Source organism: Puccinia triticina, chromosome 10A, assembly GCF_026914185.1.
Source record: "Puccinia triticina chromosome 10A, complete sequence".
Classification (NCBI taxonomy): domain Eukaryota; kingdom Fungi; phylum Basidiomycota; class Pucciniomycetes; order Pucciniales; family Pucciniaceae; genus Puccinia; species Puccinia triticina.
The window spans coordinates 483,383-623,244 of record NC_070567.1 but is presented as its reverse complement, the minus strand read 5'-3'; the positions used below and the strand labels follow the sequence as shown (position 1 = coordinate 623,244).

The 139,862-nt window shown below is 46.9% G+C and overlaps 22 protein-coding genes across 22 annotated transcripts in view; 9 read left to right on the top strand and 13 right to left on the bottom strand.

Annotated features, from left to right (window-relative positions):
* The window catches only part of PtA15_10A64 (uncharacterized protein), a gene marked incomplete at both ends in the record, with an annotated part of 1,951 nt that extends 541 nt beyond the window's left edge, over window positions 1–1,410 (top strand). Inside the window, one exon of the mRNA XM_053160847.1 lies at window positions 1,338–1,410. Within this exon, the coding sequence (XP_053024200.1) occupies window positions 1,338–1,410 (73 nt within the window). The remainder of the gene's footprint in view (window positions 1–1,337) is intronic.
* Window positions 1,411–12,817: 11,407 nt separating this feature from the next.
* Window positions 12,818–15,729, bottom strand: PtA15_10A63 (uncharacterized protein; the record flags this gene model as incomplete). Its single annotated transcript, XM_053160836.1, has 12 exons — window positions 12,818–12,827; window positions 12,900–13,117; window positions 13,188–13,573; window positions 13,643–13,792; window positions 13,867–14,188; window positions 14,258–14,521; window positions 14,594–14,916; window positions 14,992–15,089; window positions 15,149–15,250; window positions 15,332–15,365; window positions 15,440–15,605; window positions 15,682–15,729. The coding sequence occupies 12 exons, from the start codon at window positions 15,727–15,729 to the stop codon at window positions 12,818–12,820; spliced, it is 2,121 nt and encodes a 706-aa protein (XP_053024199.1).
* Window positions 15,730–20,559: 4,830 nt separating this feature from the next.
* On the bottom strand, window positions 20,560–21,428 carry PtA15_10A62 (uncharacterized protein; the record flags this gene model as incomplete). Its single annotated transcript, XM_053160825.1, has 5 exons — window positions 20,560–20,651; window positions 20,725–20,904; window positions 20,971–21,006; window positions 21,100–21,213; window positions 21,305–21,428. 5 exons carry the CDS (start codon window positions 21,426–21,428, stop codon window positions 20,560–20,562), a joined length of 546 nt encoding a protein of 181 aa, XP_053024198.1.
* Window positions 21,429–22,343: 915 nt separating this feature from the next.
* On the bottom strand, window positions 22,344–22,807 carry PtA15_10A61 (uncharacterized protein; the record flags this gene model as incomplete). Its single annotated transcript, XM_053160814.1, has 2 exons — window positions 22,344–22,604; window positions 22,721–22,807. The coding sequence occupies 2 exons, from the start codon at window positions 22,805–22,807 to the stop codon at window positions 22,344–22,346; spliced, it is 348 nt and encodes a 115-aa protein (XP_053024197.1).
* Window positions 22,808–22,912: 105 nt separating this feature from the next.
* PtA15_10A60 (uncharacterized protein) lies at window positions 22,913–23,301 on the top strand (the record flags this gene model as incomplete). Its single annotated transcript, XM_053160803.1, has 2 exons — window positions 22,913–23,033; window positions 23,126–23,301. 2 exons carry the CDS (start codon window positions 22,913–22,915, stop codon window positions 23,299–23,301), a joined length of 297 nt encoding a protein of 98 aa, XP_053024196.1.
* A 673-nt stretch (window positions 23,302–23,974) lies between these two features.
* On the bottom strand, window positions 23,975–26,104 carry PtA15_10A59 (uncharacterized protein; the record flags this gene model as incomplete). The annotated part of the gene is made up of 9 exons (XM_053160791.1): window positions 23,975–24,476; window positions 24,551–24,654; window positions 24,714–24,895; window positions 24,970–25,056; window positions 25,123–25,394; window positions 25,472–25,646; window positions 25,728–25,787; window positions 25,864–25,959; window positions 26,041–26,104. The coding sequence occupies 9 exons, from the start codon at window positions 26,102–26,104 to the stop codon at window positions 23,975–23,977; spliced, it is 1,542 nt and encodes a 513-aa protein (XP_053024195.1).
* Window positions 26,105–36,886: 10,782 nt separating this feature from the next.
* Window positions 36,887–37,506, bottom strand: PtA15_10A58 (uncharacterized protein; the record flags this gene model as incomplete). The annotated part of the gene is made up of 4 exons (XM_053160780.1): window positions 36,887–37,029; window positions 37,100–37,199; window positions 37,270–37,337; window positions 37,410–37,506. The coding sequence occupies 4 exons, from the start codon at window positions 37,504–37,506 to the stop codon at window positions 36,887–36,889; spliced, it is 408 nt and encodes a 135-aa protein (XP_053024194.1).
* Window positions 37,507–42,992: 5,486 nt separating this feature from the next.
* Window positions 42,993–44,052, top strand: PtA15_10A57 (uncharacterized protein; the record flags this gene model as incomplete). Its single annotated transcript, XM_053160769.1, has 4 exons — window positions 42,993–43,145; window positions 43,221–43,482; window positions 43,582–43,638; window positions 43,709–44,052. The coding sequence occupies 4 exons, from the start codon at window positions 42,993–42,995 to the stop codon at window positions 44,050–44,052; spliced, it is 816 nt and encodes a 271-aa protein (XP_053024193.1).
* Window positions 44,053–46,484: 2,432 nt separating this feature from the next.
* On the bottom strand, window positions 46,485–47,857 carry PtA15_10A56 (uncharacterized protein; the record flags this gene model as incomplete). The annotated part of the gene is made up of 4 exons (XM_053160758.1): window positions 46,485–47,407; window positions 47,470–47,598; window positions 47,671–47,713; window positions 47,855–47,857. The coding sequence occupies 4 exons, from the start codon at window positions 47,855–47,857 to the stop codon at window positions 46,485–46,487; spliced, it is 1,098 nt and encodes a 365-aa protein (XP_053024192.1).
* A 3,930-nt stretch (window positions 47,858–51,787) lies between these two features.
* PtA15_10A55 (uncharacterized protein) lies at window positions 51,788–57,711 on the bottom strand (the record flags this gene model as incomplete). The annotated part of the gene is made up of 5 exons (XM_053160747.1): window positions 51,788–52,242; window positions 52,341–53,577; window positions 53,650–55,456; window positions 55,543–55,879; window positions 57,615–57,711. The coding sequence occupies 5 exons, from the start codon at window positions 57,709–57,711 to the stop codon at window positions 51,788–51,790; spliced, it is 3,933 nt and encodes a 1,310-aa protein (XP_053024191.1).
* Window positions 57,712–60,035: 2,324 nt separating this feature from the next.
* On the bottom strand, window positions 60,036–60,906 carry PtA15_10A54 (uncharacterized protein; the record flags this gene model as incomplete). Its single annotated transcript, XM_053160736.1, has 5 exons — window positions 60,036–60,173; window positions 60,237–60,331; window positions 60,403–60,610; window positions 60,695–60,724; window positions 60,808–60,906. 5 exons carry the CDS (start codon window positions 60,904–60,906, stop codon window positions 60,036–60,038), a joined length of 570 nt encoding a protein of 189 aa, XP_053024190.1.
* Window positions 60,907–63,418: 2,512 nt separating this feature from the next.
* PtA15_10A53 (uncharacterized protein) lies at window positions 63,419–65,957 on the bottom strand (the record flags this gene model as incomplete). The annotated part of the gene is made up of 5 exons (XM_053160725.1): window positions 63,419–64,559; window positions 64,641–65,185; window positions 65,265–65,420; window positions 65,494–65,739; window positions 65,829–65,957. 5 exons carry the CDS (start codon window positions 65,955–65,957, stop codon window positions 63,419–63,421), a joined length of 2,217 nt encoding a protein of 738 aa, XP_053024189.1.
* Window positions 65,958–69,075: 3,118 nt separating this feature from the next.
* Window positions 69,076–69,960, bottom strand: PtA15_10A52 (uncharacterized protein; the record flags this gene model as incomplete). The annotated part of the gene is made up of 5 exons (XM_053160714.1): window positions 69,076–69,135; window positions 69,212–69,283; window positions 69,361–69,428; window positions 69,519–69,851; window positions 69,927–69,960. The coding sequence occupies 5 exons, from the start codon at window positions 69,958–69,960 to the stop codon at window positions 69,076–69,078; spliced, it is 567 nt and encodes a 188-aa protein (XP_053024188.1).
* Window positions 69,961–70,812: 852 nt separating this feature from the next.
* On the top strand, window positions 70,813–71,299 carry PtA15_10A51 (uncharacterized protein; the record flags this gene model as incomplete). The annotated part of the gene is made up of 2 exons (XM_053160703.1): window positions 70,813–70,836; window positions 70,907–71,299. The coding sequence occupies 2 exons, from the start codon at window positions 70,813–70,815 to the stop codon at window positions 71,297–71,299; spliced, it is 417 nt and encodes a 138-aa protein (XP_053024187.1).
* Window positions 71,300–80,553: 9,254 nt separating this feature from the next.
* PtA15_10A50 (uncharacterized protein) lies at window positions 80,554–84,463 on the top strand (the record flags this gene model as incomplete). Its single annotated transcript, XM_053160693.1, has 7 exons — window positions 80,554–80,556; window positions 82,741–82,877; window positions 82,940–83,112; window positions 83,186–83,639; window positions 83,716–83,895; window positions 83,969–84,201; window positions 84,270–84,463. The coding sequence occupies 7 exons, from the start codon at window positions 80,554–80,556 to the stop codon at window positions 84,461–84,463; spliced, it is 1,374 nt and encodes a 457-aa protein (XP_053024186.1).
* A 122-nt stretch (window positions 84,464–84,585) lies between these two features.
* Window positions 84,586–88,010, top strand: PtA15_10A49 (uncharacterized protein; the record flags this gene model as incomplete). Its single annotated transcript, XM_053160681.1, has 11 exons — window positions 84,586–84,861; window positions 84,930–85,509; window positions 85,578–85,987; window positions 86,059–86,279; window positions 86,400–86,532; window positions 86,600–86,754; window positions 86,856–87,195; window positions 87,280–87,462; window positions 87,545–87,634; window positions 87,775–87,855; window positions 87,981–88,010. 11 exons carry the CDS (start codon window positions 84,586–84,588, stop codon window positions 88,008–88,010), a joined length of 2,499 nt encoding a protein of 832 aa, XP_053024185.1.
* Window positions 88,011–91,350: 3,340 nt separating this feature from the next.
* PtA15_10A48 (uncharacterized protein) lies at window positions 91,351–95,827 on the bottom strand (the record flags this gene model as incomplete). Its single annotated transcript, XM_053160670.1, has 8 exons — window positions 91,351–91,578; window positions 91,895–92,105; window positions 92,167–92,564; window positions 92,605–92,832; window positions 92,880–93,007; window positions 93,086–93,200; window positions 93,257–93,308; window positions 95,796–95,827. The coding sequence occupies 8 exons, from the start codon at window positions 95,825–95,827 to the stop codon at window positions 91,351–91,353; spliced, it is 1,392 nt and encodes a 463-aa protein (XP_053024184.1).
* A 115-nt stretch (window positions 95,828–95,942) lies between these two features.
* PtA15_10A47 (uncharacterized protein) lies at window positions 95,943–99,347 on the top strand (the record flags this gene model as incomplete). The annotated part of the gene is made up of 4 exons (XM_053160659.1): window positions 95,943–96,425; window positions 96,506–98,167; window positions 98,235–98,915; window positions 99,009–99,347. The coding sequence occupies 4 exons, from the start codon at window positions 95,943–95,945 to the stop codon at window positions 99,345–99,347; spliced, it is 3,165 nt and encodes a 1,054-aa protein (XP_053024183.1).
* A 602-nt stretch (window positions 99,348–99,949) lies between these two features.
* On the top strand, window positions 99,950–101,620 carry PtA15_10A46 (uncharacterized protein; the record flags this gene model as incomplete). Its single annotated transcript, XM_053160648.1, has 6 exons — window positions 99,950–100,271; window positions 100,352–100,431; window positions 100,511–100,768; window positions 100,850–101,150; window positions 101,216–101,436; window positions 101,510–101,620. The coding sequence occupies 6 exons, from the start codon at window positions 99,950–99,952 to the stop codon at window positions 101,618–101,620; spliced, it is 1,293 nt and encodes a 430-aa protein (XP_053024182.1).
* Window positions 101,621–107,905: 6,285 nt separating this feature from the next.
* PtA15_10A45 (uncharacterized protein) lies at window positions 107,906–109,015 on the top strand (the record flags this gene model as incomplete). The annotated part of the gene is made up of 4 exons (XM_053160637.1): window positions 107,906–107,941; window positions 108,018–108,590; window positions 108,661–108,929; window positions 109,000–109,015. The coding sequence occupies 4 exons, from the start codon at window positions 107,906–107,908 to the stop codon at window positions 109,013–109,015; spliced, it is 894 nt and encodes a 297-aa protein (XP_053024181.1).
* Window positions 109,016–120,452: 11,437 nt separating this feature from the next.
* On the bottom strand, window positions 120,453–121,367 carry PtA15_10A44 (uncharacterized protein; the record flags this gene model as incomplete). Its single annotated transcript, XM_053160626.1, has 2 exons — window positions 120,453–120,755; window positions 120,837–121,367. The coding sequence occupies 2 exons, from the start codon at window positions 121,365–121,367 to the stop codon at window positions 120,453–120,455; spliced, it is 834 nt and encodes a 277-aa protein (XP_053024180.1).
* Window positions 121,368–121,798: 431 nt separating this feature from the next.
* PtA15_10A43 (uncharacterized protein) lies at window positions 121,799–122,273 on the bottom strand (the record flags this gene model as incomplete). The annotated part of the gene is made up of 3 exons (XM_053160615.1): window positions 121,799–121,825; window positions 121,908–121,921; window positions 122,129–122,273. The coding sequence occupies 3 exons, from the start codon at window positions 122,271–122,273 to the stop codon at window positions 121,799–121,801; spliced, it is 186 nt and encodes a 61-aa protein (XP_053024179.1).
* Window positions 122,274–139,862: the final 17,589 nt, after the last annotated feature.

Genomic DNA, 139,862 nt, shown 5'->3' with positions numbered 1-139,862 from the left:
AATTAAAGTTGGCTAAACCCTGTGAATACTTGATATTCATGCTTCCATATACATATGCAATATTCAATTTCATAATTGTTATGCATTAATCATTATCTATGATGCATGAAAAACATACATGATTTGCATATGCAATATTCATAGTTTGTTCATGGTGCATGAAGCAAGGGGGTGTGTTGGAATATATGCTTCAAGCCCCATTTTGAGTGGCCAAGCTATATGATCTAATATCCAAAAATCACCAGTAAGACCAACTGTGTGTTGAGCTCAGTGGTATAAGAGCAGCTCTCATGAATGAAGAAGGTCGTGGGTTCATATCCCACAACACACAATTCTTTTCACCTGAGTGATTTCAACACAAGTCCAATGCAGACTGCCAAGAACTTATGTTTGTGGAGCCTTGTTGAGACTAAGGCGCCGGCCGTCACGCAAATAAACCTTCCAACCCCGGTCACCGCGGGCTTACAACCATACAGAGCTAAAACTTGGACATAACAATCATTGCTGCAGGGAAAAAATCATTTAAAAATGTCCAACAGTTAGGAGGCCAGAGTTTCTTTAGTACTAAGATGCAGTCCGCAACTAACTCCACTTCAACTAAAAACTTTGCAAAGCTAAGATCCTCTAACATGGATTATATGTTTAGGGAGAGGAAGGTCATAAGAAAAATTCCCTCACAGGGGTTCTTGGAAAGATAAGACCTGGGAGTACCAATTAATCCCTGCAGTAAAATGCTCAAAATGAGACCTACAGGGGCGGGAAGGTTGAGTTGTACTTGAGAGCTTGGCGATTAGCAATATGAAGGAGGGGGCTACTTTGAAACCTTATAGGGATTTGTTGCGTCGACAAGGCAGGAAATGAGGGGAGCGGGGGGAGGAGGTCTTTGAGGAGACAATGGGAATGACACTAACTTGGAGTTTAGCAAGTGGGCTCCTCAGAGGTGAAGCAAGAAGAACGTGTAGACAAAGCCTCCCTTTTTAAAGCTTTCGTTGGGTCATCCCGCCGTTGCCACGAGAGCACCAGGGGGAACAACATGCATCAGCTTGTTGTTAGGGCCGAGAGAATTAAAATTTGGCGGAGCAAACGTTACTTACCACAAGCATCTGAAGGCCGGGCCCTTTCTGGCGCAAAACAGGGGGGAAATCAAATGTTTCCCCGCAGGGTCCCATTACTGTATTGTTTGAGACTCAGTGACAAGGTATTCGCGGCGGATTTTGCAGATGGTAGTGGAGCCTTGGAAGGCCCTCCTCAGCAATTTTTAACCATCTGCAGCCAGGTGCTGGGTCAGTTTAACATATACTAACGCCTTGGTGTAATGCTCCTGACCGATTCAAAAGCTTGCCGGGAATTAGCTGGGTTGCCAAGCGACAGGAGCAATGTTATGTTGCAAGAAGAGAAGAGAACTTTTGAGTATCCAGTAGAACATTGGTAGGCGGCTTCTCCACATGCCGCAAAAAAATTCGCCTCAGCGGGTATCCAATGAGAGTTTTGCGCATTTTATGAGATGACAGCCCCATTGGGTATCCAAAGTTTCATTGGTGGTGTACGCCATTCTCGGAGGTGTAGTTGTATAAGAGTCAATGGGGTTGCAATTGTGTCAAAAGCGCAAGCTGAAACGTCAGCCCTGGCTCCTCAAGCATCAAATCAGTAGGGGGTTTCAAAGTTGGCCAGATGCAACTTGCATGCACTTTTGCAAGTCGGTGTTCAAGTTCATTCTTGAACACCGAGTTGCAAAAGTGCATGCAAGCCACACTGTACTACACCCCCTAAGCCTGCTTGAATGTATTTTTTGAAATTTGGTGTTCAATAAAAGCCTTGAACACCAACTTGCAAAAGTGCATGCAAGTCGTGCATGGCCAACTTTGAATCCCCCTAGTATCTACTGCGGCCTACCACTTTCCCAATGCGAGTTACTCAATGAAACATCCCTTTGAAAAAACTTGTAAGGAGAAACTGGCAACAACATTGTCGGACATATAATGTGTTGAGCCTCAAATGTTTTCCCGCTGGCGGCTCAAGTTCCCCTGTTGCGCTTGCACAGGTTGAGCGAGCTCATCCTGGTCCCCTCCGCCATCACACTTGTGATAGGTCCAAGGGGTTAACCAACCCTTTTATAAACCTGTCGCGATTGCGCAGGTATTTTTTAGTCCACCTCCATCACTTTGCACTTGCAATTGACCTGAGGCCATTTTTTACTCTTTCAAGCTTTTTGTGTTGCTATTTTTTGCCCCTCTCCTGCCCTTGCAATTGAAACTGGCACAAGGGGGTTGAACCCGGCCCCTTTTAATTCCTGCTTCAGGAATTGGGGGGCCAGTCCAAGGCATTTATGTTTGGGGACTTTAAATTAATTTTCTCACGGTATTAAGCGTAATATGCTGATACCTGAGAAAATTGGAGGTTGGACGCAAGTGCCAATTATCCATCTGTGGGCAGGGTGCTAATTTTAATTAAGCCCCTTTTCAGAAAATTGCAGGGGGAACCCTTGATCCCAATTTCCACAAAAGTGTGGATTTAATATACTTAGATCATTAATTACTAAAAGAAAAAGTCACTTGATTGCGGTCAGTTGACATGTGCAAACTCAAAGGCAGAAGGTGTAATTTAGATGAACCTTTGTCATAATTTACTTCAACAAAACTTCAATGCACATTCACTGTGCATAATTCAAATTTACCGTCCAAAGAAACACTCACCAGGGAAGCTTTGGGGGCACTCCCCAAGGAGTGCCACAGCTGAATTTGGTGCTAGTTTTTGTCTGAACTGAGGTGGAATTCCTTACTATCTGATGTTTGAATTGTTTCATTACTTGGCAATAACAATAGGCCAATCTAATTTGGATTGATATGTAACTTTTCAATGTGAACTATCATTCAACTACATTGAATTCATATTGAAGTAAAGTTCATTACAATCCTAACCCATGTTTTACATTTCCAAATCAATTCTTGCATCCCCAAATTCTTTTTACTGTGGTGTGAAATCCCTTTGCAGATAGACATTTCATCTTCAAAGGAACTGTGAATTAAAAACCTCTCTGTTATCAGCTAAAAGCATTTATGTACCAGCTATTTTCACCTTAGAGTTTTTCAATTCCGCTACAAATTGGTGTTAAGTAGCAGAATTGAGCCATCTCTGTGCTGAAGCTACGTGCAAAGGGCACAAAAAAGCGCCTTTTACGCTGCGCTACAGCACTATTTAGCAGATTTTTAGACTTTTTTTCCGCTGCAAGGACTTTTTCAGAGCGTAAAATAGCTTAGCAGGGGTGGCAGAATGGTAACACTGCAAAGGAAAGGTTGTGGTTAGCACTGCCACCCTAATGCTAAATTACCCTGTATTTACCCACCATTTTTACAAGACAGCTACAGAGTGGTGCAGTAACAGGTAGCCTCATGAATGTGACAAAAATTGGTTGTTTCAATACAGTAAAATAGCGGCCTTTATCTGTGTAGTGTAACACTTGCTGTTACTATGCTCAGGTGGTATTGGTATTAGTAACAACAACTTTTAAGCCCAGGACCGTATTTTAAAGGGGTAAATTTTTTCAGGCTGACTTTACTATCAACACTTTAACCACTGAGTAACACAATACAGAGGGTTAAATGGCCTCCTCTTTCCAATGAATTTTCCAATATCTGCCCCTCTGCGCCGCCAGATATTGTAAATAATGTAAAAAAATAAAGCTACCTGAGGTGTGATATTGTAGCACACTTCTGTTATGTTAGTGGTAGTGGTAAAAAGCAAAAAAATGTCACAATATTGGTATGTTACTGATATCCATACTGTACCTACCCGCCGTTGCATGTGACATGACAGCTTCTTTGGCCTCATTGTTATAATTTGAAATTTGAGATGTGACATCAATCCAAAACATGTGGGTGAAATGAATTCTTCACATACTTTATCAAAAGTAGTTTATATAAATGATTCCCTCAAAGTGATAGGAGTTTCCTAGAAATTCACCAAAAAATGGCTAGAATAGTATGTAAAAGGGGTGGAAGAACGGTTGAATTCAAGACTGGCTTTGCTGTTCCACAGATCATCTGAGGTCACAACCCCTTCACGTAGATCAGCCACTCAGTTGTGTTTTTGTTTTTGTTTTTGCAATTTCCAGATGCATATGCACATGGAACTGTTTTACATTTCACCAATGTCACCCTATTGTACGCGCGTACAATGGGGTGACAACTGGAGTACAATAGTTCCCTCAGATTGATTGGATTTTCCTGGAATTCCATTCAAAAAATGGCTAGAATATTATGTAAAAGAGGCAGAAAACTAGTTGAAGTCAAGATTGCCTTTCCTGTGCCAGAGTTCATCCAGAGTTTACGACTGCTTCACATAGATCAGTTTCTTAGATTTTGCTTTTGCAATTTCTATTGAACGATGTCACGGGTCTTTCTCTTACATGTATTTAGATAGACTCACACATGTAACTCGCCGCAATATTTAGCCAAACCTATTTGTCCCGTTAAAGTCTTGTTTCCGTTTTCACTTCCACTTTTCTTTAACAACTCAAATATTGTTTGCTCAAAACTCTGGCTCACCCTTGACTCTCGTCCTCAGGTCCATTTCCTATATTTTCTCTCCTTCATTGTCGTGGTCTCATCTTATGCTCGTCTGTTAGGTTTGCTTCTTGTCTGCCCGTTTGCCACCGCTGTCGCTTGTGTCTAACCGTGCACCCTATCATCAAAGGTCTGCATAAGAAATCAACAACTCAAATATTGTTCGCTCAAAACTCTGGCTCACCCTTGACTCTTGTCCTCAGGTTTGCTTCTTGTCTGCCCGTTTGCCACCGCTGTCGCTTGTGTCTAACCATGCACCCTATCATCAAAGGTTTGCTTCTTGTCTGCCCGTTTGCCACCGCTGTTGCTTGTGTCTAACCGTGCACCCTATCATCAAAGACTTTCTGTCTTATAATTTCCACATGCATATGCACATGGACCTGTTCTACATTTCGCCAATGTCACCCTATTGTACGCGTGTACAATGGGGTGAAAACTGGAAGGAAATTATTCCTTTAATGTGATGGGAGTTTCCTTGAATTTACCTCAGAAAATAGCTAGAATATCATGTAAAAGGGGCAGAAAACTGGTTGAAGTCAAGACTGGCTTTTATTTGCCAGATTTTGTATAGAGGAACCAACAGCGTTACACAAATCAGCCGCTCAGTTGTGTTGTTGTTCATGTTTTTGAAAATTCCAGATGCATATGCATATGAATCTGTTTTGCATTTTGCCAATGTCACCCTATTGTTTGCGCGTACGATAGGGTGACAACTGGAGGGCTAGGACACCACAGCAACACACCAGGATTAATCCAAGTTTATTAAATTCACGAAAACATGGCAAAAAAGATCTAAGTTTTGGTGTGCAGCCACATGATGGCCACTGTTTAAAATAACCCCCAAACACTGTGTGCCATGGATAGACCCTCCAGCTTGTGACAGTGCAACAAGCAAAAAAGGGCCAGCATTTTTTATTCTCAAGCAGGGGCCTAGCCAAGCGAAGTAGGGGGCCTGCAGGGAGGGGCCAGGACAAAACCGGAACCCCTGGGGGGACATTTGACAGCAGCTCCCCCTCTTTATATACTCAAGCTCAGCCCATCCATAGGCGGCAAGTTGTGATTCCCTTGAAGACTCCAGCCATATCCGGCGTCATGGCCACCATATCCTCGCCAACGCCACGCCTCCCAGTTCCACCCAACAAAAACCCTGCAGCTTCCCAAGCAAGCCTTGTTCTTTGTAAAACGACCGTTGATAGACAATGCCGTTGTTGGATTGGATGGCCAGGCAACGGTAGTCACAACATGAATCTTCCTGGCAATCAGCCTCGAAAAAGCCATAGCCTATTAACACAATCCCCTCGTTCCAGGGGCCAGGGGTCATTGAGGGGAGTAACACCACCTTTCAATGACCGGTCCCGGTCATTGAGGGGAGTAACACTACCCCTCAATGACGGACCGGTCATTGAGGGGAGTAACACCACCTCTCAACGACCGGTCCCGGTCATTGAGGGGAGTAACACCACCCCTCGATGACAGACCGGTCATCGAGGGGAGTAACACCACCTCTCAACGACCGGTCCCGGTCATTGAGGTGATTAAAACATCTCTTGATGACCAGACCGGTCATCGAGGTGAATAACATCTCTTGATGGCCGGTGTGTGCCGGTCATCAAGCGGACTCACCCCTCTCCAGTCATCGAGGGGACTTATGACCTGTCTATACTGGCCATTGAGGGAAGTAACACCTCCCCTTGATGACCGGTACATACCGTACATCGAGGCGTGTAGCACCTCTTGATGACCGGCACACACCGCACATCGAGGGGTGTAACACTACACCCCGGCCATTGAGTGGGGTCTCCTATTGATTGGGGTGGGTAGGCCACTCGACAGCCGGTCATCGGGTGGGATCTACCGCTTGATGGCTGGTCATTGAGCGGAGAGTGTGCTCTACTTGGTGGCCGGCCATTGAGCGGAGAGTGTACTCTACTTGGTGGTCGGCCATTGAGTGGAGTGTGTCCTCTGCTTGATTGCTGGCCATCGAGGAGAGAGTGTACTCCACTCAATGGTTGGCCACCAAGTGGGGTGTGTACTTCCCCTGATTGTTGGTCATCATTTGGAGTGCAAACCCCACTCAATGGCCGGGGTGCAACGGTGCTTTACCCCCATGATGACCGGCGCAGACCGGTCATTGAGAGGAGATGTTTTTCCCCGCAATGACCGGCAGGGACCGGTCATCAAGGTGTGTGTATGCCACTCCATGGCCCGTCATTGAGGTGGGGTGTGTACTCCACTCAATGGCCGGTGAGTACTTGAGTGCACCCCAATGCACTCCATTTGGTATTTGCCAGCTGGAGTGCAAAGCCAAAATCCTTTGCTGAAAAGGCGGAGTGCTTGGGCTTGCACTCCATTTTTATTGGAGTGCATCTAGCTGCGCTCCCCTATTTTGGTAAATTTTGGAGTACCCAGTTGTGTACTCCAACAAACATGGAGTGCCCATCTGGAGACTCCATGTTTTGGAAGTACAAAATCAAGGCACTCCAGCTTTTTTGGAGTGCTGGCCCCCCAAAGCCAAAAAAGTGGAGTGCACAAAGTAAAAGTTTGGAGTGCATTTAGGCTCACCCTAAATAAATTCAGCACATCATCAAAATTTAATTCAAAGTATTTCCACAAGAAAAAAACCTCTTCACTGTCAAAGAGAGATAAAAACCAAAGGCAGGGAGCCATCTGGGTAGGGGACTATGCTTGCAGCGGCAAAGCCGCCTTGGCCTCTAGTTGAGGTAAGAAAAGCAAAACCCAGCAGCAAAAATGGGTAGTTTAAGTTACAATACACTATGATCACCGCTGTTATCCGCGTGGTGTAATACTTGCTGTTACTAAACTCAGGCGTTATTTGTATCAGCAAAAAAATGGTTCAAATCCTGGGGCCCTATTGTAACAGGCCAGAATATCTAATGTGTTACTCGCATTGCTAGTAACGTAACACATTAAACGCTGGATAACAAGATAAAGAGGGGCAAATTGCCGCCTCTTACTAAGGAACTTTACAATATCTTCCCCTCTTTACCGGCAGATATTGTAATGGACGTCAAATAATGAGTTTCTAAGTTTCAATATTTTAATGCACTTTTGTTACAGCTAACGGTAAAATTAAGAAACAAAAAAAATGTTACAATATTAGCATGTTACCAATAACTGTACCATACCTACCCACCATGTCCAGAAGTCATTGCCCATTTTTCCTCTGCAGCTCCGGAGGAAAAAAATCTTTGAACCACTTCTTTAGTGCTCTGGTAGCAGCAGGAAATCAAAATTTAGTCAGAATTACACTGGACTTGTATATGATAATATTGTGTATATGATATTGTGATGAGTGTCTGCCATTAAAATGAAACTTGCTTAAACTTTCTACCAACAATTTCCTCTGAGCTACACTACACTACAGGGCTACTTGGTGTTGGCAGATCTGCAGCAACTGTTGCGCTTTTTTTCTGCAGTGTTAGCGGCCACTACCCCTGCTATGCTACAACACTTTTAGCAGCAAAAAAGGCCAAAATGACTCTAAAAAGTGCTATTGCGGGCACTTTTTAGTGGCCTGCCTGCCTAGGGTTAGCACAAAATTAGATCAATTCTGCTACACTACACTGATTTTTAGTGGAACTGCGCTACACCACCTTAATGGATACATTGTTCCACTTGAGTTATAAAGTGGTTACAGAGATGTTGTACTGTTTTGTTCCAGTTTATTTCCAATGGAGTTGCAGATGACTTCCAGCCAAGTTTTGGATACTTTATGTATAGTTACATATCATTTCATGTTTGATTATACATATGTTGTGGTAGATATTGTGCCAAGTTATGAAAATAATTCATGGTGAGGCACTCTCTGGGGAGTGCCCCCAAAGCTGCTCTGGTGACTGTTATGGATTTTGGTGGAGTTTTAATGGCAATTATCCTGGATAATCTTCACTGCAAGAAAAACTCTAGAAACTGCTTGCAGTTGAGATGCAAGATCTCAAGGCAAGCTGTGCCTCATGCAAGAATCATGCACTGGTTGATTCAATTTCCATGCACATTGCATAATTTAGGCAAGAGTCTAAGGTACAAAAAGCTGAGTACAGGCTCCAAAATACTGAGTTGATACCTGTGCAAATTTCCCTTTCATGTGAAAATTCCCCTTTCATGTGAAAATTCCTCTTTCATGTGAAAATTCCCTTTTCATGTGAAAATTCCCCTTTCATGAGCACATACCCCTTTCATGTGCACATACCCCTTTCATGTGCACATGTCCCTTTTGTATGTATTCACCCCTTTCATAATGTGTACATACCCCTTTATGTGCACATACCCCTTTCATGTGCGTGTATCCCTTTCATGTGTAAGTATCCCTTTCATGTGCATGTATCCCTTACATCTACATGTATCCCTTTCATGTGTGTGCATCCCCTTCATGTGTGTGTATCCCTTTCATGTGAATGTCTATTCCCTTTCACAATGTGTACATACCCCTTTCATCATGCTTTCATGACCCTTTCATGTTTACATGTCCCCTTTGAGTTTTTTACATACTTTTCAACCCTTTCATCATTCAGGTTTACATACCCGCAAATACCCCTTACTGCACATACCCCTTTCATGCATACATACCCCTTTCACAATTACATACCCCTTTCATGCATTCATACCCCTTTCATCATGTGTACATATCCCTTCTATGTGTTAATACACCTTTTCAAATTCCCCTTTCATGTGTACATATTCCTCTCATATGTACATATCCCTTTCATGTGTACATACCCTTTTTATGTTATTCTGGCTGGATTCAATTGCACATGGAGTGTTTTCTAAAAGCAAATAAAAGGTTGCTCAGGGGGATACTCATTTGCAAGGTTGAACATTTGTCTCAGCCTACTGCATGAGCACTACAGCATGTAATTAAGCATTGAGATGCCGGGCCCAAACAAGGTACACACTGAAGGTGCATCAGCATGGAATTTGGGTGCTTGACTCCAGCTTGAGCTGAGGCTTGATTCAAGCTTGCTGCATCTCAACTGCAAGCAGTTTCTAAAGTTTTTCTTGCAGTGCTTGCATTTCAACTGACAGAAGTTGCACAAATTGTTCTTTTAGTGGATGACACTTGATTGTCAAGATATGTGGCTGCTGACAACAACCTTTATTTCTGTAGAGGAAAGACTAGTATCTAGAGGACTGTGACATGTCCTTGTTATATTTTTAATTTTACAATAGTGAGTCAGCAAATAAGTTGATTCCATTGCTCTGAAGATCCAATTTTGGATTTTCTGATAATATACACAATTGAACATCCTATCTGCACCAATTGAGTGGCTACAGGTGTAGGATCTGCAGATATCTGCAGGCTTGTGGATCCAATATCCACAAGCACCAGGGAAGACTTTGACACACTCCCCAGAGAGTGCCAGAGTTTAATTTTATGTTCTTCTGGGTCTGATGTGAGTCAGATGTGGATTAGTAAATGATTGATAAATTCTTCAGAAGTCAATGGGAAGTGTGTCAAAAGTGATGCCAAATTTTCACAGGAGCTTGTGCAATGTTGTATAGAACCATTCAATTTTCTAATCATCACTTAATTACAACCTGTAATGAAAATTAAATCATAGCTAATGCTTTTGCTGACATATGTATGGCACTATTTGGCACACCTGCTCTTCCACCCCTCCCTCCAGTAACCATAGAGGGCTTGGCCCTAGACTGTTTACGGGCTGCTGTTTCAGAAGACATAGCTACAGAGATTTGCAAGGCCATCCGCAAGGGAGGTACACTAACGTTGCAATTTGCAATACCAGAGCACGCTTGCAAGTGGGTAGATATTATGCAGGAAGCAGGGTACACTTGTGAATGGGGCCCACCATCTATATTCCAGAAGTACTGGATGCAGAGTTGAAGCTAGCTTCTATGGACCCCAACCCTAAGAGCCGTAGGCTAAGTAATGCCAAGGTATCAGAGTTCTTGCTAACCCAGGAGCGCCTTGTTTACAAGGTGCAGGTGGCCGGAGAGGACATGGCAAAGGCCACAAAGCCATCGTACCTCCACACTCAGCATGGGCACAGGCCAGAGTGCTGGTACTATGTCAAAGTGGATGAGTGCGCTACAGTAGCGTATCTGATGTAGTCCAAATCATCTTACCTTCTTTTAATCTGTAGCCACATTAATGTTGATTTAGTTTTAAAACCTGGGCTCTAGCCTTGACACTTGTACAATGAAACTATAGGTAACAACACAATAACTATGACCCAAAGACGTGTGTCTATAGCAGCACAATAGTGCAGAGTAGCTGACTGACAAGATGTTCCAATGGTGAATGATGGAATGTAAGCATTGAATTATGATTTGATTGTGACCATTGTGTCTTAGTGTTTTCAACCACATTCCAGTTGTGTTCCATTTGACTTCTGCATGACTTCTGGATTGTTCATGCATGAATCCAGGAAAGGCATCCAGCACAGTTACGGAAAAAGGATACAGTATGGCACTCTCTGGAGAGTGCGTCAAAATCTCCCCTGGTGAAGGCATGATCATAATTCCTTGGTTTACATTTCTTTGTGTTTTTTTTTAAAAAAACATTAGTACAGCAAAAATGATCAGGATTGGGGAGATGAGACCAGTGCCATTTGAAAGCTGAGATCAAGAAGTGTTGTAATATGGCTCTGGGGCAGGTCCACAGGAGCTGAAGGGGAGGCTGAGTGATGCTAAAAGTGTTTTTCCTCCAGCCATTTGTGATTACTTTCTCAGCCAAATTTTTGACTTTGTGCACCAGTCCATCCCTGCGGGACAAGGCCGCTTTGTGGCTACACCACTGGCCATTGCGGACATTGGTTGGACATGCATTTGGACATGTCCAGGGATGTCCAGCTCTGGCCCTGCAGAAAACGTCCGCTGGATGCCACTTGCATTGCGCAATGGCAGATGTTTCCCCAGAATGCATCCGCTGGATGGAATGCTAAACGTCTGCCAGATATCAACCCCTATCCCCATGATGCTAAAATAGAGGGGTGGCTTGCAATTTCAAGCAAGCCCCAAGCTACCGCGGCGCATGGTGGAGCGTCCAATGGATGCTGAAGTTTTGGACCCTCAAGATGTCCAATGGACGCTTTTTTTTGGTGTCCAACTGATGGATCGGAGGGCCAAGCATCATTTGGATGCATCCGGAAACATCCAAGTGATGCTCAGCGCACCCTGTGTCCGCTGGATGCCCCCCGGACATCCTCTGGACACTCCTCAGTCAGAAACGTCCGCAGGATGCAGGGCATTTCCAGGAATGGACCCCGTGGTGTAGCCACAGGAGTCCAGGACAGATTTTTCTCCAAGCTTAGCTAAGTCCCTTGATTGGAGGCGCGGGAGCGCTGTTGCAAAGCAACCCTCCAAAGGAGATACTTACACCCTACCTCGCAAAAGAGTAGGCAGCAGAAATCCCATTTGGCTGGTTGTCTGCCTACATCAGCACTTGCGCCTGCCACATTCCTGAGGTTAGATCCCTCCAAAAACTCTCTTGAATCCCAAATGAAAGAAAAAGGAGTTCATGGGTTTTGGGAGGGCATTGTTCAAACAGGCCTTGGTCAAAGCCATACTTTTGACACCTGTCAAAACTTAGCAGCTCTTAATTTTTTTTTAAAAATCAAGTTCAACTGTTACAGATAAAAGAAAGATACCAGCAGAGAGCCATGCTTCTTGGCTATCTCTTGAAGCAGCTGACTTCGCCCCAGCTGTCCTTGCGTAGCTTCAACGGAGGGATATTGTTTTGCCTATGTTTTGTTTTGCGAGGTAGGGCGTAAGTCCCTCCTTCGGAGGGTCGCTTCGCGACAGCGCTCCCGCGCCTCCGATCGAGGGACTTAGCTAAGTTCGATGTTTCTCCGAGACACTCAGAGAGAACAACTGCTCTACCAACTTCTGTCCCTTACTTCCAGCTTGCCCATGGTATTCCGGCCATGTTATATTTTGACAGTGTTCAAGCTGTGTATGCACAAGATGAAGCATGAATTGCGTCGCGAAGAGTACGAACGTGGGTGTGTGGGAGGGGTCTGATACTACATGACATTGAAAATAGAGGATATATATAGATATACTGCATAGGTGAAGGAAGAAGAGAGCGTGGTCCGAGAGAACCACACTCGAAAAACAACAAAATGCACAAACAAACAAGCAGAAAAGAACAGGATCCGTCACGGGTTTTCTTAGTCAACGTAATCATTAGGTTTGTTCGTAGAAAGGAGACAAGAGTTGAGGCTCATGAAGTCATGATTTTGGGTGGTGTGAAGGCACTCGGTGTGGTTCAGCAATCAGTCGACCCTGATAAAAAAAAGGTCGAGTGATTAGCGCAGGGAATACTGCGAGAGGGGACGACGGAGATGGTGGACTTACTCTTCCATGGCAGAGGCAGCGGTGGGTTCTAGAGGAGGGACTTCGGCATCAGCGGTGGTGCCCGAGGTGGAGGCCTCAGCCTCCTCCTGGACATCGATCGACAGTCCAAGAGAAACCATTCGGTGGATGCGCTCAGCGAAGTGCTGAGGAGCATCGAGGGTGAAGCCGGAAGTCAAGAGGGCGGTCTCAAACAACAGGACACTGAGGTCTCGGACAGTCTGGGAACGAAGCAGAACAAGTCAGCGATGGATGGACGGGGAAGATGATGGGATTGGAGGGGAGGCTCACCTTGTCCGAAGAATCCTCTTGAACCTTGTTCTTGAGCTCCCGGATGATCGGGTTCTGGGGGTTGATCTCGAGGGTCTTCTTGCTCATCATGTAGCTCGACATGCCCGAGTCGCGGAGGGCCTGGGCCTTCATGATTCGCTCCATGTTGGAACTCCATCCGAATTGGCCAGTGACGAGCACACAAGGAGACTGGTTGATTCGGTTGGAGACTTGGACCTTCTCGACCTTGTCGCCGAGGTTCTCTTTCATGACCTTGCAGAGGTTTTCGTAGGCCTTGGACTCCTCCTCATGAGCCTTCTTCTCCTCGTCAGATTCCTCGAGCTCGAGTCCTTCCTTGGAGACACAAACCAACTTCTTGCCTTCGAACTCTTTCAGCTGAGTGACGGCTGTGATTAGAAAACCAGTCAGATCGGTTCAATCACGGACAGGATGAAGAGGGCGTCTGGACAACTTACCGTATTCATCGATCGGATCAACCATGAGCAACACCTCGAAGGACTTCTTCTTGAAGACCTCAAGGAAGGGCGAGTCCCGGACGGCGCTCAGGGATTCACCAGTGAGGTAGTAGATGTTCTTCTGGACCTCAGGCATCCGGGTAATGTAGTCTGCGGGGGGGGGAGATCGAAAGCATATCAGCTGGAGTGGGTGAGGGAGGAGCGAGTTGATGAAGCACACTAACCTTTGAAGCTGGTCAGTTCGTCGGTGCTCTTGGTCGAGTTGAATCGCAAGAACTCAGCCAATTTAGAGCGGTTCTGCTGGTCTTCGTGGATACCGAGCTTGAGGTTCTTGCCGAAGGCCTCGTAGAATTTGTTGAAGTTGTCCTTGTCCTCGGCAATCTCGCTGAACATGTCCATGACCTTCTTGACCAAGTTCTTGCGAATGACCTTGAGGATCTTGTTCTGTTGGAGAGTTTCTCGGGAAATGTTGAGGGGCAAGTCTTCCGAGTCGACGATACCTTTGACAAAGTTGAGGTACTCGGGGATAAGGTCTTCACAGTCATCCTGATTGAGAGCAGCATGCGATTAGTCAGGAACACGTTGGCCAAGTGGACATTGGACAAGCAACCTTACCATGATGAAAACCCTTCGGACATACAACTTGATGTTGTTGCGTTTCTTCTTGCTCTCAAAGAGGTCGAAGGGTGCTCGCTTGGGTACGAAAAGAATGGCCTTGAATTCAAGTTGACCCTCAACAGAGAAGTGCTTAACCGCAAGGTGATCTTCCCAGTCGTTGGTGAGCGACTTGTAGAAGGAGGCATATTCGTCCTGGGTGATGTCTTGGACGTTGCGGGTCCAGATGGGCTTGGTCTTGTTGAGCTCTTCCTGCTTGGTGCTCTGTGGGCAGACAAGTCAACCAAGTCAGTAGAAGCCCATAGGATAAAGACGATCTGCAAGTCTCGAACCAACCTTTTCGGTGACCTTCTTCGTCTTTTTCTTCTTGTCAGAGTCTTCGTCGAGTTCCTCGATCTTGGCCTCCTTGTTCTCGTCGTCTTCAAGTTTGATCTCTTCTTCGTCATCGTCGACTTCCTTCTCTTCTTCGGTGGTGACGACGAGCTGGATGGGGTAAGAGATGAATTCGGAGTGCTTCTTGACGATGTCTTTGATGCGCTTCTCCTCGAGGTATTCGAGTTGATCTTCCTTGAGGTGGAGGATCATACGCGTTCCTCGGCCAAGAGTGGCGCCATCGGGGTCAGGGGTGATAGTGAAGGTGCCACCGGCAGCGGATTCCCCTGGAGGATTGACGAAAAGGACAGGATGGAATTAGCGAGGTTGCGCATACAGAAGATCGGGTAAATTAAACGCACAGATGTACTGTTCATCGTCATTGTGCTTGGTGATAACAGTGACCCGGTCAGCTACAAGGTAAGCAGAGTAGAAACCGACACCGAATTGACCAATCATGCTATGGAAAAAAAGAGTCAGTACTGTAGTTCGGAGGCATGTAATGAGGGAGTGACAAACCTGATGTCAGCGCCACTGGACAGGGCCTCCATGAAAGCCTTGGTGCCAGACTTGGCGATGGTACCAAGGTTGTTGACGAGGTCGGCCTTGGTCATACCAATTCTGTCACAAAGATTAATTAGGCAGCGGGTCAGGAACGTTGGCTCCGGCAATGTGAGAGTGATGAACAGAATGGCAACATACCCAGAGTCCTGGATGGTCAAGGTCTTGTTCTCCTCTGCAGAAGCGGACGGAAGGTAGTGGTTAGAGGTGGAGTGAGCAGGTCGAGTGGAATGGCAGGGCACTACTCACTGTCGGGAGTGATGCGAACAAAGAACTCCTTCTCGCTGTCGAGCTGGGAAGGGTCGGTGAGAGAGGCATAGCGGATCTTGTCGAGGGCATCGGAGGAGTTGGAGATCAGTTCACGAAGGAAGATTTCCTTGTTTGAGTAGAAGGTGTTGATGATAAGGTCGAGCAGCTGTGGAGGGGAAGAAGGCAGGCCAGAGGGTGAGCACTGGTCGGGCAGGGTTCAGGGAGTCTCAGATGGTACACACTTGGGTGATTTCAGCTTGGAAGCCGAAGGTCTCTGTTTGGCCAGACATTGCTAAAGGGTGGTTTTGGATTGGCTACAGGGGATGTTCTGGGGCTGGGCGTGTGGTGTGTGGGTTGGTACAACGATGGAGTGGGTGGTGGTTCTGGGGCCCTGGCCATGGGGGGAGGGAGGCTGCTATATATCCTGTCGGGGTCGAAATTTTCCACTTTTCCTGATCGAACATGCTGGAACAACCCAGCAGACACAGAACCACAGGCGAGCCCGATTACCTAATCACACCCACCTGTCACCACCACACACCGCCCTGTCACTGCCCACGCTCCCGCTGCCGAACAGCACGACAGCCACCCAGAATGTTCCATCGCCATCCAGTCAACTCCATCCTCGGGGTCGGATTCGGGTCGAAAAATGGTGCCCAAACCCGACCCGACGCGAACAACAGCTCGACTCGGGTCGGGACTAATCTGCAAACACGCTGCCCGAACCCGAAGCCTGTATTTGGCGGGTGGCCTAACCTTCCTTCAGATTTCTTGGTTCTCCCTCATCATAATGTGTTAATCCATCTTTTCATCACAATTTTGGCATCTCCTTTCCAATCAACTTGGCCTTATGCCACCCATTTCCACTTGAAAAATGGGTTTCAACTTTCCCCTTTGACTAGATGCATCTTATGCTACATAGTCACTCTGAATTGCATCATCAGAGGTGAGAAAAAAAGTAATTTACTTTGAGCTGTCACGCTCCCCTTTTGGCTTTCACAACCTGTGATTTTCAAACGCCTGTGACATTCACACACCCTGGAACCCCAAAATTTGGGGCTAAGCTCTTGCGTGCGACATAAGGCCCTGTTTGGCACTCAGGCAGCGTCATATTACGCAGTGTAATGTTCAAAATGCAATACCATTACATATTGTAAAAAAAAAAAAAAAAAAAATCAGGATAGTCTTTTGAAAGTAAGCTGTCATAAAGCTTCATAGTTTACTGCCAAAAGATCAGGCCCAAAAATGATGTTTTACAAATGTAAGGGGCATGCCCCAATTATTCATTGTGTAATAATGATGCTGCCAAACAGGGCCTAAATTGTTACATATTGTGTTTTTACAAATGCTTGGACAAATGGTTTTTTTTTATCCTTTGTGCACTGATTATGCACTTACCAAGCAAAGGAGACACCAGTGGAAGACTTCCCGTTGACTTTGAATCAATCTGGAATTCTAGATTTCACAGGGGAATCTGGAATCTGGAACTCTGGATCCCTTCGGGGAGCTTTGGGGACCAAGATTTCACTGCAAAATCTGAAATCTGCCGGCTCAGATCTAGATTTCCAGATTGACGGGAAGTCCTCCAGTATTATTCCAGTTTCTGATTCTTTTTTTTCTCTCTGGCATTCCTTACGTTCCCACCTCTTGGTGAGCTAGTTCTGAACTCCAAAGATCCCAAACATAATGGATCTTCAGGATTTACACAGCCCAGCTCTCTCAACATCAGGGAAATTCAGCCCCTACCTCCTACAGGGTCCAGCCACGGCCATTACATCCAACATTCCCCCCACATTGCCTTGTTCTTTCCCAATCACATTGTTGGGCACCGTGGCTATGGTTTTGGTGGTGTTCCTTAGTAGGAAACCTGCCAAAATGGCGCACTGTAGCACACCCCATTCCTGGGTTGTGCTAATGCCATGCAGCTCGCCATGTGCTCTTGAGAGGGATTTATTCACTCTGTAAAATTTTGGCGGGGCTTGGTCCCCGCAGTGAGGAGTTATGTTTTTTTTTTTTTTTGCAAAAATTACATATCCAACTACCTTTTGGGATTTTCATTTTTGACTTTCAACTACCAAAATGTTCCTGGTTCAATTTTTGGTTGGCAAAACCAAGGTGCAACTTTGGGGAGTGGTCCTCCCAACATAAACCACGTTTGTTAGTTGAAAGTTGAATTTTAGGTAGTCAATTAATCAGGTCCTTTCAAATATTTGAGCAAAAACATGTCCCAGTATCATTCAACTCAAATTGAATTCAAATACAAATACTCAAATCAATTTGATTTGATGTGCTATGCTCTGTGACCCCAAGGGGGGCTTCTACACCACAGGACCAGTATTTAAGGTTTGGGCCTGTCTTTATGATTCTTTAGTCAACAAATAACTCTGGGTAAGTGTTAACATGCCCTGAGGACATCCAGGCCCCTATAGGTCCAAAGGATGCTCTCAAAAGCAACCTGAGGATACATCTGGACCAAGAGCATCCCAAGGATGCATTTTTCAGCTTATTGTCCTGAGGATACTTGTTGAAACTCAATTTATTCTCTGTGGCCCTTGCAATCCCTTGGCTTGAACCACTATTTACATCTGAAACTGCGGCGAGTGGCTCTCAAGAGCCTTTTCATCATTAATCTTAGCCTATTCAATCAAGCTCAGAAAAGACAAACTGGGTTATCCACTGCTACTCCAATTCTTCAGTCATCCATCTCCTCTTATCCACCAAAAAAAATCATTCCCCCTTCCCTTCCTTTCTTCTCCTCTTTCTCAACCAACTTAACAACTCACCTCAAAGCAAACAATGATATCTACTCCTTCAATGAATCTCAGATCAGCTTCATCTCATCTACAGTTGTGAGGGGCATATTACTGTACAGAGTAAAACCCCCAGGGTCCCTGGTTTGGAATTTCCAAATCTGGGAGAAAAAAAAGGGAGATTCACTCCAATTTGGCAAAATCCAAAGATTGCCTTCTCTGATTTCCAGTCAAGATTCTTCCATATTTCCAACTGGCTTTAAACATCTGTGTAATTTAAGTCTCTTCCCACAAGATCCACCTTGACAAGAAAAACCCCCATTTGATTTTGATCAATTGTTGATTGTATGTACCCAACAATGCATCTATTACGCTACGGTTAGCGTGTAATACCCTAATTTAGCGGTTTTTTAGCGCCGCTACGCTAAACTAAAATGTAGCGGGCGGACTATTACAATTACAGCTAACTCAGATTGGGCAAAAAAGTGCAATTTTCGCTACAAATTACAGCTAATTTAGCGTAGCGAGCCGCTAATTAGCTGTAATTTAGCTGTAATTTAGTGTTAGTGGTTTTTAGCGGGTTGGTATTACGCTAAAAATTACAGCCCCAGATTATTAGCAACAAGCGCTACAATTTAGTTTTAGCGGCGCTAATTACATTTAGCGTAATAGATGCATCATTGACATTGTACCACAGGAAAATGGCAAAAAGAAAAGCTTTCAATGCTCAGTCCAAACATTGATGTGAAGTATAAAAAAAAAACCAAAGGACACCAAGATCCTGCAGGGAGGTTCTGGAAGGAAAATATTAAATTCTAGTCAAAAAGAAAGAGAGAAGAAAGCCAAGACCATTGAAATTTGATCAGGTAGTGAATTCAAGTTAATCCCAGCTGCTTTTTACATATCCATCAGCAAGGAAGCCAGCTCTGTACCTGATACTGGATGCAATGAAGGCAGCTATGCACATGATGATATATTTGAATGTTACAATTGAGAAATTGAGGAGATCAATGAAGCCAATGATATGATGCAATATGCTCAAGCTTTACTTGATTCCCCCAACATGAAAGCCTTGAGAGCAGAGACAAAATCTTAGAAATTATGTGGCCAATTTTTGAAAGACAACCAAACAAGATTGCACCCAAAAAATGTGTGTAAATCAGGAATAACAGGATATCAAAGACCAATTGCCAACCCAAACTCCGCTTCAAACAGATTGATTCCTTGGTCGCTTCCAAAGGCAACTAAATCAAACCAAAATTTCAAGCCTGAGAAGTTGGAGCCAAAAACAGCATCATGGCTAGCTGGCTCATCAGAAAAAAAGCCCAAAACCAATGATTCTATTGACCTTCAACTTTGCTTGAATCGACAATAGTCTCCCAGTTCAACCCAGCTATTTCAAAATAAACATTTGGTTCCCCTTTGTCTTGCAAGCCACCAGAAAGCATATCTTTCTGGACCAAGAGATTTCTGACTCACATCTGACCAAAAAAACAATAGCTCTGAGATTCCCTACAGCCACACCACAATTTCTCTGGTGATTGTTGATATAATGGTGGAATGAATTAAACATCTTTGAATTAAACCACATCTGAAACATTCAATTTTACATGGAAAAGCTTTCCATTACAATTTATTGAAGTCTGTTGCTGATTTTTGATAGAACCCAAAATTTGAAGTAACCTGAACTATGTAAAAGACATTTAGTAAACCCAAAGAAACTGAAGGCTTAATTAAAAAAAACACTATAGCATGTGATGCCAGCTTGAATGAATTCACTGAACACTACAAGAAAAACTCTGGAAGCTACTGGCAGTTGAGATGCAGAAGCTCAAAGGAAGCTTGCGGTGATACTCAAGCCTTTCTCAAAGTTTATTTCAACCAAGGGTGAATGCACAGTGACTGTGCATGAAAGGGCATGATGTATTTATGTTGAGTTACAATGGCAGTTACCCTGGAGTGTGCCACATGTCAACTGCTGGCAGTTTCTAGAGGTTTTTTTGCAGTTTAAGGGTTTTTGAAAGCTGCCTTTCTGAGAGTGTCTCCTTTTCCATCTATAAGACCTGCCAAAAATAGTAATCAGGCAGATTTTTGAATTATTGTATTGTTAATGGGAAGATATCAGTTAGTGAAACAGATCAAGAACATGTTTACAAGTTAGCTACAAAAAATGATTTTTCTCACCTGGAAAAATACTCTTCATTTCTTCAGAAGACCCAATCTTGGTTGGTATATCCAAATATTGAGCATATGGGCTACTTAAAGGTGAAATTCCAATCAATTGCCTTGCCAAACGTTTCCTGATTTTTTCCTCATCAAAGAATCTTTCAAATTGAACAGGACTAATAAGTTCTTCCTGCCTCATGAAGTCTATCGTTTGGAAAATCTGCTGATGAACAGTGCGGGCATAAACTTGCAACATTGCTTTTTCCTGAAGTTCACCAATATCAAGTATTTCTTCCCTGAGAGGTGTGTTTTTCAGCATGCTCTTCAATTGTGCCATGGCCTGTCTGAAGTCTTTTCTAGGAAGCTGACCAGCGCCTTGAATTATCTCCTTATACAAGGACTTCAATTCCTTGACGTTAGACAACATATTTCTCATCATTTCATCAACATAGTCTTCAGTGTTCTTGATAGACTGGGAAAGTTGCTTTTCGAGAGTTGCGCGGTCAAGCAGTGTTTGCTTGAACTGGGCCTCAAAGACGCGGATTTTGTCTGCAGAGGATCACGAGGCATTCTTAGTGCTTACAGAAAGCCCTGGGTGTGATAAGAAATAAATACCTTTTGGTGGTGACAGAGGGGGTTTGCCGGAGTTACCTGCAGTACAATTAGAATATGGTGTTTTTCGGTTAATTGGTTTGATTTTGGGGTGGAAAGTCTGGTTCCTTCTATCGATCTATGTGGGCGTACGCATTCCTGATATTGCGCTAGGACCTTTGATGCGATTTCCTTCGTTTAGGTATGGTTTTGACAGTTCTACTTTCTCCTGGCTTTTAAGCATCGAGCCTGCGCCATCCGCGGCCTCTGATTGATTGTATAATGAGCGTCCGATAATCAACATCTGCCTTGATCTTATGATATAGGAAAATGCAGCAACCAGAAAAAAGGTACGCACCTGACGCTTTTGCGACTCGAGCACCCGCTGCTGATCCGGTGAATTCCATACTGCAAATATGGGTAGCTTGTAAGCCAAAGAAGGCCAGTATTCCTATTCGCTGGGACGCAACGTATATCTTCATGGTAAAATGGGGTAAAAGACTGATGTGTAAGCTGAGTATATAAAGCCAAAATTACGGCAAAGGAATGAAGCCGGAGTGACAAAGAGTGACTGGAGTTTGCAATAAAGAAATATAAATACTAAAGATGGAATTAAAACTGAGTTGTAAAGAGCGAACGAAGCTGAACGTATACAGCACAGGGAGTGGGATCAGAGTGAGAGTTATGCCAAATATGAAGAAGGAATGAGGAAAAGGATCAAAGTTCTTAAGAGGTCAAGTTCTTTCTGATTTAAGTCTACCATCTTGGCGCAAGGAACCTTCACCGAGAAAACATCCACACCCTGAATAATGAGGCAGATACCCTCGACCGAACAACTTGGGGCAGCGACGCGGGGAAGTTTCGGCAGCCCCGAGGTTGCGTTCCGTCCAAGACGGGGCCATGTCTGCCTCCATCAAAGCCGTTTCATGCCTCCAGATCACATAGGTGTTCATCTAGAACAAACTCCAGTCGCGGAGGGACATTGACATGTCATGCCGAAGGGATAGTGGCTGTTCCGACACAGTAATGCGAAACAGCAAAGAAGTCGAATCGGTTGTCAAGGGACTCCATCCCGAAGCGCATTAACGGCACGGTCAGACAGGTCTGAGCATTCAGTCATTTTTAACTACAGGATGCCCTCAAGGGTCAGACATGAGCCCTTCATCACATCGCGACCCGAAGTGTTGAGCTATCTGAGTTTGTCGAAGGGTAGTATCGGCAGAAGAGAGAGTACGACACCATCGTAGTGGATGTGCTGCTTGGGTGATGAGAGCGATGAGTCACAGGAGGTCTCCGAAACCTGTCGTTCCACTGCCCTCCAACCAGTCATCATATTAAATGTAAGTTATGTACACTTTGGTGAAGTAGATGGATATGAGCTGATAAAATATTTATGATTAAGCTCCGGATGAGGGGGGTCGGCCTAATCCTTCTCTTCCTCCTTTAGCGACCCAGCCGAAGTGACATACGATTCCCTGGCTTGGGGTGGACGGGACATGAACTTGTTGGACGGAAGGTTTCGAATACAGCTCCAGTTGATTTTTGATCCGTCGCAACTGATACTCGATCGAATCGTATTCCCTCTTCTGGAACGACTCGCGCATCGTTTGATTCCTGAACTGGTTCGAGATGAATTTGAACCAATTCATCCTGTGGATCTGTGTTTTTGAGGGTTTTTAGGAGAAAGTTACGGTAGAAGGTCAGAATAGGAATTGTCCTGCCATGTCTATGATCGGTTGTTGTAAGATGAATGCCAGCAAAAGCATGTACGAACCAGTGGTTTAGTTGCGATCATCTTCAAACTTTCCCGGTAACATTCCTTGAACTGTCGCTGCAGCCCACTGGTCGCCTTTTTACTCATCTCGGGTCCGGTGGGATTGCTGCCGAAGAGAGCGAAAGAGACCTAACGATGCTTGTTAAGATGGGGGGGCGGTCATGATGTTTGGTCAGAGAACTACTGAGATGGATGTATGCGGTCAGATTGACCCCTCGGTGTTATGTAATCCCTCCGGCTGGCTCTGGCTCTGGCTGGTCCCCTGCCCAAGCGCACTGCCCAGCCATCGACCACGCACACCAACAAGATCCAAGTAAGTTGCCATCGTCTTTCACTTCCCATGACAATCAACTCAGCAAATATCCCGGGAGGCTGATCGGAAGTTTGCACCGTGCGGTATACTAGTGGCCACCATCATCAAACCATTCGAATTACCCTCCCAAGACTATGAAGACTTCGACCCATCAGCAGGTCAACCCAATCGCCCTTCTAGTCTTCCAAATAGATCCCACGATTACCTGCCCGTATTGACATTGGGATTACTACCATCATCTTCGATATATGTTTCGATATCACACTAAAAGTTTTGGCGTTGGGTTGCGCAGGCCTCTCGATGGTCCTTCAACAAAACCTCTTGGCATGGTTATCCTTGTTCTTCTCTGTTACCACGATAGTCAATAGCAGCAACCGAATCGGAAGACCTAGTTCAATGAGTCCATTGCAAGGATTAATGTGAGAAAACCAGTCACATCCATCCCTCTTTTCTCTACTAATATGTAACTCCCCTTTCCTGTACTACCCACTCAGGTTTTCCGTTCTGGCTTTGACGACAATATGTAAGTCATCGATCTTGGTTTTTGATCTTGCCACAGCTAATCTACATGGACTTAACGATATCATGCCTTTCATTTATGCCGCCATGGGAAAATAATGCCCTCATCCTGAACAGACACAAAAAGGCTGGTTGACCCAACCATAGTGTTATGAGCAACTAGAATTCAGTCAGCCCTGCTCGCATGCACCAAGGTCCATATCGGTTGGAATGTCGTCGGTCTACCCTTCAAATTTTTTTTTTAAAAGCATCTTATTTTGTGTTGTTAGATAGCCCTAAGCTGGGACAATCATGAGATCATGCCTTGCATGCGGATCCGGATCACAAAAGAGTGGACTTTGCTCGCGGTAAAGCTTTTCAACAGGAATTCATTTCCCGTGTATGCAATCTATATCTATTTACAAACGAGTCCAACGCGTGGCTCAATCAATTGGTGTTCCAATGATGCGCAGTGCGGCGTCTTCAACAGCTGTATGTCCCCTCCCTCTCCGGCTAGAGATCATTTCTTCCTTCACGTGTTTAGTGTCAACTGGCCAGGAAGATTCAGTCAAGAGGTCTAAGAATAGCGCGTGAGTTCTCGGTTTATCCCCCAGCTCAGTCTCTTTGAAGTTTTTGTACCACTGTTCGCGGTACCAAGAATCCTGACCAGGCCAGTCGTCAAACTCATTGGCCCCCACCCGATGGCCCTCGTGAATGGCCCATTCCTTCATCAAGAAGTCTAAATGATTGCGGATCTCCATCTCAAACGGGAGTAGCTCCTCGATCAGCGTCGGATCGCCCTCCTTCGTGACCTTTTCCAGTCCAGGGATCAGCTCCTGAGAGGAAAAGACGGAGCGATGGATTGTTTCTTTCGTGGTCGCGTTCCAACGGGTCGGGAACTGTCGCGCTGTGCTCGACAGACAGTATCTCCTTGGCCCTTCAGGGCTTGAATATCGATCAATCATAAGAACAGGTGGTTGCTCTAGTCTCAGGGTGCTTGCTGGTTGAAAAGGACTCACTCGTAGAGCCCGAATCCTCTCTGAACCCTCGTCCAAAAAACCGACAGCAAACCATGGAGATATTCCTCGTTCATGGCAAGCAAGTTATAATTGATCATATTGGCCTGTAAATGAGATGAGATGAGCAAAATCCGGGAATAAAACAATCACGGTTAAATCTTACCACCATCCAAATCAGTGACATGTAAGTAACATCATCATACTCTTCTATCCGGCCACCAGCTTCGACGTGAGAGCAGGGAAACCAGACCTGTTTGAGCACCTGTCCAGGGTGGTCGCAATCCTGTGGACTGGGTTCGCTTTCCCATCTTGTCGGCTGTAAATCCTTTCTTGCCTCACAAAGAGCTGCATGCAAGGTGGAATGAAGTCAGGCCAGAGCTCATGATCCATCCTCGACTACCCGAATGAGATTGACTGACCTATGGCATGGAATGCATACTTAATTTGGGCGCTCAGCTTTCTATCCTTGAATCCAAGCAGACGGTACTTATCAGCAAAATGATCAGCTGATAAAGAATGGTAAGATCAATTCTGCAATCGGTGCGCCAGGAGCCAGCTTCGGATGGACTCACGTAGGCCGAATACGCCGACGGTATCCCAAACTCCCACGCACTTAAGTGTTCCCTCGGTGACCGGTCTTAATTCTTTTTGTCCACTATGACGATAGTGGTCCAGAAAGTTTCGCGCAGAAGCTGCCCCCTCCGTGCCTCCCTTCACACACAACTGGTAGGCCGCGAAAACTTCGTAGAAGTCCGACATCCCCGCCATGTTCAAAATTCCGATCTCGATGACCATCTGTGCAAGCGTTCTTGCGATGAAAGCTCCACGAGAAAAGCCGAATAGTCTAGTTTCCAGACAAAGAAGTGATCATGCTCGAGTTGTTCATCGTCATTCAGGACGTATCCCTCCAGTTTTGCTCACAAGAGTTCATCGCCAGACACGTAATGTTGCACAAGGAAAGCATATGCTTCTCTAATTTTGTTGACTACGTCGGTCCCTGAGGTTTCTTGAGAGAAGGTAGCCTGGCCGGGTTGATAGAATACGATTTGAGGAGTCGGAGGAGATGTGCGTCGGTCCTCGGGACAAACACATCGGGCTGAGTAAATATGAACGAGCTCGGTCGATCAGTCCTTTAGTCCCAGAACCACCGTCAAGTCCACCTGTCCAGGAGACATACCAAGTTTTGAAACATTGCTTTCTACCTCAGTCATAGGGCGTTGAAGACCGTCCCAAGAACCTGTGAAGTAAGCGTTCCGATTAGGACGTGTATTTCTTTGCTGCTAGAGAATAGGAAGAGCAAGATACCATCTCACCATCACAACAAATGATTATGCGCTTCTTGCGTTCGCCACGTTCGGGAAAGGATAGCATCCTGTCTTTGCCAGACTCAAGGGGCTCGCATGCAGAACCTAGGATTTATTCAAGCCCCTCCAACATCAGTTGACAAGAAAAAGTCGTTTCAATGTCTTGACCCTCTGAGTCTGACTCACACTTGTCACCTTCCGCGCCGCGTGCCTTGCCTTGAACCATGGCGAACTCTTGTGTTGGGGTCATGATTGCTGCAAGATGAAAAAATTCAGCACCCGTTCCAAGAGCACGATTGTAGAGAAATGTCTCGGAGGATTCGCATGGGGGAGCGCAGTTGAAGAGAGAGTAGTTCAACGGTTTAAACCTGTTTAAACCAATTCCACAGCTGCTTATGGATGTCAAGTGTTATTTGTTTGTTTTTATTTACAGTTGCACAAACTTTGTCTTTCACGCTGGCATTGCAGACCCAGGAAAGCCCCTGTGGAACACAGTAACCTAAATTCCGAGATTTTCAAAAAATTCATACATTTTCAGAGCTCATTCATACACGTTTCGTGCGTAGGTTCAGAGCTTGACCAAAAAATTCATACAAATTTCGTGTGTACGTTTTTTTTTGCCGCGGGCGTGAAGAAATACTCCCAGAAATAATTTTTTTGAGTAGGCATTTCTGCTACATACCTAGAGGAGCAGTGACAAAGGTAAAAAAAAGGAAGAAGAACATATTTTAAATTTCATATTCAAGTAGAAAACTGCATTGACTATCATTGTTAATCTTCATCTACATCTTTTTCGCTTTTTTTGACAGCTTTCATCTTCAAAAATTGGTTCTGCCAGTGTTCTAGAAAAGCGGTTTGAGACATTGTAAGAAGAAGAGGATGTAATCTCTGGGGGATGGATACACAATTCCCACCAGCATCCGTAATATTTAAGCCTTCAGTGACTGGGAATAAATGGTGCAAATGTGCTACTTCAAGATGCACAAAGATCCCGGAACTTGGTGAGAAAGTGTAGAAACCGGCAGCAATTGGGATATGTGGTTGATACAGGAAGAGTTGGACCGATATATACAACAGTTTGTCCCGACTCGCAGCGCTAGCAATCCAACGGTGCTTTCCTGACACATGCTCGTAAGCCGCCAGAATCTTACCAATGTACATTTTCTGAATTAGAAACATTTGATTAGGAAGCGGGTAGAAGGCATGAGATGATCCGTCCAAAAACTCACCATATCCTTTATAATTACTGCGTATTTACCGTATTTTAAATCATTTGTTTTTGAGATTTGACCACCTTGTATAAGCAATTGCGCATTCACATCTACATGCGTCGAAGTGTTGCGCACTTCACACAGGTTGAACTTTACTTGAATGTTCCAGCAATGCATTCTTGCAATTGAAGATTGCTGGGATGTGTTTTCCTTGAGGACAAGTGCAACTAGTTTGCTACAATCGCTTGGTTGAAGTGGTTTATGTAAGTTTGTTGTAGGATCAGGAGTCGTCAGAAGAAAATTCTGCTTTTTTCGTTTCTCATTTCCGGAGTGACCGTTGCAATTCTCTGTGTCGTTTTTTTTGCGCAGATTGATCATCAATTTGTGGTTGAGTTGATGTTCAGTCCCATCGGGAGTCATTACTGTTGAGTTTCTTAATCACGCACATTATGGTGTATGCATGCGCCTATGCATATGCTTTCCAATCTACAGAATTTTCGATGATCAGTCTCTACCCCGCAATCTGAACTCAGACTCTATTTGCCGACATCCAATTCTTCCCTTCCGTTCCATCCATCTTCTTCCCTTCCGTTCAATCCTTCCTCACTCGTCTCCGCCTTCACAATAAATCGTCGATTCTCATTGACTCAAACACTCCTCAAAGTCTTTCTTCTTCGTACAAAATCGATCAAATCGAAAACTCATTCTTAACTCTCGTCGACTCTAAACTCTCAGGAGAGCTAGATTCAGTCTCCGGGCAGGTAGACATTTTCTTATCCTACATCAACAGCGACATCTTATCAAATTATTATTAACATCTTCATGCTCATCATTATCTGTTTTAGGCTGTTTTGTTGTGGTATTCCTGGTGTTAAACGTCGTCGTTGTTATCTTTGTGTTGAGATTTCCTTTTGATTTGGTTCAGGTCTTTTAGGTATTTTTTCATTACGCTTATCATTAACATTTATTCATATTAACTAATCAGTTTATATTTATGTTGCTCAAAGTGTATTTTACTTTTATTGAGTTCTTTATTAAATAACTGTTGCAATAAAGTAATCTTCTACCATTTTCACATGGTAGCGAGAGTCATTACTTGACAGTTAGAAGAACTCAAATTAAGAAAAGCACTTATTAGATAAATACGAACGAGATGGCCAAACTTCCGGGAGTTCCTCGAGTTGATGACTCTTCGGCAAGCGATAATGATCATTGAAGCGATAAGATTCGAATCACAAAACTTCGCCGTGATAATTTCCCTGAATGGAAAAAATCATTCAAGCATCTTGTCATCGGTCGTGGTGATGAGGAGGTTTTCGATCCAAGCTGGTGTGAAGAACACAAGAAGGAGAAAAAGTTTTGCAAGAAGACCTCGAATGCATATACTCTCCTTGAGTTATGTGTATCAGCCGATTTATACCCAGTTGTACAAGCAGCCGATACGTTTTCAAAAGCCATGGAAGATTTAGCCGAAGCCTGCGGTGAAAGTTCATTGATCAAACTTGGCAACAAACTTTATGCTCTTATTCAACTCAAATTCATCCCCGGAACATCTATTGCTGCTCACATCAGTAAATTCCAAACTATGTACACTTCACTTAAGTCAGCTCAGATAGGTTCTAAAAATATGCAAGTCGATACTGCTATGGCTGGATTATTTTTCCTCAAAAGTTTCTGTCATGACGATTCATTGGCTTCTCTTATTCAAAATCTTTTTGACGTCACTCCGTTCACGTTTGAAAAATTGGCGACTCGAATGAACATTGAACATAGTCGGATTGATCAGTCTGCTTCAATTAATGCATCTTCGTCAATTAACGCTCTTTCGTCCAAGCCTTTTACCCAACCAAACAAGGACAAATTTAAGGCTATCGATAAGAAATTCAGAAATGTTGTTCCGACAAAAAACCGCAACAATACTTCTTCTTCTAAACCTAAAATTCAAATGGATGATCACGAGTTAGACCAATTAATTGAATCATTAACGAAACTCCGTACTCAGCGTTTGAATTCTATCGATGAATCCGAAAATGAGGACGTTGCTGAGGCAGTTGCAGAATTTACGTCAAGTGACCCCGAAGACACTGGTTTTTTTGTTGAAGATGAGAACACATTTCATGTTGGTCCGATCGACAATGAGAAAATTTGTTTAGTTCTCGACACGGGGGCATCAAAATCAACAGTTTCCGATGTTTGCCTTCTTTCAAATCTGCAGCCAATCAATAAATCTATGCGAACATATTTGGGTTCTATTGAAATTACACACACCGGTTCAATGCGTTTCGGAAAATACGATTTGTTTCCGGTATATCTTGCGCCATCCGGAAAGTGTAATCTTATTTCAGTATCTCAGCTGGAAGATCACGGTTTTCGTTGTGTGCATAAGAATAAACTATTCTTGGTGTACATGGGCTCGACTATAATCAAAAAGTTTCCTCGAACGGGCAACTTGTACGTGTCATCCGGTTCAAGCGTGGTCACTTCAAGATCTTTGTGTTCAATCAATGAACACAATGCGCTCAAAGATTGGCACATCATTCCAGGCCATCCGTTGGATGTTTATTTGAAAAAATTCTTTGATTTAATGAAGATCTCGCCTAACGAAAAATCTGGATCATCCATAGCAACCCCCTTCCCTCTGCTTCAGCTCCGTTTAAAATGATCCATATGGATGTCTTGCAGATCTCACCGAATTCGAGAAACTCTTTTCGATACGTTTTAGTTTTAATCGATGACTTTTCGCGTTTCAATCGCATCTATCTGTTGCAGAAAAAATCCGAGTCCGAGTCGCGAATTATGTCTTATCTAAACGAGATAAAAAATACCCTAGACGTCACACCTTCGATTCTTCATACGGATCGCGGAGGAGAATTTGGTTCGGTGGTGTTTAAAACCTTTTTATCTCAACGTGGTATTTGTCTGGAACAAGGCCCAGCTAACTCTCCTCAAACGAACGGTCTAGCCGAACGTTTTAATCAAACGCTGTTGATGAAGATGCGTTGCATGCTTGGGCAATGCTCGGTTCCTTTAAACTATTGGGACGAAGCGGCTAAATTCGGTTCTTCATTGATAAACATGCTCCCGACATCCGCTCTCAACTGGCAGTCTCCTAATTTGGTTTTGGTCGAAAAACATGCATCCATTGAACAAGTAAGACATGTCCGTACTCTGCTTCCTTTCGGTCTTAAAGTCTATGTCCACACACAGTCCCCTTCTTCAAAAGTTGCTCCGCCTTCGAAACCATTTCTATTTATCGGATATGAGCCCAGATCAGATGCTCTTCGATTTTTTGATCCAATTTCTCGGTGAACGATTGTCAGCCGGGATTATACCCCTTCTATACTCTCATTCCCTTACAAATCCAAATCTGCAATGATGAAGTTGTCCACAACTTTGCCCGAATCATGTGCAGATTTAGGTCAAGACGAGCATATTACGATTGACGCATCTGTCAATAAAAACCGAAAAACTAAACCTTCCGATCCGATTTCTCCGGTTTCTCGTACTGTGTCTCCTCCACCTCCTATGCCTTCTTCCCCAACAATTCTTCCACCAATTCCTGCTTCGCCTGCCTTAAATGTCCCGACGCAACGAACTGATCAATCTTCATCGTCATCGCAGCTTCCAACCAAACGCTTTACTTATGAATGGCAACCTAGGGATCAATTAGCGCCAAAAAACATCAGTTCTACACTTGATCCGTCAAACATAATAGAGGGTTCTCGTCGTCAAAGCAAAGGATTGCCGGATTTGAGTTTTGCATCCGAATTCGAATTTCCTCACCTTAATTTGACTCAATCAGTATCAATAAACGATGCGATGAATGATGCGGTAGCTTTACCACGCTGGGAGGATGCTTTGTCATCAGAGTTCCATTCTTTACAGTCCAAGAACACCGGTACACTTGTTCCACCGCCCTCCGACGACAAAACAATTGGCGGTATGTGGTTGCTGACTAAGAAATTAAACGAGTTCAAAGAAGTTATTCGACATAAAGCGCGGTGGGTCGTTTTTGGCAATCATCAAGAACACATGTTGCATTAATTTGAGACATACTCCTCGGTCGCAAGAAACGAATCTCTCAAAATGATGTTATCGCTTGCGGTGAATATGGATTGGGTCGTGTTTCAATTTGACGTTGAAACAGCATTTCTCTACGGGAATATCGATGCCTCTATCTATGTATCTCAAGTATTAGGCTTCGAAGATCCGGATCCTGCTAAGAAAGGTTGGGTTTGGAAGTTAAACAAATCCCTTTATGGCACAAAACAAGCTCCTCGCATGTGGAAGGCTCACCTCGTTGCTACCCTGAAAGCTATCGGCTTTGAATCTTCAATATTGGACGATGCGCTTTTTCATAACAAGGACAACTCGATCCTCCTTCACATGCACGTGGACGACGGTTTGATTGTTGGACGGTCTTGCAGTGCGGTAATCAGTTTTCTGGACGACTTGAAGAAGCCGTATGTGTTGAAGATTAAAGAACGTCCGAATCAACATCTTGATTACACGCTTGACTGGCGATCGGATGGGTCTTTGATAATTCATCAGTCAGACTTCGCTCGAAAAATTACTGATGACTTCGGTATGAGTGGCGCAACAACAGTCAAAGCTCCTTTGCCGTTGAATTTTCATCGTGTGGTAGCTTCTGAATCTCCCCCGTTTGACGTCAAGACTATGCAAAAAGCTATCGGCATGCTGAACTATCTGGCCCTCCACACTCGTCCTGACATTGCCTTCACTGTCAATGTCTTGGCACAATTTGCATCTTCGCCAACCTTGTCGCATTGGTCGTTGATTAAGCATCTTCTTCGATATCTTCAAGGCACGGCCGACGTTGGCGTTCATTTCCGAAAAGGCCAACATACCGATGCTTTATGTGGTTGGGCAGACGCAGATTACGGTTCATCGTTGGTTACGAAGAAATCCATGTCAGGCTATGTAATCACGTTTTTTGGCAATCCAATTTCCTGGGCAACCAAAAAACAATCAGTAGTAGCTCAATCAACGACTGAAGCGGAGTTTATTTCAATAAACAAGTGTGCTAAACAACTTCGTTGGATGTCTAACTTAATCACTTCACTCGACATAGCTATCGATGCTCCGCTAATCTTTAACGACAATTCCGGAGCAATCATCATCAGCAAAGAAGCTCAATTAAATCCGAACACCAAACATATTGAAATTCGATTTCAGTATGTCAGACAGCTAATCATCATGAAAGTTCTTCGTGTCTTGCAAGTTTCGACATCGGATATGATTGCGGATGTGTTAACGAAACCTCTCGGCAAAATTAAACTACTATCCGCATTTAAACAATTACATTTGCTCAATGTGCGTGTTTAGGAGGAGTGTTGAGTTTCTTAATCACGCACATTATGGTGTATGCATGCGCCTATGCATATGCTTTCCGATCTACAGAATTTTCGATGATCAGTCTCTACTGCGTTCAGCAGCAAAGGCAGCCGACAGGCCTGGTGGTTTCGTTGTGATTGGGTTGAGAAGATTTGAAATCGAGATTCGAGCCTGACCAGAGAGCTTCTGATGTTCAGCATCAATGTTGATGTTGCTCAAGGCTACATCAACCTGCTGTTTTTCTCCAATTACAGTTGCTGCCTCGTGCATTATATCGGAGAGTGGTGTCTCGTCAGGAACACAAGCATAGGCAACTTCGTAGTCATTGGATTCGCTGAGTGATACTCCTAAACCGAACGATTCTAGTCAGCTATGTGAACTAAAGCTGTCTTGCTTCTATATATCCACTTGCCTTCGTTTGCGTCCCCATCATCGGCTGGACTTGACCTAGGAAGAGTTGAACAAGCCGTAAAAAAACAAGGATCGATCCCGGCAAATAAAGCAATCTTGCGAGCTTGTGATTCAGCTACAGCCAACTTGTGCGTTATTTCCAAGTTAGTCGGGAAATTGGCCAAGTGATCATATTTATCGGCCACCAGTTCGTTGGTGAAGTTATACTTATAGCCTACAATGAATTGGTTGAGAAAGTCAGGTACCGAAAAGCCAAACAAGCAGATTGAATTACACACCAGATCGAAGATGCTCTGATTGAGGCATTTTCATTTGTCCACTCATCACATTTCTCACAACAGCAAAGACCTTTGGCAGCATCTGTCGAGCATCAAGTACAGTAAAGTTGGGCATGATCACCCGCATCCAGCCAAAGATATGCTCGCATGCTTCGGTCCCATGCTTCCATGGAAGGAGTGGTACGGTGGGGTAAAATTCGCGATGTGAGATAATCAACCCAATCAGCGAGTTCCCCAGAAAATGGAAGATCTCATAACTTTGACGAGAGACTCCGTTGCGATCAACCGACATGAGGGGGTTGGATTCGTGACTTATTGACTGATGCCAATAACGCATGAAGAAGATGCAGGTCCAAGCTGATCAAATCCGATCCAGATGGATCATGGTCGAGCACAGCCAGGCATCAGTAAGCTCGCCAAAAAGGAATAGATAAATGGATAATCCAGCGTGCGTAGGAGATCGTAGTGAGGTTTCTAGGGTTTCCCAGTTCATTGTTCGATAAGCGCGCCCATCGTCTTGCTTGTCGCAGTTGAGAACATCTCGAGAAAAAAGTGAAGAGCTTTTATCGAGTATTTCGACCAGTTGAGATATGTTGAGATAATATTTGCCGAAGGATAGAAGCCGAGCCCCGGAGAGAAGCTGGTTAGCTGCAGTTTTCCGAGCGTGTTTGGGGTCTTGAACAGGAACAACGGGTTGCAGAGGTTGACCCATCAATGGTACTTGAACTAAAATTCCAGCATCTGCCTTTTGGAAGCACAGATATTGATCGACCGAGTCTTGAACTATGCGTAAGGCTGAAATTTCAGTGGCGGCACCGTCACTTCCAAGCGAAACAATAGACATTCCTGCTTGAGAGCAGTAGTCAAGAACTGCAATGTGACTAGCAGCTATGTCTTCGGCTTTCTCTTTGTCGTAACTAGCAACCAATGCCACAACGAATGATGGCACCTTTGGCAATGGCACTTGAATAGTGTAAAGTCGAACCTACATAGGATCGAAAGGGATGATGATGGCGTAAGTACTGTTCTTGTCTCAAAAGGGGAAAACGTTGCCCACCTTACTGCAGAGTTCATCTTTATCAGTGATTTTTTTGACCAGTGCAGCGAGTTCTTCAAGGCTCAAAAAAGGCACATCGCCACCTTGTGCACCAACAAGGTGGCCATTATGTGACCTTAGGGATTTTACACATACCGTCTGATCAGAGGCAAGAGCAAGGGGTCCGGTATAGCCTAGACTTGCTATATACCCAGCAACCCTCTCGAAGTTGGTCAGAACAATCCCATCTTCGATCTTCGATCTGGCCGCCATTCTTTTGTCGTTCGTTCCTCATGCTGCGCAAAGAGCGCCCAGCCATGTTGTCACGCATGAACTTGGCTGCCGCAGGACTCATGGCAGCCATTGTTGTAAAGAAGTTATCGAAGTAAGTATCAAATTTCATGCCGTTTAACGCCTTGCCGGCCGCCTCGCGCTCGCTCCGAACAGCCACCGCTTTTACGAGGCCTTGAAACGCATCATTTCCTTTGAAGAAGCCTCGTTTGGCGTGGATTGCAAGGGCAGACCAGAATTCTTGATCACCGGTGCGAGAATGCTTTTCAAGTGAAGTGTTCAGCTGTCGCAGTTCGCCGTAGAGCATTAGCTTACTTTGAAACAGGTCTTGTTTCATGAGGAAAGGAGCGATATGCTTGACGTTATCTGCAGACGCGTATGCAATGTTGAGAGCCTTCTTCAAAGAGTTATTACTCTTTAGGAGTATGCATTGATTGCAAACAACAGTAAGAGTTCCAGGAGCAACATCAACATGGCGCTCACAGTTTGACGAGAATATTCCAGCTGTTGCATTGTGTCGCTTTATAAACCATACGGACTTTGATTCAAGGGTTTGAGCTAGCTCGCGACTTTGTTCTTCACTAAGCTCTGATTCTTTACTAGTTCCGAACAGCTCCAAGCAAACTTTATGGCGAGGAGGGGCCCCGTGATGGGTGCTTGGAGAGCCAACGATGCACTGGTGAATCGAGAATTGTTGTCGGGGTCTTGGCCAAGTTTTGTCATTCAAGCCGGAGCACAAAAGTGAAACGGTTTTCTTCTTTGGTGGCGGTGCTGGTTCTTGAGGGTCTAAATTGGAGCTTTCAGAGGTACGAGTTCGTTTGAGAGTGAAGTACGAAGTTAGTGGTTGGGTATTCGCGACACTAGAGGTAGTTAGTTTGCAGGCTCCTATTGTTAATTTATAACAAATTAGATGAATGAGTCTTTGAATGGATGGATTTGAAGAACAAAAGAAAGTGGACAAACTAGATTCCCAGTGGGCTTCAACATTTTGAGATCGTCCTTTGGGAAGTACAACAGGTGATGCTCCACAGTGGCACTTGAATATCGTATCAAGGAGTGAATCACCATCTTCATATTTGAAGATAGAACAACCCTTGCAAACTTGCTCCTTGGTTGATTTCGGACACTTCAATAAAATCTTTTTGTCTATCTTTGCACCAGACAGTTTCAATGAGCTCGAAGTAGGTTTTGGATTTTTTGGAGTAGGCTTGGAAATCTGCCTTGATCCGGTAGAGTTTGATTTTGGTAAGCTCGATGTTTTCTTTGATGTGCACGCAGCCGAGTTCGATAGGCCAGCCGTTGCTTTAGAAGCATTTGAAGTTTCGTTCACAACACTAAAAAAGTTATTGAACTTTTTTGGAGACGGTTCTTTGGGTTTTTCTTCCGTGATAGCTCCACCAGCATCTGTACCACAAATAAAGACAAGCAGCAGATTAGACCTCCTGTGATTGACCAGTAAAATCAAAAGAACTTTCCAACAAAGCAGTTATGTATGCGCTCAAGCTTGAGGACAAGAAGCTCGTCAGCATTCCAGGATGGGTGTTGACGAGCCTTCTTTAAGTAGTTGAGCACAACCTCAATCCCAAACTTCCCAGTTCGGAGGCTTTCTTTGCAGTTCTCGACTCCAAACAGCGAATCCATAGCTCGGTTCACGACGTACCACATGCCTTCGTCTTCTTCGTCTTCTGCAATGATTGGCGGGCAGCTGAACCGCTGATAGATCGAATCCTTCCTTGTAGCTTCAGGTATTCTTGACCCGGATTTGGATATCGAAAGGATCTTTGAAAAAAAATCTTCAACTGTGTTGTTTTTGGCCATTTTGAAGGCTTGATCAAGTCGCAATTGCTAGATAGCTAGTTTACAATTGAAGAGAGTTAACGCAATCCTGTTTAAGCCCCTGTTCCCACTATTCCTTTTTTAACTCAGTTTTTCTGGATTTTTATGGTCTATAACGTGTCATAAACTTGACAACAGGGGTGTTGTGACAGGTTGTGACACCTTAATCCAACATGCACGATCTTGCACAATACTTCTGATACGTCGGATTCCCCCCGCACCCGGCACCTGCCAACGGATGCCAGGAACCTGGGCAGTATGGGGGGAAACCACCTGGGCACTGGACTGCTGCCGAGGGGGTGTGCAAAAAAAAAATTCTCAACACCCGACTGCTGCTGAGGGGGGGGGGGGGGGGGGGGGGTTGGGGGGAACCCTGGCATCCCCTCATTCTCATACATTTTTGGTTACTACCCCCCTTGCCCCCAAAAAAATTTCATACATTTGGGGTGAGTACCTTATCCGCCAAATTTCCCATTCATACATCTGGAGTGCGTACGTTTTTTGGTTTTTGACCAAAAATTCATACATTTTCGTTACTGTGTTCCATAGGGGCTTTCCAGGGTCCTGGCATTGCTCGTTTCCTATTCCTATGTATCCCTGGGAAATTCGCCGGATCAACAACAGAACTCCAGTGTACAGCAATGCGCTGCTTCCTTCTCGAGGGGGAACCGGGCGCAGTGAGGTGACGTGGTCCATAGATGCAACGTGTGGCGACAGACCTTGTGGCGCGTCGCGGCTCTCCATCGATAGTTCAACCCTTTAAGACACAGAAGGTTAGGCTCTCCCCCCGAACCCTCCGTTCGAGCAGGTTGCGCCTTTGAGCTCACTAGGATTTTCTCCGAGTACGGCCTCGAAGGATAGCCAAAAGGCAAGGTCGCACGCGAACCCAAGCCTCCCCTCCGCCCGCGGCCCAGCGCCATAGTCACTCTGCCAAGAGGTCATAAAACCGGGAGAAATCCCCTCCGGTTGACGACACCGGAAACAAGGTTACACATACCACCCTGTACGCTGCTAGTGGTTCTTCCGGCGTGGGGACACCGACAGCCCTATCCCCATTATTTTTGACTGTTGTGTTGCCGGCATATACCCATGGCCCGTCGGTGCGCTACGTGGCCGCTACCCGCTGATTCAGCGGACAGTGAGCACGTAGCGGCTGCTCCACATTCCCATTATCCCCTGAATAATATAGCGGATTTTCGGTATCGCTGTGCTTTTTGTCGGCACAAGCGGACATTTTGTCGCTGCCACTGCAAATTGCCCGGGGGACGTTATAACCGACAATTGATCTGGTTTTGGGTCTACCTGCGTAGCAGTCATCCGCTGCGCTACACTAACAGCGGATGTATCGACTCGAGCTTGGTACATATGTATCCACTGAATGCTGTTTTTGAGTTTCACTGTCAGACACGGTGGGTCAAACTTCGCGGTCTACATGGGATGATGGGGCCCACCGTATCTGTGAGCTTCGTGTTTCAAAGTAGCCCACATGAGTCCTCCGGCCGCCCAGACTTGAAACTGGCCCAACTGATGCCCAGACCTGCCGTCAAGTTGGGAGGATCCTTGTTAGGGGGCTCATGAATATTTATAAAAAGCTGCCACCATGCCCGGTTCTGCATCATGTTCTCCCCCCAGCGCACAGATACAAGTTTTTGTCTCCTACTATCCCTCTGAATAGCCAGCGCCAGCTAGCTTAGTAGCCGATAGACGCCTACCCTGGCGATTGTTCCCGACTCTTTCATTTCCGCATCTTCATCATCTACTTTTGCATCACCGCAATCTAGACCTGAGGAGTTAGCCTTTTGGGTAAGTTATGATTCAGCATTTGATGTAATTGTTCCTTCACAACTGACGTATTGTGTTTTTTTTTTTCTCTAGTTTTCAATTCCCTACGGAGACCAGACCTCCTGAGACGCACATTTGGCACCCCAGTAAGCTCAATAATAGATTGCTGTGATGATCTATGTCGCTGATACAACGATTGACATTCAGACATCTCTCTATCCGCCAGGAATTCTAACCGGACGGCGCGCCAGATCATGATTTCCCGCTTCTTGGTTGTTGCTCTGGGCTGCAGCATCACCCATGTCTGGGGGATGTATCGCTCGCCGACCGAGGCCATCACCCCGATCAGCACTGCTCGGATCGACGAGAATGGCCTGGTCGAGCGATTTCCATACATGAGGCTCCAACTCAGTGGACAAGACCTCCAGGTCCAATATTCGATGACAGAGCCAACTGGCGCCGGTGATGACATAAGGAAGAGACATTTGAAATTTCATGATGTGATCACCGCCTTGGATGCGGGTGACTCAGCCGCGCGAGCAGCTGCCAAACTACTGCGGCACTTGTCCAATCGCCGGTCGTCGCCTGGCATATTGGTGGGGGCCAATTGGAACCAGCACTGGGCAATCTTGAATGCGGATGGTGTAGACCTCACAACTCCAGCAGCTACTCCAGAAATAATGAATCGGATCAATGAGGTCTGTACTAAGCAACTCGACGACCAGCCAGCCAGCCATCCTCCTCCTTCCCTTCGAGCACTCCGTACACATCCAGTATCCGTCAAACGAGCAGCCCGGGACAAAATTACGAGGCCGTTTGCTAACCGGCAAGTTGGTTGATGCCTTGAAGAAGACCGATTCCCATTCCCAGAACCCGGCTTCCAGCCAAATTACCTCGGCTGCCACTCTGAACTCAGAACGCTTTGATCATCGGCTGTGAGATCATTTTCATTTATCCGCTCCGCATTGGTCACATCGAAATCCCGACATGAAGTTTGAGGAGCTGGATGATCACATGGTAGGAGTAATCCGTCAAAAATGCGAAAATCAACTCAAAATTATTCTCCCTGAGCTCCCTGTTTACTACGGGACAAGAATTCCAGAATTGGTGCAACCCAAGCTTACTTTGTCAGAGTGGCTTCTGCGCAAATTCTGTTTGGCGTCTCTTACGGTTGCATAGCTCCACTAACTTCAGATTTAAAAAACTGCAAAACCACAGTCCTGTCACACTTGTGACACCTTCTCACACCTCCTCATCAGCTTCACTCGACTGTAACCTTGTGTCTCCAATCCTCATCTCTCAATTGCAACCAAACACACACCTATCAAGACTCAACACCCAACACTCAGCTTTGATCATCACTCCTCAATTACTCATTCTTGTCACTCATCTCTCATACCATTCTTCCCTCCTATTTCTTTCTGATTGTCTCTTATCTTCTTATCTAGTGAGATTCTACTCAGCTCCTTCCATTTCTTCCACCCCCTATTCTCAACAAACTCATTCTACTTCATTCCTGTCCATAATCTTTCCCTCCTAGTTCTAACTTCTCATATCCTGAACCACTCAACACATGCCTCTCTGTTTCCTGATGTTAGATCTTTCCTTATCCTTTCTGTGGTCTTTTTTGTTTTCTTTCTGATTTATTCTCTCAAAGTGTGACAGCATCATTTAGGAAATAAATCACAGTTCAAATATCTTTTAAAAACCATGTGACCACCCCTGCCCACTATTCCAATAGAAAAAATACATTTCTGGTCCAGTGAGCAAGCAAAGAAAAGTGGGCCCCCCATTGCAGCCCAAGCCCAATTAGCACAGGGGCAAGCTACCACTCACTGCACTTGGGTTGAGCTCAGAGCATCTCCACCGCGGGTGGTATACTGTGTTGCCAGATATTTGAGTTTGGCAACTGGGGCACAGTTTTAGAAACCTGCAGCCAGGCAGCTTTGCACCATGAGTTGCCATAATTGGCAGCTTGCAGTTGTGAAATGCGTGGTTCTGTATTGCTGTCAGGGAAGAAGGTGAGAGTATCACATGAGAGATGTGTGATACTTGCAAGGGGTGCTATCCTGTTTCCAAATTTGCAAACATGATAGCTCCCAAGATGCAAGTTCATAGATTTGATTTGTATTTGGCACCCTTAGTGGTGTTGCTAAAGCAGGTTTGGGATGCTATATCTGGTTTAGCAACCCAGTTTAGCACCTGGGGTGGAGTTGCTCTCAGCAGTTTCCTGCTTCTTTTCCAGAGCTAAGCTTTCAGTGCAAGGCCACTTTTTTTGTTCACTTGTACACACTTTGTAACATCATATGCTGCTGGACTACGGCATAGGTGCTGTTCTTCACAGGCGTCTCCAGAGGCAATTGGCTCCCACTGGTTGCACCTCTTCACAGGTGACCCACAACAGCCCCCCCTGTCCATTCATTTTGCACCATCAAAATAAATCCTAGCCGCAACTTTAAACTTCCCTGTGTCAACCAAAAACTTTCACACCATCAGTACAACTTGCAACATAGTGTCAAGATTTATGGTGTTCAAAGTTGGTTTGCATAATTATATGCGTGCATAAATCATAAAATCATAAAAATATTTTGGTGAGGAAATTGTGTATTACATAATCAGACAGTCATATCCCCTGCAAAAAAGATGTCATGATTTTATGATTTATGCATGCATAAAATTACGGACCTACTTTGCGCAGCAGCGGAAAACTCTTCGCGCACAGAATCGACCGTCCCCCGACGTCGAGCCCACTGTGCGCGCAAGCCAAAAATTACTTCGCGCACAGTGACTTCCCCCGAAAGAAGGAGGTGATTTTTCCGGATTTTTTTCGATGGATCAAAAGAGGGGGTCTTACTTGCCTCCTCCAAAAAAAAATTGGATTTTTTGAAGGTGTCCTTGTGATGCAAAAAAAAAAAAACATAATATTAATCCAAAAAAAGGCACCCGCTACCCCGATAGCCCACCCCGGGGACTTTTCACCTGCTAAGACTTCAGCGGTCGGGTACCCAGCCCCTCGAAAAGAAAGTTCGAGGGGAAGCAGCTCCGGGCCCGGCTATCCCCCAGCCGCCGTGCCGATGGCCGGCACAGGCCATCGAGCGGAGTTGCACACTCCCCCGATGACCGGCCAGCACATGCGTGCATGTGGCACAAATTACCGGTCATCGCGGGGATTATGTACTCCTCTCGATGGCCAATCTATCCCGGTCATCGAGTGGAGTACAATGACAGTACATACTTCCCTCAATGACCGGGTCCATGCCGGTCATCCAGAGGAGTACATCCTTCCCTCGATGACCGGGTCCGTTCCGGTCATCAAGAGGAATGTTCACTCCTCTCGACGACCGGAGCTTGGTGACCTGGTTGCTCCGGTTGGCGAGAGGAGTGAACACTCCCCTCAATGACCGGAACGGACTCGGTCATCGAGGGAAGGATGTACTCCTCTCGATGGACGCCCTGTTCCGACCATCGAGAGGAGTACACTCCCCTCGGTGACCCGATTACTCCGGTCGTCAAGAGGAGTGAACATTCCTCTCGATGACCGGAACGGACCCGGTCATCGAGGGAAGGATGCACTCCTCTCGATGACCGGCATGGACCCGGTCATCGAGGGAAGTATGTACTCCACTCGATGACCGGGACAGAGTGGCCATCGAGAGGAGTACACAATCCCCTCGATGACCGGTAAATAGTGCTAGATGCACACATGTGTGCTGGCCGGCCGGTCATCGGGGGAGTGTGCAACTCTGCTTGATGGCCTGTGCCGGCCATCGGCACGCGGCTGGGGGATCACCACTATTTATTATAACCTGGCTACTAGATAGGTGCGCAAAGCCTGTTATACAGACTATCTAGTAGCCAATTTCGGATTCCCGCCAGCTCCCCGCGCTTCTGTTACATTGCGACAGATTTACATGTTGTCGAACTCCAACCGACTCGAACCCCCAACCTGCCGTGATACGCGCCGCAGTTGTACTGTCGGATTACGTGCAATCCGACAGTACGGCCGCCGCGCACTGGACTTGTACGACAGCGGTGCTATGAACGCTCCCTCGGAGGTATGCGCCCGGTAAAAATTGACCGACATCCCGAACGGCGAGGTAACCGCCATCACCTGCCTTCAACTCATTTGACCACCAACGTCTGTTCACCTTCAAATCTTTGGTTTTAATCTACACTTTATCCGATGCCTATTCCTTCTGAACCACCGCTAGCAGGCGTAGGGCAAACAGCCCCCAGGAAGTCGGCCAAAAAACGCAAGTATGAATCCGAGGATCCAAATAACCCGCGCTATCCAATTCCAATTGAAACTCTGCAGAAGATGTCAGCAACACAGCTTCGCAAGGTAGCCCAAGAGAACTCGAAGTCGTCCATGTCCTCTGCTGATCAAGTCGCCTTCATGGAGCTCTTTCATGAGCAGGAGCTGGCGATGATTCTTAAAGCAATCGAGCTGCATGTCTCTATGCCCATGGTCTGGGCAGTATTGTAAGTCCAACTCTACTCTCTCATACACCGGTGACACAGGAAGCTGAGCAGTTTTCTTACTGCAGGGGTCGACGTGTTGCCATTCGTGAAGCCAACTGCTGGAACCGATTCCTGCAGACGGACAAAGCCCGTCAGATCTTCCAAACTAGTAAGCCGGACTGCCTCCCTCCTTCTCTCAAGTCCAAACTAACCTTCCTACTTTCCCCAGGCGGGCAGGGCGTCAAGAATAAGCAAGTAATGAAGAAACTGTCGGCGGCCTATAAGCAGTTGACAGTGGAGGAGAAGGCCGCACTTACCAAAGAAATCGATGACGAGAGCGACGACGAAAGTGATGAAGATGATGACAATGGTGATGATGCAGGGAGCGAGAATCAGGCAGATTTGAGTCTCCGACCCAAGCGCCCATTCCCTTCTCGTCGTCGTAGAGGTGATGAGCTCACTGCGGCCGAGTTGGCTATGGATGAAGTTACCGACGAAGAGGAAGATACTCCTGAGACCAAACCTGCTGCCAAGGGATCAAAAAATTCTACCGGTGTCATCCGGGGTACCGTCTCCAACTTGACTCGGAAGAATCAAGTAGATCTCACCATGAATAGATGGGCACGCGAGGTAGGTCTGACTACACGTTACCTCTTGCTCCAACCTCCTCTCCCACATGTATTTCTTCTGATGTGATTCTGTCAGGCGGCAAATCTCTCCGCAACGTGCTGTTGCGAGGTTGTCATCTTTGCAGTATCAAAACACTTATCCAACCACTGCTTCCGAATGGACCGATGTACCCCTGGTGCATTTAAACCAAACAGCGAGATATCCCAAATGGATGGTAATAACCAGTACTCGGCCCAAATGGATGGTAATAACCAGTACTCGGCCCGACTACAGGCACTTGTCACCGGTAACTCAGTCGGTCAGATTGCTGTAGGGGAGAAGATTCCGGGCACATCCAGTAAGTGCGGGTAATCCCTAGCCATCCTGCAATCACTCATCCCCTACCAATACTAATGATTCCCACCTGTCTGCAACTGACCTTGCTTGACCCTGCTAGAAAAAAAATTGAAGCAGATCCGCTCAGAATTATGTACAGAGCTTGCGGAGTTCATTGGTGGGTCATCTCTCTGGTTTGAAACACAACTGGAACTTTGAAACAGTAACTAAAGTGTTTCAACTTTCAGCTCGTGAGACAAACAATATCATAACCTCCTGGCCTTGGGCGTCCAACGAGACACGGCTGCGCGAAGCAAAGTTTCAACTTGAGCTTGCTCCAGACGCCCGCTCCGAAATAGACTGGCTACGGACAGACAACAAGCGAGTCAAGAAGGACCATCTCTCGATGCTCCTGCTCGATCTCAAGAACGGTCACATCATTCTTCGACGAATTACCACTCCGAGCGCTGTGCCAAAATCCTCAGTATCACAGGCAGCGCCAGACCGTCTGGCCCAACCTTCCCCGTCCGAGATCAACACCCAATCCAGCAGGAGTGGCGATGGAGAAAATCACCAGGGTGATGATAACTGACTCAATTTCGATACCAACAAGGTACTACTATCTTCTACCCATCCTTATCTTATTTATTTAAAATCCTGGATCTGACTCTTTCTTCCCCTCAAACTCATCTTTATAATGATTGTTCTGTTCTCGAATGTGTTTTGCAATGGGTTCCCATCATCTTAATTTGGATCTGTAGCCGTTTCCTATTGAACGATTGAACTTGTTCCCCATCGATCGGATTGGATCTCGAACTCACTTCGGTCCCAAACACTTCAAATTGGTTCTCAAATCCGCCTTCGAATGTCTGGCGCACCCGTTCTTCACCATCTTTCAACGACCCGCATTGTTTTGATCCTCATGAACGTTCCCTTCATATCGACCCAACCAATTGAAATCTCTACTTGACCTCCGTCTCTTGTCTTTTGTTTGTACTTTGTCCACTACTTTCCCTCCTCCAAGCTCAAAACTAGCAATACACAAGCCCCTTGTTGCTCGGTGATCCTGATCTGCTTGCACGGCTCAAGGCTGAAGACTATCACGGTCTCCAAGCGACATGTATGGTTTGTGCTGCTGATTCCAAGCCTGTCTGTTCTTGTTTATAAAGTTGTTGCTTCTGTTCTTGTTGGCAGAAATGTTGACAAATTGTCACTAAAATCCTTGGCTATGTCATGTCCTCCCCAAGAAAGAACCATTGGTCCTTTATATTCTAAAATGTGTTTGTTTTGCTGCTGGTTAATTTCACCGCAAAATTGTGTTTGTTTTGCTGCTGGTTAATCTCACTACAGAGGCAAAGTCAAAGTGATAATCTAGCTACAATAGGATCTGTTGTTTTGCCAACAGCAAGAAGAAAAGAACAAGCTCTGTTATGGATTCAAAGTTCAGATTGATGCTTGTTCTTCTACTCATGAATTAAATTGCTCTTGAGTCTGACCAATTTACACACCAGCCAGAAGTGGCACCAAAAAACACTTGAGCTGCCTGCTTGGGTGGCCCTTGTGATGAGAATACCAGCAAAAACTGTTGACCAATTGGATTGTATTAATGTTGGGTGCACTAATACATGTCTAAGACTTTTTATTCTTGACTGCACCAGCTTTTGCAACCAGATTGAAAAGTCAAAGGATCAACTCAAAATACAAGACAGGTTTTTAATGGCCAGAAAGAGTGTGTGTGAGTGTGTACACTCCTTAGATGGCCGGTACTGGCCATCAAGAGTGTGAGAATTTTGGGATAAAAAATTCAGCAGAAATGGGGACTGGGTAGGAATTGATTTTGCTGAGGAAAATGTGTTTTCTGTGCCACTAAATGTGAAATAATCAAATTATATTATTATTAAAAATTTTAGCACAGGTGACAGAGTGTCAGAGAATAAGGAGAGTTGCTGATTATTTATTCAATCACTTTGTGATTTTGTCAGTATTTCAACAATTGGCATTAATTTGGATGGATATGGATTGTGAGTGGGTTGGTTGTGAATTTATTTCATTAGGGGTGAAAGTTGAAATCATCAAATTTTCCAACTATAAAATTTTAAATCATGAAATCCTAACACTTTTGAATAATAATTTTCCAGTAACAGTTTAGAATTATTTCACAGTCTTGAGTTTTTGGGTGGTACATAAGTTTTCAGGTTCTTAGAAAACCCTCAAAAGTTGTAGAAATAATATAGTGTATATGTGTTGTGACCTGATGATTAAGTAGCAGTGTAGATGATACCCAAAATAATTTCAAAGATGCCTGGTATGTGATCATAGTGTTGTTTCCACATGAGACAATTAATAATTCCTGCATTGAGCACAATGATGTCTGGGAGATATGGTCATTTCAAATACCAGGCACATTATTTTGAAATCTCAGAATGAATGAATGGTGCAGAGTGACTGGCTGTGCATTGAAGTTTGTGGATCATGGCTTGATGTATGAGGCACTTGGTATGTTTTTTTTTTTTGATTGGGATTAATGGGAACAAAATAATATAAATACACTCTCCACTCAATATATCAGACTTATTCACAAATCATTAAATACACTCTCCACTCAATATATCAGACTTATTCACAAATCATTAAAATTGGAATGACTATCAGCATTTTGGAACCATTACAACTGATTTGGTATAAGATTGATAATAATTTGAACAAAATACTATAAATGCACTCTCCACTCAATCTCCACTCAATATATCAGACTTGTTCACAGATCATTAAATTGGAATGACTATCTGCCTGTTGGAACCATTACAATTTACAACTGATTTGGTATAAGATTGATAATAATTTGAACATTATATTACCATCAGCAATTTGGGCCATTGGAACTGTTGGTACTGGGAAGGTTGATCCCCAATTTGCATGTGTATAAATATGGGTAATTCTATTGAAAATGGGAGATTTAAAGAAATTTAAAGAACTTTAAAGACATTTGAAGAGCAAATTAATGGTCGTCCACAACTCATAAATTTATTCTAATTCATTTGCATTCCCACCCTCATCCACCTCTTCAGTGTCATTTGCAAGTTGCTCCATCATTGTCTTGTTGACTATGACAGATATGTCTTGCAGGTAACCTTCATCATCAGTTTCATCTTCATCTCTATCAGTATTGTGTTGGAACAACCCGGGATCCGGCGCCAGCTCACTAGATTCTTCTCCTGCGCCACCTCGAACAGTCTCGCTAGCACCATTAACAGGTTCGCCAGCACCAGTATCAGAGCCTGGTATCATGGAGTAATAGCCAAGCTCTATGTGCTCCAGCTGCTGCGACCAATGTTCACGGAGGTTTTCGTCTCCAAGTTGCTGCTGGGTATTGTTCAGGATCGTGATGCAAGTCCGCTGCCATGCGATTTGGAGTTGATATATTTTCACAAGCTCAGATTGCAACAACGATCTCGCCACTGTCGTCTTTTTTGGAGCAGCGAGTGATTGTAGAATTGGGTGGGCAACAAGGGTTTGAAGGATGGGATGCGCTGCTAGCTCGGTCCACTCGCGATTGCTGCCACCGGTGACAGTAGTCATCTGTAGGATCAGGTGTGACAGTGTGTCGTGTCGTTCAACTGCCCATCGCATGGCTCGACGAACCTCCCATCCCAGACGACGTTGTTCTTCTAGCCCGCGGTTGAAAGCGGCAAGATGACGGATCCCCTTTTGAGTGATAGGGTCGACTGCCCATGGCTCGTTCCGATTGGTAAATAGACCGTCGTTCCAAAACGCATCTTCCGCTTCAAGCTTCAAAAGCTCGTCGTACTCCAGCTGCCTTGGGTGTGCACGCTCAGGGAAGAGTCGAATAAACTCGCGAACCTGTTTGTTGTAATTATTCAAAACCTTTTGGAGTGCTTGTGCTCGTTTACGAACCGACTCGATCAACTTTTGCTGCCCATCGGTTCCTGAAGGTGCTATCAATGAATTTTGGAATAATCAAATCTGTATCTGTGTGAGATGAGCTTACCAAGCGTTGTTTGTTCTCCTGGGCGACAGACGCGAACCAGCGGTTTTTTTTCCTCTATCAACGCCAGGAATTTGTGGCGGAGGTCCGTTTTCAAGTACCAGATCTTTAGCATTTTATCATGCTCAGGAACTGCAATTGCGGACCAACATGAGAAAATAAACAGCGGTATAGTAAATTTGAAAGAAAAAAATAAGTACTGACCGGTCAAGTTCTCTAGCATGGTAGGGTCACCTACTCTGGTTCTCTGTTCAAGGATTTGATCAGAGAGGCGAGACACTATTCTTGCTCTTGCTATTCCTTGAGCCGGCGACAAATTTTCACGAGACCTGCAGACATACTCTTAGCTCTTAAGTGTTAAGTTCCCTTTAGATTGCGTATAGCTTACCATTCGGTCTCTAGTTGCTCTTCTAGACATAAAAGTTGACCAAGTTCTTTTTTTTGTTTCTCCTGGTATGATCGTGTGGTTTCGAGGTGGTAGGCGCGCTCGTCTTCCCATTGCTGCTGGAAGAAATCGTCTGTGTATGTTCCCGCAGTCACCGAGTGAGGGTTGGAAAGTTGGTTCAACGCATCAAGAGCGATGCGGGCTGTCTTAATGATATCATCGGCCGAGGCAAATTTTGACAGCAGCCACTCTCCTGTAGAGTCGGAGTATGGCAGTCAGACTCAAGTTTGAACTGAACTCAGGGCAAAATATTTGAAGATGATCAAGTATCTCTCACCAGCAGTTTCATTTAATCCCGCTGCGTAATACAAAGTGCGGTTGTGAACCGCCATGAGACGGCGGAAGCGAGACGAAACACGCAATATAGATACTAATGGGGACAAGAATGCCCATAATTGTTCTAGCCCCTCTCCATCGGATAGTCCCCATGCCTTATTCAGTCGGGGATTATACTTTACTTGACACGACCATTTGTGTACGTAAGAGTGGAATACAGAAGTTCCGAACATCAGATCAGATTGACGATCCGAGAAAAAAGAGCGCTGCTCAATGCATTCATTTCCGATATCCATTAGTATGTGATGTGATGTAACATCAAAATTGGAAGAGAATTGCTTACTTTTTGAATATGAGTCTCGAGCTGGCACCCGATGTCGTAGAGAACACCTATCCTTGATTGGGGAAAAGAGTTGATTATCTTTCCCAGGATAGAGATTGGATAATACAACCTATTCACAGACAAAAAACAGTATCAATCAAACTGTGAATTGGTCATAGATGAGACGTGCTTACTTTTCACCTGATTTGTAAACATTTGTATAAAGTAGAGGGATGTCATGTCGGCAGGAACCAGCAAACAATCCGCTGTCATCACATTTCTGCCAAGTAGTGGCATTGCGGGCATCATCTGCTGCCTTATGGGCTAACGCACATGGATCCTCGATTCCAGAAACATTTGCATCGGTAGATTCGCATAGAGCTTCGCTAGTGTTGACCTCAGAGGGTGGCAAGAACGTCGGCGGGTATTGAGCGTTGGAAGGCGAGTCCTTACTAGCATGGGCATAGTGTCTTTGCTGGTAATTCCCGTCCATGGCAATGATAAAGTCGGGTTCGTCAGGATCAACTTTAACCTTGTTTTCTCTTGGGCCAAAGCATCGAGGGCATTTGGAAGCCCATTTCTGTTCGTTGGTTGTTTGTAAGCCTTCTTGCAAGAGCTGTTCTTTCAGAATGAGTATTCGGCAATACAGATCGGAGCTATAGGTGAATGGAAGTCGGAAGTTTCTGCTCTTTGTTGAGCCGCGAGCGAGGAGAGGTTTTTTGTGTCGGCTATCAAGGAAAGCAGAGAGTGCTTTGGTGAATCCTGAGGTTGAAACAGTCGTAGATTGCCATAACTTGTAGTGGAACTGAAGGAGCGGGATGGAGAAGGCAGTGCGGGGTCGTTTGGCGGAGCTTGCAACAAATCCATAATGCAAAAGTCGGATGACGTCTGATGTACAGTTGCAAAAAGGAATTGATTTGCCTTGCGTGGTGCGTTCTAGTTTATAGATCATAGATTGTTTGTGAGTGGAATGGTTGGGTTGGGGAAGCAAGAAAATGTCAAAATACGCACGCTGAAGATCAATCAGGTCCACCAGGCGGGGGGAAACCTCTTCCGGCAAGCAGCTACAATCAAAGGGGACGGGTTCTTGTGGAAACGTTCCGGTAGTCCAGTTGTTGCTATACGCTTCACACCACATATAAGTAGCAGCGGCTTGATTTTCTATTTGAGCCCATTCTTCAGTTCGACGCTCCCGTGCTTCGGCATACAAACGCAGCCGATGGAATCTGGAATGAACATGAGCTGGTTGGAGGGCAGTGGTCCTTGATCGTCACCTTTGCGGAAAGCATTGCTGCCAAGATTTGGAGGGAGCTGAATATTTCTGGGGGGGATTCGCCTTTGGGATCGTGGCAGCATTCTGTACTGTCTCCCCGTCTCAATCGCTGTTGCCAACCGGGCTCGTTCATTGATGACTGTTCGCCTAGGTATTCGGGTTCGACTTCGCGTGTTCGTATGACTGACATGGAAAGTAGAATCTGTCGCCCACACACTTCGTTTAGGAGGCATCGCGATTCGTGCTGGTGGTATTATCGAGTCCTATTTGGCATTATGATATCATGTACATGTTTTGATGTATGTATAAGGCGTGTACGGCTTCTGAGAGCGTCGCGATGAGTGCGCGGCGGCCGTACTGTCGGATTGCACGTAATCCGACAGTACAACTGCGGCGCGTAACACGGCAGGTTGGGGGTTCGAGTCGGTTGGAGTTCGACAACATGTAAATCTGTCGCAATGTAGCAGAAGCGCGGGGAGCTGGCGGGAATCCGAAATTGGCTACTAGATAGTCTGTATAACAGGCTTTGCGCACCTATCTAGTAGCCAGGTTATAATAAATAGTGGTGTGGGGGATAGCCGGGCCCGGAGCTGCTGCCCCTCGAACTTTCTTTTCGAGGGGCTGGGTACCCGACCACTTAAGTTTGAGCAGGTACAAAGGCCCCGGGGTGGGCTATCGGGGTAGCGGGTGCCTTTTTTTTGGATATTAATTATGTTTTTTTTTTTACATGACAAGGACACCTCCGAAAAATCCAATCTTTTTTGGAGAGGGCAGTTAAGACCCCCTCTTTTGATTAATCAATTTTTTTTTGAGAAAAATCCCCTCCTTCTTTTGGGGGAAGTCGCTGTGCGCGAAGTATTTTTTGGCTTGCACGCACAGCGGGCTTGACGTCAGGGGACGGTCAATTCTGTGCGCGAAGAGCTTTTCGCTGCTGCGCGAAGTAGGTCCGTAAAATTAAACACCATAATTGGTGGGACCTTGAAGATTTCCAAAAATTAATCAACACTTCAAAAAGACTAAAGTTCAGAAATATGGCCAAGTCAAAATAGTTTTCTTCTTCCTTCCTTTCTGATGATGTTTTCCTTTTTGTCTTTCAATTGGCCTGGCTGCTTATAGGCTCTGGGCGCCGCAGTGAGGAGATACAGATTTTTCTTTATTTTTGCCATTCTTTGTAAAATTAAATTTCTGACTCCCACTCTTGATACCAGAATTTGTATTCCGACTCCCAAAAAACTCCCGGACCAATTTTGGGTCCTGTTGGCCCACGTCAGACATTGAAATATGGTCTTCCGGATGTTTGCAACATTTGGGAGTCGGAAAATGAATTTTTGGGAGTCAGTTTTTCATCCCCTAAATGTTACTAGTGCCCATCTGCCTGATAGGAGGGAGACAAGATCTGCGAGAATTCAAATGGTCAAGCAATCACTGTAAAAGTCATCTAGACTGGTTTCTCCCTAATGGATGCTGGCCTGCATGACAACAATGTCTGCAAGGACAGCACTATATAGCTTGCAACTCCTTTTTTGGCCCACAAAAGCCAGAATGAATGATTAAATTGTATGTATTGATATTTTTTAGGTATATTTGGTGGTATCCAATCAGCGCTACCATGTCAGTTATCTATCTCACAGTCATAATAAATAGGCCCATCACCCATCTCTTAAGCCAACCAAAACAACGCTACCGACCCTATGTAGACAAGTAACAATAAACACCAACAACCAGACCAGCATCTATCTGTCTATGTATATATAATATATGTTATCAATTACAAAGAAAAATGACAAGTGGTATGTGTATGCTATTAAAGAAAGACAAATATTCACGCATTAAAAGCAAGAGAAATTTTTTACCCTATGTATCTATCAAAGAAAGATAAGAATGTTCAAGCTGTAAAGAAAGACAACAACAAAAAACATGGATGCTTCAAGAGATTGAAAGAGGGAAGATGATGACAAGGGCTTGAAGGAGTGAACGATGGTGATGGTGGGTATATAATGGGCGATCAAGGGAACAGGATCAGACTCAATGAGTGCATGAGTTCTGGCCGGCCGACCGAGGCCAGGCCTGCCGAGGGGTCATTTGGGACAAAGTCATGAGGAACGTTCCGCACGTGATTATTATCAAGAGCATGGTAGGCGTTGTGGCTGTTTTTAGCGTTTCGGATGGGGTCGGTGAACGTGTTGGTTTGGTCGAGGGCGAGGGCGTAGTAGACGGAAGGTGCGACTGACGCGGGCAGGGGTCCGGGGAGGCCGAGCGTGAGTGTGATCGTACTCCGATCCAGAAGACGAGCATCGCCGCCTGCATGGTGGGCGCACTTGACTTGCAGCTCAACGCGACCGGATGGCGCTTTTCTTGACGGCTCGGGCCCGGTTTTGGCCCTCCGGCGTCTCCCTCTTTTCATCGCACCCTCACCTCCACCGCCCCAGTCTTTCGTTTCCTTGTTCTCCTTCTCGAGTTCTACATTTGTACAAGTTGGCGTGATCACCATCAGAGAGGCAATCACCATGGAATTGACTAGAGAAAAAAGAAGGCAAGAAAATGAGAGAAGGACTTACGTCCATTTTCCGGCTTCGGGTAGTGACCATCATTGGTAAAAGAGCGCGGCTGGGCATGTGGCTGACGACGTGAAGGGTGATCTGATGAAAGGACGCGAAAGCCGAGCAAAGAGGAGAGTGCAAGCGGCTCGGCGACCAATGTGAAAAGCTGGGGATGACCGGCGTGGTTTCGTTTGAGTGTATTGTGACGCGGGTCGGCGAGTGGACGAGTAAAGAGGAGTAGGCCATCGGAGAACACGAACAGATACAAACTCTCGTCCTCGTTCTTACTCTTGCACTCTTCGCGTTCGAGCCCGAGAATCTCCGCAGCTTTCTGCCGGCCAGGGGTCTTCGTCTGCCTCACACCTTTCCATTGACGTTGGTCGCGTGCAGAAAATGTCAAGGAGGATGAAGATGATTTTGTTTTCAGGTTTCGGTCAGCCGGGCTTGAGAGAGTGCCTCTTTGTTTATCCGAAGCATGATGGGTGGACAGTTGGTCGAGTTTCGACTCGCTCGACTTGAGATTGAGTGACATCTTAGGAGTTGACATCTTTGTCTTGGATGATGACAGTGGTACTAGCTGCTTTGGACGAGATATTATCTTCGTTGGGCCAAGGGACGAGGACAAGGCCGGCAACGAGGGGGAAACTTGCTGGTCAGGACGAGCAGGGAGAGGGGTCCGATGAGAGTCAGGCCGCGGTGAAGAATACTCCTGAGGTGACGTCGAACCTTTTAAACTAGCAGATGACGATTTTGACATCCTGGGTGTGCTGGAATGGGTATCAGGGAGGGGACTGGTGCAGAAGGTACTCTTCATACTTGTTCGAAAGCCGATATGATCGCTAAAGCTCCAGTCGTCAGAGAGTTGTGAGCGAGACCGCCTACGTTTGTCGACGGCCGTTGATGAGGACCTCGAAGAGGAGGAGGATACTGTGGTACGTCGATGAGAGTCCGGCGGAGTGGGATTTTGAGGATGATGGACATCATCATCTGATACAAATTCTTGTTTTTGAGCACGATTGCTTGCAGCGTGGAATCGACGGACAAAGCCTTGCCTGATCAGCTTGCGTTTGCCATTGGCTAACTTGAAGCTTGCCGCGAGTCCAATGATATGGCTTTCGATCGACTTAAGGTACGCCCGATCCTCTTCTAGCACCTTGACTTGCTGCATTTCTTTGATGATTCGATCTGTCGACTCCCATAACTCTTTGCCTTCTAGGTGGTCTGGATGTAAAACGGGAGTAACGTCACAAAGTTGCTACGTGATTTATACTCTTTTAGCATCGATTTGACAGGCAAGAGAAATCAAACGAAGTTGTGATAGACTCACCTTTAAGAACAGCGGATATTTCATTAACCGTTGAATGGGCTTTAACAAGAAGCTGTTGAAGCTCATCTTGCCACATTCTTCCAACTGGGAACGCGCGCGAATAAATGCGCCAAATTGGGAGTTTGGGTCTTTGGTTAGCTGGTCGATGAGGTGATGGACAGATTCAAAGCAAATCAAATAATTTTGATAGACTTTTAGCCGATCAACAAATTTTTGAAATGTATCTGAAATTCTGAGGATTACGAGATGCTCATCCGCGTTGGGGATTTGATGGTCGTTGAGTATTAAAAGCTGCTTTGGAACGTGGTGTGCTTGTTGATTTTCTGCAATGGACTCGCAAATCTCTTGATGTAACTCGCAAATTTCTTCAAGATTTTCAAACAAGTTGATGATTGAATCGGGGACGATATCCAACCAAGTGTAGCTTTTCGTCTTTCCGCTTGGAGCTGGAGCAATCGATTGAGTTTTCTTCAGAGGTTGGAAAAAGGTTTTTATAATCATCTCCAAACTTTCCACGTAGCCAAGCTCTGTTCGACAGAGTTCCCAGATCAACTCTTGTCGCTTCATTTCGAGCGTGCCAAAGCGTTGCTCGAGTCGGAGAAACCGATCCGGGGATACCAGGGAGCGCCAGGTAGGGGGGAATCCATTCGGACCGAGTTGGGATAGATTGGGCATGATAATTTGTACATCGGGCGCTTTAGTAGTCATCTTTTCGCCATCCGTCACGTGATCTGATTTGGTTCGTTGGTTCAAAAACTTTGGGACATGACGAAGGTTAAAAGTCATACTGATTGATTTTTTTACCGGAGGCGATTTCGATGTGGGTGTGGGTTGTAAAAGTCCATTGAGGTTTGTGCTTCCGTTGACGGTTGATTTGGTGCTCGATCGAGTAAGGGCACCAGAGTTGAAGCGATACGCCAGAGAATGGGAGGAAGGCGACCGGCGAGGTGAGAGACAGGCGTTTGGAGCAGACAACAAAGAGTTGAACGGTTCTGAGATTCGAGAGAGGATTCCAGAGTCTTTTGTGGGACTTTGATCATCGGCTGCGGTTGGAGAACTTGGCAAGACCGAAGGATAGAATGAAGGAGTAGATGACGGAGTGATCGGGTGATATGAGCTAAAGCTACTTTGGTCTTGCTCGGATTCTTCAACAGACGTAGTAGATGGGTCTGAAGAGGATAGAGTAGCAGCCTGATCGGCAAAAATCTGAGATGATCTGACGAATACTCGACCCGCTCTAAATTCAGCAGGAATCTTCTTAGTTGACGGCCCTCTGAGTCTTGTGGGTGAGGTGAACCTAATCGAGGATTGATAGGTGGAATTGCGATTCGAGGTTGAAGATGTAGAAGCATCCGACTGATTGTTGTGCGCCAGGAAGCTAGGATCAAGGGCGGAGTCAGTGACTTGTTTGTGTTGTGTGAGGGGCGAGTGGGCAGGTTTTGCCGGGCGGTTGAAGGTGGGATCAGTATACGAGGTAGTGGACCAGTTGGGTGAGCGGGGGTTGATGGGGAGTGGACAGGTATGCCGATGTGGGGAAGGGAGCTTTAGATGCTTCCAAAATCTCTCGTCTCCCTCATCAGCGCTAGCAAACTCGGCATCTTCCGAATCATCGCCCGGGTTATGGGCTGTCTGGCGGGTTAGCGATGATGACCTAATCCGACTGGGTGAGTGTGGGGGAGCGAGGAAGTTCGAGCAGTTTGGAGAGGTTGAGGGGACGTGCGCTTTGCGGTAGGAGAGGAAACTAAGTTTTCTGGTCAAAAGTTTTGTGATCGAGCCTGGGGTGGATTTCGGGGTTGTTGCTGGGGTGCTGAGTAAATTTTGTTGATGAAAGCTGATCGGTCTTCTAGGGCTAGCTGAGATTGGATGAGATAAGCTGAGAGGAGAGACGACTACTGCAGAGGAGTGACGCCGGTGAGATTTGTGATGATTGATTGTAGCACTGTCGGGAGGCGAGGACATGTGGCTTGTTGAACTCGTTGGCGCAGGATCGGATGGTGATGATCGAGATGGATGAGGGTGGGTAGGAGGATGATCTGAAGGATGCTCGAGGATAGAAAGTAGAGAGCTGGTTGAGAGATGTTTGCGATGCTTGGAGGAGGGTGTTGGTGTTGATAATAAGGTGGTAGCAGGCGGAGTGTTAAGGTTGCTGTTACTAGTCTGAGATGTCTGGTTGAATTTGGGAATTGGATGAGGCTGATTGGGGGCTGATCTCCAAGGATTCCTGGGCGGTCTAGATAGTGTTGCGGGTGAGATGAGTAGGGCCCTTGTCTCGGGAACAGTGTGGAGGTTGGGGGGTGATGTTGATGAGGATGTTGATGAAGAGGGTGATGGTTTCATGTTACTGTTGGAATGGGTCTGATAAATGAGCGATGTCTGATTCGTTGGAGATGAGAACTGGTGTTGAAGGTTTGAGTGGGGGTAGTTCAATGAGACTGACATCGCTAAGAGAGCAACCTGCTGGTTCTTCCGGCCTCGAAGTTTGTACGATGAGAGAGTGGATTCAGATGAGCATTACCAATGATTTTTTAAAGACGTGCATGATCACGCTAGGAAAAGGGATTTAAAGGTCAAGACTGACAGGGAACGCTTAAAATCCAGATCAGAGGAGATAAAAGCTATGTATTTGACAAGAGTGACGAAGGCGTAGCGATGGAAAAGCGTTAAGGTATTTGTGGGGTGCTCGTTGGTGTGAAGTCTTGTGATTGCCTCGATATGTACGGGAAGGCTCGGAAGGAGGGATGGATGGTGAATCTGTTGGATGGATGGAGAGTTGAAAATGTCAATGGAGTGATGGTTCTATGTAAAATTTTTAACAGCGAGCTGAGAAAAAAGGGAGACGGGAGGAAATTCTACTGAGATCACTGTCGAAGGGAGAGAAGACAAAACAGTTTTTACTCAGCACAAACAAATCTCCTTACATGTTTATGTACATCGCCTTGTGGATGTGTAAGGCCAGAACTTGCTGTTTTAAAAAGCCTCTTTTTTAGGATGGCGTATGCAACTAAATTGTATGTGATGCAGATTCCGCGAAAGAATTCAGTCAATCGGTCGCCTCATGCGGGCCGTATGTGTGTATCGTCCATCCAGGGGTAGTATGCCTGTGAAAAGCCGAGCCTGGCTTCTCTTCCTGTCTTGACGACTTGGGAAGACGCGACGAACGGCGGGAAGCAGTGCCGGAAGTCGTCTTGCAACGGATTCTAGCGACGCGGCGCCGGCGCCCCCGACATCGGTTTGCGGTTTGCCGTTTGCACTCGGAAGCAGTCAACGATTTTGTCGTTCTCTCCGGCAAGGAGCCTCATGTCATGCGGATCTGGAAGTGGGCAGGAGTGAGATCAGCAATCCATCGTGGAGTGGATCACGATTCCTTTAGAGGCTGAGAGATAGACAAACTCTTGATTCCCAGAGGAGGGATTCCTCAGGAGAATGACCGGTCGTGATGAAGTGGTGGCTGTGCCATGGGCAGCCACTGGGAGGCAGGGCAAGCTCTGATAGAAATGCTGCATCGGATAGACACGCATACAACCAAGCTGCTGACCATCAGAAACCAGTGCGATTTCCCAGGAGGCGCATCCAATCAGAGAAGACGGTCGCTCCTTAACACTAACCGAAAGAGAACTGAGCTCCTCCGGCCACCGCCGCCGCCACCACCGTCGGACATCCTGTGGAGTGAGACCACAGGCAAGAGCCAATGGGTTACTTACCCTTCCGACCAACCGGACCAGCGAACACCTCATAGTCCGGATAGCGCAAGCCCCCGGTGGAAACCTTCGTTCAGTTGGGTCGAAAGCAACATCCTTTGCAAGTCCCAGAGAGGGCCAAAAAGCTTTCACGAGATTTTCTGCACCGATTTGCTTGTTCAAGAAAGGTTTTTGATCAGAAAGAGGTCGAGATACGAATTCATAGAACGTTCCTTCGTCCACATCTCGGCATCTCGGCACGGTCACTGCTCGGAGTCATGCACGCACAACCAGGGGCAGAGGCCGGATTAATCTCCTTCCGAGCATTCGAGTCCCTACGCTCATTTGCGAACGAATCGCCGTTGAGCGACGACGACGAATACATCCTCCGGGGGCCTCGAGGGTGAGTGAATTATATGGTACCGGAGCTTTCAGTGACGAATCCCTGCTACATATGGAATCAAGTGCATCACCATCGAGCGAAAGCGATAGCGACGACCAAGAAATTATACAAGAGACCCACTCCTATCACGTTTTCGCCTGAGCCTCAAGTTCCATTGACAAATCGATCCTTTCAAAAGATGATGATTGACAGAGACACCCCTGACAAAGGTTGAGAGATTTGTCTTGGAACTCATCGAGCAAACCGTTGCAATTCAGAGAAGTGGGGATTATAAAAGTGCTACCGCTTACTCTTTTATGTGCAAACGAAACCCACAAAGTAAATCCCAGCTTTTTGCCTCCACAATGCTCATCCATGCAGTGTATTTCTCACTGAAACATCCACTGCAGCCAACACCCGAAAAAGCTTTTTCCAACAACCTCCAACACCTTCCCTCTCAGAAATGTGGAGTCGAAGGCAAAAAGGGATTCACTTTACGGGACTCTGTCGCACATGAAGGATGGAGGGAGCGCTTTTGTAATTTCTCAGTTGTTTGGATGGCAACGACTTGCTGGATGGGCTCCAAGACAAATCTCTCATTCTTTGTCAGGGCAGCTCTGTCAGTGATCATCATCTTCGAAAGGAGGGATTCGTCAATGGAGCTTGAAGCTCAGGGAAAACAGAAGAATCTGATAGGAGTCACTCACCCTCGAGGCCTCTTGCATCTTTCTTCATCATCGGTGTCACTTTCGCTCGATGGTGATGCACTTGGTTCGGAATCACGAATTCGCCACCGAAAGCTCCCCGGTAAATCAAGCGTCTAATGATTCCCTCACCCTCGAGGCCCCCTGTCGTCGTCGCTCAATGGCGATCCGATAATTTCCATCGGGCGGCTGGGCTTGAGCTGTGGTACATGCGGCCGATTGAATGTCTCAATAGCATCTGACATTGCCCATCGCCGATGATTATCCATCAACGTATTCCATTTCATGATCCGCGTTTCAACAAGCAACAATCAGTTCCCTTCCAGCTCCCCCAACCAGCGGCCCAAGTCCACAAGCAGCTGCCTTCAGACCCAGCCATCCACACCATCCGCCCTGTGTGCAATGAGACATTTTTTAGACAAGTGGGCCGGTCTGATCATGGGTCGACACTCGAAAAGGCCCAATCTTCTCCGTCCGCTCTTGCTGCTTGAAACTGCTATGTATCTGCAGATAGTGCAGGCGGCTTTTTCGGGCCCGCTGCGCCGCGCTGGATGATCCACCCATTTCTGGCGCGCCAACCAGTGCACACGCCGCGGCAAAGCGCAGATCCGCCGCAAAGACGTCGGCGCCCGCCCATCTAAACACCAACAAAGGGTGCAAGAAAACAACCCCAGTGGAGGGAGGGAGCACGCCATGGATGAACGAGAGATGATGGGGGAAAAGAGACCGAAGAAAGCTGGGGGGGGGCGTGCAGCGTCGTTGCTGGGTGCGTGTCCGAGATCAGCGGGATGATCGGCCGAGGCCCGGATCCAAACGACGCCCTTTCTCTTCGGTTTGCGACTTTGGGGGGAAGAGGGCCCAAGGGATTGGGGATGAGAGCGGGGTGGGAGAGATTCTGTGGTGGGATACAGCTGGGGCGCGTGCTTTGGGCGCGCTGCATGCACGGCACCGCGGATGGATTGTGGCGGAGTGGACAAATCAATTCCCTTGTGGTATATCTGGTGGCCAAGTCCGGCTCTTGGGTGGGGCTTTTGCCGTGTTTGTAGGAGAGAAATTTGGTGTTTTTCTCTTCCTTGAACGGCCAGAACCCAGCCTTGACAGCACCAACAGGCAAGAGAGGGAGCTATCCAAGCTCAGAGGATCCCCCGCCATTGTTCGATTATCTCTTCAAACATGGCCATGCTGTGTTGGGCGGGTGAGCATGGTGACGCTGGAGCCAAGACGCCGATGCCACAGGGAGTCCTGCTGTGAGGCCAGACGGATCGGGGCAAACGTCGATCGCAGCTGCACTCTTGTTGATACACTACCGAGTGCACGGTGGATTGGAAAGCGTGCTGGGAGGAGGAATGGGTTGCACTACCAGAGTGCTTCACCATCCCTCTCCTTGGCCATTACCAACACGAGCTTAAAGTTACAGCTTTGCTGATCATCGTACATCGGAAAACGTCCAAGGCTGGATTGAGCCTCTACTCTACATATACGATACAAACAAAAATACACTACTTGATAGATGAGCGAGGAACGGTGCGTCCATCACGCATACTGATTTTGGAGACAAAGAGGATAGCCGGGGAGGGCAGGAGGGTTGGCTTAGTTGTCCGAGGAAGGCTTTTTGCGGTGTGTTTAGGAAGGCGAGGCGGCCAGTTTTTCTTGGCGGTCGGTGGCGGCATGGGCTTGGACGGCCTTGGTGTCGATGGTGGTGGCTTCGGAGCCGCGCTGGGCGCTGAGAGCGCGGGCGTGTTCCATCTTGCCAGAGGAGCCCTTGGTTAAGAAAGCGTCAGGGACGCGAGGGGCTGCTCGATGGTTTAGGGAGTGGGGACGTACTCGGATGTGTTCGGTGTCCTTCTGCATGGACACTTGGTGGCCTGCATGGCTCTCGGTGGGCTTAGTGATCTGCCGGATGCTCTTGTCACCGGGCCCTGAGAGCGAGGAAGGTGAGATGTGAGGCTAGGCGGAGGGAGAGGCGAGGGGCGAGGAGGGGGGGACATACCGTGTGGCCTGCCTTCGCCGGCGGGCACGATGCCGTCGTCGGCGGCCATGATGGGGCGGTTGAGCTTGGAGGCGTCGAGGTGCTCGAGCGCGAACGAGCGCGTCCAGCGGTCTTCGACGGGATGCGCATGGCTCGTCGACGAGTGCTGGGCGGCCCGGGGGCTCATCAGGTAGCCCATCGTCGGCACAAAGACCGCGGCCGCTGCAAGCTGCTCAAGCCAAACCAGACGCAGCAACCCGCCGTCAGCTACATGCATCCTGCTTCTGTGGACATACCGCGGTGTCCTGCTTACGATCCAGCCTACATCGGAGGCGCGAGAGGGCTGGTGGGTGGAGAAAGTAGGGTTATATAAGACTCGGATCATCACGCGATGACGGTTGGTGGGGGAAGAGGAGGGTGGCCTACCTTCTCGGCGAGGTGGCCAGCCAGGGCAGCGTAAGTTCTGCGGGGAGTGCCTGGGCGGCCTCTGAAGGCCTGGGCGGCTCGGCGGAGAGGGAAGGACATGGCAGTTGGAAGATTGTTGTGCTGGGTGGAGTGCGGGGCTGCTGGGGTGGTGTGAGGCTGGGCTTTATGGGCGAGGAAGGTGGGGCTACGTCATCGCCAGCTCGGGCCCAGCACCCGGTTATGGAAATCGAAGCTTGGTTAATTTAACTCAGCCAGGCAGTCTTTGCTTCCAAAACAGGCGGAACCCTGTCTCTGTCGACGATGGAAAGAGTGTCCGCGCGGGAAACGGAGAGACTCCTGAGGACAGCCAGCGCAACCTCATGATAAGCTCACGTGCAGTCATGAAAATTCAGACTCAGATAAACACTTTACACTAGGGTAAACAAATCCCCAGAGACATGTGCCCTCCGGCAAGCCATCGAACGCAACTTTCGGAGAAAACCAGACAAGCCTATGCCACTCCATGTATGCGGGTAGGTCGTCAACTTGATGGAGGTCTCACTGACACGGACACCCTGGCACACAAACTACCATTGGGCGCTGCTCACCAAGCAAGAAGCCCCCCCCCCAGGAGGAGGAGCAACCCGTTCGTTTCCACCATCGTCTGCATTTCCGTCTCGTCACAGCATCACCATCATCATGTATGCTACACAAAAAAGAGGGACAAGGTGGGGGGCTATTAAGGGGCGGAGATGCGACACACAAACACAGGCGAAAAAAAAAGAGAAAAATATTGTGCGGCAGGGAAGCGTATTGCACCATGGATAGATAGCCAAATAAATAGAGGGCGGAAGTGGTGAGATAAATAGGATTAAAAAGGGGGGTTTTTTTGGGTGGTGTTTGGGGGAAGGAATGAGGGGGAACGAAGATGAGGGGCTGGCGCGAAGAATACAGGAGGCGGCGCTTGAGGGGCGCGCAAGACGAACAAAGGGGCCCGAAGAGCGAGGCGGATGAAAGGGCAACGAAAGACGAAGAAAGCGGGCAGGGATTAGGAGAAGGGGGGCGAGGAGTTGGGCGAAGGGCTGCGGCTGGCGGCTTTGCGGTAGGGCAGGTCGAAGATGGATGCAGGATGGGGGTGGAGGTGGAGCGGGTGGGTGGTGTTGAGGATGTTGAGGCCGAGGGGGATGTGGGTGTGGGAGGGGAGGAGCTTGCTGTGGGGGTGGCTGTCGAGGTGGATGACGGGCGAGGAGTAGGGGTGGTGGTGGTGGTCGTCGGCGGACGAGGAGGAGGCGGAGGATGAGGTGATAGTAGTCGAAGGGCTGAGCTGGACTCCAGCACTCTGTTCCTCGTCCTCGAACTCGAAATCTTGCTCATCCTGGAGCAGCAGGCTGTGGTGGCGGGTGATGATGGGCGAGGGCGGGGTCTTGCGGGGCGTGGGTGTGGGCCCGGGGCGGATGAGCCGCTGGATGGCGTTCCGAAGCGGCTCCTTGAAGACCACGGGCAGGACGGCCAGCAGGGACAGCGAGGCCAGCTTGACGAGCAGGCCGAGCGTCCAGATTTCGGTCAGCGTGGGCGGATGGTTATCCTCTGGGGATGTGGATTCGGCGGCAGAGCGGAGGATGTCACCGAGCTACACAGAAGGAGTGAGTTTTTTTTTTTTTTTTTTTTTTTTTTTTTGATCTGAGGAATAGTGGGACTGACTTGGGTGGTGAGTAGGTTGTAGGGCAGGGATCCGATGAGGATGGTCCAGAAGAAGGGCAGGAGGGGCAGCTCGAGGACGCCGGATGCGAGGTTGAGTGCGGCGTAGGGGACGATGGGCAGGAGGCGGGCGATGAGGAGGTAGGAGGCGAGTTCGGGGGTGTTGAATCTGTCGGGGGAGCCCTTGAGTCTGAAGGGGTCGACGGCGCGCTGGATGAGTAGGAGGGGGCGGGGGATGAGCCGGACGAAGAGGGGGCGGGCGGTGCGGGCGAGGAGGTAGGCGGCGGTGGAGCCGAGGGCGGTGAGCAGACAGCTGAGCGGGGCGGCGATCCAGATGGGGTAGATGGCGCCGAGGAGGATGTTGAGGAGGGCGGTGCCGGGGACGGAGAAGGCCTGCTTGGAGACGAAGAGGAGGGCGAGGACGAGTGCGAGGTGGAGGGCGTGCGCGGGGGAGGAGTGGGCGTATGTGCGCAGATGGCTGATCTGGCTGGTGATGAGCTCGAGCGAGGTGGGCAGGCGGAGGAGGGGCACGGAGTGGATGGCGGCGGAGAGGAGGAGGAGCGAGGCGAGGGTGGCGGCGGCGAGGAGGGCGATGGGCTTGAGGAGGGACATGGCTTGCTTTTGCATTTGTTTTTGTTGATTGGTGGATGGATGGATGGATGGATGGATGGATGGATGGGGGGGTGTTGTGTTGTGTGGGTGTATGCGGGGGTTTTTAAGGGGAGGTGTCTCAGACTGTGCCGGGTGCACGGAACACGGGAGGGGCTAAGCCCAGCCCACTCGGACGGATCACACCAGCCCATCCCACTGAACTATCTATTTATTTAAAATACATCCAACTCAAAAAACAAAACAAAAGAAAGAAAGAGAGATGTAACTGTGTATGTAACATGGAGCAGAAAAATCCAGCAGAAAAAAGAAAAGAAAACCATCGCTACTCGCTCCTCCCCTTGCCCTTCTCAGCCTCTCCACCATCCACAGCAGCCCGGCCAGCAGCCGGAGAGCCCATGAGCCGGGCCAGCCGAGCACAGCACTCGGCCAGAGAGCTCTGGATCTCGAGCAGCTCGGCCGAGCGCCGGTCGCCCGCGCAAGACGGTGCGGCTGCCGGCCGACCGGCGACCTTCTGCTGGTACTCCTCGAGAATCGTCTGCGGGTCCGGGAGCAGCACGGGGGAGGCCCGGTGGTCGAAGAGCGGGATCAGGCAGGGCAGACGCGCCCGATCGGCCGGGCCAGGAGGAGGCGCCGGGCCGCCGAAGTCGATCCTCAGCTCGGCTAGAGAGCCCGCTTGCACGCTGTCGCCCGCTCCTCCACACGGCTCGGCTGGCGGAGCCTGGCCAGGGTCGGTGTCGTCCGTCGCTGTGGGCGGATCTTCCGGACAGGCGGCCAGGCTGCTGGGTTCCGCGGGAAGGTCTGGCTGAGCGCGCGCCACCGGCGGAAGAGCACTCGTCGTCGTCGGCGGCTTGGCGGCGGCCGTGGCTGGTGGCGATGGGGCGGCAGTGGGCGATGTCTGGGAGTTCTTGCGCTCGATTCGGGCGGAAGGGAATGTGGGGAAGCCGGGGCTGTTCGGCCGGGAGCCGGGGCTGGTGCGCAGGCGGACGTGGTGGCGGCCGGCGAGCGGGCGACTCGAGCTGGGGCCCGAATGGGAGGAGAGGTCGAACTGGAGCAACGGGTTGTTGCGGGTCTGGGCCTGTTGGCGGAGGTACGAGCTCGTACCCGGTGGACCTGCGGCCGCCCCGCCGGGATTGGAAGTAGTGGCCGCGGCCAGACGCTGCTCGAATTCGCGCATCCGTTGGTTGAAGTCGTGCCGGCTCCCGTCGGGGCGGGTGCCGATCAGGTTGCCCTCCCCCGCGCCAACCGGCGCTGCTGCAGGGCCGCCAGCTTGGGCTGCAGGCAGCCCTAACGGGGTCCCGGGCGCCCCAGCAGCTCGACCGGCCCCTCCTGGGATGGCCGGCGGGATCGCCGGTGGGCCGGCGCCGGCGGCCGCCATCGCGGCTGCAAACGCCCGATTCACGGCTGCATTCGGGTTCTGCGGCGCAACCTGAGTGGCTGGTGGGGCCTGGATAACCGGTCGACGGCTGTGTGTCACGAGATAAGAGATCATCAGTAAACCAATCGAGGCAAAAGCCAAGAAAATAAAAAAGAGACTATGTACTGACCAAGTGGGACAAGTTTGCTGGCGTTCTAGCCAGCTCCTGAGACAATGAAAGTGGAAGATATGTCCACAGACGAGTTTCTTGGGTGTATCGTTGGGGCCAGCAGCTGCTCCAGCACCATTGCCGTTCGTGTTCGGTCCGGCATCGCCAGCTGCTGGTTCATGTTCATCCCGAAACTCCATATCTTCTCGACAGATGATGCAGGTCTTGTCCGCCAGTGACTCCATCTCTGCTCGAGTAGCGTTCGGATAGCGTTCGTTCATGTTTCGGGTCGCTTGACGGAACCGGACCAGATTGTTACATTTCGTCACAAATGATCTGAATGTGTAGTAGACATCTCGCAGCACATTGATCGGCAGGCCGTGGAAGGTGAGCGTTAACGATAAAAAGCCAATGTAAGTGAGCAGCTTGAGGAAGTCGGTGGCCAGTTCGATGTAGAATTGGTACGTCGATTTGCCCTCCCAATGTTCTTGGGCCCGGTAGTGAGCGTAGGAGTTGAGGATGTATTTGCAGATGATCGAGAGGCAAGTGACTTGCATAATAATATACTGGCGAAGAAAAAAAAAAACACACCAGCATGTCAACGGTCTTCGTTTTTTTTTTTCCATGATATCACCAAGAGCGTACCTCCATCTCAAACATCAAGACCACGCTTGGACCATGTAGTAAAACAGATTCGGTGGCATACGCAATCAAGAGCATGTCAGTTATCCAGATGATCGACAACACCGAGATCATGCGTGCATGAAACAGTTTTCCAGGGGGCGAGGTAGTTTGATCCATCTGAAAATCGACAAATCAGTCAGCCAAGCAGAAAACAGAATAAGAGCAAGCATCACAAACAAGAAGGACTGACCCATTCTACTCGATAGGCAGCCAACCAATGGAAGACTTTGACGAAGATCAGACTGATAAACAGGACGACAAAGCTGGTATCGAACTCGTCTCTGAACATGGCCAAGGCCAGCAGGGTCTCGCTAATCGTGAACCATAGCCGATCGTTGACCCGCTCGATCTCGGCTAATCGGAGCTGGCCGAAGAAGATCGATTGGAGCGCTTTGGCGAGGAGGATCGTGCAGAAGATGCCGAAGTTGCAGAGGATCTAGAGCCCGCAGACAGCCCGGGATATGTGTCAGCCATTGCATGCAAGTACACCCACTTTTTTTTCCCCGGGCGTTTGGAATGGCTTACCATCATGCATGCGTTGCTCTTGCTGAGGTATACGGCGGCCGCATAGAAGTTGGCCCGTTGTCTGAACGCAGCAAGCACGGCGCATGTTGTTGAGAGGGTGGAGACACCCCCATAGGCCACGAGTCTCATGCTTGGTCGACGAAACTTAACGGTTAGATCGCAATGGGAGGCTGGAAACAAAAATCCACAGATACAAGAACGATCAGTTGGGGTTCACTCAGGTAGTTGCCAAGAGCGTTTGGATGGATGGAGAGATTTCCGACCAGTGTTTTAATCCTTGCGAATAGTGGGAGATCGTTGGTGGCCGTCGTTGCCGGTGCTGGTGGTCGCTGCTGTTGTTGCCGGTGACGACGGGGGAGAGGAGGCCCGCCAGGTTGGGAGTCTCCACACCCCACAGCCTTCTGCCCCCGCTGCCCATTGACGTGGAACAGCCTCCCGGGTTCGGGTGTCGATCCCGACGCCGGTCTCCTTAACTTAACATAACTCCCTGGCTATGGCTGGCGGCGAAGGCCCCCCCCCCTCCGTTTGAGAGGCTTAGTTAAGCTAGGGTCATCAGGATATTTTGCACCCTCTTGATGAATGATTGACCAGTCCTTGAGAAGGAGTACACAATCTCTTGATGACTAGCAGCTGTGTACTCTGAGTCAACCAGTCATAGGGGGTTTCAAAGTTGGCCAGGTGCACAAGTTGTCATTCAAGTCAGAACCATGCAAGTCACATTTTACTGGGCCCCTATATAAAGCCTTCCTGAATATTTTTCTGCCAGTTGATGTTCAAGAAAAGTCTTGAGCACCAGCTTGCAAAAGTCTATGTAATTTGCACCCAACCAACTTGGAATCACCCTATTGAGAAGGAGTACAAAATCTCTTGATGACCATTTGGCTCATCCGGAGGAGTATACTCCTTCTCAATAGCCAGCCAACTTTCCATCAAGAAGGATGATATACCTTCTGGATGGCTGGTTGAACTGGTCATCTGTAGGACTTCACCCTCTCAATGACCACTTGGCTGGTCATCCAGAGCACTACAAGAAAAACTCTAGAAACTACCAGCAGTTGAGATACAGCAACTCAAAGGAAGCTTGAGGTGATACTCAAGCCTTTCTCAAAATTTATTTCAACCAAGCTTCAATCCACAGTTACTGTGACCATTCCAAAGTGACTTTGCATGAAAGGGTACACTGCAAGAAAAACTTGCACAACTGACACCAGTTGACATGTGAGGTACCCCTGTGTGACTGCTATTGTGACATTAACCAAAGACTAAAAGGTTTATTTTTGCACAGTCACTGCGCATCATGCACAGTGGCTGTGCATTGAAGCTTGGTGGACAGAAGCCTTGAACAAAGGCTTGCATAGCACCACAAGCTTCTTTAGAAATATTGCATGTCAACTGGTGTCCCTTGCACAAGTTTTTCTTGCAGTGGTATGATGTAATTATGTGGATTTAAAATGGCAGTTACACTGGAGTATGCCACATGTCAACTGCTGGCAGTTTCAGTTTTCTGGTAATGGAGGAGTCTTGATGACTGGTGGAGAGGGTGTATATGTAGTTCTTTTTTTATGACCAGTCAGCCAGTCATTGAGCTGGATGAACAGTTGAACCTGCCATGAGAGTGTCCATAGGAATGCACTCCAAGATTTTTCAATGGAGTACATGACAATTCACATCATCATTTATGGAGGGCAGAACAATGCACTCCAAGAAACAGCTGTTTTGACTGTTTCTTGGTGCACTCCAAAATGTTGGAGTGTAAGGATGTGTACTCCAGAAATGTTTGGAGTGCACAGGGTGATTTCTGGGCGTGCAAAAAGGCTGAACCTTATGTTTTTTGTTTCACAAAGGATTTCAGTAGGGATGGGTCAATCCTTGCCAGCAATTGGGAAACAAGACAGTAAGCCAGGGGTATATTTTGTGATTTGTGCAACTGATTCTTCCAATGAAGCAAGTTGATGAGAAGACATTTCTGTAAAGGGCGGTAGCTTGTTTTTGGCCATTACATCAGTTGTCATTTTCTTGAAAAAGAGCCTAGATAGTTTGAAGACTGGTATGAACGACTGGGTGATCTCAATGACTGATTCCGGGTAATGCCCCTGATTTGTTTCCGCTACAAAGAAAGCGTCGTCCAATTCAACCGTAACCTCTTTCACTGCGTGTTTCCACTGATGATGAATTTGATGTAATTCAGACTCCTTTGACCATCTGGCAATGGGGTTGATTGACTGCAGCTTAGTTAAGTTAGACTTGACATAGCCTGCAAATTGAGACAGCATTAGGGATGAAACCGGGTTGGGTTTGGGTTGGAAAACAGTGCTTGAACCCAACCCAGATGCTTGAACCCGGCCCAGAATTTAGTGCGGGTTGGGTTGGGTCGGGTCAGATTTGAAAATATGCTGCCCAAACCCAACCCAATGTCTTAGGGCCTGTACCATAGGGCATGAAAATTGAAATCTTCCAAATTTATTTGCCTCAAAATTTCTTAGGACAAAAACTGAGCCTGGCCAAAATATAGGCTTCAGCCTAAATGTGAAGAATTTTAACATTTGAACTCTCTGCTAGTTTTCAATTTTTGTGTACAGGGCAAAAAAAGTTGAAATTTTTCAAAATTGAGGCCCATGGTACAGGCCCTTACTGTTTTGGGTCGGGTCAGTTTCTGACCCGACAGGTCTCGGGTCGACCCGACCTATTAGGCGCCAAAAACCCCCAAATTTACTATTGGAGGCGTCGTAGTTGGGTCACAGGCCGACCCGATTAGAAAATAGGCTGCCCGAACCCGACCCAAAAATCTAGCGGGTCTGTGGCGGGTCGGGTAACCAGTTTTTGAGACAAAGCCGACCCGAACCCGGCCCCAGACCCGACACGGGCCGGGTACCCGCCGGGTCGACCCGACCCACTTTCATCCCTAGACAGCATCCGCCCTCTGATTAGGGACTTAGCTTCAAGTCAGCAATATTCACATGTTACCCCGGCTTGTTATTGGAACTTGCAAAGGTGTTGTGAGTTGAAGAAATGGACAAGTTTTGGATTGGGAAAAGGAAACTAGAACAAAAAAAATACAATTTGGAATAAACGCTACGATAGAGTACCGCAAGGGTATGATCAATGTTACTTGCCCATTGCATCAGGTTCAAAAGAAAAACTAGGCGGAGTTGAAGTGGTGCGAAACGTTGCAGTTGGAAAGCGCACTGGACAAAACCCAGTCAACATGACGAGTCCTGACGAGTCCGACGAATTTGCAGAGGTGACATCATCGAAGTGTGATATGTGCACCACGCAAAGAAAGATAGCTTTGATCCAACCCGGGCCCCTTAATATGATCCGAATCGGAAACAGCCTCATTAGTGGTACCTGCAACTGATTGAAAACCCGACAAGACAACTCACGAAGGTCCTGATTAGTTCGTAGACTTCTGCGTTATGATAACGCAATCGGGACTTGGGATCGATGTAAGGTGCCTACGTTTAGAAACGGGCGTCAGTTGGATGGCAGCTTTCATAAGATTATGTTTATCAAAAGATCAAGAGTAGCATACCTCCAGTCCAGTTATGTCGCAGTATTTTTTGGGTGGAATGACCGATGGGGGGGCTTCGATCATCATGTCTGGTCCGACGGAATCGATTGACGCGATAAGTGAGCAAATTTAAATTTGAGGGAGATGGAAATTTACATGAGATTGAAAGTCTAACTGACATGTGTTGTAGTTCACATCAGCATTGACGGTTCCCAGGGGCTCTCTTCTTGCCTTTTTGTTCACTACAGGTTGTGAATGAGAGCGTTGCTGCTGGTCATTCGGGTTGGGTTGGTCGTCGGGAGCAGCTGCCATTTCCATGTCTTCATCGGGTGTTGAATTAACTTTCAACAACACATCGGAGACATGTTTGGCTCTGAGTCGTTCGGCAGCCAGGATCTGTTTGAGAGTTTTATTTCTCCGAGGTCCCTTCTTGCTCTTCTCATCTTTGAAGCGCTTTGGAATCATCGAATATGACAAGTTGTCTGCTTCACTTCTTTTTTTCTCGTGCACCCCTATAGAGATAGAATAGAGTCAGGTCAGCTGACCGCAAGAGCGAAAAGGAAGAGCTACACTGCAGCATCATTTACCGGTCCGGGTTTTCTCTGAAGTGGATGAGGCCATGTCTTAGTCTGACTGTTCGTGATATACCGATGTAGTGTGTGGTGTGATGTTGCTGGGCAACACGAACTTGAAGTCCCTCGAGACTTTGGGCCCCCGGGGGGTAGGCTGAACTCGCGAATCGAGCCTCCGTCAGGCTTAGAGCATTCGCATTCGTCGGGTTAAGTTGACGCTAGCTTAACAAAGCCTCTCGAGCGGAGGGTCCGGGGGACCCCGCCCGGAGGGCTCTGGAGGGGCGGCTTCGCCGCCAGCCACAGCGCTCCCACCAGGGGGGACTTGTGTTAAGTTAGAAGTTGACGATTTTGGGCAACTTAACCCGAGCGGCAATCGCATCGGTCCGGGCTAACCCCGGGTCAACAAGCCTCAGGTTTGATTTCAGGCTAAGGTCAGCTAAATTTAGCGAGCCTTAACCTGAAATCTACACGGCGGGGGTACTTCCTGCCGCGACCTCGGGTGGATCCGACGGGTCGCGCATGATCCGTGAAACGGACAAGGGATCCACCGTGGATCCGACGGGTTGCGATTGATCTGTGAAACGGACATGGGATCCACCGTTTCCCACGTGATCGTGGGCACGCTGTCGGAGATGGACAGGGGTCTTGATTTGTTGTCATTCCGATGAGAAAACTTCAGTGGACTCTACGTGAGGAGATTGAATCTCAGTGGAGTCCATGAAAGCACTTTTTTGTGTGCGTCAAAACCACACACTCCTCTTTTTTCTATGTGGACTCCACATGCCCCAACTGGATGTTGATTGGAAGTCTCATCACTCGCCCAGTTAGGTTTTGATACCCCAAAAAATTAGCAAGTCCTGATCTCCAGCTGCCTCTCGGAACCAAGGCCTGACCAACCTCAATGACCGATCCGACCAAGTTGAGTGTCTCACACCTCCCCATCCCTCTCCCAGCCAAGGTCTGACGTTGTGACGTGTGTGTGTGTGTGTGTGCAGATCAAGAAGGAGTACAAGTGGTCGTACACGGAGTCCAAGGAGGGCTCGGAGGCCTCCAACGTCACCGCCACGCCCGGCCAGCAGGTGCGGGCCGACTTCCAGGAGATCATGGACGACTTCCTCGGCCTCTTTGAGGTCCTCGGCGGCAAGATGAAGCCTGTCATGGCCGGCAACTCCCCCCTCAATAAGCTCAACACCCTCCGCTCCGAGCTCCTCGGCCCCGCCGCACAGCCCAACTGCCACCTCAAACGCCGCGCCGTCAAGGAGCAGATCCTCGCCAAACTCAATGCCGACCAACGCGCCCACAACTCCTGGCTTGCATTGCCCTCCCAAGCTGCCATCAGGGAACAATACACCACCCGCTGCCATCAGGGAACAATACACCACCCTTGATTGGCACGATCACCAGGACAAGTGGGACTGCCAAACCATCCTGTGTAAGCCCTTGCATTCCTCATACCCCTCCCAAAAAAACCACTGAAGCCTTTGCGTTTGTTAAGCTCCTTATTCCAACCTGGAGAACCACCTGCGGGTCATCAGGATCAGGGAAGCAATTGGCGCCGCAAAGCGCAAGCCCCGGGACAAAGCCGTCGGGGCGCCCGTGGAGCCTGTGTGCGTGCAAGGATTAGTGGCGCCACAAAGAGAGCAGATCACTAGCCGAAGCCTCGCCCCGCCGACCGCCAATGAGGAAGCTCACGTTCCGGCGGAGATTTTCTGATTTCATAGTTGTTTTCCCTCCACGCAGTTTTATCTCTCTCTCTCTCTCCCACCTCATAAATGTTTTTTTTTCCCTTTTACCTCTACCCTTCCCCTTTTTTCCTCTCACCATGGCCACTGATATGCAATGTAGTAGCGGATACCCCGGTGGTACCCCTATGATATCTGACAGATTGTAAGCCAGTGTGCACAATCCGGAGCCCGCAATGGGTTACCTCCCATGAGCCCAATGAGCCCATTAGATTAGTGGAGCGCACCATGAACCCACGTGGAACCAACCACTTGTTGGATAGTGGGGCACCCGTGGGCGCTGCAAATTTTTTGTATCACGGGGAGGCTTCGGTGTGTCCACGGAAAGCTCATGGCATCCGTGGATTTCTTGGGTCGATCCCGTCGAGGCCACCCCTGAGATATGGGTGGTGACCTCGTGATACCCTGGACCGTCACCTGCAGGTCCGACCTCGCGCACGGGTTCCCAAGGAATCCTCGGAGATTTTCAGTTAGGTGCACGTGGAGGTACTCCCGGGGTGTACACAATCCAACAAGTGGTCGGATCCACGTGGGGCCATGCATCAGATGGGCTCATTAACCTCATCTCTGACCAGAAATATAGGTTCATCGGGTGAAATTTGTCTGAGCTGAAAGCTGTTACCAGGGGGTAACAGCTGATGCATTACATCAAATAACAAGAAGAAGAGCTAGAGACACAAATGTACAACAGGGAAGAGAAATTTACAATATGCATTGTATAAAGTCAACACTAAATGAAGAAATGATATCCTGGACAGCGCCAATGCACGATTAGACAAATTGAAAGGCAAGATAAGATGGGAAGAATATGGGTTAATCATGCAAATATATTATTGGATAATCAGCGCTGAGAAGATGATCACATACAAAGATTGGAGAGGCCTGTTCATCCCGATCATCCCGACTTCACCGTGGCATGCACTGGAAATGATCAACGACATATTTGGTGATTATTCAAGGAGCGTTCTGCTCAAGAAACTCAATAAACCTTGGCAAGAGTTCTTTTCCAAAAGAACGTCTATGCGTTCTTGCAAAGAGACCTGCAAAGTGGGTGATCTACCAGGGTGAGCGGGGTGGTGGTGTGAGTGGGGAGGGAGGGCGGGATGGAGAGTGGAGGAGAGAGGAGCTTACCTGGATGAACCAGATCGTGTCCTCGATCTTAGCGGTTGTTTGAGCTGGTGGTGTGCGGTCGGGGTGAGAAGAGGCAGCTTGGAGATCAGGACTTGTTAATTTTTTGGGGTATCAAAACCTAACTGGGCGAGTGATGAGACTGCCAATCAACAGCCAGTTGGGGCATGTGGATTCCACATAGCAAAAAGAGGAGTGTGTGGTTTCGACGCACACAAAAAAGTGCTTTCATGGACTCCACCGAGATTCAATTTTCTTGCGTAGAGTCCACTGAAGTTTTCTCATTGGAGTGACAACAAATCGAGACCCCCGTCCATCTCAGACAGCGTGCCCACGATCACATGGGAAACAGTGGATCCCATGTCCGTTTCACAGATCAAGCGCGACCCGTTGGATCCACGGTGGATCCCTCGTCCGTTTCACAGATCAAGCGCGACCTGTCGGATCCACCCAAGGTTGCGGCAGGAAGTACCCCCGCCGTGTACACCCGGGGAGTCCATCCACGGGGAAATCACGCGGAATCCACGAGGACTCCACGTGGTAGCCGCGCGCGAGGTCGGACCAGCGGCTGCTGGTCCACACGTTCACGTGACCTCCACCAAGTGGATCACGGGGCACCTCGTGATGGCCCCGAGGATTCCACGGATACTTACAGATGTGTACCCGTGGAATCCACGTGGCCACGTAGGCGGGGCTGAAAAATTTAGCGGGAGGAGCCCAACAAAAATTGTCATCATTGGGACTTGAACCCACACCAAACACAGGGAGCCTGGGTGAGAGGGAGTGCTACACAATTGACGCAGCCATTTCACATTCCTGTATCACGCTTTTATACACTGTATCAACCCCCCAAACGATGGTTTGCAATTGGGTTTGCGATAGGTTTTTTTCTTAAGTTTTTTTTTTCAAGTTTTTTTTTCCTCTCTTCAAAATCAAGTTTTGTTGGACTTTCAAAACCTCAGGACCAGCCTGAGGTGGTCTTGGCTGGAAGTAAAAAAAAAAAAATGCCGTGGAACCAACGTGAGCAACGAGCTGACGTGGTCTCCACGCGTGCCAGGAAGGCACATCGTGGAACCAACGGGGAAAAGTGTGAAGCCCATTGGTTCCACGTGGAAAAATAGCGTTTCGTGGAACCGACGAGCTTACCGAGGGGTTACCGAGCCGATCCTCGTCGGCTCCACGGTTTACCCTCCTCTCGTCGGTTCCACAAACGGGCGGGGCAGGAAGTACCCCCGCCGTGTAGCCTCAGGCTAGGGTGGTCTGCGACTCATTTCAGCGCACTTTAGCCTGAAACTGACCAAACGAATGAGTTTGCCCACTTGAAGGCAACCTCGTCAGCTAACCTGCCCACAAACCCGGGCTTGTTTAACCCAAAAACTGAGCAAACAAATGTGAATGCTCTTACACTGTACCTCCCCACATTGGCTAGCTTAACTAGGCCTCTCGAACGGAGGGTCCGGGGGACCCCGCCCGGAGGGCTCTCTGCAGGAGAGGCTTACACCTAATGTCTGAAGTCTGGCAGGGAAAGGAAGGATATTCAACCCCAAAAGCACTAAATAATTATTTAAAAATCAGCAAAATATGTACAAAAAAACTGAATAGACAGTTTCATTGGCAGTGCTGACGCGCACCCTCACCCAAAATTTTGAGCAAAAAGCTCCAAAACTGATTGAAGGAATCCGTTTTGAAGGTCAAAGAAACCCTGGAGGATATTACATTGCTCTGAAGATCCATTTTCGGATTTTCTGATAATATGCACAATTGAGTTTCCTATATGCAACAAAATGGATCCACCAGGCATGATGGTTGCGCATCCTTAGTTTACATTTCTTCATGTTTTTTATTTTTAAACCATTAGTACAGTGCAAATGGTTTGGATTGAGGAGATGAGACCTGTGCCAAATGAAAGCTGAGGTCCAGAAGTATCTTTTGGCTCTGGGGCAGGTCCACAGGACCTGAGGGGGAGGCTGGCTGAGGCTTAATATTTTCCCTCCAGCCATTTGTGATTTCTTTCCCAGCCAAAATTTTGACATTACTCGCAAGTCCCTCCCTGCGGGAGGGGCCGCTTTGTGGCCAGCCACAGCGAGCCTCCCACCAGGGGGGACTTGTGTTAAGTTAGCCACATTGGCACAACAGCTGGTGAACAATTGTGGTCTTGTAGGGCTGATAGCATCCTCTGAGAGAAATCTACACAAAAAAAACAATCACCCAATGTGCACACAAGCTGTAATGTGTAGCGGTCAAGTTACACACTGCTTGTAATTCCAGCTGTTTGGGGATTTTTGTGGAATTTCTGCGGGTGGCATGATTTTTGCCAAACACCTGAAAATATGTAGGTTGGATAGGAAAAATCAGGCCTACAACCTAAGCTATTTTAATCCAAAGAATGTCAAGGGGGCAAGGAATTATAAAGCTTCAAAAATTCCACCCAGCCAAACTCAGATTCTTGGCAAGCAAAGAAGGGGCAATAGCCCGCAAGTCCCTCCTGCCGAGGGCTGTTGGAGGCTTGCTTTGCAAGACACACACCCGCAGCAGAGGGACTTTGTTAAGTTTGTGGGCAACAACAGTCGTTGGAGGACTGGTGGTAGGCCTGAAGCATTTCCACCGTGGGTCCCTAACTTGACTAAGTCCCTCTATTGGAGGGGGGATGCGGGAGAGGAGGGAATTAGCTAAGTTAGCGCGGGCCCTAAAATTGGGTCCTGTATTCACGCAATAGACCACGCGCACAGGTAGAGCTGTGCCTTCCTCCTCCATAATAAGTCCCTCCTCTGTCTACTCAGTTTTTTTAAACCACAAACTACACTTTTGGAATCATTTGCAAAAAAAAAAAAAAACAAGTCTGTAGGGCCAATGGTGTGAGATTAGAGACAAGCCTGAACTTAACACAAGCCCCTTGCTGCTGCGGGCGTCTGGTCTTGCAAAGCAAGCCTCCAATAGCCCTCGGCAGGAGGGACTTGCGCGCTATCACCCCTTTTTGGCATGCCAAGATTCTGAGTTTGGCTGGGTGGTTTCTTCAAACCATCACAGTTTCCTGCTTTCAACATGTTTAGGCCCTGTTTGGCACTGATATAAATATAGGTGATATAATCACCGGTTAAATCAATAAAAACTACAAAATTCAACATAAAGTCTCCAAATTTTTTTTGTAGGCAACCTACAGTGCTGGTCTCTTCAACTGTGAACCCAGAATCAACTGATTCAGCCATCTTCAGCACCATAATACCATTATATCACTTCATGTTGGTCAAAAGTGATATAATGGTATTATGGTGCTGAAGATAGCTGAATCAGTTGAATCTGATTTCAAATTTGAAGAGACCAGCACTGTAGATTGCCTACAAAAAAAATTTGGAGGCTTTATGTTGAATTTTGTGTTTTTTATTGAATTAATCAGCAATTATATCACCTATAATTATATCAGTGCCAAACGGGGCCTTAACCTTAAAAATTTGCTTGGCATAAAGCCTTGCTTCTTTCCTATCATCTCATACAATCTGAGTTATGTTAGACCTTTTCTTCTGGTACAAATAAATTATCCAAGAAAATCAAACCTTGGAGTTTACTGAATTCAAGTAACAGAGATCATCTGTGCTCAATGAAATCTACATGTAGTTTTTTTTTCAACTTACAGTTTGTTTTCATACCATACACCAGCATACACCCCACTTGATGACGGGTAATTGGATGGAGTGTGCTACAATTGAGTAGAGTCCAAACTCCATCTGATGACCTGGCTCCACTTGACAACCAGTCATCAGATGGAGTCCCACTCCACTCAACAACCACTTATTGGATGGGGATCACGGGTCATTGAGTGGAGTGGTGCTCCATCCAATGACCGCAAAGTGGCACTCCACCCAATTACCAGTTGGGTGGGGTATACACTGTGAGAATTCCAGCTCGGGGGAGCGGTAACAACCTCATAAAATGAGAAAGGTGCCGGGAACCAAACCAGCTGGGGAAATTGGTAAGCAAACGCAAACCACTTCCGCAGTCCAGATCAGTGTAGCAGGAGTTTTGAAACTTAACTCATCTTCTGATGTTACAGTTCCAGCAAACATGAGCAACAAGATTAGGCTCAAGGAAAATCCTGGCCCATGATCACTCATGGAGAGAATCTCAGTTAGCACCAAAGGTAAGCAACTGTAGAGATCTCAAGATAAGCTGACCAGATAGACACTAACATGCTATTGCTTCTTTAAGACAGAACTGTCAAGAGCAACCAGACCAATCAACCCAATACTGCTCAAAGAGCAGGAGAAACTATTGGTAAGAGTATTGAGTCCTTAGCCATGCAAAGCGGTAAAAGAAAGGCAGTGGCTGATGCAACGGTGTTCTCTAAACAGACAATGTTGCATTGCTTCTCAGCCGTTTTGCCAAAGCCACATGAGGAAACCCTCAGGTCAAAAGACAACCTCAAGCAAGGAGATGATGCACCTTGAGAGAAGAGAAAAGGAAGGTTGGGAACTAATGCTGAGATGATGTTTGTCTAGATAAGACCAAGTCAACCACTTAACTCAACCTATCTCCTCATTTCCTATTCTCAATTATCAGTAGAGTGCGGCCTTGTTCCTGCTCTTAGGTAATTCTCTCTTACATCAAGATGTCTTTCATTTCTATTCATCAGTCAGTTGTAGTCACTAGAGTGGAAAGTCTGATGAAGAAACAATTCTTAGTTATTTCGAGTTTTTCATACACCCCACTCAATGACCGGTCATTGGAATGCATGGAGTGTGGAATCAGCACACCCCACTCAATGACCGGTCATCAAGTGGGGTGTATACCCCACCCAACCAGTCATTGTATGGAGTGCCACTCCACTTGATAACCCGTCATCAAGTGGAGTGCACACCTAATGGCCGGTTGGGTGGGGATCCTGTAATGAACCAGCCATTGAATGGATGTGTTGTCCAGCTACATTGCCACTTATGAGCACAGTCCTCAAATGAGGGTCCGTGCTCTAATCTCACAATGAATGTCTGCAAATCTGGGCTACAGAGTCAGTAACTTTCATGAGGTTTGTTTCTCTTCTATAATTTCTCAGGATACATATGAGCCAGTACAAAAAGAAAAAAAATACCAGAATCAGCAGTAGCATGTTGGGTTGATCTGGAGCAAAAAATAATAAGTTGTGGTATGCAAGATGTACAATGAAGAAAAGGAAAAAAGACTTGAAAACCCCATTCTCTGTGCGCCAGAATGGGGAGGTATGTTATAAGTCCCTCCTGACGGAGGCTTTCTTTGCAAGTTCAGCCTACCCCCCAGGGGCCCCGAGTCTTGAGGAACTTCGCTAAGTTTGAGGCAAGCCTCTCCTTTGGAGACAATTTGTGCCTCCAGTTAGTTACGCTTGCCTTGGATCCCCAGTATACCCTCTTTTCATTTCCAAACATCAATAACAATTTATTTAATTCAGAAATACTTTTAATTTGTCTTCCAAAAGCAAATCAAGAATTATTTATGGAAGAACATGAAGGACTAAGATATATTTCTTTACCAGACTACTACTCAAGCTTGTTCATATAGTATTAGTTATGAAAAACATCAGAAGGAATTTTTTTTTACTGAAGAGCAGGAGAAAGACTGCTCTCTACTTGATTAAGAGTAAAAATAAAAATAAGATTTTGAGCTCTGTGAGTCTTGCAGATCTAATCTGTATCAATGAACTTGTCATTAGCCTCCACTCAATCTTGTTAAGTTGAAGTCTGCTTTGGTGCGTACTCGGATAGGGCCACAGCATTTTGGTATCCTTGTCAATTGCCATTGGTAAAATGGCATAAGAGTGTTGCAAAATTATCTGCAGTTTAATGCAACATTTCTACTCAGTTATTCTTTCTGTTTCCCTATGCTTTGTAACACAAGCACCCACCAAGTATTTTTTCTCCAACTCTTTGAGTGGAATTGGTTTGGTTGGTCTTTTCTTCTTGAAATTTGTCTAGAGAATTTTAACAACACATTAGCATCTGCCTCATCATCACTTACATTGGATGACTTCCCGTTGGCTGAAATGCTTAATCTAGAAGGACCAGCTAAACTTTACTGGCTGGTGCAAGTTGATTGAGATTGGGTGTTCACCAGCAAACAAGGTTTAGCAAACCCCTCCAAATCAAGCCATTTAGGCCTGACCCCTTTAAATCAAGCCATTTAGGCGACGGAAAGTCCTCCATTGGATACAAGTCAACAGTCCAATTGGTATGGTCATCACTGCTGAGCTGGTAGCTGAACCTGTATCTATTTTGTATTGTATTGCTTAGTTCTTCTGCCTTCCTCCGCTGTTCACATCTGTACTTGACTCCCTGTGTGTCTCTTTTTCTTCCTCTCATTTTCATCCGGCCGTCTATTTCTGTATCTATTTCCTTTTATGCTATTGTGGATCTCTTTTTCTGCAATCTTGATTCAGAAATAGGCAATACAAAGTTCATCATCTTGGACTCCAAAACTTGATTGACCCCGACTGAACTCTCACAACAGACCTCCAGTTGGAAATATGTAAGAAGCATATTCCGAAAATTGCCAGATGGGGTGCTTTGAAAATTTGGCAGGAACACCACAACTGAGAAAGTTGGCAATAATGACAGGGATTCAGGAGAAGCATTGGTCAAGCAAAAAAATTTCAATCCTACAACTCCAGAAAAAGACATGTTGCTTATTCCGTTTGAACAGATTGACAAGCTTCAGAGCCGTTGTTGGTAGCTTTGGTGAACAAAGTATTCCAAGTAACAAGCCAAGTTTTGAGGCAAGTCTGAGAGGAGCAATTATTAGTCCCCGGGCATTGGGGTAAAATATAAAGGTCTACAAGAAACAGGCAAGATTGAAAACAAGATGAGAGTTTTTTGATCCTATTGCAAAGAGTTTCAGCAGAGATGGGTTGATTCTTGCCAACAATTGGCAAGTGAGATATTAATTCACAGGTATAACTGATGATACCTTCAACGGATTTGACCAATGTGTTGAGCTGATGAGAAGACATTTCTGTGAAAAATGGTAGCTTGTCTTGGGTCATTACACCAGTTGTGACCTTGTGAAAAAATAACTTAGAGATTTTAAAGACTGGTATGAACAATTTGGCGATCTCAACGACTGGTTCTGTACAATCACCCTGGTCTAGGTGCGCGTCGTCCAATGCGAAATCAATTTCTTCGACTGCAAGTTTCTACTGATCATGAATCCGGTGTATATCAGATCCCTCTGACCATTAGTGGATGACTTCCCTTTGAGTCTGAGAGCCTCCAAGATCTCAATCTACACACCCAAAATCTCAATTTTTGGTAAAAAGGGAAATTTTTTTGTCAACCTGTAGCAGCTAGTAGCTCATTGCTTCATGTTGAGTTTCACAGGTTTTAGGATGTATGCTTTCACACATTTCCCTTGCTCTTTCATTTTCTGTGACATCTATGTTGTAGTGTAGCTATGGAGCAGCGGGCGCAGAATTTCCTTTCCTTATTCTTCCCTGCCCATCCATCTTGACACCACATCATGTCTTGCTGCTTCAGTCATTCATTGCAACATTTCTTTCATGTGTGCTTTTTTGTTTTTGTAGGTGTCTTAATTTCAGAGTCAGGGGGGCATCTAGAGCTCTCTGAGGCTATCCCAGTAGTAATTTTGTCAGAACCTTGACTTCATTCTGAAGATGATTCTATTTTTGGGATACATACTAAGATTATTACCAATTATGGACATACTAAGATTATTACCAATTATGGCAAAGCTGCTTCATGCTCCTCCAGTCTCTAGCTGACGGTCTTGTTTTCTTTGTGTTGTGTACTAGGTCACACATGGTGAGAGCATCAAGTGCAAAGGAGGATTGTCTTATTTCTGGCATTAATTGAATATTTTTTGGCTACATCTTTTGTGGTCAGGCATTCAAGTGTTTCACCTGTGGAGGAGCAAGGTTTTTGCTTGATCCAGTTCCACATGTAAATTCCAACTTTTCATCCAACATTATGTATACATCTGATTCTCAATCACATAAAGCACAGATTTGTTCACTTGCAAATGAGTTAATACCAGAAAAAAATTCAACATCAAATTTTTACTCGTTGGTGCTGAATTCCAATGAAGTTTTGCGGAAAAAAATTCTATATATTACGGGTAGATGTCAAATCATTTTTGTGAATTCCTTTCAAAAAGTACCAGGTTGTTCTGTAGTAGCTGAGTATCATTTGTCATGAACCATAGTGTGGGCTCCATAGCACAGGCTTTTGCTTACATAGCTATCACTTACATGTCACAGACCACACACTCATTTAGGGGTGTAAATGGGTCGGGTCGACCCGCAAAGAGCTGTGACCCGATGGGTTCTGGGTCGGATTTGGGCAGCCTTTTGGCCTCCCTTTGAGAAACCAACCCGACCCGTTGAGACCCAATTAGAAAACCGGGTTGGGTTTGGGCAGGGCTTTTTCCATTTGGGTCGGCCCATGAACCCGACTAAGACCCAATTAGGAAAGCTATGTACCTGAGGCTGTTGCTCCACAATCCAGAGTCCACGCTTCCAATGTTGACGTGCGCTTCAAGAAATACATCACAGCCATCCACGCTGTATCAACCACTGCCGAGCTTGATCTGTACCTTCAAGAACCACCGGTCGCGACTCAATCTCAAAAGTTTTCAGTTCTTGCCTGGTGGAGCACCCACCAGGGAAGATTTCCGAACCTTTCCAAGCTGGCAAAAACTGTACTGATGGTTCTGATGACCTCGATTGCTTCGGAATCTGCCTTCTCAACCAGTGGGAGAGTGCTCAGTGACTACCGAACCAGGATGAAGCCAGAAACACTCAAGGCTCTCATATGTGGGCAAGACTGGGTCCGTTGCCACAAAGGCCTATACCCGGACCCTTTGGAAACAGATGAACTCATAGATTAAGGATTTCCATGTTTTTCTTTTTTGTCTATTTTAAAGCAATACACAAAGCTTTTCTTTTCTTTTCTTGTGCTTTTAAACTGGGCACTCATTCCTGGGATCTGCTGAGCAAAAAATGTTGGGTTGACCCAAGACCCAACCCGGACCCAACCCGGACCCAACACCTTGTAAATTGGGTCGGGTTTGGGCAGCGTATCTGCACTTTTGTCCCGACCCAACCCAACCCAATGTTCACGTCAGGTTGGGTTTGGGCACCATTTTCCAACCCAAACCCGACCCGTTTACACCCCTACACTCATTGTTTGAAGAGCTAGAGATCCAAGCTCCTTCATTGGATCCAGAATCCCAGACCCCAGACCCTCTCTTCATCTCAATAGAACAGATCTTAACATCATTAGTGGGGTTCAAAATAGAATTTTGAAAAAACTTTAGAGTCCATTTTAAGGCCTTTATCAAAAACTTTTTGAAAAAAATAGGAATTTGTTCTAATTACCAATTAGGAACACCCAAATGTGGATAGCTTAATTTTTTTTAAAAAAGTTGGTCATAAAGGCCTTCAAGTGGGCTCCAGATTTCTTTTGTGAACCCCCCTATCTTCATCAATCTCTCTATTGCTGTGAATTTAAAGATATGAATCTACCCTTGCAGGATAATTAGCAAAAATTTAGGCCCCGTTTGGAGCCAATGTAATCCGGGCAGTATATGAGTTTTTTTGCCTGACATCCTATGTGAAATATGATCAGGTCCGCCAAAACTTGATCAGATGTCACAAAATTCCAGATTATATCGCGCAATTATATCGGCTCCAAACGGGGCCTTATAGACCACTCCCCAAAACAATCCTTCTTCTTGGCAAGAAAATAAGCTGCTTGGATGTATTTGAAGAATTGAAGCTTCATTTGCCAGCAATGAATTGGCACTTCAATTTCATCAACAAAAAGACTGCTGAAGATTTTTTGTGGATGGAAATCTATTTTGCCCAAGTGATATGGTTGAGGGCGCAGACGCGGGGCGTGCCCTATGTTGAGCCCCCGAGTTTCGGGGAGTTCGCCGGCAGGAGACAGCAATCCGGAGGCTGACCCTCCCCGCCGGCATTCTCTCAGCAACGACTACCTACAGGAATGGGCGGGCCGCATGTGGCGACGACGGACGAGCTGTCGGCGATCGAGCGATCCTTGAAAAGAACACATGCGCTGTTCGCATGTAACAAGCCACTGGACTGTAACGATGTCGAGCGGAAGTAAGTCACTGAAGAAAAAGAGGAAAGGAAAGAAGATGGGAACTGACGGGTGTTGGGAACAGTCTCCGGATGCGGATAGCGACGAAGACTTACGACGAGTATCGCGATTGCAAGTCTCTTCCCTCCGCCGTCCTCGATCAACAAGCTGGATCCAGTGGACCCTCGAGACCCGGACACCAGCAGCAGGCCCTCAAATCGATCACCAGCGGGCCCCAGGGCCCACTACGGATCCAAGGTGAGCAAAAAGCTTTCGAAGAAGGGTGACAGCATACACACACACACACAAGTGCTGAACATGTTGTTTCCAGCTGGGCCGAGTGAGTCGACGGGCGATTTGATCCGGGCCGATTCCGAGTCATCTTCTCAACACGCAGCGCACAAGCAGTCGACGCTGCTATCGAAGTCGCTGATCCGACGGCGCGAGGCGCGTACGGTGAAGCCGGACTTGCACCCGCAGTGGAAGCTCCACCGGGTGATCTCTGGGCATCTGGGCTGGGTGCGCTCGGCGGCGGTCGAGCCGGGCAACCAATGGTTCGTGACCGGGGCGGGCGACCGGATCATCAAGGTCTGGGACCTCGCCAGCGGGAACCTCAAGCTCAGTCTCACCGGACACATCTCGACCGTCCGGGGCCTGGCCGTCTCCGATCGCCACCCGTACCTGTTCAGCTGTGGGGAGGACAAGATGGTGAAATGCTGGGACCTCGAGCAGAACAAAGTGATCCGCCACTACCATGGCCATTTGAGTGGGGTTTACTCTCTCAGGTAAGATATACCCTGATTGACAATTGCTGGTCTTAGGGATTCTTACTCTCTCTCTCTCTCTCTCTCTCTGGGCTAGCCTTCACCCGACTCTTGATGTGCTTGTGACTGCGGGACGAGATGCGTCGGCTCGGGTCTGGGACATGCGAACGAAAGCCCAGGTGCACGTGCTATCTGGCCACACCGCGACGATTGCGGATGTGAAGTGTCAAGAGAGCGATCCCCAGGTGATCACGGGCTCGATGGACTCGACGATCCGGTAAGCCCGTGCAGCGCGAGGTGGTCTTTGCGGGTTTATATCGCTCAAGAAGATTACATGGGGCTGTTTGTAGACTCTGGGATCTGGCAGCCGGGCGGACGATGGCCCAGCTGACGCACCACCACAAGTCGGTCCGAAGCCTGACGATCCATCCGACGGAGTATTCGTTCGCCTCTGGCTCTGCGGGGGGGAACAACATCAAGAAGTGGAAGTGCCCCGAGGGGATGTTTGTGCACAACTTCAGTGGCCACGATGCGATCATCAACACGATCTGTGTGAATGAGCAGGGCGTGATGTACTCGGGCGGTGAGTGGCTGGTGCTCGCGGGCTGTGGGAGAGAGAGAGAGAGGGCTGAATCGTTTTCCCCGTTCCAGCGGACAATGGCTCGATGACCTGGTGGGACTACAAGACCGGGCTGCCCTTCCAGACGCTGAGCGACATCCCCCAGTCGGGCTCGCTGGATGCGGAGGCGGGGGTGTTCTGCAGCACGTTTGATGTGACGGGCAGCCGGCTGATCACGGGGTGTGCGGACAAGACGATCAAGATCTACCGCGAGGTGGCGGAGTGATGGCGAGAGAGATAGACCATGTTGTTGTGCCTAAAAAATACCAATGAAAAATACAAAAAAGTTGCATTATTTAAACACATCCAAGAAAGGATGCCTGCCGGGCTCCAGCAGGAACTCCAGCCATGAACCAGCCAGAGCCTCCCCGGCGGGCACCCACCAGCCGCTCGCCCACCTTCTTCAGCCACACCGACATCCAGGCCCAGCTGCAGAACCTGCTGCTCTCGAGCTCGTCGCTCGCCAACTCGCTCTCGATCGACAACGAGCATCTCGACCAGCTCGCAGCCATCATCCGCAACATCCATCTCTCCAAGCAGCAGGACGCCTTCCTCAACCATCTCAACAAGTTCATCATCCAGAAGGAGGCCGAGATCGAGGCCGTCTCCCGCGGGCACTACCAAGTCAGTCAGCTTCCCGCCCACACAGAGCTAACACACAAAAACACTGACCTTGTTGCCCGCCACAACAGGACTTCCTCGGCTCAGTCGACAAGCTGCTCAGCGTCAGACAGGGCACCCTCGCACTCCGGTCACACGTCGTCTCGCTCGATGCCTCCCTCCAGACAGCAGGCACCAGTCTGGCCGCCGGCCGCTCCTCGCTGCTCGACGCCCGCAAGGTCGCAACCAACATCCAGGAGACCATCGAGACCCTGCAAGCCTGTCTCAAGGTGCTCGACCTCTCCAAGAAGCTGAGCCAGCAGATCTCCCAGCGCAAGTTCTACTCCGCCCTCCGCTCGCTCGACGAGCTCCAGTTCGTCCATCTCAAGCCGCTCCTCGGCTTGGCCGCCTTCGCCGGCTACCTCGGCGAGGCCCTGCCCAACGAAAAGTCCAGGATCAGGGAGGAGGTCACCAAGCAGCTCAACTCCTGGCTCTACGACGCCCGCCAGCAGAGCCAGCAGCTCGGCCGGCTCGCCCTCGAGGCTCTCGAACTCAGAGAGCGGCGCTGGAAGGCCCGCAAGGATCGTCTGAACTCACAGGATACCGCCTCCATGGCCCTGCTCGCCCATCTCAACACCCCCGTCGAGACCGCCGTCAGCGAGCGTCACGATTGTGTGTATCCAGCCTACTCTCTTCCCTTCTGTGCTGCTCTTTTCTCTGACCATCTGGCTTCTGATCAGATCACGTGTTGGATTCAGCCGACGGAAGCTTGATCGACTTCGGGCCGCTCTATCTGGCGATCCACATCCACGAGACCTTGGATGCAAGGGAGGAGCTCCAGAAATCGTTCCGCGACGACCGGCGGGCCCAGGCGCACCTGATCATCGCCTCCAGCGGCGGCGGGTCGGCTGCATTCACGCTCGACTCGCTCGGCGCCTTGATCGAACAGATCGTCGGCTTCTTCATCATCGAGGCCCAGATCCTCAGGACCACCAAGGCCTTCAGAGACGAGAACGATGTCGACTCCCTCTGGGAGGAACTCTCGGACCGCGTCGTTCGCATCGTCCGTCTCGGACTCACCGACTCCACCGATCTGGACTTGCTCTTGGGTGTCAAGACCAAACTGCTCTTGTTCTCTCAAACCTTGGAGGTAAGATCGCCCCCTTTTCTCTCTTCCCTCTCTATCCCTTCACTCACCGCCCATTTCTCTTTCCCCCACAGTCGTACAACTATACAGTCACCCAATTCCACGAGCTGCTCAACTCACTATCGACGGAATATATCGGGCTGCTCTTCAAGAAGTTCGCGGTCGAGTTCGAGCAGTTCATCCAAGAAGACGACCACCAACCGATGCTGGTCCATAACTCGGACGAGTTCTCGAAGGTCGTCGAAGTGAGCTTCTTGCCCAGCCACGGCATCTGGACGAAAGCTGAACTGGCCAAGTTGGGTGTCCTTTCTCTCTCCCTTTCTCTCACACCCGCTGGCAACTGAGATCATCTCTCAATCACACACACACACACACATACACTCTCTCCCCGGTTCGACCTGCGGTCGCCTTCTAGCCAGCCGTTCCCCGCCGCCCTGCCCTTCTCTCAAGCTTATCCCCTATGTTGCATCCACGTTCGAAACTACGTCTCAAAGCATCATGCCTACTGCGAGTCGATCACCCGAGACGCTGACGACTCGATTCGAAAAGTAAGTCCACCCGCTATCCTCTTTACAGCCACAGGAGATCCTGACTTTGTTTTCTTGGGCGATCAAGTCGCTGGATTCTCTGCTGATCTCTCATGTTGGCTTACACATGTTCCAACAAATCAACCATACCAAAAATCTGTCGCAGCTGGCACAGATCGTCGTCAATACCTTATTCTTCCTGACTGCCTGTGAAGGATTGGAGGCGATCTTGGTCCAACACAGGTCAGTCTGAGACGACAGACAAGAGCTACCATCACATGGGCCAGAGATCCCCCGACCCATTGACATGGTATTTTAGGACTGATTCATGTTCTCTTCTCTAGAGTCAGTGCCCGGTTTATCTCGCCGGAGCTGGAGGCCAAAGCGATGTTCAAGAAGATATTGAAGATGGGCGAGCAGAAGATATTGGGAGAGATCCAGGAGAAGATCCAGGACTTCTTCGAGCTGTCGGAGTACGACTGGCGACGCAAGACGACGATCGAGCCGGGCGAGCAGACCGACGAGGCTGGAGGACGGGTGAATGAGCAGGAGATCAGCGTCTATCTGAAGGAGTGTCTCAGCTTCATCGATACCCTTATCGACAACGTCCTTGTGCTCACGCCTGTCGAGTTCAATGAGAACATCTTCTTCGGTGCCTGGAGGTCCATAGGCCAACGATTAAAGGTTCCTTCCCTTCTTCTCTCTCGAAAAGTTGATGCCATTAATAAAAAAAAAATTGATTGGGTGTCCGTGGTCTCGGTTCCGTAGTCGTTCCTGATCGATCGAGAGCCCGCCGCAATCTCTGATGGCGGCCTGTCCGTCCTGAAGAACGACATCCACTTCGCCTGTCTCCGGCTGCGCAAGTCCCCCTTCTCCTCCCCCGTCTCCGGCGCCTCTTCATCCTCCCCGATCTCGCTCGAAGTACACAAGTTCTTCAAAGAGTTGACTCAAGTTGCGTCTCTCCCTCTTTCTCTCTCCAATCCGTCTTTGGAGAAAACCGGCTGACCGGAAACTTGTCCGTGGTCCCGAGCAGACCGTTAATTTACTCGGAAGCCCCGACGTCGGCAAGTTCCTCGACCTCGATTATCGCGCGATGAAGTACGACTTGGTCCCGCCCGAAACAGTCAGTGTGCTCTCCCGTTCTTTCCAGCATCCGTATATCTATCCAAGAGAGGACAGAGACATCCTACAAAACACGATTCTTTCTGAACCAGTTCTTCTTTTCTTTCTGGAATCTCGTTGTTCCGTGGCTTTTCTTGACAGTTGCCGTTGATGCTGCTCAAACTGTTGACGTGTATGAACTCTGTCGGCTCGAACGTCGACCCAATAAGGAAATCATCCGTCGTCAGTTTCCCCCCCTTCCTCTTTCTATCGGTCTTTTCTGGATCCACCGTAGGATAGATGTTGGGAGGCACGGGTTACTGATCTATTCACACACTTCACATGTGGCCGTAAAATTGGGCTCACAGCAAGAGGTTCTGAAAGCCCTTTCTCCTTAGGGCGATGGACATGGGAAACTAAAGCGGATTGTGTTGGCTTTTCTTTTTGTTTCTTTCGATGTATCTATGTACCTCTTATCATGCAATTGTCGATAAAGGTAAAGTAAAGAGGAAATGAATCATTAGTCCACTCTTGTGAGATATTGGCGGCGTCAACTGGCCATCTTTTGTGATCGGTCCAATCCAACATTAGATTATCTATCACAACCACTCTTTCTTGTCCATCCACCCTCCCATCAAGCATTTTTTAGGATCATCCCTCATTGGTCTAGATTGTTCTTGTTCGCATCACACACAAAGATCCACTCCCTGTAGGAGGGTTAACCAGCCCAAGGGTTGGTGATAACAACACCCTCAGATTCCGCGGAACTGTATCCTAGCCCGTGTCCGGCACAGGAGTAACGACACCAAATGTAGGTGGAATTCTGGATGAGAATAGGTTTGTCCAAATGCATCATGCCATCGCTGTAAGAGCATCCACCCTCGTCTCTGTAACCCGGCTCTTAATTACAGAGTGGTGAAGGATACTGTCGCCCTTGTGCCCTCTTTGGTGACCCCGTTTAAAATGCTGTTAATAAAGGCTTCAGAATTGGCTCCGGCGTTCTGTGAAGTTCAATTTTGAACCTCCCTAGTCTGTTGGGAGAAGTATGGAAGGTGGTCATTTGCTTTTCCTCTCTTTGGCACATCTCATGTTTTGGTTTGAGTTTTTTTGCATCTTCCAAGAGCTATCTGATGCGTTGTTGCCGGTAAAATGTCACCTGCGGTGAAGACAGGTGTTGCGTATCACATCGATGTTTAAATATCAATACTATGCAACTTGGTTATTTGGACAAAACTTCACACTAGCTCAACAACACAAGAAAAGATGAATATAAAAAGCACACAGAATATGGCTCAATGTGATCGAACAAATGTCAAAGTAATTGGATAAGGTCTCGAGGATGGGGGAAAGAATGACTTGAAGGAAGAAAAATTGAGGATGATTGAGGCTGAATTCAGGAACGAGGGGGGTATTGGAGAGCGCAGTCGGAGAAGCTGATCAGCCAGTCGGAGAAAAGAGTTTACGGGAGGTCAGCCCGTCGACCGCCACTCAAAATGCTCGTTCTGATGATTAAGATGAAAAGGGGCTGGTAAGATTGCAGAATCTAGGGATAAGACTGAACGTTATTCATGCTGACCTCTCTCAGAATATCTTTCAAGACCGCGTCTGCGACGCTCGAGTAGGGTCCAAGTCGCCAAGGTAGGGCAGGAGCAGGTCTGTGTGGGGTTAGCCGCCATTTCTGCCGCCGTCATGGATTCAGAGAGGACCGTATTTGACATCGACCTAGGTGCTTTCGCCGACACAACCCCGGGGACCCATCCTAGGATCCGTAATCTATCATCAACAGGGCTTGTGCTCAGTCAGAAACTGTCAGCCTAAGAGTAACAATCGCGAGGGACTGACTTCAATGGTCAACGTGTCTACGAGGAGGAATGGTCGATCACATTCTTCGTCTAGTTGTAGAATCTTCGGTAGTCCTGGATCCACCCCCGAAAAAAAAAAACAATTTTTGGATCAGAAAATTCGATCTCACTCCAATCAAGTACAACACTGCCTTCTTTATTGAGGCAGGAAGGTAGGAAAAAAGGGGAGGGTATAACGTACAGTGTCCGCCCCGGGCGAGGATGTGGGTGATGTCGGTTCGTCTTGCTTTGGTTATTCGAGCCGGTCGCTGCTTGGGCAAGAAGATAAAAATTATCCGCGGTCATCTCTGAAGGCATGAGAAGTGGTCAGCGATAAGCTGGAGTCTTGAGAAAACCATCACCGATCACACTACATCACAAACATAACTTCTTTTAAAATGTCTCAACTTATCTTCAATTTGAAAAAGAGAATGCCAGCTAGTTCTACTCCAGCTATATCAAAAAAAACAACCCATTTTATTGATATTTCAGACAATTCACCACAGTGAGCATTGGCCTTTTTGAGCACTTTGTCCCTTTTCAACAAGGCCAATGCTCACTGTGGTGAATCGTCAGAAATATCGATAAAATGGGTTGTTTTTTTTTGTTCTAGCTGGAGTAGAACTAGCTGGCATTCTCTTTTTCAAATTGAAGATAAGTTGAGACATTTTAGAAGAAGTTATGTTTGTAATGTAGTGGGGGTGAGGACAATTGATTGAGCATGGAAACAATGCAAACTAGCCCAGCTTATATAGAAAACAGGACCAAGGCAAGCATTCCAGACATTGATTTTCAGCCTTGCTAGATGTAAATCAAATAGTAAGAAACAGCTGAGAGACCTACTAAATAGAGGTGATGAATACTGCACTGCCTTATTCACTCTCTCAAATTGTGGAATCACGGTGTGAATCCTTCACCGATGCAAGTTGTGCTAGGTGATGAATACTGAACTGCCTTATTCGCTCTCTCAAACTGTGGAATCACGGTGTGAATTCTTCACCGATGCAAGTTGTGCTAGGTGATGAACACTGAACTGCCTTATTCACCCAACTCAACATGAGGGTGCTGCATCCATGCCTGGCAGCCCATTCAGGCTCAACTACTATTGTGTCAGCCTGCAGAGTGGGCATGCATTGTGGGACTTGTGTGATGTGCCTTTGCATCAATGCCCGGCAGCTCATTCGAAGGGTATGCCTTGGGGGCATGTACCACATGCACCGTGTTACCTGTGTGATGTGCCTGCCAGGTTCTAATCTAGTGGACGTCAGTGTCATGCAGGTCACCATGTGGCGGTGCATAATAACTGCAGGGGCAGCCCCCACTCAACATGAGGGCGCTGAATCGATGCCCAGCAGCTTATTCAGGCTTAGCTAACAGAAGAGTATGGCCTTGCACTTGTAAGTTTGAGCAAGGCCAGTCGGAAAACTGCTCTCTTCCATGGCCTCTCAACCACGTGGATAAACCGCCACATGAAGAGAAGCACATGGTGCATCACTGGTTCCCAACAGGGACCCGCGCAAACTTCTTTAGGTAAGGTGTGTTGGGAACCTCAGCATAGAGGTGATGGTTTGTTAGCAGTTAATTGTATAGGTCAGCCTTGCACTTGTCAGTTTGAGCGAGGCCAGTCAAAACTCACTGTCAGCCAAGTCAAACATCGACTTAGGTGACGTAGGCTGGAGCTCATCCATTTCCGTAGCTAACGAAAACTTGACCGACCGCATGCTCCCTGACAAACGCCGACCTTCTTCCGGGCAAGCGGCCTTTGGCTTCCATTCTTTGTTTGAATACAACCCAATTAGATCTCAACGGTGCACATGCGATTAAGCTAGAACAAGAAGATAGAAAATGTCAGGAAACGTTTATTCGTCATACAACGCAGAGAATACACTGACTTGGATTAAATGTATAAGAGAAGCGCCCGGTATGTGGTGTAGGGAGTAGACATAATAGTTACTTGGTAGATTCCCTTTTTGGGAGCCACATCATCCACCTCGATGTCATCGTCGACTTGGTTCTGTTTATCAGCCAGTTGGGATATCCGCCGTTTTTTGGAAGGTCGATCGGTCGTCGATGGTCCAAGGATTTGTTGACCGTCCGACAAGCTACCAACATCGGCGAGGGTGAGCTGGTGATTAGTCATTGATAGGGGTAGGATGGGGGGAGCGGGGAGGGAATGAAAGGGAGGCGGATATGGTCGTGGTGAATCGAAAACATCAATGAGTGTTTGGACGCGTTTCAGAGACGATCATGAGAGATTGACTGAGTAGAGAATAAAGAGCCGGGAGTGGACACCTCTTCGAGCTGCATCAACGCAGGAGAGAGGGAGATTTCGCCGGCTTCGACGGAGTCTGCCAGACTGTGGGTTTCGCCACTTTCGAGAAACCCAGACTCGAACACTATATTAATTTGATAGATTAGGGTGTGCGATGTAGTCAACCGACATCATGTCTCCGGTCGACCTGTCTCCGATCATCATGTCTCCGGTCATCATGTCTCCTCTCGTCCTGTCTCCGCTCGTCATGTCTCCGATCGTCATGTCTCCGGTCGTCCCGTCTTGACGGCCCCGGCCCGGGCAGCTTGCGGGGGCGCTGTGCACAGCGCTGGCCAGGCTTGACGCGGGTGCCGGTGCGCTTGAAGATCCAGTCGGAATGTCTACTCGCCAAGCTCTTCAGGCTCCAGTGGATTATGATAATAGAGAGAGAGATGGGCGTACAGCTTGGAGACTGATTGGGAGAAGTCGACGTGGATCCGGCGGTCGTCGATGAGCACGCCGTCCATCTTGAAGTAGGCCCGTTCCGCGTCCTCTCGCTGGTCGAACTCGATGAATGCGTACTGCAGAGAATCCTGTGTCTTGGGGTCTTTGATGACTTCGCAGGAGGGGATGGGGCCGAAGCGGGAGAAGATGAGCTCGAGGTCTTCGGAGCGGGTGATGGGGTTGAGCTTGCAGACGAAGAGGATGTTTTCGGGCGGGGCGAGCTCGGCGAACGGGAGGTCGCCGACCATCTCCAGCGTCAGAGCCTGCGCGCGGGCCTCGCGCTCCCGTCGACGCTCCTTCACCTCACTCGGCTCCAGATCCTCGTCCAGCTCCTCGTCGTCTGCGTTTGGCGGCCTCTGGAGGAGGCGGCGAGTCGGCCGGGATCTCCAGTCCGACGGGGTCCGGGAACGGGTCGTCGAGCACCACCACGTGCCGCAGTCGGATCTCCCGCAACGGCCGGCCCTGCTCGTCCACTAAGGCCTCGTTGATCTGCTCCAGCCCCTCGAACCCCTCCACCAGTCTCCCAAACACCACGTGCTTCCCGTCCAGCTCGCTCAGCCCGTCAGATAGAACTAGCTCCCGCTCTTCCCCTCGGATACCGCCATCCCCAGCGTCCCCCGTCGGCTATGGTTGTGCGTCTTGTGGTGCTCCTTCTGCGCCCCCAACTCCACCTTGAAGTGTTGCTTTCCATGCTCATCACCCGCCCGCGAGCCGCTCGGCGGAAGTCGCGCCCAGATCGACTCCCCCCCTGTGCCCAGATCAGTCGGGTCCTCCGTCTGGGCAATGAAGTCTTTCTGCACTAAGAAAAAAAAAACCCCCCGAAGTTCAAACAAATCTTTGCTCTTTGTCTTCTCAGTCTAGGCTGAAGCTTACTCACCGTTGAAGAACGAGCAGAAGTTGTAGTAGTAGGTCTTGCAGAGCTTGAGGAAGCTCTCGCTCGTCTTCGGGCAGCGGTCGACGTCCAAGTCGAGCACCAGATCTCCCAGACTCGTCTACGAAGACATCGGTCAGTTTCTGGACGATGATGGTGGTGATGGGAGGACTCAACTTCGAACAAGACGCTCAGTTCGGTAAGGCGTTGTTGGGGCGAGGCCGGGGGGCTGAGAGGTTGGTCGGGTGCGACTCTAACTTAACACAAGTCCCCCCTGGTGGGAGCGCTGTGGCTGGCGGCGAAGCCCACCCTCCCGCAGGGAGGGACTTGTGCATTATCCCAAATTTTACGCGGGAGCAGAAAGTTCATTTGGCTGAGAGGTTTTTAAAATTTTTATAGCTCCTCCCCCAGCCTCTCCACCAATATGCCCTATCTGTACCCTATGCTACTTTTCTTTCTCTACATTTTGGTCTACTCAGATTTTTTCTATCCCAATCTGTTGACCTTTTCAAAAGATCAAAAATGCACAAGTCTTCCAAATGAGGCTCCACTTGTTTGGGACTCCAGGAGTTGTTTTTCTGGCTACAAGATAGATAAGTGGTTCAAATTCCTTGCAAGAACAGAACCTACAGCTCTGTGTATTCAGTTTTTCTATATTGGTTGGGATTTTTAGTGTAGCAGATCCTTTCTGCTCCTGCTTAAATCAAGACATAACTCATAAGCCTCTCCTGCGGAGAGCCCTCCGGGCGGGGTCCCCCGGACCCTCCGCCCGAGAGGCTTTGTTAAGCTAGGGTGCGACTGATGTGGCAGCCCAAACTTGGATGTCTTGCGCAGCTCCAAGGAAGACGCCAAGATAGCCTGGGTAGATGGAGAGGGCTAACTTAACTAAGTCCCTCCGTTTGTGGAGGGGGGACGCCGTCCCGCAGGGACCCTCCAAAGGAGGGACTTATACACTACATCCTAGTACTTAGCCTACTCTTTTTTGTTTTTTTGCTTTTTTTTGTATTATCGCTTGTACCTCCTCACTCTTAAGGAATAGGATAAAACTTCTGCGGAGCCATGTGACCGCGTGCTTCTCCTGCGTCTTGTACTATACTTATCAGGGATGCTGGATTTTCTCCCCATTTTTTATCTTCACAATGGTAAATTTTGAAGCGCTCGAGTCTCATGATACCACTTCCTGTACTGTGACCGGTGGCTTTCCACTATGTATATAGGTAATGATGCACGATTGCTCTGAGTAAAAAATATTCCAAGCCTCATCTATGGGGCCAATAGGTCGTCCAGTAACCCAGAGGAGGAACACAACCTTCCTCCGACTTATTGAACAGAGTTCTCAGCCAACTCGCAATGGAAAACAACGCCGATATCACTTCCGTCAAAAAACAAGCTGTCTCACTGCCAAAAAAGATTACAGGCCTTAGCGATGAACTACTCTCTAGCTACATCAGATTGGTTTCAAAGGACTTTTATCATGATGAACCCAAGTCTCTACAGGTACAAACTGTGTCTGCCCTTGCTCGTGGGGAAAACTGTTTTGTTCAAGCTGGCACTGGCTTTGGGAAGACCAGGATCTCGGAGATGTATTTTAAGCTGTTTTCAAGCCAAGTCATTGTCCTTGTGTTGAATCCACTGGATTCTCTCGGGGATGATCAGGTAATTATATTAGACATATTATTTCTTTGCACGTTTATGCTAGCTGAACATGTTACAAATTTACTTTCTTGGGGCGACAGGTGAGGGAGAAGCAGCTGGTGAACATTACGGCAGTCAACTTAAACAAGATGACGATGAATTTCAACATCATCAAAAAGATAAAGAATGGGGTGCTATGTACAAGACCGGGTGTGATGGGCAAGTCTGGTTGTGTTTAGGCCTTGCTTTACTGCCGCCGACTGGCTGAGAAGAGCTTGGAGGTCACGTGCCCTGTATTTGAGGTGTGGATTGGAAGGTTGGAGAAGATATGTAAAACCATAATCAGCCAACAGCAGCGCTTCAAAGCAGTTTTCAGGTTTAAAAAATAAAATAAAACCACTCTTACATCCAGTGCGAGGCTGAGACTTGGCAGGGTAGTAGAGCAGAAACAGATGGTCTTGGAACACTAAACAAGAAAAAAAAAGGTTGAGTGGATCAGCTTTTATAGCAATTGTGAAATAATGCCCTGCCAAATGCCAAAAAGAGTAGGGCGGGTAGGGGGGTATACGGCGCAAGTCCCTCCTTCGGAGGCTCGCTTCGCGAGGGGCGCTTCGCGCCAGCCAGGCTGTACCAGGCCCTCCAAAGAGGGGCTTGTGTTAAGTTAGGGAGGGCGGTGTTCTTCAGACGGAGCTGTTTATCTTCGAACTTAGCACAAGTCCCTCGCCTGCCGGGTTCGTGCGAGGCGCGACAGAGACCCTGCGGGGCTGCCTCACTGGGAGGCTTTGTTAAGCTTGGGTTATTCCTACAATCTTTCAAGCCCGTGAACAGTCCACTTTGTAATGTACACAAGAATAGCCCAACCGAAACCAGGGATGCCAGTCTTGGGAGAATTGAAACAAGCTATGTATCCCAAAGTTCAAGCACGATATTCATCCTACATCGTATTATAACCCCCCCTTTTTTGTTACATATGCTCGTCGCACAAGCCCAGTTGTGAGTTATTAGGCAGGTTATTCCATTTTTTCCTTCTTCTTCTCTACTGATAAACTCAGGAACAGGAGTTATGATACGTGGTTGGCACGTTGGATGGGAATAGGAAGGCATCATCTGCATTGTGACTCAGGCAGGACTGCGGCAGGTTGCATATTCAATATCGGCTGCACATGTACGCAGCACACACACTTCATCCCTTCCAGCCAGCAGTCAACAAGCGTTCCAGGCGCAGAAAATGTTCAGATCAGCTCGACAGGGAAGACAGGGAAGACAGGGAAGACAGGGGAAGGGGAACAGCACCAGGACAAACAGCCATCTCAACGAACCAACAACCAAGAATGCAAACCAGCAGGGCTCCGCATCAGCATCCAGAAAACCCAAACAGTCAACCGGAAACTCAAAGACGCAAGATCGGATAGATGAGCACCAGCTATATGACTACCAGGCCAACAGCCAATCGAGAGGAAAAAGACTGACTGCAAACCAAATCGACGACCACCGTCTCACCGGAGCTGGACCATCCAAAAATGGTGACCGGGATGAGGAGATCGATGACTTGGCTCGGATCGACTCCCTAGTCGAACGATGCCAACAAGAGAACGACGAGGGCTTTGGCTTTGTCAACAGCGACGACGATGAAAGCATCGACTCGGATGAAGCTGATGGGCAACTCGATCAGCCAAAGAAGAAAGCCAAACAGAAGCACAAACCTCAGAAAGTCTGTCTCTCCGAACTGCAAACAACAGTTTTCTTCTTCCTCTGCCACATCCGAAACTAATCTGACATTTCCATCCTCAGCGCCAAAATACCAAGGTCAGGTTTGCGGAAAGTGATGCAACAAGTGCGGCCGACGGATCTGAAGAAGAGGAAGAAACTGATTTGGATCAGGACGAATTTATCGATGCTTCCACGATGCTTGATATCGGCGCAGAAAGTGATCACGCATTCTCCGATGAGGAGGACGGAACCGATGAATCTGATGGTTCGGACCGATCGAGTGAGACTGATGGTTCAGAAGACCAAGATATCGATCTTGACGAACTCGAGGATGATGACGATTCCAGATTGAACAATATCGCTAAAATCGTCGATAACTTGGACTCTCTGACCGCTCAGAAGCGCAAGGAAAACAGTCAGGATGCCTCAGCCGATCATCCAACCGATGCTCCAGCTAAGAGACGCAAGCTATCACCCGTTCAGATCGAATCCCGCACCGAGGGTGAAATCCTACCTAGCATGTCCACCGGAGGCATCTTAGATGAGCAAGCCTCGGGTCGAGTCAACTTGGAAGATCTACTCTCAAACTTATCCTCAACACCGGGAATTTCGGAACTGAAGCAGTCTCTCAAGCCGTTGATCACGTCTAGCAAATCATCCAAGGCCGGCCCTATTCCAGCTCCCCTCGAAACTCGCCGACAACAGCAGATCGAACGTCAAGCTGCCTACGAGCAAACCAAAAAGGAAATGGCAAAGTGGGATCAGACCACTAAATTGGCTAAAGGTATCTCAGGACGAAACTCGGACGGTAAAAACCGATTTGTGGTGCCCTCCAATCAACTGTCTGCGGCCGACAAAGAGCCCGATGCAACCCGCTGGAACATGCACTTCAACCCTCTCAATAATTTGGAGAGTCAAGTGGTCGGGCTGATAGCAACCTCTCAGATTTCCAGCAAGAAGCTCGTCCAGGAAGAGAGTGACCAATTGATTTCCCAAGGACTCCTACCCGAACAGATCAGAGAAAAAGTTCTCGAGTCCAAGATGGCCAGAGAGCTGATGTTCAGGGCAGAGCGCAAAGCGAAACGAGTCGCCAAGATCAAGAGTAAAGCTTTTCGTCGAATTCGGAAGAAGGAGAAGGAACGCAAATCGATTTCCGGCAATGGCGGGCAAGAGCAGGATATGGAGTTCATCCAAGAGCTCGATGACATCGATGGCGGGGATCGGCTGCAGACGAGGACCGAAGAGATGGAACTCCAACGAGCGCGCGAAAGAGCGTCGTTGAAACATTCTAACCAAGGCAAATGGGCCAAGAAGGTGGCCGGCTTGAAAGGCTTAGGCAGTGATGCTAACACGGCGATTCAAGACCGGATCCGACGTGAAGAGCTTCTCAAGAAGAAAATCGCGGGTCGTGAAGGCTCAGATGATTCGGGTGGATCTGCATCAGATTCAGATTTCGACTCGGAGGGTGATGTCGACACGGTCAAGGCCCATGCACTCGAACAGCTCGGTAAAATTGATTCACAGCAGAACTCTCAAGATGGGCCGGCTCTCAAAGGTCTGTTCGCCATGAAGTTCATGCAAAATGCCATGGCCGTCAAGGAGAGGAAGGCCGAGGAAGCTAGGATCGAACTGCGCCAGCAACTGCTCGCAGATCATCCAGACGGTTCAGGAGAGGAGGAAGATCTCAATGGTGGGATGAAGGTCCAAGGAAACCCGGGTAGATTGGTTTTCAATCCGGACGTCGTCAGTAATCTCACGTCCATTTTCTTGGCTTTGGTTATCTATTTCTAACCGCAAATTCTTTCTTCAGTGCCGTCAAGCAGTAGGCCCAACCACAGCAGACAATGATGCGACTGCCTCCGATCAAGACACATCAACCCATCCGGCCCCTTATCGAACAACCAAAACCTCAGGCTCTCATCTCCGAGTGATGGCCGTTGAAGACAAGTCATCCAGGGAGGGCATGGCCAGCCTGTCTACCAAGCCCCTTCGAAACAAGACGGCAGCCGAAGAAGAGTCAAATCCGTGGTTGGTGGCGCTCGACTCGACCACACAGGGGGGGACGATCTCTCGGATCAAAGACCTGAACCCGAACTCGAGCAAAAACGCAGACTCGGTAGACGTGGTTGCGGAGAAAGCGAAGCTGAAAGCCGAGAAACGGAAGCGCAAGCAGACGAGTGAGCGGCAGCTTGCAACCGAGGATGCCAAAGTTGACCTGGACTTCACCGCTTTTCTGGGCGCAAAGACCGGCGAGGTGGGCGCAGATGCGCTCAAAAACATGCAGGATCTGGATGGACAGGACGCTGGCGAAGAGGACGCGGTGATCCGGAAGGGCCAAGCCGACTCTCAGGGACGGTCTGCGTTCCAGCAACGCGAGCTCGTCAAACAGGCTTTCGCTGATGACGGCGTCGTCGCTCAATTCGCTGAGGAGAAGCGGAAACAAGTCGAGAAAGAAGCCCCGAAAGAAGTTGATGTCACTCTTCCTGGTTGGGTAAGCTCACATCCATCATTCAAAACTTGTTTTTTTTTTTTTTCAGTTAAAACAAATGTGGGACTGACTGGGATGTTTTTCTATGATCGATAGGGAGATTGGGTGGGCAAGGGAGGCAAGAAAGCGAAGCATGCGAAAAAGTTTGTGAAGAAAGTAGCGGGAATCGAGCCGAGTAAGCGGCAAGATGCAGGGATGAGCAACGTGATCATTCTAGAGGGGGCCTCGACGAAACACAACGGGGCGAAGAAGCTGAGCAAGTACCAATTCAAGGATCTTCCGTTCCCGTACACCAACAAACACCAGCTCGACCTCAAACTCTCGCACTCTATCGGCCCTGAATTCAACTCTAGGTTGGCTCATCGTCATCTTACAAGACCTGATGTGCTCTCTAAGCCGGGTGTCGTTATCCAGCCCGCTGATAAACCGGTCTAAATGTGATTTGCAGCACTGTCTGTATCAGTTCATGGCGCTTGTTCAACACCTTCTTTCTTCCTACTTTATTTATATTTGCCATCTTCTTTAGTTGTTCACGAGTTCATTGCTAGATAAACACATGCACATAAACATAGATTGGGAAGGCAAGGAACCTATTCCAGGTCAAAATCAACACGTGTCATGGATGATAGTTGGCCGATTCTACGGTGTCACCCTTGTGTCCAAAATACCTACATGACTATGTATGTGCGAATCTTCTGATGCATAATTGGGCGAAAATGTGTTGAATGTCGCCATCTTGCCACCCATTTTAAGTTTATGTAGAGCTGGGGAAAATGTGCATACATCATCAGTCAGCTGCCAGTCCACGCCAGGAACAGAATATGCCTTGGCAGCTGGGAAGGGTGAGTGCAACTGCGGCTGTTCCTGTACGTCAGCTCTTGACCCCTCGTGGCCCCCCTCGGGCCCCCTTTGTGTGTCTGTATTTGAAGCCCGCGGCAGTCCATCTCCCCCCCTTTCCATCTGAAACTTCCCTCTCGATCCAGCCGATTCGCCATCCATCCAGCAGTTGACTCTCCATCTACATACCACAGCCCACCATGAAGACCACCTCAGCAGTGGTGGCCATCACAGCCCTAGCCGCCGTAGCCAGCATCCCCTCGGCTACGGCCGGCAAGCACCGCATGAAGCTCCACAAGATGCCCGCCACCTCCTCCGCCTCCTCCCAAACTATCCTCAACAACCTCCAATCCCAGACCGCCTGGGTCAGCCAGAAGTACTTCGGCGCCGAAGACGCTGCCGGCGGCCAGAAGTTCAGGTACGGCCATGCGTTCAAGGCGCCCAAGGAGGGCGAAGACGTCTCGATCCAGATGATCGAAGAGGCCGACCTCGCCAGCGTTGGACACGAAGTCCCTCTTAGCAGTCAGTCCCGAGTCCTTCCTCTCCCCCACCGACAGTCGATCTTACCATCTCGTCGCTTCTATGACAAACTTTCCTTTCAGACTACTTGAATGCCCAATACTTCTCCGAAATCAGTCTCGGTACTCCCCCTCAGTCATTCAAAGTGGTCCTTGACACGGGCGTAAGTGGCCCCTTGTCTTAGAACGATGGAGAAAAAAGTGTAGACCGGCTGATACTTCTTTGTTTCCCGAATCGTCCAGTCCTCCAACTTATGGGTCCCCTCTACCCGTTGCTCCTCGATCGCTTGTTTCCTCCACTCCAAGTACGATTGCGAGGCCTCTGAAACCTACCAGGCCAACGGCACCGAATTCAAGATTCGGTACGGCTCGGGTAGCTTGGAAGGTGTCATCAGCAACGATGTCTTGACTATCGGTGACTTGACCGTCCCGGACGTCGATTTCGCCGAAAGTACCAAGGAGCCTGGACTTGCCTTTGCTTTCGGCAAGTTTGATGGAATTGTCAGTCCATCTTCATCCAACTGACACATTGTCCTGCCTCCCAAAGTTCACGATCATTAACCAACGCCACCCGTTTCACAGTTCGGTCTTGGTTATGACACCATATCTGTCCTCCATACTACCCCACCATTCTACAAGATGATGGAGAAGAACATGCTCGACGAGCCTGTATTCGCCTTTTACTTGGGCTCAGCTGAGGGAAACAAGGCTGACCCCAACGGTGGTGAGGTCGTCTTCGGTGGCGTTGACGAGGCGCACTACGAGGGCGAAATCTTCTACGCCCCTGTCCGCAGACGCGGCTACTGGGAGGTCGAATTGAAGTCGGTCAAATTCGGCAAAGAGGAGATGAAGCTCCACAACGTCGGTGCTGCTATCGATACTGGTAAGCACTTCTGCTGGCTCGTCCGTATTGTCTGGTCTGACACTTATCTTAAAAACCGTTAACAGGTACCTCGCTCATTGCTCTTCCAACCGACACCGCCGAGATCATCAACGCCGAGATTGGCGCCACAAAGAGCTGGTCCGGGCAATACACCGTCGACTGCAGTCGGATCCCTGACCTACCCGACTTAACATTCAACTTCGGAGGCAAGGAATTCACGATTACTGGCGAGGATTACATCCTCCAAGTCCAGGGCACCTGTATCTCCGCGTTCACCGGTCTTGACGTGAGTATCTGTTACCAATCCTCCCATGTGTTTCATCTGACCTCTAACCCCGTGTGTTTTCCTCCGTGATCAGATGCCCCCCAACATTGGCGAATTGTGGATCGTCGGCGACGTGTTCCTTCGTAAATGGTACACTGTCTACGACTGGGGTCGGGATGCCGTCGGATTCGCCAAGGCCCGTTAAGAGTCGCATTTCTCAGAGGCCACAGCGATCTCAACAAGGAGTCCTTTCTAGGAAAACGATCTGATCACTAAGGTCCATAACTTCCTTGTTTTTATTCATTCATCTCTCTCTTGGCTTGCTACGCTGCATCTCTCAAGTTTTTATTGTCACTTGTTGTTGTATCACCGGTTCCATCCATCCATCCCTGAAAAATCTTATCGTCCTCATCTTCATACTCTGAAGCGGCTGTGCGCACCATTTACAAAAAAAAAAGCTTGCAACTGGGTTATTCACGCCGACATATCCATGAATACTTAGTCCAAATCACAAAACCTCTTCCTCGGTATCTGCTACTCCTACATCTTGTTAGCTTTTATTTTGCTGGGTGAGGTTTATGTTGATATGCATGGTGTATGGCTTGACGGATGAAGGTTGCCTAACAACTGGGGTACTTCCGGTTGAGTCTGCAGTCCTACTTCTGGTTGAGTCTGCAGTCCTCTTGGAGTTGCATAATTCCCTAACTTAACACAAGTCCCCCCTGGTGGGAGGCTCGCTGTGGCTGGCCGCGAAGCGGCCCCTCCCGCAGGGAGGGACTTGCGCGTAATGTCAAAATTTTGGCTGGGAAAGAAATCACAAATGGCTGGAGGGAAAATATTAAGCCTCAGCCAGCCTCCCCCTCAGGTCCTGTGGACCTGCCCCAGAGCCAAAAGATACTTCTGGACCTCAGCTTTCATTTGGCACAGGTCTCATCTCCTCAATCCAAACCATTTGCACTGTACTAATGGTTTAAAAATAAAAAAACATGAAGAAATGTAAACTAAGGATGCGCAACCATCATGCCTGGTGGATCCTGGATCCGCAAACCCGCAGATCCTACACATGTAGTGTTGCATTTTGTTGCATATAGGAAACTCAATTGTGCATATTATCAGAAAATCCGAAAATGGATCTTCAGAGCAATGTAATATCCTTCAGGGTTCCTTTGACCTTCAAAACGGATTCCTTCAATCAGTTTTGGAGCTTTTTGCTGGTGAAGGTGCGCATCAGCACTGCCAATGAAACTGTCTATTCAGTTTTTTTTGTACATATTTTGCTAATTTTTAAATAATTATTTAGTGGTTTTGGGGTTGAATATCCTTCCTTTCCCTGCCAGACTTCAGACATTAGGTGTAAGCCTCTCCTGCGGAGAGCCCTCCGGGCGGGGTCCCCCGGACCCTCTGTTCGAGAGGCTTAGTTAAGCTAGCATAATTCCCTCCCAAAATGTGGAAGATTTGGGCCCAGGAGGGGCCTTGTTTGGTAGGTTTGCTCTAGATCTGTTTCTGCAGTTTCTGTAGACAATGTGAAGTCCTTCTCCTGGTGGAATACTTGCTGTGTTGGTGTGGTGCTGGCTCTGTTTACAAAGCCACCCCCCCCCCCCCCCCCCCCCCCCTCTCAGATCAAAGTTTTGTTGTGATTTTTGAAACAAATTTCATGAGATCTATGAAAAGAAATGACTAGAGAAGAAGAAAGGAATACAGGGTATGGAAACTAGACTTTGGGACTTTGACAGACATGCATAAATTAATCTTAAACACTATCAGAATTTGATGTTTATCAGGCTCAAGTAACAGAACATTCATGATTTTTGGGATGAGAACAAAAGGTGCAAACTCCATCACAATGGTGATCAACTTAAATCTGACCTAGATATGTTTGGAGTTTGGCGCAACAAAGTTTGAAATGTGCAAGAAAGAAATAGTTAACCTTTAATTTTGAACATTCTCTTGATGAGTTCATTTTGCTTTGCATTAAGATTCAATGGATTGCACCAAGGTAGCAGCCTGGACTCTTGGATTTTGGGGAAAAACCTTTGACAGAAACGTTTGTAAAAGGCAAACTTCTGAGAAATTTGGTCAAATGCATCAAAGAAAGTTTCCTCATTGTGAAAGACTGTGAAAAATTTTGTCTTGTTTCTTTTCTTGTAATGATAACAAAGAAAATTGAAAGCTGTGTCTGACCATATCAAATGGTTTTTGATAGAATTCAATTTTTTATCAATATTGATCTTTCTTCTAGTGTCAAATTTTAAAATTGAGCTGTAAATCAAATCTTGAATACTTCTTTCTTCCTGTTCAGATTCATCTTCTTCCAAAGGACTGCTACCATCTGACACTTTTCTCCTTGCATAATCTTGGAAATTGCTGAGAAGATTAATCAGTTCATCTTTCATCTGATTTTGCTCTTCCACAAATATTGAATCTTTGGGTCTACAACCAAACATTTCGAGGAATCTTGAGTTTAAAATCCAAGCCATTTCATAGAAACTTTCCAACCCAAGTATCTTATCATCAAAATATTCAATATCTGAAGATCCAATATAGTTTTCAATGAATCTCTTTACCTGAGGAACAAATGAGCTTGAATTGCATCCTCCCATAAATGGCACAATTTTTTGATCTGCTTGTTTTTTCAGGAAGGGAATAATATATGCCCATTTTGCCTGGATTTCTCTTGTTATTGTTTGGTGGTGGATAAAAAAGTTTGTTTCTCTTTTTTCCTCCTTTAAAGGTGTTTCCAAATTGATCTTTTCAATATATCTGTTCAGGTCAGGTGCAGCTTTGGTAGGAAAGATCAAGTTATTTGAAAAATCTTCCAAAGCTTTCAGTTTCTCACAAACTGGATCCTTCCAAGGAAGGATTTCAAATGAGGATAATCTGGACACCCATTCTCTTTCAGCACTCATTCTTGATAAGAGGTGTGATGATTGGATCCTTTTGATTTGTGACAAGAACCTCCCTTCTGTTGGAAATAAGATAGTCCATTTATCTTGATTTTTGGTTTTATAGTATGAAGCTAGTAATTTTGTCACTGCTTCTGTTGATAATGATTGGCTTTCAGATGTTACACCTATTTTTGCATTCCTTTTTTTATTTCCCTTCCCAATAAGATACAAGCACTCTTTGGAGTTCTGTGATTTGATAGCTCTTTGAAGAAGATAAAAAACAAATCCAAGATCAGATTGAAACCATGGTTCCATTCCTGTTTCTCTTCCAATTTCAGTTGTTTTTCTTCTTTTAATTTCATTTTCCAAGGTAATCAGAGCCCATTCATGTACTAAGAAAGTCTCCAAGAGACACTTTTCTAGATCTAGATTTCCAAGGCTATGAAGAAATCTCAGATTTAAAAACCAAAGGGTGTCTGATAGCTGTAAGAAGAGTTGTTTGATCTTGAAATTCTCAAAATATTTTCTTCTTAATGAAGGATAATCATTCTTTAAGACTGTAGTTACCTGTGAGGAAAATTTAGCAACAAATTCTGAAATTCTTTCCTGGTATTTCAACTTCAAATACTGATCATGTGGGTTTGAAATATAGATTGTCACTCCAAATATCCATGCCCACATCATTCTAGGCTCAACATTTGAATATAGTTTCTTTAATTGGTTTTTTGATAAATGTTTGGCTGAATCTCCACCTTCATTTGGGTTCAAAATAATTGAGCCAGGTTTCCTCCTAGCAATATCAGTTTGTTGATTGATGGTACTCTTGCCTTTGAAAAATCTTTGAGACTCCATTGAATAATTGGAGGATAAAATTTCAGGCTCACTTGGAACTTGTGAAGTGGTGAATAAATTTGCATTTTGCTCTTGACAAGGTGATGTTTCAGCCTCAGCAAAACTGCTGGTAGGTATTATATCTTCTTTAACACTTGGAGTAGGCACATCTTGGGGAACAACTGTGATAGGATTTGAATATAATTTTTTGTTTATTTGAAGATCATGAATTGGTGTGCCTTGTACATGGCTACCTGTAATTTAGAAGATCAGAAATCATCTGCAATATCTATAAGTTTTGATTTTCTTATAGATTGCAAGAGAAAAATAGACGGAGATAATTTAGGGAGACTTGCCTAGTAATTTAACATTCTCCTGATCATTGAAGTGTTTCAATGCCATCAAACCCTTGGCTGAATCCAAATGGGCCAAAGATATTTTTTGCCGTTTATTGGGTTGATCTGAATAATTGAGATCTAAGCAATTTCATACCATGTCAGATTTCATTGAACTTCTTCCAAGCTATATTTCAATAAAAATTTTTACTCTGTGACCCAGAGCTCTCAGAATCATCCCAATCTATACCACTCAAATTTTCAAGCTTTTTTGTGACATGGCTGTTTGCATAGGAAGGACTTGAATTTTTTTTACTTAATGGATATGTCCTGGGAAAATCATCAGTATAATCTTTGATAGTAAAATATTGATTTTTCCTTATTCTGCTGTTACTTGTAACCTCTGGATTATTTTTCTGAAGAGAAACCTCTAACTGGTTGGGCCATGGAGGTTGCACAAACGTCTCTGTGACAATGTGGCAATGGTAAGCTCACATGTACTTTTTTTTTGAATTCCAAGGAACATTCTCACCCAAGAAGTTATTGTTGTGTATGCTGTTGGAGTATGGAGCTGGTGTAACAGCACAGTGGCCTTCAAGTCCTTGATTGTAGTCATCCCAAAATGATGGTCCTTCTATGATGATGCCAAACAACATTAAGAGATGAAAGTTAAATTGGATCAAGAAAAAATCTTCCAACCAAGATTAAAGAACAGACCATAACCTATGTTTGTGTGACTTGACCCTACACTGCTTCCAAGCTGGTGGTGTGTCAAGCTTTGATCAAACATCAGGTGGGAAGGTTCTTCAATTTGACAATTTGGTAGATGCATTTCTTGTGAATGTCTCCCAACAGCTGAGTTTAATATAGGTCCCATGTGGCTCATAATCTTTGAATCTGTCATATTTGGATCATATGATTGAAGAAAACCCTCTAACTGGTTAGGCCAGGGTGATTGCTCAAAATTCCCTACAAAATACCAAATCTCAATTCAATCTATTCTGATCAATCCCTATCCAAGGTGTAATAAAGCACTCTAACATGATCTCTCAAAAGCCTGCTCCCATTGGTTACCAGACAGAGTTGCTTGACCAGAGAATCCTGCATATCAAGAAGGCCAAGTTATAATGGCCAGCTCAAATTTGTGTTATTTTTAATTTGAGCTGGGATGTGAAGGAAAATTCTCACCCAAGAAGGTCATCTCTTTGTGAGGTATATTTCTGTATGGGGCTGGTGCAACATCATAATGTCCATGAAATACTGCATTGGATTCATCCCAAAATGACGGTAGTGCTATGATGATGCAGAACAACATCAAGGAGTGTAAATTAGCAGGTATCAAGAAACTATCCATCCAAAAATAAATAAACTACAAACAAGAACCGGTGTCCGCGTGGCGCCATCGAGGAATGCCCAATGACTGGGTTGAAGATACTACTCTAGGGTTAATGAGGTCAGCTGTGTGGCCCAATTGTTTGGGTGTTTCCTCCCCTAAGCCATCAAGTTTACTTTGTTTGAAAGAAGGTACAAAATATTCAATTGGTCAGTTTCTGGGTAAAAGATGTCATGAGGAAATCCAGAAACTCAACCAATAACCGGATTTGTGTGATCCTGCCGGGTTCAGCTCACCCACTTCTCGCAGGGCAAAATGTGATTTGACTAGAGGGACATATAGGCCACCATGAGCTAGGATGACAAGCGGGGTATTCCACAAGACTTTCATGGCTGAGTGTTTATTTAATATTTCTGATAGTGATTAGAAAAAAAAGTGTGAGAATAGGTTACCCGGCAGTTGTCCTTGCGGAAGACTCCACTGCGGTTGTCCCCTACACCACAGTAAACTACGAAGTTCACACAAGTCCCTTCGAGGAGGTCGCTCTGCCTCGGAGCTCGTGCCTCTTCGGGGAGCCTTAGTTAGGCTCGAGTAAACTGAATATATGATACAAGTGCACAGGGATCGGATGATGGTATCATTGATGCTGGGCGCAGGTCTTATCAGTGGCAGCCGTGAATCCGCATCTCCCACAGCAGATTTTCTGTTTTTTTTTATTCTGTTGACTGATAAATATTTACATACCGTTGATTTTCAAGATCTCAAGAGGTGGTTGTGCACTATGTGTTTATGCATCAAAGTTCAAACACCCAAAATGCGGGACGGCGTCCCCCCTCCACAAACAGAGGGACTTGGTTAAGTTAGGATGAACGGCGTAATTGGGTGGGTTCTTCGGCGCTAACTTAAGCCCAGTTGCGAGCCCCACCCCGGCTCCGGCGCATCAATCAGCCAAACGTTTGACCCCCTTCGGGCCTGGGGGTCGTCCACGTCCATCGCTCTCACCAAGCCAACAACCAAGTCGCCGACTCGCCACTCGACAGATCCCTCGCCCTCAGCTAAAGATCCTTCCGAAGGTATTACGGTCGAGCTCCACGTAGAAACTCAGCATGTCTAGCGCACACAGGCCAACATGGACCCCTGCTGTAGGAAATTTTCGCCTCATTTGCAGACCAGATGTTGCCTACCAAGAACTTACCATTCCCTCTGAGTACTCTATAGATGGGGAAGGACGCACGGATGAACACGAAACAATACAGCTCTCGAGACATTGCGGGACACACCAAGCTCAAATATCGACAACCAGGACAAAACAGTAGAGATGACCTGGCTCGTCGTGATTTGAAACTCGAACTTGAAATTGCAGAACGTGAATCTGCTGCTAAAAGACGGCGCGCAGCTGGATTATTACCGATCAATGAAGAAAATAAAGCCAGTGACAACCAATGCAGTACCAAGTTGCTAGAAGGTGGAACCGATGAAGAATCAAAATCCAAACGAAGGAAGATTCTCGAGGAAGCGTTACTTGCTGATAAGGATGACACCGAAAGCGATGAGGATTCAGATGATGACAAGAGAGGTTCCAAGCGACATGGCAAAGGAAAGGCGACATCTGCGCCCTTGTCCAGTCACAATGGAAGCGATAATGGTAGGGCGAACGAGAAGGGTGGCGTAGAGAGCGACGATGATGATGATGACGATGATGATACCGATGACGATGAGTCGGAGACTGCAGAATTGTTGCGAGAGCTCGAAAAAATCAAGCGTGAACGGGCTGAAGAGAAAGAACGCCAGGTTTGTGCGAACCAGGCAAACGTTTTTTTGGCCGCTGTTGATTGGGCATCTTGCCATCCTTTGGTTCCAGGAACGCGAATCAAATGCTAATGCATCTTTGGATAAAGAAGCCGCAGCGGCCGTTGGAAATCCTTTACTAAATCTCAAAGCTGCCCTGAAACAAAACGACAATCTTTCTCCGACCAATTCGGTTTCAACCTCGTCAAACAGTTTCTTCGTCAAACGAAGGTGGGATGATGATGTCATTTTCAAAAATCAGGCTCGTGATGTGAACGAGAAACCAAAGAAGGAATTCGTAAATGATCTTTTGCGAACCGAATTCCACCGAAGGTTTTTAAAGTAAGTATTTCGATTTTCTCATACTTTTTGAACTCTGGTGATGCTTAAAGTTGATATTGTCTGCCTACAGAAAATTCATTGCCTAGAAGTAACCACACACATGTTCTTTTTACTTAGTAATCTTACCGACTGTGCAGCATTGTACTACAAAAAGTCTCTACTACTTCTCCAGCTGATCGTTGAAGAAATCGTACTTGTCAGAAAAAACAACTAGGGTGGCCCTCACATTGCTGACCCAAACCTACCTTGAGCTTTAATATAGTATATTCCGGTCTACCAGCGAGAATTTATAGCTTCACATCTGACAGATGAATGCATGAATTGATTGGCCTGCCAGCAGTTGATTTATCAGGCAGGTTGGTCAACCCCCCCTCTCACTCCTATTTCCACCAAACGGCTTGCGACCTGGCGTGCACGCCGAACCTAGGGATGTAAACGGGTCGAGTTCGGGTCAAAAAATGGGGCCCAAACCCATTAACCCAACTTGAACACCGGGTCGGTCGGGCCGGGGCCAAAATGCAAATCTACTGCCTTAACCCGAACCCATTCATGATGAGTTGGGTCTAGGTTGGGTAAGAGTCGGCTTCATCGGTCTTGTCACTTGTCTTTGATTGCTTACTGCCTATTCTCTGTAGTTTCCATTTCAAATACCTGAAGTTATCGCGTCTTTATTCTCTTCTCATTTCTGCTCTTCCTTCTTCCTTTTTCTTTTTCTTCCTCCTTCTCTTTCTATTACCTCTTTCGCGGCACCTTCTGTTTTTCCAGACTATACATGACACATAGTAGATAGATAGTGCGTTTTTTTTTAAAAAAAAAGGGTCGGCGGGTCTCGGGCCGACCTGAGCTTTTTTTTGTTGAGGCAAGCTCAGAAATGAGACAGTTCATTCAGAGGTCAAGCTTGGCAGCTGTTGATACAGTTTTTTTTTATTCGAAAGATTGTAGTAAAAATTTCAACTGTGATATTTTGTCCCTCTTTCGCTGTTCTTTCGGCGGCGATAAAAGTTCGCACCTGGAACTGGGGTTTGAACCCAGGTTACCAGGAAATCTTCCTCAATCGGCCACGTACGATCAGAACCTGGTGTCCTAACCACTAGACGATTCCAGGCGTGAAACCAGGGTTCAGTGAATCAGTACAATATACTTCTTGCGAAACAAGTCAACATTGTCTTCATCTTGTGTTGAGTTTGGTTTATCCAATTGTGTTTGATTAATAGCTGTGGAATCTGGATTCTGTGTGCTCATGTGTTGTCTTGATAAGAATTTGCTAAACCAGGTAGAGTGTCTTTTGATACATATATGGTGTTCAAAATTGCATAAGATGTGTTTACATAACAGCATAACATGTGGTTTTGGCTGGGAGATGTCAGTGTACATAAAACTTAAAGTGACATCTCCCAGCCAAAATTGCAGCTTATGCTGTTATGTATAAGAATCCCATGCAATTTTGAACACCATAATACTAGGGGGTTTCACGATCTAACTTCTATGTAATTTGGCGAACTTAAAAAAGTCCCTTGAGACTTTGGGGCTGAACTCATGAAGCAAGCCTCCGTCAGGAGGGACTTGACCCTAGCTCCCCAAGCTCGCATAGCAAGAATGCAATTTTGGGGTAAATATGTACATGTAACTAAGAATATCTTGTAACTAAGAATCCCTTAGACTTGGGTAAAGGTTTTGTTGAAATTTCACGGTATTTTCTCTCCCCTTTCCTCCACCTGTCACTCATTCCTTACCTCCAGTAGAACATTCATTTTCACACCTTCTGTCCCACAACCTGGCCCCTGTTGTAAAAGAATATAGATCCAATGCTTTTATCAATGGTGGGTAGTTACTTTACTTTACAATATCTGCAAGATTTTTGTAAAGTAACTACCTGCTGTTAATTTTAATAAGATTATGAAGAACAAATATTGATTTCTTTGTTAGACTCTTCTCTATGTGTAGATACAAGTTTATGTTATGCATCAGACAAGGAAGATCTGTTTACCTAAGAGCAGATGGCTGAACGCTATCTACTGGGATAAGAGACAATGAGACGATAGAATAGAAACCCTAGCGCAACTGGAGTTGCAGGATTTGAATGAAGTAACTTGTCAGTCATCACTCTTGTCCATTTCCATAGGTTGGCAATTTACCCTTACTTAAGATACAGCCTTTCTGGCCTTTTGTATCTGGGTTTATTGCTTGTAAGCAATACAGCAAAGGAGTGTTGCAAATTTATCTGCAAGAGTTTAATATTGCTTTGACTTCAGCTTTCCGCTAGCTTTCATCTAAGTACATGAGCACTCTTACCAATTTGGTCTCCTACAGGATGAGTTGAGACTTGGTGTGCTCTGACTGATCTACTTTGACTTGGTCTAAGAGATGATTTTTGATTGAGCACTAGCTACAATCTTCCTTTGATCCTTGATTTATATAACCACCGCTTACCTTTGGCGCTGGTTGTTATTCTCTCGGATAGAGTTCTTGGGCCAGGAGTTTCCTTGAGCCTAATCTTGCTACTCACAATGGTTGTACCTATGCGCATCAATAAGATGGTTTCAGTTTTCACAACCTTGCGGTGCTGATTTAGACTGCAGAAGTGCTTTTGCAATGCTTACCAAATTCCGCGGCTGGTTTAGATCCTGGCACCTTTCTCAATTTATGAGATTGGTGCTGTTCACCTAGGCGTGTATTCTCACAAATTTTTGCACCATTATTGTTAGCAGTAATGCACAAACAGTGGAATCACATGTAATGTGACGAGCCTCTTCTTTTGAGGCCTTTACCAGTAAAGTAACACGTTATCCAGAGGATAACACATTGTTGAGCAATAAAAGGCCAAATTTGCCCTATTTTGGCCTTATGTTGCTTGTTACCTTGCCCAATATCTGTTGCTCAGCGCTCAGATGTTGTAATGACTGTCACAAAAAAAAACTCTTGGTGCAATATTGATAGGGACTTGGAAAAACGACTCCCATATTCTGGGAAAAAAACTCCCATACGTTGCCGCGACTGGCAATGGGAGTTGTTTTCCCAAATGTTTATTTTTTGGGGGAGTTGTCAAATTTTTACGCATATAGTGTGTGGAAAAAAAAATTATGGGTGGGGCGGATAAGAAAAAATATATAACTAATTAGTGGCAACAACTCCCAAAGAAAATCTGTCTGAGGAAAACAACTCCCACAAAGCGCCCTAGCCCAAAAAAGGGGCTAGGTCAACGTCCGAAACCGGTTGCAATTTGGTCCCAGCGACGTATGGGAGTTGTTTTCCCAAAAAACGGGAGTCGTTTTTCCAAGTCCCTATTGATATCAAACTGCCGTTAGAAGTTACTGGTAAAAATAACAATAACGGCCAAAAAATTGTTACATTATTGTTATGTTACATGTTACTGTAGCAATAACTACCCGCCATTGCTTTGATAGAAATTAAGTCATCAATCTTCTGCGTCTTTTCCATGAGACCCTTTCAGTCTCCTGTAGCGAGGAGCCTTTTTCCTGCTCAAAAGGTAGCAGCTTTAGCCCTCTTTGAGGGCTTCCTCATCCTTTTTCTTCACCTCTAAGCCTTTTTCCTCAAGGCCTTTTCTCCACATCCTCGCCGTCTTTTGTCGTAGTTTCAACAGGTTTGCGGGTTATAATCTTCAATTTATTAGAGCATCCGCATTTGGCACTGAGCTAGCCAGGATTAGGACTTATTCAAACCCAGCATCCGCATCAGCTTGGATCAAATCAGCATGAACTTGACCCAGGGCTCCGTTTGGAGCTGGTGGGGTTTACATATAGACCCCACTAGTCCTTGGACTGAACACACAATGAATATTCATCACAAGGCAATAGCCCCCAAATTTGGGGTTCCAGGGGGTGTGAAACAATAAACCCATTGATGCTCAAACTGTTGGAATATATGCTTCAAGCCCCATTTGAGTGGCCAAGCTATATGATCTAATGTCCATATATCACCAGTAAGCCCAACTGTGTGTTTAGCTCAGTGGTATAAGAGCAGCTCTCATGAATGTAGAAGGTTGTGGGTTCAAATCCCACGACACACAATTCTTTTCAGCTGAATAATTTCAACACAAACAAATTCTGGGACAGACAGCCATTGAAGGGTTGAAGGTTCTGTTCATGTGGATTCAGATGTTGTTACATAATACAAAAGAATATCATTGACATCAACATTACTTGCATACCAACACCGGCATTACTTGCACACCAACACCGGTGTTACTTGCATGACAGATAATGTACATGTTTGTTTTGCCCCCAGAGGATTTTTTTAGTTATATGTATATGCTCACAAGCATGAGCTCTATATGTTTAGATTCCAAAAAAATAGCATAAAGGCACCTAAACACATAATCTGCGACAGGCTTGGACCTGCTAATCTGCACCAATACAGCCAGCCACTTGGATTAGCTTATTCCACACATAATTTGAGCTAGTTAGTCCATACTATCTTAGTCACCAATGCTGATGCTCTTGGCTCTGTATTTAGGCTGTTGCACGGGATATGTAGGCATAGGGAGCAGATCTTGGGGTTCTTGTTAGACCTTTGCGCTACTGTTGAGGGTGCATAGGGCTGAAAAAAATCACCCCAAGAGATAATATGGTTTTGATTCAGTGAAGAAGACCCTGGACTAGTAGGCCCAGTGTAGACTAAATACAACATTGAATTTGATATAAGCATCTTAACAAGGCTATATCAAGTGGGCAAACACATTCATTGGGTCATTTTCAGGCTAATTGACATCAGAATTGCCCTATCCTGAGACTAAATTTTGGAAGAATTCAAGAGACTAAGATTTGTATTTCTTGATGTTAGACTCCAGTTTGCTACTAACAACTTTAAGAAAGAGACAAAACATTTAAGAGCTTGGGTAAGTTACCTAAGAGCAGGAGATTGGCTGCTCTCTGATGATGATGAAATGGAAATAAAAAATAGAGCAAAACAATGATCTTGTTGATTGACCTGCTTCGGTCTAAGAAACATTGTTTTGCTAGTTAGTTATATTTACTTTATCCTCTGCTACTCAGCGCACGAAGTCCTTACTGTCAATGCCCTCCTGATCCTTAGCATCCAGTGGTTTTATGCTTGGCAAAACGGCGGAGGAGTGATGCAACGTTGTCTAAAGCAATGTTGCATTTCACGTAAGCCAATAGTTTCTGTTGCCAATGGGGAACACTATCTCTCACTGTCTCTGTCCGCTTCTCTTTGAGAGGGTTTGGTTTGAGTGGTCTGATCATTTGCAACTTTGTCTAGGACTGTGTTGGATGATGCATTAGCTTTTCATCTTGACTGTTCAGAGTTTGAATAAGCAGCGGCTCAACTTTGGTGTTTGCTGATATTCTCTCTTGTAGTGGCTGAGGTTTGGGATTATCCACAAGCCTAACTTTGCTGCTCGCTGGTATTGGACCTGCATAAATCAAAAGTTGATGTGTCAGTTTTACAATGCCACACGGCTGTTTTGTACTGCGGAAGTGGTTCGCTTTGCTTACCAGATTCCGCAGCTGAGTGAGCTTGCAGCCGCTTTCTCAATTTATGAGTTCTGCGCCGTTTGCCTAAGTGAGAAATCTCACAGCCTCCCTTGCTTTGTGTCGCAAGATGCAAAGCAGGCCCTGGTACCTGGATGACGGACAGGCTGCCAAGGGATTTTCAAATGACAGTCCTGCCGCTCGGTTCGGTGAGGAAGTCAGTGGAGTTCTCTGTTGTCTTGACATAGAGGGCAAGGATGAGTCCTATTGCAATGAGCTCCCGCACAAAATGTAGACGTATTGACATGTGCTTTGTCCTGAAGCTGTTCTGTGACGTTTCACTTTTTGCTAGATCAAGAGCGCCACGGTTTTCAATGTACACCTGGATTGCCTTGAGTCCAGGAAAGACAAGAGTTTCATTGGCTAAGTTTGCTATCCAGGCGAGATCACGTCCGAGGTCTGAGAAAGCCTTGTATTCTGCTTCGGTGGTGGACAGCAATGCTGATGATTTCCAGTTCACCAGATGACTTCCTGACAGTACTACAAATCCAGTAATTGATCTCCTGGTGTCTGGGCAGTTGCCCCAGTTAGAGTCAACAAATGCCCGTACCCCTGAGGGTTGTTGCTTGACGTACGTGAGGCCAATGTCTCTGGTTCCCTTCAGGTAGCGGAAAACTTGGATGGCTGCATGGTAGTGCCTGATGCCGGGTTTTTCCAAGTATTGAGACAATGTGCTCACAGTGTACGCGATGTCCGGCCGTGTGAGTATGCTTAAGTAGTTGAGTGATCCTACTATAGCGTGATAACTGATGCCGGTGTTGTTGAATGCCTTGAGCTCATCCTGCGTAGCCTTCTTGAGATATTCGCGTGGGTTCAGCGGGCATGATGCCGGGTGAAGGTCTTGGAGGCCAAATTCAGCAAGTTTTCTGTTGATGTACTGTGTTTGATTGATTTGCAGGTCGTCAGCAAATTGCTCCAGGTTCATTCCTAGCAGGAACTCCACTTGCCCCATGTACTTTATCTCAAATTCAGTTTCCATTTCTGCTTTGAAGAATTCTGGCTTGTTGCTGATGATCACAAGGTCATCTACGTGTGCGAAGATCCACGTAACCGGTTTGTCATTGTTGGTGGTACGCCAGAAGACACACGGATCCGACAGGGCGGCCTTGAACCCAAGAGTGAACAAGAAGTTAGATAACCTCCTGTACCACACCAGCAGGGCTTGACGAAGACTATAGATTGCTTTCTTGAGTTCTAACACTGAGTTAGGTGGACAATCTAGTCCAGGTGGTGGGAGAAGGGTGACGGTGTCCTCAAGCGGGCATGTTAGAAAAGCGCTTCAAACATCAAGCTGGTGGATTTGCAAGCCATGATTGATAGCAAAACATAAAAGAAAGCGCAGAGACGCTGGTTTTCCAGTAGGCGTGTATTTTGCCTCAAAGTTTAGGCTGTGTGTCTGCTTGAACCCTTGAGCGCAGATTTGCGCTTTGAATTCAATCACCTGATTTTCTGAGCTGAGCTTTTTCCTGTACGCCCACGTTGCCGGGATCGGGTCATTGCTTTCAACCCGCACACGAACAATCCAGACATTTTGTTTCTTCATGTTCTCAATCTCTTTTGATTCAGCTTCAGTCCACTGCTGACTCTCAGATCTGGCCATCGCTTGTTTGTACGTCTTTGTTTCAATGGATACAGATACGGTATAGGCCTGTTTTCTTTCTCGCTTGCCCTCAACAATTTTACGCTCATCTATTCCACCAATGATAAATCTAGCTGGTTGTGAATGTTGGTCTTCCTCCCTCGTGGTGTTCAATGAGTCCGGTTGAACATCTGGCGCCGGTGCCTTCAGCCGGCTGTGAATTTCACCCATTTCACGTTCTTCTTCCTTGCTCTCTGAGGTAGATGAGTTGAGTCCGGTGTCGGGCTGGTCTTGGTCCTCTTCAAAAGGAAGGTCTGCCTTGGCCAAGAAGTTTGGCAACCTGTCGTAGGTAGCGTTGAAAGAATTGTGCCGAACGGAACCGCAGGTTTGGAAGGTGCTTTCTTCAAAGTGTGCATGTTTCACCATGAAGACCTGCTTGTCCTCTAGTCTGCAGATTTTGTACGACGATTAGTCGTTCTCATACCCAACCAGTACTCCCTCCCATGATATAGGACCAAATTTTTCTTTGCAATGTTGTTTAGGCTTGACCACCCACGCGCGGCAACCAAAGGGACGAAAGAAGTTCATATTTGGTGCGACTTAAGAGCAGCTCCACTGGGATTTTCTTGCTTCTTGAAAGAGATGGCAGACATTTAGTTGTTGCTGTCGCCATTCGGACGGCTTCTCCCCACCATTGCAGAGCCATGTTTGACTGCATGATTACACAGCGCGTCATGTCAATCAGAGTGTGGTTTGCGCATTCTGTGGTGTATATGGGGGTGCTACATTGTGCTGGATTCTGGCCTCCTTCATCAGCTCCCCCAGCGATTTGTTACAGAATTTGCCTCCGCCATTGGTTATTAGTTTCTTCATGACGTGGCCGGTTTGCTTTTCAAAGAGTTGACAAAAGTCCTCTATGGCCAACAGTGCTTGAATCTTTTCTTTGAGGATCACTGAGTGGATTTAACTGGTGAAGTGGTCTACTAGGGTCAGAAAATATTGCGCGTTGCCGTTGGTTGGTGGGGAAATCGGTCCAACGAGGTCAGCGTGTATAACCTCCAGTGGTGCACTTGCGGGCTTGAAATGGCTCTTGCAAGGGAGGCGGACGGCCTTGCCTTGCATGCATGCATCACAAGAGTGAGTTTTAGTTAGGTCCAGTGGTGCTGAGACTGAAGCCGCAATCCTGGCTGAGCTTGCGCGGCCAAGGCGGTTGTGCCATTTGACAAAGTCTGAAGGAGGCTTAGCCGATACCATTAAGAGACCAAAAATCAGATTTTCTGGGTCAAGAACCCCTTTTATCTCCAGTAGGTTGTTGCTGACGTCCACTGCAAAGGGTTGGCCGTTGTCAATCTTTACCGCAAAGCCTTCATCGCCCTCTTGGATAAGTGCTTTTGATTTCATTAGCTGCACAAAGGAGACTAGGTTGCGCGTTAGTTTTGGTACGTAGATTGTGTCCTTTAGCGTAAGGGTGCCTCCGTTGGCTAGAGGAAGAGTGGTGTTGCCTCGCGCCGTCGCGACAAGTTCACTGGATCCTCTCCTGGTGACTATGTCAATGTTGACTGGACTTGTCTGTTGGAAGTAGCCTAGCACATTCAACATATGATTGCTGGCGCCTGAGTCGAGGATAGTGGTTTGCTGTTGAGAGGGGCTAGCGTTCAACAAATAACTGAATGATGGCATGATATTGTCTTCAGGGGGGTTGTCTCGAGGTTGAGTTGTGGTGTGATAGGATTTTCCTTGCTCTTTCTGGGCTTTGCGCTTGTCCATATCTTCTTTCAATTTCAAGGGGTGCAGTGTCCAGCAATCCTGCTCTGAGTGGTTCGCAGCAGGGTTATGCTTTTTGTCATAGCATCAGACGGGATTGTATGGTTTTTTCTTCTTGTTTGAAGCGTTGGTGGCCAGAGCTGTTGTTGATCCACTAGCCAAGGTAGCTTCTGGAGCCTTCCATTTATTGGACCTTTCAAACCTTCCGACTTCCCGCAAGCAATCGATCACGAATTTGGGTTTCCCGAGAGAGTTCAGATTGCCAAAAAGACTTTGCATTGAAAACGGTCTTTTCTTGGTGATGCGGCTGATAATGCTGCAGCAGATCACAAAGTCGGGGACAACCATGGCTAGAGATTCAAATTTGGCCAGGCATTCTTTGATTCCGGCAATGTAAGCGGCCATATCGTTGTTGAATTGAGTGTCTTCCCACTTTGCCCAGACTTCATAGCTGGCGGGAATAGAGTCTGACACATAGACTGACTTGAACATTTGCCATAATTCATAGGGATTCTTTGAATTATTTTTCTTGACAATTGTGTTGAAGACACCGTCCGTAAGGTTAGTGCATAGTAGGTTTGCTGCCTTCTGGGCTTTAGTTTTGGTTCTGCGAGTCATGCCGGGTAGCGGTGGTTCATCAATGAAGTGTTCTAGGTTGTATTTGGCGAGTGCCATACGGATTTTCTTTTCCCATATCTCAAAGTTCTCTCTGGTGAATTTTGGAACCTTCATCATTAGTTTTCCTCCAATGCTGGAATCACTTGATTCATTATGGATCTTCCTGCTCCTAGTCCGTCAAAATAGAGGTCAAGTTCTAGCTTCAAGACTGTAAATCTGAAAGAATTCAAGAGACTAAGATTTGTATTTCTTGATGTTAGACTCCAGTTTGCTACTAACAACTTTAAGAAAGAGACAAAACATTTAAGAGCTTGGGTAAGTTACCTAAGAGCAGGAGATTGGCCGCTCTCTGATGATGATGAAATAGAAATAAACAATAGAGCAAAACAATGATCTTGTTGATTGACCTGCCTCGGTCTAAGAAACATTGTTTTGCTAGTTAGTTATATTTCCTTTATCCTCTGCTACTCAGCGCACAATTTGAAGTCCTTACTGTCAATGCGCTCCTGATCCTTAGGATCCAGTGGTTTTATTCTCGGCGAAATGGCGGAGGAGTGATGCGACGTTGTCTAAAGCAATGTTGCATTTCACGTAAGCCAATAGTTTCTGTTGCCGATGAGTAACATTATCTCTCACCGTCTCTGTCCGCTTCTCTTTGAGAGGGTTTGGTTTGAGTGGTCTGATCCTTTGCAACTTTGTCTAGGACTGTGTTGGATGATGCATTAGCTTTTCAGCTTGACCGTTTAGAGTTTGAATAAGCAGCGGCTCACCTTTGGTGTTTGCTGATATTCTCTTGTAGTGGCTGAGGTTTGGGATTATCCACAAGCCTAACTTTGCTGCTTGCTGGTATCGGACCTGCATACATCAAAAGTTGATGTGTCAGTTTTACAATGCCACACGGCTGTTTTGGACTGCGGAAGTGGTTTGCTTTGCTTACCAGATTCCGCAGCTGAGTGAGCTTGCGGCCGCTTTCTCAATTTATGAGTGCTGCGCCGTTTGCCTAAGTGAGAAATCTCACAGCCTCCCTTGCTTTGTGTTGCAAGATGCAAAGCAGGCCCTGGTACCTGGATGACGGACAGGGTGCCAAGGGATTTTCAAATGACATTCCTGCCGCTCGGTTTGGTGAGGAAGTTGGTGGAGTTCTCTGTTGTCTTGAAATAGAGGGCAAGGATTGCATTTCACGTAAGCCAATAGTTTCTGTTGCCGATGGGGAACACTATCTCTCACTGTCTCTGTCCACTTCTCTTTGAGAGGGTTTGGTTTGAGTGGTCTGATCCTTTGCAACTTTGTCTAGGACTGTGTTGGATGATGCATTAGCTTTTCATCTTGACTGTTTAGAGTTTGAATAAGCAGCGGCTCAACTTTGGTGTTTGCTGATATTCTCTCTTGTAGTGGCTGAGGTTTGGGATTATCCACAAGCCTAACTTTGCTGCTTGCTGGTATTGGACCTGCATACATCAAAAGTTGATGTGTCAGTTTTACAATGCCACACGGCTGTTTTGTACTGCGGAAGTGGTTCGCTTTGCTTACCAGATTCCGCAGCTGAGTGAGCTCGCGGCCGCTTTCTCAATTTATGAGCGCTGCGCCGTTTGCCTAAGTGAGAAATCTCACAAATTTCAGGTTTAGGCCGGCTAAAGTTAGAAAGCCTAAACCTGAAATCAAGCCTTTGTTGACCCATGGTTAGCCCGGACCAATGCAATTGCCACCCAGGTTGAGTTCCTTGAAATTGTCAACTTCACACAACAAATGCAGATAAACCAATTGATTTCCAAAATTAACATTAATGGAACCCAAGGCATAGATTAGTAATAAATATTATTTCCCCAACATTTGTATGGATGTTTTATATTCAGCGCCAGCAGGAAAGGTAACTGGTTAGATGAGACCAACAATGTAATTTTTTTTCCTACTCTCAAGCATGACATCATAAAACCAAATAAATAAATAAATAAATGCAAGTTATAATCAGACCCATCCGTCCAAACAAACCATAATCTTCGATGTGGCAATATGTTTTCTACACTAATCAAAGGAGAGGTTTTTTGACAGAGCCTATAAACAATTGATTTGAATAGCTGGGATCAACGCCAATGTAAAGCCAACCAAAGGATAGATGGCTGATGGCAATAGATAATGACCGGAAGAGTTAGATGAGGGTGAAGCGTTGTCAGAAGATATAGGTGAATTAGTTGCATAGACATAGGCAGTACTGGTTGTTGGTGTTGGCGCCGTCACCACCTCGAGCACAGTGTTGGGTGATAGACTGCTAAGTGACACGGCTCCGTTTGCAGGAACAGGAGGTTGAGTGGCTTGAGATACCATGGAAGTAGTAGTGAGGGTGGGCAAGGAAATCGCCTGAACCATAAACAGCAATCGGTTTGGATGGTAAGCATTTTTAAATGAGGCCCTCCTCTTCTAAGGTGATCATCAACTGACCATACTACCACTCAAAACCGGCTGTTGTCCCAATGTTTGGTTATAACCTTGGGGCTGATTTGTCATATTCTTTGAGCTCTCCGAATTCATCGATGAGTTGGCTTTCGCTGTTGCTGAAGATGGAGCGGCCGTCAAGAGAGCACTGGTGACGAGATCAGAAGGTTTTATAATTGGGACTCCGACTGGGATAGTGCCAAAAGTTGGATGCGAAGGATCCGTGAGTAGGCCACCGTTGGGATCTGATGATCCGAGAAGCGGCTGAGGTAAGGTGGCATTGGCAGCGGCAGTCAAATTGTTAGGAATATTATATGTAGATGACTTTCCGGAAGAAACACTGGAAGTATCATTCTCTCCAAGTTGGTGGGAAGGGTCCAATCGCTTGGCCACTTCATGATGTTTTGTTTTGGGAGTTGAATCGTCTGAAAATCTGGCTATGTGCGAAGGGATCAGGACTCCGCAAGTAATGACCAGAAAAATCGTGAGATTGGTCTTATTCCACATTTGGACTTTGCAAGGTGTAATAGAAGCCATTACGAAAATCGAAAATCCGACCAGATGGATGAGATTTTTCACGAAACTTGATGCGGATCAGAGGGTCAACCTCGTTTTTTTCCGGCTGCGAAATTTATGCACGACGAAAAGAGGCCTTTGAGAATCATTATGTCTGTGGTTAATTAACAGGAGTCAGAAAGCCGGACGAATACGCGACAAGCTCACTAGATAATTTAGCAAGAGTCACAGAGGTTCGCGGGTGGGAATCTTCTCTTTGTCTTACTATTGTCGGACAAACAGGAGGAATTGCATGAAAAAGGAGACATCAAAACATTTTGAGTGAGAGGACTTGAATGTTTACCACGTCACTTACGCGGTTGAATGTATGCTCTGTCGGAATTTTGCCCGGTTTCGCAGTACAGGGTAAAAACGAGTACCGCAGATGATCTTGCGTTGCTGCAGAGGGTGGACTATTGTGCGTTGCTGGCGAGGGTGGACTGCAAGTGGTACAAAAACAGACGTTAGGCGCAGACGCTCAACGTAGTATTCCGGCAGTGTTGTGGAGTGAAAAGTACTTACCTTGTAGTATGGTTCTTGAATGATTATGTGGACAAAAAAATCAGAGGGAGCCTCTTTTTCCAGTGGGCGGAGTCAGATGAATGTAATCCCAGGGGGAAATATGATGATCAAAGCAAACAAGCATTGGGGTAGGTGACAATCCAGTAGACCAAACAGTAGATAATCAATGTGATCCAGCACGAAAAAAAGCCCAAGGTTGCACCTGGTCTGGTTAAACCAACTGTTGGACCAGGGCTCCTGCGAGCCGGGGAGTGTCTCAATCTTCTCTTGGACAAGTATTTTCTTGATGATTTCTGAACGGAGAGAGGGATCAAACCGCATGCGGCATGAATCTATCCTAGGGTGGAATTCAAGTTTCAATGCCATGTTCAAAAAAAAAAAAAAAAAACCGGAGCAGCCGTTAAGGAAGATTACCAAAGCGTACAGCTCGTCTCGAAAAAGTGATGATGTTCTTACAAAGGATATGTTGATTCTTACCAGTGGAATCTTCAAAAGTCAAGAAAGAGAAAGTGTTCAAACGAGTAAACCAACCCTTCGACTCGGGTTGAAAAACCCGATGTTTCTTGGAAAATATTCAGGCAGGTGGTCGATCCGAACCCAAACACAATTGGTACCGAGTACGGTTGGAATCCAAGACGTTTCAACGCATCAGCTATTTAGGCAAAAGATGGAGCTGAATGGAAACCAAGCGCTAAGGTGTATATTTAGATATGACACTGCGAGTTGAATCTCGTCAAGGAATTGCGTCAAACCACCAATATATTGTGCTCTATGTGGTTGATTGGAGATAGTTAATGTATCTTCCCTCGCAGTAGTTATGGGTCAGATCGCCGTTTGTGTAGCCACCTCTAACCACGCCCTATGCGTTGAAGTCCGAAGCGAGTGAGATTGACCCTGGCGGTAAAAAAAGGGTGAAAAGGGAAAAAGTCAGGAAATTCGAAGGACAAGTGTGTCTATGCATAAAATACACATGTTTCTATCATCCAAAAATACCATGTCGTCATACCATAAAGCTTGTGTCGTCACTTGGCACATGCGCAACACTGTGCTACACTGAGCCGCTCTGAGCCGGGATGTAGCCTCAGGCACCCGCATGTTTCATCTTGGATGAAAGATTCGAAGCTCTGACATGTTGAAGTTCAAATTACATAAACCGCTGTCGAGCCGTACTCGTAGAACCAACGTCATTTAAGACCTGAGCTAAGAATAAAGCTGTTTCAATACCAAGGACTGCCGTACCGGTCATTCGGGCTGTCAACAAACTCTTATCATACTTGAGTAGTTAGACATACTAGCACCAAGATAGGGCTGGTAATTCCTGTTTGGGACTTGCCTATCATAAACATATGTATGTCATCTAGCGACGAGTGAAGGAAAAAATGCATATTCGCAACTGCATTTGCTGCAGCTTCCCCCTTTGACTGTGGACACGTGCTCTGCTACCTTAGCGAGAGTAGCGAGCGAGCCATGTTTTCGAGTGAAAGCAAATGCGAAAAATGCAAAAGAAAAAAAAAACGAATGGAACAGATCGACCAGTTCTTGTTTCATAGACTTCGAAGCCAAGGCATCATTTTGTAAGAAAGGGTCTTTCCAACCACTCTAGCTTGGTCTGTAAGGAGTTAAGCAGTCACACTCATGAGTCATACTCTTTGCTGCATTCATACCCCATGCCACTGCATGGCCGATGGGCCGCCTTGCAGCATCAATAATGAACAAATCCTTACTCTGAAAAATATGCCCCGGGGAGAATTTGGTTGGAGCCTATCGTAGGGAGTTTCATGGACTCCCATTGAACAAATGTCAGAAAAATTTGTGTCTGCTTGGCATGCGCTTGAGGCCACAAGAAGGGTGAATGACGGTCTCCTACCATCTAGTCACTATGGCAAGAAGGATCAGACATCGGTAGTAATGGTACATATGTGATTGTCTCTCTGCCTCCCTGGTCTTTATTCTTGCCATCTTTCAGCACTCTACAAAAAAGAGCTACTCTCTAGTAAGACTAGTGCCAACTAACCCCCTAGATTTGATGCTAACGTAACCAATTCCCCCCTCTGATTAATCATTAGGGAATTAGTTGAGTTAGGATTTGATAGTGTTGGAAGGAGAGTCTATTGTTGAGGGTAGCATAGGTGACACAAAAGCCAAGTGAGAGATTGACAAGATGTCAGGGACATAGTCCGAGCACAGTGAGTCAATGTGTAATCATCATTCAGTGAGGAAGGATCAAACAAGGAAACAACTTGGCTATATACATGTACAATGTAGGCTAAGTTGGGGGTGTATAGATTAGAAGCATACTAGAGGGATGCTAATACACTATCTCAACATCTATGTAGTATTTAGACTTCACCTAAGTTTACAGAGGTGTCAGAAAAGAAATGGCTCCACCCGGCCTCAAACCCGTGTTGGACTAACTCTAGGTGCCTGCGCAAACCTGAATGTAGCCTAAGCAATGCCAACTCAATTTGGTTGCTAGGTAGGAAAAAAACAATATTCAAATCCATACAGCCAAAAGGGGTATGAAAAAAACACATTTGAAGGTGCCTAGCCAACAAGCCGGGATGGCCCACACATAGACACTGGCTCTCAGAGCCAAGCAACCAAGTGTGATTCCTCACCAGCATGCCAGTGGTGCTGGCTGCCCGCCTAGGAGAAGGTTTCCTGAGACAGCCGGGTATGTATCAGGCAAGCGGGCACACCTTGTACATAGCTGCTCTCTGCAAGAACATACAATGATATCACTGACGAGGAGGCCTCTCCGGCAAGCGGGTCTTTTGACTGCTTTCTGTGGAGGAATCTTCCTTGGAATCATCCCCGGCAAGTGGATCCCCGCTCGCCCGTGAGGATTCCTCCTACGCAAGCACCTTGCACCTGCTTGCCAAGAAATCTTCCTCAACGAGCAGGTACAAGTGATCTGGGGCAATGGAAGAAAATTCATTCTGTCCAAGTACAAAAGTATACCCGTTTGGAAAGCCTCCCTGGCAAGCGAGTACAGTTTTTAAATGCTTGGGGGAATCTTTCTTGAAATCATGCGCCAGCGGAAGAAGCCCCAAGTGTATGTATGACATGTACCTGCTTGCCCAAGATGATTCCCAGACCTTGGCAAGCAGGTGTCATTTCCACATCCAAGGGCAAGAGGAAGCCTGCTGGGCAAGCAGAAGGGAATCCATCCTTGCCAAGTGTGTGCAAAATTGCTTGCCGAGGTCCTTGGCAAGCAGGAACTCATTACTCCTGGGGGCAAGCAATTTGTCACCACCAAATAGGTACAAGAGTGTTGCCCGCTTGGTTGGCCAGGGACCCATTTGGGATTTTCAATAGCTGAGGCTGATCCTCCATCAGATAGATATCTATCGTGGATTCTCTCAATCCAGAATTGCTTAGGTTAGATTTAACTTGCCGCTTGGAACTAAGTGAAGTCTGTATTTCATATGGGGAAAGATCAAATACATGTGGGAAAAAGGGGCCTCAAGAGGGGCCTAGCTGACTATAGGAACCTGATGGAAAGAAAAAGAACAAAACAGAAATGGGGCCTCTTTTGGGCATGGGGCAGAAATCTAAGAGGTCTAGTCTCAGGAGAGGAAGAAGGAGTCAGATTCTAGTGGTTTTCTGGATCCTAGTATGGTAGATTGCAGGATGAGGGGGGTTCATGGATTTACATTAACACAAAAGTCCCAGCCTCTGTGTGGGTGTGCGGCATTTGGCTGGTCGCAAAGCAACCCCAACTGGAAGGAGGGCATTCTGGTGTGAGCCAAATCAAATATTTTGGTAGGAGTGGCCTTGTTTTCATCACTGAACCTCCAATACCTTTCAGATCCTTTCTAGGTTTGACTATGAAATAAATCTGCATGTTCTGGATTTTTCAGTATTTTTTTACCCCAAAATCTTCATTGCATCAAGTGAATTGTTTTTATTGAAGTTCAAGATTTTGAAATTTGATTTGGCTTGCACCTCATGCAACAAGGGCCATGCCCAGTCATACTACTTCTTGTTGTCAAGTTTCAAATATGAAGGGGTGTGAATATCAATACAGCAATAAAGAATTAGGATTGGAAAAACAACTCCCATACATTGCCAGGACCAAATATTTGACCAGCTCCAAATGTCAGCCTAGCCCTTTTTTGGGATTGTTTTTCCTAAAAAGGGGTTTATTTGGGAGACATTGCTACTAATTATCTATATTTTTTTACAGATTTACTTTGCACACAGAGGGAAACTTTTTGTGCATGGGAATTTTGGTTGGCTTAACGTCACTTGATGTCAGGCCCCCCTCCGTGCGCGCCACTGGCTCCCCCCAATAAACTATCTGCACACGGAGGGTGCCCACAGGTGACCAGGGTACAAAACACCAACCATCTGGAGGGCACCACCCTCTTGATGACAGGTCTTTCTGGTTGTTGAGAGGACACATCCCTCTCAATGACCGGTCTATTGCGGTCATCCAAGAGTGATGGATACATACCTCTCAATGACCAGTACAGACTGGTCATAAAGAGGAAATCACCCTCTCAATGACTGGTCTGTAGTCATAAAGAGGATTGATTCCTCCCGGTGAATGGTCTGTAGTAGTCATCAAGAGGACACCACCCTCTCAATGACTGGAATAGACCAGTTGTCAGCCTTAGAGATACATCAAGTATCCAAAAGACTGCAATAACTTAGTAAATAATAATAATTATTAAATTATTATTGCAGAATCAGATTCCTCATCATAAATTAAGGGGGGCCACCCACTCAAAGTAACCCCTTATTCCTATTCCTTCATGTACTAATTGTATAATTCAGAATTGGCCCCAGAAAGCGCCCAAAAATAGTATTACATACAAAAATTAGTAAAATTAAACAAAGTACATAAAAATAAACTGTTGTAAATTTAAGAGTAATATTACTTGTGTAAAAATACCCTGTGAAAGTATTATGTAGACTTCTACTGAAGCTCTTTCACATGACAATTGGTTATAAATATGTCATGTGACAGAGTCAGGGAAATTAGTCTATTATAATACAAATAAATTGCCCACAGCCAAGCCCTGTTCACGGCTACACCTCAGGATACTCCCATAGGGAGAAAAGGACTTAGTTTTTACGCCCACTGAAGTCCCCTCTATAAATAGAGGCCTATTTGGCCCTCAGGAAAAGATCCCCCAGACCATTCACCGCCCATAAACTGTAAGTTTGCCGTGAATATTCTCCTCTGCTACTATTGTAGCCACTTTTCCTTATACACCATCCCCAGCACGTAAAATCCACTGGATTAAACCCTTTAAATCATCAAAAATCCCTTATTAGCATATTTAAAGCTTTATCCTTATAAGTAGTTGCCGTAAGACCACCGCCTCTGTCAAGCAGCCAATCAGTTTAAGCGCTTACCACCTGTTATGAGCCGTAGCGCGGGCTCCGCAGCGCAGACTCACATGTACATAGACTACACGTACATGTCACGGACCATACTCAAGGTTTGAGAGGCTGGAGATCCAAGCCTCTTCCTCATCCTGCAATCTACCATCTTGGATCCAGAAACCAGACCCCATCTTCCTCTCCACAGAACAGACCTTAACAGCCGCATCGACTCCTGCCGCTTCCATACACGTGCCTGCGACGCGTCCCCCGCCCAAGCAGACCATCATCTCATTGAAGCCGAAACGGGTAATCATACACTCAAACCTGGAGAACAACACCCTCAAGGATGTACCCAGCTTCGCCCTGGTTCAGAAGGCAAATGAAGCTTTGTTAGGACTTGACGCCAAGGTTGACGGTGAACTTGTGGCGATACGAGGTGCGAGCAAACTCCCGTCAGGAGACGTCACCTTCTACACCAAGGACCGGTCTCACCAGAAATGGCTTATGGCCAACAAGCACGTCTGGTCAAAAGCAGTCCACCCCGCCCTTGAAGCCACCCCAAGCACGTATTTGGTCATGGCACATGGAATCCCCAAATCCTTTGACATAGGAAACCCCGCCAATCTAGCCCAATTAGCGTCTGAGAACTTGTTTCAGGCCACTGATCTAGCTCGCGTCAGATTGATGGGCTCCAATGAGCCTTTGGAGAAGAAAGCAGGCTCCATTATCTTGTCGTTTACCAATAAAGACCTCGCGTCTCATATTGAGAAGTCGGGAATCTTCCTGAATTATGATTTCCACAGGACCGATCGCTTCAAACCTTGCCCTCCGCAGTGCTTTAAGTGCCTCAAGATGGGACACTTTGGTAAATGGTGCCGGGAATCCGCCAAATGCGCCAAATGCTCTGGCAAACACTCAACGAACAAATGCCCTGAAGGCCTTGGTGGAGTTTCCACTTGTGTTCTGTGCAAAGACTGCCTCAAGAACAAAGTCGACGGGATCTCAGCAGTCGACCACACACCGTTTAGCATGGCCTGCCCCTACAAGAAGGCCTGGTTTGACAAAAAACGCCCTCCGTCTCAATGATTGGTAAACCCTCAGTAACCCGTGATCGTCAACTTCAATCTCAATCACAACTTTTATCAAATCTTCCTCAAGAATCCCTCAATCCGTCCCTGCAGCTTGATGTGCTCATTCAAGACATTGCTGTGTCCTCTGATCCTCCAACCTTTGAACCCAAAGCCAGTTCCTTTTTACATCTAAATTGCCATGTCTCTAAGGCTGTCACGCTAAGTCTCTTGAATTCTGCTTTTTCTTTTGATTTTCTTCTTCTTCACGAACCTTGGATTAACTCTGTTGATTTGTGCCCACCCCAGCATCCGGCTTGGCATGCGTACACGGTGTTTGAACATACACCGACTTGTTGGCGGGAGCGTCACAAGGCGGTGGTGTATGTGAGACAATCTATCCCCTCAGCTTCAATTAGACTGCTAGAGGGGGGATCTCAGGACATGGTTGGGATCGAGGTCTCTCACCATACCAGGAAAGTTTTTCGTTTTTTGACTGTCTACAACCACCCCTCCTCTTTCCCTTCTGTCGAAAGGCTTGAGAGCTGGCTGACGGCCCATTATTCTAGGCAACAACCAACAATCATCTCCATGGACGCCAACCTACATCATCGACATTGGAACCCCCCAGGCTGCCGCAAGGTGGAGCCGGAGGCTAGAAGACTGCTAAGTTTACTCTCTCGCTTTGGCTTCCGTTTATCTTCACCCAAACATGTCCCGACTTTCTACTCGGCTAAAGGGAAAGGCACAACTATTGATTTAATTTGGTCTAATTTTCTAGGGTCAAAACTGATCAAGTCGGCAATGGTCTCCAGCAATAACTTTGGTTCGGATCATCAAGCCTTGCTGGTGCAACTTGTGATTGGCCGACATATCCCTGTGTACCATTGGAAGCTTCCTAAGTGGTTGGAGGTAGATGGCAAGAAAATGGAATCCTTATCCGCTAAGTTACTTTCCCTGGCTGACTCAGAACTTACCGACCCAAATGCCCAGGCCAAGCAACTGACGGTGTGGTGATTTATATAGGCAAGCGCGGTAGAATGTCCACGCGGGGATAGCGCTGTGAGAATGAAAGCTGGTTGGCTGGTGAAGAATGTCCGCTAACCGCCTCCTTCAAGAATATTGAGATGCGGGCTGTGTGATTGTCGGTAACTCGGCTCCGCACTGCTACTTTCCGCTAGCCTTCAGCGCTCCTCTACTGAGCCTGATCTATAGCGTAATAATCTGCAAGTGAATAAAGCTCCGCACATCGTAAGCACAAAAATCCGCAAGTAACTCTCAAATAAGGATAAGAACACCAATAATCCTCTCAATAACTCTCGTACATCCGTAGTTGTAAGTACAAAATGATGAGTGAAATCCGTAATAATTTGATATTCTCAGAAGAAGAATACAAGAGTCCCCTTCCGTCCTCCCCTCCGCGCACATCGCCGTTCCCACCCGATCCCGCACTAGTCCGCCTACTCCGCCTGCTATCCCGCTCGTCACTTTCCCAGACTCCGCTCCTCTCCGATGCTTGCCCTCCCACCGTCCTCTGTCTAGCCCCCGTCAGTCGTTCTCTCGCCACCGCCTTCACCCCGGTTCCACCCGCTCAGGCTGTCATGGCTCACCCGCTGACGCGCCGCTGCTACCAGTCCACGTGTGTAGTCCCGCCGCAGTCCAGCCCTGTCTTTTTCCGCTCCGATCCGAACATCCGATCCAAATCCGCAATCCGCGATCCGCAATTCATGCATTCCGGTCTGCGCGTGACTTTTCCGTAAGCTTTCTTAGCGTGCTTTCCTGACCTCATCCTCAGTGCTTATGTCACCGGAATGCACCCTGCCTGAGCGGCTTTGTGCATTCCCCGCCCGCACTATCCCCGCGTGGACATTCTACCGCGCTCGCCTATATAAATCACCACATCCGCCCCAGTTTTGAAGTCCTGCTCCCAGGATCTTCCCACCCATTTGCCCGCTCCCACACTCGTCACACATCCCCATACACATCATCCTCCTTTCCCACACATCTCTTCCCGTTCAATATGGTAGCTTGCGATTGCTGTACTCGACTCGGATTACCCTGTGTCTACTCCCGCACTGGTCGTGCGTGAAACAACTGTAGGGATTCAAAACGCCGCTGCTCTGCCTTCACTCCCAAATCCGACAGCTCCCGCAGAAACCGCGAATCTCAAAACCGTCCACCGCCGTCTGGATCCCGAAGCTCTCGTGCGGAACGTTCCCCGTCTGTTATCTCGGTCAGTTCCCGCACCAAGTCGCCCTCCGCACACGGTGAAGACCTTATGACGCCGCCACCCAATCGTGCCGACTGCTTGAGCGCCAAAGAATACGTCCAACAAGCCCAGGCGTGGGCCCGTAAACACGGCGTCAACAGACCTTTAGTCGACGAGCGTCTCAAACGTCCTCAAGAACCCGCATCAACACCTGCTGCTGGACCCTCATCGGCTGCCGCGCCTTCTCCCACTGCTGGTTTGAAGCGCCCCTCGGCGGATTCTACAGATCAATCCTCAAAGCGTCCATGCCCAGCCGGTTCTCAGACTCTGGGTCTCGCAGCCCGTTTTTCCGCTCGTCCGCGTGACCCAACGCCAATCGTTCTCTCTCCAGAGCCCACGTTTCTCCAGGCTCCCAGTAAGTAACTTTCCGCTTCTACTTGTCGAGCCGTCGCTAACCATTGACCGCTTTTCCCGCTCCAGCCACCCCAGCAAGGGACACCGAGATGGCACCTGAAGACTCGTCCCATACTCCTTCTGGCTCGCCGCCCAGCTCCCCGCAGTCTGTTCCGCACGCCGAAGTCCCGCAAGCCAGAACCGCCCGCGCCGCCTCGATCCACACGTTGGAGTCCACGGACCCGCCTTCTCCGCCGGCCAATACCACTCCAAAAGCGCCTCGACTCCTTGCCCCGTCAGCCGCTACTGTTCGAGCCGCATCTCCTGACTCTCTGACTCCACGCCCTCGAGCCTCGTCGGTACCTATCCACCTACCGCCGCCTGCCGAGCCTGCCGCGGACACCAAAGCCGGGTTGCTAAATCGCCAACTCGCGGAAATCTCCCGCGACCTACGCGACACCTTCCCCAACAACCCCCTCTGGGAACAAACCGTGTTCCCCGCCGCCGCCGTACTCGACTTCGTAGGCGCCTTCCGCGATATGTACCGCGCTCTGCTCCACATCTCTGCGATAACACCCGCACAACGCCGCCGTAGGTACGCATTCTTCCTCGTCGGCATCAACCAGCTCGTCGAACGACTCGAGCTAGCCATTGTTGTTCCCGCCAACGAACGTACTCTACGAGCTCGACATAACATGGAGGAAGCGCTACGGAACAAGCCGCACCCCGCACAACCCACCGCCACGGACTATGACGCTCCTATCCCTGCGGAGCGTACCCGCCGCTCCTCTGACTCCAGACTTCCCTAGCTTCCCTTTCTCCGCTTTTTCTTCTCTTTCTTTTGTCGTCTCCCCCCTTGTATATAGCCCTATCCTGCGGAAACAATGCTCGTAATACACGCGCAGTCTGTGTTCCGCACCCGGATAGTTTCCGCCTAGAGAGAGCTACCGAGAATCCAAAGCAAAGTGAGCAAAAACAAAGGTCCGCCGTCCCGAAAAAAAAAATTTATAAGTGCCTGGACCGCCCCCACCAGGAAAAAAAAATAGTCACTTGATGACAAGTGACATCATGCCAGCTCCAGCGGGCTACCCACCATCTACCCACCATCTAACCATCATCTACCCACCATCTAACCAGTTTAAGAATTTCCACAGGAGATCCTCAGTTTTTTCTGGGCACCACTGATCCCCATTTCTGGTCAGCTGATACTCAGCTTTAGCTCCCAGCTTATGCTCAGCTTTGGTGCCCAGCTCATGCTCAGCTTTGTTGACCAGATCAGAACCAGTCCTGGCCCAGCTTATTTTCAGCTTTATTCCAGTCATGGCTCAGCTTAGACTCAGATTAGGACTTTCATTGGCCCAGCCAATGCTCAGCTTTGGACCAGTATTGGCTCAGCTGATTTTCAGCTTTGGATAAATCTCAGCCCAGCCAATGCTCAGATTCTGAGTCTGACCACTCCTGTAACAGCTTATGCTCATCTGTGGACCAGCCTTGGCTCAGCTGATGCTCAGCTGTGGACCAACCTTGGCTAAGAAAATGCTCAGCTGTGGACCAGCCTTGGCTCAGCTGATGCTCAGCTGTGGACCAGCCTTGGCTCAGCTGATGCTCAGCTGTGGACCAGCCTTGGCTCAGCTGATGCTCAGCTGTGGACCAGCCTTGGCTCAGCTGATGCTCAGCTGTGGACCAGCCTTGGTTCAGCTGATGCTCAGCTGATGCTCAGCTGTGGACCAGCCTTGGCTCAGCTGATGATCAGCTGTGGAACAGCCTTGGCTCAGGTGATATTAATCTTTTGAATAGTCTCAAAAAATCTGATACTTAGCTTTGGAACAGCCTTGGCTCAGCCAATGCTCAGCTTTGTACCAGCATTGGCTCAGCCAATGCTCAGCTTTTGAAAATTTTTGGCCAAGCTGGTGTTAATCTTTGGAACAGTGTTGTACCAGCTGATCCTAAGCTCTGCACAAGCCTTTTCCAAGATGATGCTCAGCTTTGGACCATTGTTGGCTAAGCTGATGCTCAGATTTGGAATATTCTTGGTCCAGCTGACACTTGGATTTGTTTCAGGCTTGGAATATCCAATGCTCAGCTGTGGCCCAGGCTCAGCCAATGCTCAGCTTTGGCCCAGGCTCAGTCAATGCCTACTGCTCAGCTTATGATGAGCATCAGCTGTTCCTGGGAAAAAATTAGGATCAGCTGACTGTGCCACATTGAGTGCTCTGGTGCAGTCCTGCAAGCTCTACAAGTGCTGGTGGAGCAGACTTGGAGCAGCGCTGGAGTAGCTCTGGAGCAGAAACCAAAGCTGCATCATGTCACTTGCCATCAAGTGACTATTTTTTTTTCCTGGTGGGCCCGGAATGAGAACCACTTTAGTCCCCGCACTTCCTTTTTCCATTTTTATCCTTCTTTTTTTTTTTTTTTGGGGGGGGGGTTACTAAATGTACCCGGGTATTTCCGCGTTTGCACCCGGTTTTTGCGTACCCCCTTTTCCGCGTGTGTACCCGTTTTTTTTCTACTCATTTCTACGCAACGCAAATAGGCTTAAAATTCATCTAAAATCCTGAAAAGAATTATGATACATTCAAAATTCCAAAAAAGCAACTTTAAATGATTTAATTAATTTTTGCATACCCCCTTTTCCCAAGTGTGTACTAAGGGAATATCTTTTTTGTTACATGTACCAGGCTTCCAAAAAATTGAGGGAACATTTAAACATGCATTAAAAGCTTCCTTTGAAATTTTTGAGAGAAAAAAATAGGTACGTGGTGTGCTTAGTGGAAAAATGACTGCTACAGGTATAAATTTTTTGTTACACATTAATTAAAGAGTCTAAAAATTTAAAAAATGTTTTTATGGTATATATTCTGTGCGCCATTAAATTTATAGCAATGGGGTAAACACCAAACATGAGACATAGGGGGGCCAGGCAGCCTTAATAGGAACAATCTGGCTAATTATTGAATATCTTTTTTGATAAATTTCCCAGAAGTCTAAGAACTGCAGGGGTTATAGAATGATGCATATTCTCTGCTCTCTGAAACTTTTGCAATATTGGTACCTCAGAACATCAGATATAAGGGGTGCGCAGTAAGGCAATATGACTACCACACACCCCTTATATTTCATGTTCTGAGGTACCAATATTGCCAAAGGTTTCAGAGCGCAGAGAATATGCATCATTATGTAACCCCTTAAGTCCTTAGACTTCTGGGAAATTTATCAAAAAAAATATTCAATAATTAGGCAGATTGTTCCTATTAAGGCTGCCCGGCCCCCCTATGTCTCATGTTTGGTGTTTACCCCATTGCTATAAATTTAATGGCGCACAGAATATACACCATAGAAACATTTTTGAAATTTTTAGACTCTTTAAATGTGTAACAAAAAAGTTATACCTGTAGCAGTCATTTTTCCACTAAGCACACCACGTACCCGCCACGTACCTATTTTTTCTCTCAAAAATTTCAAAGGAAGCTTCTAATGCATGTTTAAATGTTCCCTCAATTTTTTGGAACCCTGGTACATGTAACAAAAAAGATATTCCCTTAGTACACACTGGGGAAAAGGGGGTATGCAAAAATTAATTAAATCATTTAAAGTTGCTTTTTTGAAATTTTGAATGGGTCATAATTCTTTTCAGTATTTTAGATGAATTTTAAGCCTATTTTCGTCGCGTAGAAATGAATAGAAAAAAACCGGGTACATACGCGGAAAAGGGGGTACGCAAAAACCGGGTACAAACGCGGAAATACCCGGGTACGTTTAGTAACCCCCTTTTTTTATGATACTAATTATTTTCTTTTTTTTTTTTTTTTTTTTTTTATGATATATTAGAATGGGATCCTATTGAATGGGCCAGATTTAGAAGGGAGGAAGGCAGAGATTTTTGAAGGAATTTTTTTTTTTTTTATGGTGAGTTTTCAGATATTAGAGTCCTAGAGTGATACTTTTTGACATGAGTTGCTGCATATATCCTGGCCAGTTCTGTTCCATCTAGTTCCTCCAGGATATAAGAGCCTCCAGGATTTTGAGATTTTACTTTGTAAGGTCCATTCCATTTATTCTCAAAGAGTTTTCCAAATTGAGAGTCCAGTGATTTGTTGTATACTAATACCAATTCTCCTGTCTGTAAAGGTTTTCTGGGTGTTTTTTTGTTGTTCCAGTAATCCACAGATGTTTTCCTGGTGTCCAGTAATTTTTGATGTGCCAATTGAAGAGTGCAATCCCTATTTTCCAGTTGAAGAGTCCTAGCTAGAAGAAGATCCTGGGTTGATTCCACTTTGGTCCAGTCTATGCCAAAGAAAGTCTCCAATTCTAAGTCAATGGGTAAGATGGGAGATTGTCCAAGAACCAGTTCATATGGGGAATAGCCTGTTGATCTTTTGGTGGATATCCTATCTGCAAATAAAACTAAGGGTAAATAGTTCCTCCATTTCTTGCCTTCTTGTCCACAGAGTTTGACCAGGGTGTCCTTGATTGCTTGATGTCCTCTTTCCACCATTCCATTAGCTTCTGGGTAGTAAGGTGTGGTGACTTTGACTTTGATTCCAGCTTCCAGAAGAGATTTTTGAAATTGTTGTCCAAATTCTGATTCTCCATCCACTGTAACTGACCAAGGTGCTCCATATCTGTAGATCCAGTTTTCCAGGAACCATTGGGAGATTTTCTTTGCCTGAATCTTTTCCAAGCCAACAGCTTCAATCCAACCAGAGAGGTCATCTCTAGCAATTACCAAGCATTTCCATTTGCCTGCTTTGATGTGAACTGTGTCCAGGCTGACTCTTCCAAAGATTGTTGATGTTCCAGTAGGTTTCTTGGGTTCCATTGGTAGTACTGAATTCCTTTTCTGGCAAGCTTCACAGGATTGGACCCAATTGGTTACACTTCTTTTGAGTCCTGGCCACCAAAACCTGAGTTTAGTTCTTCTGTAAGTTTCTGAAATACCTCTATGGCCTAGTGTTTCATGAAGAGATTTGAGGATGTTGATTTGGGCTGAAGGGGTGGTGACTACTATTGGGGAAAAGGGTTTGTTGATCCTATGCAAGACTCCATTAGAAAGGAAAAAGTTGGCTGATTTGTGCAAAATTTGTTTGAATTCCAGGGGGCTGCATCCAGGTGGTCTGTTCATAGTTGAGAGATATTCTTGTAAGTGTTTCCATATTCCCTGCTGTAAGGTCTTTACCCCCTCCCCCAACTGAGCTGATGTCCCCAGAAGCAATCCAGGAAGAGAAAGGAGTCCAAAGGAAGAATTTTTGAGTCCAAATCCAGGGTGTGGCTTAATCCAAGGTTCATCTTCATCAAAGCTAGGGCAATCTTCTTCACCAGGAGGTGAAGGTTTTTCCAGGGGTATGTTCTAGATCAAAAGAGAAGAGCTGAATGAAGGCAATCCATCTGTTCATAGGAGTATTTGGAAGGGAGGGGTTGTTGATCATTCCAATAAGGCATTTGGCATCCACTCTGAGCAGAAAATTTTGGCCCCAAAGTTTATGCTGAAGTTTCTTGAGGATTTTGGTGACCCCACAGAGCTCTAATTTGGATTGTGAGTATTCTGATTCCCTTTTTGAAAATACTACTGACTCATAAACCACAGGTCTATCAAGTCCAGAGGAATCCACTTGGGTAAGTACTGCTCCTGCTGAAATAACACTTGAATCCACAGAGAGTTTGATTTGGCCAGCTTCTGATCCATATTCCAGTTTCTTGAGAGTGATGTCTGATCCAATGATTTGTTTTAGTTCTTCAAAGGCCTCCTGACAGTCTTCAGTCCAATCTCAAGAGGAGTCCTTCCTGGTAAGATGCCTAAGGGGAGCAGTGATAGTTGAGTAGTTTTTGATGAACATCCTAACATAGACACAGATACCTAGAAAGCTTCTGACTGCAGAGGCAGTGTTGGGAGTTGGCCAGGTTTCTATTTTGTTGAGTTTCTTGGTTGATATCTTCCTTCCTTCTTTGCAGACAACATGGCCCACTAGATCCAAGGCAGGGACACAACAAGCAAACTTTTTACCAGAGATAGTTAAGCCAGCTTCTTCAATCCTAAAGAGTATCCTTTCCAGAATGATGGCATATTCATAGATGAATTTTCTGATCTGAGGGTTGGAATCCAGAGTTGCTCCATTATAGTCTGAGGTTGGTCCTTTAATTCCTCCATCATCAATGAAGATTCCAAGGTGCTGAGGGAGTTCATCCTGGAGGATCCACATCATTTGGGCCTGGTAAACTGCAACTGAATTGGTGGCTCCTTGGGATAGTCTGGTGAGTTGGAATCTGCCTAAAGGTGTTTCAAAAGTGGTAAGAGGCCTGGATTCTGGTGCTAACTCCCTTTCATCATATCCTCCCATAATGTCTCCAAGTCCATAGCATGACCTTCCAGTGAATGATTCTATGAGCTCCTCTGGTGATGGTGGTAGGCCTGCATCCTTTATAGTGACTTTGTTGAGTTTCTGAAGATCATGGACTATCCTTAACTTGCCATCCTGCTTTTTGACACAGAAAATAGGGCTGGAGTAACTGGAGAAGGATTGTTCATAGAGGCCAGTTCTGAGTCTTTCCCTTACTAATTCTATAACCTGGTTTCTGATGGGTGCTGGAATCGGGATTGGTTTTTGTTGCCAGGGTTCATGTGGGATGACTGGGATAACATAGGGTTGGCCATAGGTGTGTTTGAGCAGTCCTCTTTCTGATTCTGAGAAGGCCAAGGCTGCTTGTCTGATGGTGATGACCCAAACTAATAAGAGGTATTCCTGTTCTGATAGCCATCCAGGGGGTCCAAAGTTGATGAGGTCCAGTCTTTCTTGAGTGATTTTAGAGGTAGGAGTGAAAGGTGGAGGGAAAGGAGTCAAAGGAGTGGAGTAAGGGTCCCTAGAGAGTGGAGGCCTTGATAGAGGTGGGTTGAGTGAGAGTGGCATAGGTAGGTTTACTGGTTTTACTTTTTTTAGAGTGGATTTATATTTTGCTGAATGAGTGACTAAAGTTGGTTCTTTTGGGTTTTTGTCCAGGATTCCATCTGTAAAGGAGTGAAGTTGGAAGCCTGGCCTTAGACTAAAAAATCCAGAGTTGCTGAGTTTGCTGGTAGAGTAGTTTCCCATTTCTGATGACTAGGAAGCAGGATTGGAACCAGGTAAGTTTGTCCTGAGGTGCTTTGAATAGAAAGTGATTCTCCTCTCTCCCCATGGTAGTTGATAGTTGCTGATACATCCATTAAGAAGGGCTTCCCAATGATAAGTTGAACTGATCCCCTAGCTACCCAGAAGTGAACTGTCCTAGATACTTTCCCAATGGTGACTGTTACATCTTCAGCAATTCCTGGCATTTCTGTAAGGTGTCCTCCAATTCCTTTGAGCTTCATTGGTTTGGCTGTCATCTGGAGTCCTAGTTTGTTGGCCAAAGATTCAGGTATGATGTTGATCATTGATCCAGTATCCAGAAGGGCCTGATGTTGTTGTCCACTGATGCTGATGTTGATATATCCAAGAGGGCAGGAATAGTGAGTGGTTGGTTCCTGTGGTTTCTCTTCTTCCTGGTCTAGATTTACAGAGTTTGCTGATTTGGAGTCATCCACTGGAACTCTTCTGTTGGTGATCCTCCTTTTGACTGCCTCAGAGAGTGATGGGGAGATGGCAAAAGTTTCTCCAATGGTGAGTTGAATAGTTTGTTGGTTAAGGATCCTTTTGGCAATTTCTTCATCTATTCCAGGGTATTCTTTGGCCAAGGTTTTCTCCAGGTAAGTTTTTCTGGCAGGTTTCTCTTTGGTGGTGTTACTGGAAGGCTGTTGATCTGAAGTTTGAAATCTGACTTTGGTTGCTGGAGAGGGAGATGTTGGAGAAGCTGGTGGTCTGGCCATATTGATGAGGTCCTGGGCATCCATATCCATTAGAGTTGTCTTTTCCTTCCTGGTCCTTTTCTCTGGCTGTGCTGGTTCCTCCTGGTCCTCTGAAGCTCTGGTCCTTTTGCCCATGTCTGAATCATATGCAGTGAGTTGAGGGGTGTCATCATCTTCCAATTGTCCAAAAGAAGTAGTGAGTTTGGCTGAGTCCTTGGCAAATTTTTCTACTACATCCAGAATAGGTCTCCTATTATCCCATGGAATTGGTGTTTGATCTGGGAGTTTATAGTCCCTGCCTTCCTCGATGACCTGGCCTGAGTTGATATCCTGGGTGAGTCTGCTGCATCTGGTTGTCCCATGGGTTTCCTGAAAAAAAAAGTAGCATCTCATGGGTCTGAATCCAGGGTTGGTGTTGTCCATGTGAGGGGGTATAGATTTTCCAACTGAAAAGGTAGCAAATTGTTTGGTGAGAGTATCCAGCTGTTGTTGCAAAGGGTTTGTTTCAGCAGGTTTGACAGGTTGGGTCATGGAAGGAGAAGGTTTGGCCATGGAAGGAGAAGGTTTGGGAGCAATGCCAAGTAAGTTGTCCTTAATCTGTGAGGTATCTGTCCTGTTGAGTCTCCTCCTGTTGATGACTGCTACTGATTTGACCTTCTTGTGGATGTAGGTGAGCAAAACCTCAGTACTTGGCAGAATATCCCCTCCATCCTTGGTAGAAAGCATTTGGTTGTCCCTGAGAAGTTCATCTGTGACTGCAAGTTCCAATTCCTGGCTGAGGGCTTCTAGTAAAAGGTCTCTAAATTCTTCCAGGTCAGAGCTATATTTCATTCTTACTAGATAATGAGAAATAGTTTCAAATTTAGTCCTAAAGGTTTTGAAGTCCTCCAAAGTCCTGATGCCTCCTCCCTGAGCAGTGGTTCTGACTAGATTTCTTAGGTCCTGTCTAGTGTATCTGACCAGAGGTTGAGAGGATCCAAATCTGTTGAGTAATTGTTTCTTCAGTGTTTCCCAGTCTCTGTCCTCATGGCCTGACATGTCTTCCACTTCATCCTTTAGGTCCATTCCTTTGAGAAAAGAGATTATCTGTGCAGCAAGCTCCCTTGAGTTAGCACCATCATGCTCTCCAGCAC